The following is a 144,179-nucleotide window of genomic DNA, read 5'->3' on the forward strand; positions in this document are numbered from 1 at the left end:
AGCACAGAGAAATTAATTTACTTGCCTAAAGTCACACTGCACTAAAGAGGAAGAGCCAATATTTGAACTAGGATATACTGTTCTTAAGTGTAGATTTCTGTGTAGATTTCACTTTACAAATATCCATTATTTCACCTCTGCGTTTTTATGTTTCCCATAATCCATCAAATATCCCTAATGCACATATTTCTTTTCAGTGTGTCTTGGTTAGGTTTTCATAATTTTCTTTAATTTTGGTTTGCTTTAATACTTTGAATTCTCAAGATGTATTCAATTTCCACTTGAAATTTTGATGAGGTGTAACCATAGCCTTGAGGTACTCCTTCTTTTACCCCCCTGTTGTTTCCAAGTTTAACTACTCTAGAAGTACCAATGTTGGCTTTGAGCTGTGCTTCCATGGTGTTAATGACTGGTATAATTGCTTTTTAAAGAAACATCGCTAGTTGGAATAATTGCAAAGAATACCTTAGAGATAGAATTTGCAGAATGAGAAGGTTGGTGAATGGCTATTATGCACAAACTCATTTCCCAAAACCTCAAGCTTTGATCTAATATTAATCCCTGAAGCTAATTGTCCTGACGGATATTTTTAGTAGAGGTTAAGGATTCCTTCAGTAACTTTTATTGAAAAGTAGGTAATATGCTTTTAGTCATTTAGCTACATGCAGTTAGTCAATTAAAATAATGGCATTCTGTGTTTTATCTACATTGACTATATTCAACAAAAATGCATATACTCACAAATCATTAAATTTTATTCTTAAAAGAATCAGAGTCCAATCACATCCAAAAGTAATTTCCTAAATCACTGACAGCAGAAATACCGGTATTTTCTCCATGATTCCAAAGAAAGGCATTACATAACAGTAAGATTAACTTATACCAAAGTGCAAATTTCTATTAAGAAACAAAAATGTCTTTATATTTCCAAGAGTACCCTGCTTTGTATTTTTTGGGCTATATAAATCTGGCTAGGAGGGCCAGATTCATTAATAATAGGTTGATTGTGTATAATACATCTTGTTCATGCAGGTCCAGGTGTACTTTGCAAAAAGTAATGTTTCGGGAATTACGTCCAGATGCCAAGTAGACACTTTATTATTCTAACACAATATGATTAATTTATAAATATATTTTTCCCCAAAATTCTAACACAAGTGTGATTAGATCCTTAATAGCACGATTTTCAGATTCCTAAAGTGGAATATAGTGATTTTTTTTTCACAAGCGAGGCAATAGCAGTAATGACTCCTGACATCACAATACTGCTGTATGAATTAATGTTTTCAAGTACATTTGTTTTGTTTTGTTTTTTAAGATTTTCTTTATTTGATCACAAGAGTTACAGAGGAAGGCAGAGACACAGGCAGAGGGAGATGCAGGCTCACTGCGGAGAGCCTAATGCAGGACTCAATCCCAGGACCCCAATATCACCTGAGCCAAAGGCAGAGGCTCAACCACAGAGCCACCAGGTGCCACTCAAGTACATTTGTTTCTGTCAAATCGCTAATGAATTAAAGGTTGTAGGGCCCTATTTTAGAACCATATTCTATACTTCTTTTTAGTTCTGGAATTTCTTTAATACTATGAAAATAACATATTTGTTGAACATTCAAATAGTACAAATATATATTTTGTGTCTACTATGGGAAAATAAATCCCTATAGATTGAACCATTTCTTCAGAATAAATTTACAGCCTTCCAAATATTGAGATACATAATAGTTGAATAATTTCCTACCCTCCATTTCACATTAAATGCCATTCAAGAAAAAAATCTTATTTCTTTATTTTTATACACTTCTATAAGTATATTTACACAATAAAATGTTGGAAAATAAGTTTCAAAAACCAAGAGTTTGGGCATTTTAATATTTGCATAGATAGCAAATTGCCCTGTAATCTTTCACCAATTCATAATCATATAATGAGAATATTGCATTTATTAATATTTTATTTTTTCTATAGTAAGTGCATAAGCACATTTTCATATATTTCTAAGTGATTTGTATTTCCGAAAGTTCATACTCTTTGCTATTTTTTTTTCATATTTGGATTCTAGTGTTTTCCACTTAGTTTTGAGAGCATGTATCAAAGCAATTAGCCTTGTTTGTAATAATATAAGATAATCTTTAAAAATGTCTGACTTGGGACTCTTGGGTGGCTCAGTGGTTGAGCGTCTGCCTTCGGCTCAGGTCGTGATCATGAGGTCCTGGGATCAAGTCCTACATTGGGCTCCCTGCATGGAGCCTGCTTCTCCCTCTGCCTGTGTCTCTGCCTCTCTCTGTCTCTCTCATGATTAAATAAATAAATAAAATCTTTTAAAAAAATGTATGACTTATTTTTTTAACTTTGAGTGAGTTACAGGAATATTTTTACTGCTATGTATTGTTTTATATTTTGTTTTGTGAGGTTGTGGTTGCCCTCGTAATGTTTTCCTCACTCTTTTAATAATAATCTCACATTTTCTTATAATGAGCTTATTATTTTCTTTTAATATTTAAATTATTAGGAACCCAACGATCTATGTCTTAACAAAATGGTTAGTCTTTTGTAATTATAAAATACACTGAATGTTTTATCTTACATTAAATCACTATAATGATAGCATCTATTTTTATGTGTTCTACAATATTACATTGATCTGCTAATGAATTCCTATGTCCAAACCATTTAATTACTCTCAATCCACAATATATTTCAATGTATTGCATTATGACTAATTCATCCCTCATCTATTCAGAAGTTCTTGTCTACTCTTGAATGCTTAATTTCTATATGAATATTCATTCTTTATAACTACCTCTTCTTTCCCATATATATATATTCTGTAAAATAAGAAAATAAAATCCTACAATCACATCTTTTTTTTTCTGATTGGAATAATCTTCCATTTAACGTATATTTAGTAAGAGAAAGAGGGAGAGAAAGAAAAGATATAGGCAAATATGTTATATTTAATTTTCTCCTTAGGTAAGATATTTTTTTTCCTTTCTTCAATATTACTTTTATGCCTCTCATAAGATCTATCACATATTTGTGCATATCAGACCACTTCTTTTTTTAATTTTTTTTAAATTTGTTTATTCATGAGAGACACAGAGAGAGAGACAGAGACAGAGACAGAGACACAGGAGGAGTTGAAGCAGGCTCTATGCAGGGAGCCCAATGTGGGACTCGATCCCGAGACTCCAGGATCACGCTCTGGGATGAAGGCGACGCTAAACTGCTGAGCCCCCAAGGGATCCCCATATCAGACTACTTCTTGATATATTGTGTTTTTCAGTGACCAATGGGACCAGAACTTCCATAGCCAATCCCAAGTAATTAGGGCAAGTCTCCTAGGTTCAGCCTCAAACTCTGAAACTTGGTGCAACAACAAAATACTGCTAAGATGTCTATAAAGGAAGGACTTCAGTTAATGCCCAGCATGTTGGTTGATATCCTGAAGCAGAGGGGCTGTCCTGCAGCAGTGCTATTGACATTTTTTTTCCAAAGTCCCTGCACCACTTCTTGGTCCTCCAAAGTACCTTAGTTCCTTCTTCTTATCCAAGCCCGGCAATTCAATCTCCTGTCAAGACACCCAGCACACTTCCAATAACCTCTCCTTTTTTGGCTTGTGATGGTCAATGGCAGTTCCTGCAACAATGTGCCTGTGTGCCAGATATTCTAGGCCTCTGGGATACATAAGGGAAAGAGATTAGGGAATGGCATCCTCTTTTAGCAATATCAGTCAGACAAGTATGCTTCAAGAGGACATATTTCTTCAGAGACCAGAGAACATGTGACGGATCTAGGTATGAAATATATGGCCATCTGGCCAACTCCTTGCAGGATGGGAAGCAGGCCTTCAGGATATAAGTGAAATTTGAACCAGAAATAATTATATGGAGCTGTTCCTCCATGGAGAAAAATGCTGTTGCCTATTAATCAAGGACTACAAATAGAATGGCACCTTTCAAAATGGATATCTGGATTGTAAGGGAAAATAATGATTTTATCAGTGTAATTCTAGGCTCTTCACATTTAGGATCTTTTCAGCCTAAGAAAATGAATCTGCCACCAGGCCACTTGAGGTTCTTTATTCCAACTGATGAACAGGCAAAAATGAGATGAGTATTCTGGTAGAAATGAGTGTTACTAATAATCAAGTAGATAAATCTGAGTGCTGTGTAGGGAGCCTCCTGTTATTAATGTCCAATGATAAATATTAAGGTGACATAAGGGTCCTCCGAAGAGGCATTACCATCATGAACACACATTCTCAGAAATGAAAAGTGTGGCTCGCTCTAATGGACAAAGAGCTTTGTATCAATTTATTAGCAGAGTTGCAGAATAAATGAATGTGTAGCAGACGAAGAGAATCATAAATGTAAATTTTCCATTTACCAACTGCAGAATAAGATTTTATTTACTGTGATTTTAGCTTTCATTTCTCTTTATTCTCTCTCCTTGACAATTGGATATTGAAAGTTGTGGTAGTGGTTAACTTGGCCTTTGGACCATTTGTAGAATATTGGGAGGAACATAAAAATATTAGAAGTACAATAGATTTACCCCAGAGATAAGGGTACTGGGGTACATGCAATCATGAGGAGATTTAGGGCTGTATTCCTTTGGGGAAGTGAGGACACCTTTGTTTTCTTTAATTGAAAAGGGAAGACCACTTTTTACAAGCAGACAATTTTTTGGCAGTGTGTCTATAGAAAGGAGGATGAGTGTCAGTGCTAGGAAACAAACAGAATTTTCAGTATGGTGGCTCTTCATTATCCAATCTCTACTTTCTAAATTTTGGAGGTGACCAATTGCGTATAGCCTGGTGAGAGACATTGCTCTACTGTTCATTACGGAAGATGAGCATCCCAGATCTTTCTTTCTCAGCTTCACAGAACATAGATCACCTGCATCTGGTCCAAACAAAAACTGCTGCCTTATATTTTAAATAATTGCTGCAATGCAACCAAAAAAGACAGTGAAAATTGCTCTTTGCAATCGCTGCAGTAAACGTATCCAGCGGCAGCAACCACCTCATCCAACAGAGGCAATTGCGATATCTCATGTTGGCGCCAATGCCCTTTCCTGAGGATTTACACTAATATCCCATGTATCTTTTGTTCTTTGTTCCAACAGGACCATCTTAGTTTCTGACTTTTTTGCTTAAGCAAAAAATTCCAATCTTAAATAAAATCAGTAAGACCCTGGCACTCGTCCAATGAGTTTCCTTTTCATAGACGTTTGACAGAATATATTTATCTCCCTCGAAAACCAAGATCCCTGAATACGCTGGTATTTAAGAAAAAGAACCCTAAAGTTATACTTATGTGGTACTTTGTGTTATGTTTGAATTTCTTCCTTATTTTTGACCTATAGGTCTCTTTAGTAAAGGGGTATATTTTCTGCCATTCAATGACTTTACTCCTAATTTATAGGTAGAATCTAATCATTTTATTTATTTTGTCTGTTTTATCTACTCATTTCATAACAAACCACCACAATAAAAATTATTATTTTAAAGTTTCAAGTGCATTTTCTGAAGTGTTTTAGGTATACAATTACATTATCTAAAACATGAAAATTTTGCTTTTTACTTTGACTTTAACTAATTGACTAGATAGTACTTCTAGAATGCTGTTAAATATTAATGTTTGCAAAGAACAACCTTATTTTCTTAAAATTTATGCTTCGGATGATTTGACACTATGCGTGATGTTGGCTTTTACCTTATGATATATATCTCAATTTACATTGAGAAATAATATTTCCTTCCTATTATATTAAGAGTTTTTATCAGAAATGTGTGCTATATTTTATCAAATGACTTTTTGGCGCTTGTGGAGGTGATCTTATTTTTTTATCCTCATTGACTTTCTAACATGGTGAATTATAATAAAGACGTTCTGACAATAAGCTACTATTGAATTCCTGGAACAAATTTCATTTGTTCCATTTATTGTTAGTCACTATATGTAGCTGGAATTTATTTGATTATATTTTATCTCAAAATATTTTTTTTTACAATGTTTATTTTTTTCTTTTTAATTTTTATTTATTTATGATAATCACAGAGAGAGAGAGAGAGAGGCAGAGGGAGAAGCAGGCTCCTTGCACCGGGAGCCTGATGTGGGATTCGATCCCGGGTCTCCAAGATCGCGCCCTGGGCCAAAGGCAGGCGCCAAACCGCTGCGCCACCCAGGGATCCCTCAAAATATTTTTAATCTCAATATATGAGACCGAATATTGACTTTTATTTTGTATTATTGTTTTGATTAGCAATTGAACTGGCTCTCTATGTACATGAAAAATATAAATATAAGTGGTCTTAAATTCTTAAAGATTTATTAGAATTTACTTGTGAACTATTTTGGACATTGCAGTTGTGTATGTATGTACCTGCATGAGTGGAGGGCAAGTTACAGTTGAGCAAGATCATGTGGCATGTTATGTTCTTGATTTCCCCAAATGTTACTTCTATGGGATCTGGTTTGAAGAATTGAAACTATATATTTTTTTTTAGAAAAACATAATTTTAATCGGATTTCCAAATCAATTTGAACATAACAGTCAATTATTCTCTTATAAGTTTTAAATGTCACATGTGTATGCAATTAATTTTTTTTCAATTTCCGTTTTTACTTTTAGAAAGTAGTTTCATATTAATGTTTCTTGATTAACTTATCTGATGGTTCCTGTTTTATTGATTTTCTTCTAAAAATACACACACAAATTTATTTGTTATTTCTATGTTTTACTAAATTCTGCTTTTCTTTAAAGTCTTTGCTTTCTTATTTCTCCATCTGATTTTTCCATTTTTTTGAAAAACATGCTTAAAAATATTGATTTTATCTCCTTGTTTTGTACTATGTGTGAAAATTAGGGTTTTTTGGTAGTCATTGTACTATTCAGGATCCTCCAGAGAAAGAGAACCAGTAGATAATATTATATATGCACACACACATATATGTATAATGTATACATATATGTTATAATGTATAATGTGTACACATACACACACACACATACACACACACACACTATAAGGAACTGGATCACACAATTATGGGGGTTGGCAGTTCCAAATCCGAAGGATGAGAAAGGGCTGGCATGCTGGAGGCCTAGATAGATGGCTGAAAATCTTGCTGTATAATGTGGAGAACAAAGAAAGAGTTCCATATTAATATCCTATCATATACATTTTATATTTTTATATTATATGCATTATATATTATATTAAATATGACAATACACAATGAAATTTTAAGTATCATCTTATAGTTTTATATTTATAAATATATCCTATACTTACACCTGTATGTCTCAACTTACCACTGTCTAATATTAATTATTATACTTCCAAGGAGTAGGAGAAACAATTTCAAGCAGACTCCCCCCTGAGTGCAGAGCCCATAGCAGGACTTAACCTCAGGACCTTGAGATTATTATGATTTGAGCTGAAATCAAAGAGTCCAAAGCTTAACTGGCTGAGGTGCCCCTCTGCTTCTTTTATTTTTATTTTTGAATCCTAATATATTTTCCTTTCTGGTGCTTCAAATATTGCCTTTATTTACATACCTAGTGGTCCCCCCACCCCATTACCAGCCTGTGCTATCTTGACTCATGGTTCTTCTCATATTTTATCATTTATTATAGTTTTATAACTTTTATTTGAGCTCTTGTTTCTATATTTAATTTTTGATATCATTTTACACTGTATGTGTTCTATGCCTTTTGCTTCTTACTTTATGTTTTCATATTATATAGGCGTGGGTTATTATCTGCTTATATTCACTCATCCTAAGAGTTACTTGAAGAATTGATTCGGAGGCTGGAATGGGGGTAAAATAAAGAAGCAAAGTTGTGACCAGAGATGCTAAAAAAAAAAATGAATATAATAATTTTCTCTGAACTTCTTTTAAAAACTCTTATGCAATCTGCTCTGATAGTACATCTGTGATCATAGCTCTCAGCATTAGGTATGTCCTCTATCAGAAAAATCAACAAAGCTCTGCATGTCCCGTGTTTTTTGTCTTATTTCTGTTTTTTGTGGTTGAGTGGCAATTTAGCTTTATTTATTTTTTCTTCTTCAGCTGGCTGTAATTGGCAGTTGCTGTTCTCTTCCCACACTGTCACCTGCCGCACTGAGAGCTTGTGTCCTTATAAGGAGGTTGTACTACATGATTCCTCATCTGAGTTGAACCAACTCTTTCACAGACTTCACCTTTAAAAATAAAGGCCATTATTGACTTGTGGAAAATTTTGCATCCATCCAAGACCTTTAGGGCTTTGCTTTTTGCTCAGTATCATCTCAGACTAGATCCATGTATAATTAAATTAACTTTGGATGATAATTCAGGATAGTTGTAAATTCTTCTTTCCTTCAGGTATTTCTTTCTGTTTGATATCTGTGTTTTTAAACAAATGTAACAGATAGTATGTAAATGGGTGCAAATTATTGCAATAAAGTAAAAGTTACAGTTGGACCTCATTTTATTGAGATTATTTTTATGACAGAGTGGAGGGAAGTTTAGGATAGAAAAAAAGAAAAATGGAAATTTAAAGCTCAAACATTTTGTTTTAAAATATAAGTCATGGGGCAGCCCCAGTGGCTCAGTGGTTTAGCACCACCTTCAGCCCGGGGTGTGATCCTGGAGATCTGGGATCGAGTCCCACATCAGGCTCCCTGAATGGAGTCTGCTTCTCCCTCTGCCTGTGTCTCTGCAATTCTTTCTCTCTCTGTGTGTCTCTCATGAATAAATAAATAAAATCTTTAAAACAATACAAAATCAGAATATGAGTCGCCTTTTAGAAGAGAGAAATTCTTCATCTGTAAGCAATAAGGGCAATGGTCTTACCTTTTCTACCCACTGCTTTGCCCCTACACCAAAAAAATAAAGACTTCAATAAAGTTGTTCTAAGTGAATGAACGCATTCATTTTTTTTTCAAATAGTAGTTAGAACCCTTTAGCATTTTCAGAAAAAAATTAATCAATATGGAGTCTGCAATTCATTGTATGAAAATGTCATAATTTCATATGACTCTCAAAGGGAATTTCTAGAAAAAGTATACATACTAAATAATCATTGGAGTTTTTAGCCTGTAAGCACTCCCCTTAATGCTCTCTTGGAAATAACCAGAGTTTTGCATTAGGAAGTGTGCTGTGTCCTTGATTTGTGGTCAAATTGCCACAGATGCCAAATTACTAGTTATAGTTTTAATTGGCCTTTGCAAATTCATTTTTATTTTTCCCTATTTATAAAAATGATTTGGGGCATACAAAGTCATCTCCTTCCAATATTTCCAGTTGGCCATTCATCATACATCTTGGACCTGTGATGCATCAACATGCACTTTAAAAACCAACTTCAAGTATCTCTGCTCATCACTGTAATAATTTCAGAATATATATTAAGTACTTCTTACAACTAGATAGAAATATAAATGTTCAAACAAATAAAAATATATTTTTTTTAAATTGAAGAAGAAACTCCTCAGGTTTCTGACCATGGCTACAGACTTACCTGTGAGCCTGGTTTTCTCTGAGGACTTTCTCCTTGACTTGCCACCTCTTCACATGGTTTCCCCTTGCATGCATGCTGCTGGTGTCTCTTCATATGTCTTAATCTCCTCTCTTTATAAGAGCACCATGCATACTGAATTAGGACCTACCTTCAAGGCCTCCCATTTGAGTTTGAGCAGATTATATTTACAAGTGTGATTTTCCACGGAGGAACCCAATATATGAAAACTTTGTGAATTTTCAGAAATACTTAATTTTCTTGCTTTTAATAGGTGAAGAGAAAAACATAAAACATTTCAGGTGGTTAAATAACATAATGGAGATGTAATTTATTAAGCAATATTTGGTTTAAAAAGTGCAGTAATATAGTTTACAAAGATATTTATACCATATCAGTAGTTTTTATACAAGAAAGAATCAAAATTGAGGTTTATTTCAGAAAAAGTTATTTCATCAAATAGCATAGCTAGAGGTAAAGAATTTTCTGCCATTACACATTACTCATAAATTCTGAAACCGAGCTTCAAATAGCATAAAGAATTTGTTTTCATATCCCCTTAAATCATTTCTTATTATCTCTTGGAAATTCTTATAAGACCAATCAGCACTGAGTTCTCAATTCTGAAAACAGCAGGGATTTGCTTGGAATTTCCAGCACATAATTAATGGGTCAGTTATAAACACAAAGCCGACTCAGTTTGTATTATCTAAAGACAGTTTGGAATGGCAGGTGTTTACTACTTCCTTACATCTCTAATCATTCTTGGTTTGAGGCTTTAATGCCTGAAACTACATATAATGACAATGCCTGTTGTGAAAATGCCACAGAAACATTAGAAGGCATATTTGCAGAGACAACAGAGAACAGTGGAAATAAAGTCAGTATATTTCTAATGAATTTGCCTGGACTGTGATTTTGCAGCAAGATGAGCACAATGAGAATTTCTGAAGGGAAATTTATTTTCTTATTCTATAATTAATTTCTTATAATTTCTCATAATTTCTTATAATTTCTCTATTTTCTTATTCTATAATTAATAGAGAAAAGTGTTAAATTGCCTCTTTCAATGTCAGATTTCTAATGATGTATATTTTGAATTACGGAGGATAAGGCAACATGTTCTGCTTCATTGTAATAAACCGAATGCTCAATAGTGGTGGATTTGATTAGTGTGGTCATGAGTAGATGTGCTGCATAGTGTCATGCCTTCAGACTCTTCGCGCTATTCATTCGTTCACATGATTTCTTTACTTTCTTTCCCTTTACATTTAATTGGTCAATTTTTAAATGACCTCTCCACTTCACTTTTTTAACCTCCATCTTAGAAATATATTGTTGGAAGGATTGCTTTATTATATCCCCACAAATAAATGCTGAGTGGAGAAGATGATCATAAGGTTATAGGTATATGCATGCATATAAGGAGTTAGTAAAATTTAACACTTATTGTCTTGCAATTTATTTATTTTTTTTTAAATTTTATTTATTTATTCATGAGACACAGAGAGAGAGAGAGAGAGAGGCAGAGATACAGGCAGAGGGAGAAGCAGGCTCCATGCACCAGGAGCCTGACGTGGGATTCGATCCCGGGTCTCCAGGATCGCGCCCTGGGCCAAAGGCAGGCGCCAAACCGCTGCGCCACCCAGGGATCCCCTGTCTTGCAATTTATATAACACTTAGCTATAAAAGTTTGGTGAAAGTTATAAACAGAGATAAATTCTTTCAAAGCAGAGCATATTTGGTTCAGGTCAATTTTCACAAACATAAATGTGGAATTTAGCAAATTTGATAAATTTCTTAATTATAGTTTATGGATATACTTATTAGTGTTGGCTTAGACATAATAGTGATAGTTAAAATGACTTCACAAACATAGATATAATAACTAGTATGTTTACAAAAAGAGAAATACGTGACCCTTTGCCTGTGTTCATTGTAGGCCAGTTAAGATATAAAAGTGAATTGATTATTCACTTTTTTTGCAATTAGACAAAGAGTTCATAAATAGCACCAAGATCCTTCAACTTTATTTTTTTAAGATTGTATTCATTTATTCACGAGAGATGGAGAGAGAGAGAGAGAGAGAGAGAGGCATAAAGAGATACAGGCAGAGGGAGAAGCAGGATCCCCATAGGAAGCCTGATGCAGGACTCCTTCCTGGACCCTGAGATCACGCCCTGAGCCCAAGGCAGACACTCAACCACTGAGCCACCCAGGCATCCCAAGATCCTTCTACTTTAAAATAGAGGTAGTAAAATACACCATTTACATAAAAGTGAAAAAGTGCTTTCAATACCAAGAATAAATTGACCTTAGAACTCTGACCCTGATTAAGTAAATTACCTTCTACCAATATAACTTTCTTTCTTCTTATTTTTTTTAAGATTTTATTTATTTATTCATGAGAGACAGAGAGAGGCAGAGACAGGCAGAGGGAGAAGCAGGCTCCCTGTGGGAGCCCAATGTGGGACTTGATCCCAGGATCCCAGGATCATGACCTGAGCCAAAGGCAGACACTCAACCACTGAGCCACCCAGGCACCCCTACCAACATAACTTTCAAATAAAAACACAAATTCTGTGTAAATGATTTCTTCCTTATTCTATTATAATGTTGTCTATACTCTGTGGTTTGTATCTGTATGCAAAACACTTATTTCCTTAATGGCCTCTTATCCAGAAATGTGAAAAAAATCCAAAGCCAACTGGTCTCTACTTTGTGTACTACAAAGGTTTAATACAAATCACCCCATTTGCTTAATCTTTCCATGAAAGTGCAAATGTTGAAAACTGTACTATTTTGATTATGTGTTCCACATATTGTCTCGGGAATTTACATTTTACTAACTGAGCAAAGATAAGCGAGAGAGGGAAAAATATAACCTTTACTAACATGTAACGAAATGATCAAAAGTATGGATCTGAGCAATAATAAAGAGCTATAGCTTCAGGTGTATCTTAGATGTTAAACTTGACTGAAAGAATAACTCCCCTTTGCTTTCCCACTTGGTTGCCCAAGACACTAATTCTCAGCTCCGAAGATTATCTCACACTCCAGTGGCTTTGGTGCCTTAGTATAATCATCTGCTGTGAACTTTTTCTGCACTTCACAGATACGCTGTAGGGAACAGAGCAGTCATAAAGAATAAAAAACTATAAAAGGCTAGAGCTGGCTTCATCATAATAGCTACTATTTAGATTTCAAACAAACCTCCACAAATTTTATTTTAAGCAGAATTCAAAAAGAATGCAAATTTACAGTCTAGGGATTTCCCATTCCTGCCCCAACTCTGTTCTCTCAAGATATGTTCACTGGTTCTTGTGTGGTCAGACACTATGGGTAAAAGGTGTCAAATATCTTTTTGCTTCTTCAATGTCGACAAATGTAATTTAATCAAAATGTGATAAACCAGATTGAAATTTATATTAGAAAAGAACACACAAATATAATCCCCCACAAAATATTCTGAATTAAAGTAGGTGAAGACTTTTAAGCAAATATATCACTATTGTTCCCACATAACTTTATAGTTCACTAATAATCAAATTCTTAAACAGATTCTAAACAAAATCACCTTCTTAAGCATTTATGTATTATTACATGATAGTTTTCTAAACTTAGTTCATACCTGAGGGCAATGAAAATAAATATGTTTGATTAAACTCTTTATTGAGCTCTTAAGATTTATACTATCAAATTATGTAATTAGAGACATTTCTGGAGAATTGGCTGTAGAGTTATTAAGTGAGTAAAAAGTGCAGTAATGTCATATCTGATCCTCTGTATGAAATATATAATTAAAACAACCAAAGAGAAAACAGTAATATGAAAATGTATCCCTGGTATCAATAATAACTTTAATATCTAGGAAACATATAACTCTATTTGAAGTACACTTTAAAAATTTGACCAAAAGGAGTAATAGAATACCTGTATCAATGAAGAGATGTACTGCTTTACTGAAAGGAAATTTTAAAATTATAATATACATGCCCCCAAATTATATCTGGTATCATCTTAATTAAAACCCCCAAATATGTTTCAATAAAACTTTAAAAAATGACTCCAAAATCCATGTCAAACATAAATTCTTAATAATACTCAAGAATATATTTAAACTCTATTTCTGTCTGTATAATAAAAGATCATGATCCAATTTATGAACAAATTGATGCATTCTTTTCCACTAAATGAAAATATAAACATGTTTTTGCACCTTCTCTCATATTCCCAGAGGTATATTGGTAGATACATTAAGCAATTTCATCATTTTTTAAGGTTTATGATTTCATAAGATACAATTTTTGCCTTGAAGATTAAGTCTCTTTTCATTGTATTCTTTCTCAGTGTGCTCACGACATTTTTGAGAAACACTTGCCAGGCATTTTGTGGAATGCCCTCAGTTGGGGTTTGTCTGATGTGTTTTGTGATTAGACTAGGGTATGGGTTTTGGAGAGGACTAGAGAGGTAAAGGGCTGTTCTCAACACATTTTTAGGGTACATCATGCTTCCAGCATGATTATTACAATTTACATTGACCTTGATGACCTGACTTACTATTTTTGTTATGTTTCTTCCACATAGTTACTCATTTTTCTCCTTCAGTTTTTAGGAGAAAGTCACTATTCAGAGCCCAAGACCTGGGGCAGCCCTGGTGGCTCAGCGGTTTAGCATCGCCTTCAACCCAGGGCCTGATTCTGGAGGCCCGGAATGGAGTCCCACATCGGGCTCCCTGCATGGAGCCTGCTTCTCCCTCTGCCTGTGTCTCTGCCTCTCTGTGTGTCTCATGAATAAATAAAATCTTAAAAAAAAAATAAGAAAAGAAAACAAGACCTGGCCTCAAAAACTAGCTGCTTTGAAGGTGTCCTGTTTCTAGACCTTCTCAGCTAATAGACCAAGGAAACATACATGTGTATACTAACTCAAGTATGTATACATACCCATAATATTTTATAGTGTATATATATATGCATATATATGTGTGTGTGTCTGTGTGTATGTATATATATATATGCATATACACATATAAATCTCTATATATATAGATACGTATAAATATATTTATATATATTAAGTTAAATACAAGTTTGTACTAATGCTTTCATCTGTAAGCTAGTACCACATGGATTATTCCAGCTCTCCTCCATCATGTCAGTAGCTTCCTACCTCAGGAGTGAAAAATCTATCGCCCTTCAAATGTCATTTATTTCTTAATGGTTCAACTCCAATATAGATGTTTTGAGAATTGCTAAATTCATGGGAAAGAACTGTAACAGCAATAGCACAATATTTATGTGCTTTTGGCTTTTAGTCATACAATATCCACCCACATATTTCCAGATACTTAATTCAGACCATTTTCTCCCATCCATTTCAATTAGGCTATTTTGTATATATGCAGTGTAGTCAAGTTCTTTTATGACAGCTTTTATTTCATCCCAGTATATCCTGATATCCTAAAGGATTTGTACAAAAATTTGTGTACTTTAAAGTTCACTCCTTGTGCTGTACAGTTCTGTGGGTTTTACAAACTATAGAGTCATGTACAGCAATCACGCAGAATTCCTTAACGACTATAAAACATCCTTTGTGCTTCACCTTCCAGCTCCCTAAATGGCAATTACAGATCGATATATCATCTTTATAAACTTGCCTTTTCAAAAAGTCATATAAATGGAATTATACATAGTATGTAGCCTTTTCAGACTGTCTTCTTTAAATTACCAGTATGAAATTAAGATTCATCCATTTATTTTAATCATAACTCATTTCTTTTAATCATTAAGTAATATTCTATTGAAAGGATGCACCAGTTTATTAATCAATTTTCTTGTGTTTGAGTTTGAAGTGTTTGCATATTTGGGGATACAAGTTCTTTTTATCTGATATATTATTCTAAATGTTATACCGGGGGAAAAAAGAAACGTGTCCAGCTGGCCTCCAGTGGAGAGTTGTAGGAAATTCTGGTACTTTGGGGCAGATTCTCCTGTGTGTTCAGAGAAAACCCAGAGTACAATGGCCCAACCACCCAAGTAGAACGCAAGAGATACGTGGCATACAACTATTGGGTTCCATTTGGACCACTCTATAAATACATGGGTGCTATGACTAGTCAGTGCCAAACCACCTGCTATACTTTAATATGATAGAATGACTACACAGTTCCAGAGGTATCTATCCCATATTTCAACTAGGATTGGTTTTGTTTAGAGTGATTTTTCTGTTCCAAATATAAGGGTGTCTGGGTATGAAACGTCTATAATCAAGGGTAAAGCAAATAAACCCATCCAAATCTGAGAATAGCCACCCATGATATTTACAATGGTATTTCTCAGACCTTTCTGGTCAGTAGTTTGGTGGGCTGCCTGTGTACTTTGATCGACACAAAAAGAGTACCCATGACCAGTGTTATTGACAGTTCATGGCACAGGGATCCCTGGGTGGCTCAGTGGTTAAGCGTCTGCCTTTGGCTCAGGGCATGATCCCAGGATTCCAGATCAAGTCCCACATCGAGCTCCATGCATGGAGCCTGCTTCTCCCTCTGCCTATGTCTCTGCCTCTCTCTCTCTCTCTCTCTCTCTCACTCTCTCTTTCTGTGTCTCTCATGAATAAATAAATAAATAAATAAATAAATAAATAAATAAATAAATAAATTTTTAAAAAAGTACTGGTAAGGTCAGAGAACTAGTCATAGCTTGTTCCTTTGTAATGTATTGTTTTAGGATCCTCTAGTCCCTTCCCTGGAGTAATGACACCCACCTCAGTGATCCAGATGAGCTAGAGAGGAGCAGCTGGCTATATGCTCAACAACTGGATTGAGTCCTTTGTCAAGCATATGAGTGAGACTACTGTATGCATGTAATTTTTAAATATTTTTTATTTATTCATGAAAGACATCCAGAGAGAGAGAAATAGACATATAGAGACAGAGAGAAATAGAGATATAGGCAGAGGGAAAAGCAAGCTCCCTGAGGGGAACCTGATGTGGGACTTGATCCCAGCACCCTGGGATCACAACCTGAGCTGAAGGCAGAAGCTCAACCACTGAGCCACCCAGGTACCCTTATAAAGATATTTTCATTTGGTGTCCATCTCATGAGCAGAAGCCTGAAGTCATAAATACAGACATTTACTTGTATGGAGAAGTCCTCCCCTTCAATGAAAATCACACTTAATGTTCTGATCTTTAGATATTAATGTGGTTACAGCTTTAGGAGTTTGACCAAGTTGCATATACCATACATGTTTGCCCGGGGAGGCCACACCGGCAGCACTGCCAGTCAGGATCCTCACCCTCTCCTGTCTTTTAGTTGTGTGTGTTCCATTAAAGGTATAATGCATTTCAACCATTTCAGCCTGCAGCAAGACAATGGAATCCCAGTGGAAATTGTGCAGTTCCTCCTCACTTAGGGGTGCAAAGTAACTCACCCATCCTGGCAGGATGTCCCATTGCAAATTCTAGTGGACGACTCTTTTTCCAGGCAGGATGGAGCTTGTTGTTCTCAGCAAAACAGCACATAGATCAACAGTGAGGGTCAGGGCAATGCCTATTTCCTGTGACTTTCATACATTTACAGTATTGAGTGACTCGACAGGGGTCCGCAGTCTGGCAAAAAGGGGCAATAGGCCCTACTGGGTGGTCATTTAAATGTAGTAAGGCCTGGAATGATACTGTAGTCCACCTGGACAATATGATTTTACCTGTTAGTAATTTAACACACTGCTTTAATATTGTGTCATTTCTACCAACGCTGCTGCTGCAGGTTATAGGAAAGATGGAACCTCCACTCAATGTCATTCATTTTCTTTTGCTCACTCTTGCGCATGATGACTTTTGCGTCGTGACTTCTAATCACCGTCTAGTTAATAAGATGATTGTTCCTCAGCTTCTCTAATCTCCTAATGATGGAAGCCTGGTTTGCACAGTGACTGGGGAAAGTTTGGGTTAGGATAGATGTAATGTCCACACAAATAAGGGATGTTTAGAGCACTCACTGGCAAATAATTAATAATAATAATAATAATAATAATAATAATAAATAATAATATAAAATTTTAAAAAAGAACACTCACTTGCAGGGAGGGGTTAAAATGTACTCAATTTGCCAATCCTTTGTAGGCTGGGAACTTTGGTGGATGGCCCCAGATTCATTTTGGCAGTTACCTTGGTGTTGTTGAAAACATAGGAAATGTTGTTACTGCATTAAACATGCCAGTGTATTCCAAGGGCAATCAGCGTCCTTGGCAATACACCATCTCACCTGGGCACTGCAGTGACCACTCTATGCACCAATTTGCTATATCTAATGAAGGGTCATTTGCTAGGGCTCATACCCAAACTATGGTATCATTTCTTGATTGCCAGGGTGTATCAATGCCTTCTGTTTGGCAACATGAAAAACAGTGAGGCCTGCCTTGGGTTTTGAATTGATATATGAGTGATACCCAGAATGTTTGCCTGAATAAAGTATAGAGCATGTTGCTTCTTAAGTGCTGGATAGGGATTACCTCCACAAGTGCCTTTATGTGGAGTTTTAAAATGTGATTCTGTTTTTAATAATTTTAAAACAGATACTGATTGTTAATTTACATGTCAATTATTATAAGATAAAGAATGAAAACTGGTGTATTGAATATTTAACCCTATGCTCACAAATAAAAAAAATGTTACTAGGTATTGGTCTTACTTTCAACACTCTGTAACACTTTCTCCTGGAGCATAAAAGCTAAAATTGGACAAGAGATCTCTCTGCAGATAATAATAATTTAAAAAGAGCAGAATATGGAAAAATATATGAGAAGCACACGGTATAGGGAATTTAGTACATAAATAGGTAGCATCTGAACAGAGAGTTCAAAAAAAAAAAAAAACGTTGAGGTTACTGAGAATAAAAAAAATAGAATGGAGTGGTGAGAGGATATTGTATTTCATGAAGAGTAAAACTCATGAGGACACAGCCAAGCATCTTGTGAGATAGGGTATGACCTGATTTTGATAATTTCAAAATGCAAATGTGAAAAATACAAGCAGGTTGAACCAATGAGTTTTAGACTCAGATTTAACTGAGTGAATCAAAATTCATATTTTTTTGAAATTCACTAATTTTGATGAAAAATAAATAACAAAAAAGTCATAAAAGTTTCAAAATCGTCCACACTGATATCTTCTGCACTTGAAAAAGATTGCAAAAGAGCTGTTTTCATAATTTATCATAAACACTCCAAAAGCCTACACTTCATTTTATGTCTGATTATAATATCTGCATATATAATTCTCCATTAGCAGTAACAGATTGGTTTCAGAAAGCAAGAAATTAACAGCAAACAAAGAAAACACATTCAAATCCCTTGCCACTAAAATCAATAAACTGACCAATTTTAAAGCTGAGCTGTTTTATTATGTAGTAATGAAGTTTATTTAGATTTTTGGCAGGCACATTATAGCTAAGGGATTTATCACCCACTCTAAAACAAGGACATTTACATACTTCTTTAACTAACCCAATTAGTCTTCAGACAGAAATATCTATTTTTTTCCTTTGAATATTTAGTTTTAAAATCTTAAGTCTGTTCACTCTTCTTAGTCTTAATGAATAATTAGGCCTTTTATTTTAGTGTTTGATAGGAGAAAAAATCTAATGCAACTCTTTTCTTCTAGTATACATTTTCTTTTTTTAAAAAAAAGAACATCATTAAATGTCTGGATTCAGTTCTATTAAATCAACTCAGCTAGATTTTAACTTATTAGCAGCACAAGCACACATTATTGCTAAGAGCTAGAAATCAGAAAAAATAATGATTTTACAGGTTAAAACATAAGCAAGAATCCCAATCCCTGCTTATAATGTAAGAATGCCATGGATCTGTTGTTCCAGTCTATCATAATTTTATAGTGGATAAAACACAATGTCTAAAATTTATTTTTAAAGTAGTATTATCAAAAGATAAATGTAATCATTCAAGCTGGATCACTAAATATGGATCTATCACATAGTACTAACAATGTAGCTACTGCATGGAGGATCTGATTTTTATCACAAGTTTTATTGACTTCTTTTACCATGTATCTGGAAAGTTGAAAAGATATTCCAACATAGTCAGCCATGCCAGTAAACCATAATTATCCCCCCTTCTCTTCTTTTTCATTGTTATTTCCCTAGTTTAACATTTTGTAAATCATAGCTTTGCTGTTGTCATGTATTAAAATACATGACATGACAGAGATAAAATAGCCTTTATCTCTTTTTCATCTACCTCTTCACCCGGTGGCCAGGCAGAAAATTTTGTGTCATCACCTGAAATGAAGACTGGGGCCTAGGCTCTACCAGTACTGGCTAAACAAGTATCTTTATTACCAAGTCCTCGAGGAATCTGCTATGATCCTGACACATGCTGGACCTTTATTGACTTTTAATGATAATCCTGTGGCTTAAAATACATTTTACCTCCATTATCTCAAAGAGTCAGTAAAGGTTCATATTTTGTGTCCAGTCCAAGAATAACTCGCATCTGAGGAGAAGATACAATGTTTAAACATATAAAGACAATCATAAAAAATTATAACTATATACCATGAAGGATGTTAACTAGACTTATTGTGGTGATCATTTTACATTATATACGAATATTGAATCAGTATGTCAAACATCTGAAACTAATATGTTATATGTCAATTACACCTTATAAAAATTAAAAAGCTAATTTCAATATCAATCAAGAAATATAATTAAAAACAAATCAAATACCATTTTTTTCATTATCTGAGATTTATAAACATTTTGGAAAATGTGTTTTTGGTGACCACGTGATAAAATCAGCCCCCTCATTTATTATGTTGTGGAAATGGAAATCAAAACAATTTTTTTGGAAGGAGAATTTGAAGATTCTCATAAAAATAGAAAAAATACTTATATCCTTTCACTCAGCAGTTTTTTTTTTTTTAATTTTTATTTATTTATGATAGTCACAGAGAGAGAGAGAGAGAGAGGCAGAGACATAGGCAGAGGGAGAAGCAGGCTCCATGCACCGGGAGCCCGACGTGGGCTTCGATCCCGGGTCTCCAGGATCGCGCCCTGGGCCAAAGGCAGGCGCCAAACCGCTGCGCCACCCAGGGATCCCCAGCAGTTTCACTTCTGGAAAAATTTCTTGTAATATATTCACAAAAGTATATTATGTACATTTATATCTAATTGAAAATCACATAATTTTATTAAAACGATTTTATTTTGTAAGCAATTACTTATATGAGATGTTATTAAGTTTTTTAGAAAGGAAAGGATAGATATACAATGGGTTTTTATAAATCTAAACAATGGTTCTATGTAAGTAATGAAGTGAAAAGAAAGCTTAAGTTCCCAATGAAAGAAACTTCCTATTTTTATTCAATAACAAATACTTCATAATGTTTGGATTTTACAAGAAGCATATATTATTTATGATTTGCAAAGAGTTATAGAAATAAATTTAAATTTATCTCAAATAATAGCTATAAACAATATTGAAATCTTAAATTATTAAAATTTACGTATCGCTAATTGTAATATTACATTGGGATCATACAGTGAAGTAACATGAAGAACCTAGAAGAAATAATCAAAATCTAATATATGTGTATATATTATCATACACATATTTATATTCTTATATGCATATATTCTTATGTGTGAATTTTATATGTATATGTGTGTATATGTACATTCTTGTAGTGTGTACTCTTAGTGCTTAAACCTCTAAGACATAAGTGTGCTCAAACTACGTTGAATTGAGTAATTCAATAAATTACACTTAATGACAATAAATTCTTTGGATAATCCATTTTTTCTTCTTCTTTATGCGGTTTTGTATATTATATCTCTATTTTATACCCAACAACATAATTTATGGATACTGGGTTTGTTTGTTGTGTAATATTTTGTTGTTTTAAATTGGATAAGAGAAGCAAACTTTAATTAGACTGTCTTTTACAACTATGTTCATCAACAAACTATCTTTTACAACTTGTTTAGATAAATGTCTCAATGCCCTAATTTAAATTTTTAAATAATCTTATGTAAAAACAAAATTATATATCTCCAAAATATTAGAGAACAATTTAAGTATTAATTTGAGAGATAAGCTTATTTTATTGTAACTTATAAAATTTTAAATATTTATGCTTAATTTTAATTATTCAGAAAGTCACTAGTCATTGTTACTAATCACTACAAATGAAGCTCACTAATTTACATTAAATGTGCTTTCTAAAGTGCTTGAGGTACAAACATTAAGTGTTGAGGGTAAATTCTAAAGGTCCTTTCCACCTTCATTATTCAGCATATGCAACTGTAAATATAAAGTTAAAGCTGTGATTTGCCAACTCTATTTAAATACCAAGCATTTTGCATACGTTTTATAATAAGTTCCACTCTCCCAATGCTGACATTGAATTTTAACTTATTTTGATTCTGAGAATTTTGAGGTATACATGATTCTTTATTTCTCTGGATACAAATAAGTACCACTTTAAACGGCCTGTGAGTTTAAAATTTTGCTACAAGGCTCACAGCTTTAGAAATATTGGGGAAGTTTGACACAACCTGTTTAAGTGCTGGTGGGGTTTGCAAAACTCACGGAACTGTGAAAGTCTGAGATTGAAAGCATTTCCTATGAACTGCTGGGGGAAGATTGGGCAGTTTCACACACCTCAAATACAGATACGAATTGTAAGTTTTTGGTCACAGGCAGCATTATTCAATTGCAAAATTTCTTTTATTTTTCAGCCAAGAGAGCTGTTTTTTCTAGTTGTTTGTGTTTTCATATTGCTATTTGAAATAATAAATTCTTTTTGTATTAAAATGTATATCATGATTAACAAATGTTAATATAAGCAAGAACACTTTTAAAGTTCTATATAGCTATGGGAATAGTATTTATTTTACTGATGGGTAAAAAAAATATTGTTTTCCTTTCCATTTTCAATTTTTGCTAAAGCACTGAGATTCAGTCCTGAAATAAGCAGCATGTATTGTCACTTATCTCTTCAAATCTGCTCTGCAGCATGCCTGCACATGCAAAATGTATTTTTCAGGGTACCCTTTGATGCATGAAGCACATGGGAAAGTGCTATTTAACCATTAGAAATCTTTATTTTTTCCTTTAAAGAAAGCCATTTATAGCATTTCAATTTTAAATGTTTTATAGTGGCATAATTTTGTTCTCCCTATTAAAGTAAAAACTATTAACAAATAAGTTCTCCTTTAAAAAGGAAAGCTGACAAAAAGCCATTTATTTTACCAGAGCTTGAGGATTATCTCCTGTACTCCCCAGAGATACGAATATGCTTATTTTGTAGTTCTAATGCAAAATCTTGCTCTCCTGCCACTCAGAATCTATATTATGAAGATGCTTGCATTTTTAAAGCGGTATCTATATACCTAGAGGCTAAAATAAGTTTTTATAACTCCATCTGAACTAAAATGTCTAACGGTCTTAGAATGATTTCAAAATTCCTTTTGTATGAAGATAATTAAAAATAGTGAAGATGATAAACCGAACAACCAGCCTGGAATGACAATGTGTTATATTGTATTACATCAAAGTTTTCTTAAAATTCATAGAAAGTTAAAAAAAATCATAGAAATTTTTGAATACATATTGAAACCATGTATTATCATGTGAACGTTGATGAGATATACAGGGAATTATTGAAAATATATGTGTTAGTTGATCAAGACACAATAATTTCCTGCCAAACATAGGGAATGCAGTGGTGCTTGTTGTTTTTCATGTCTTCAGTGACTAGTATTAGTGGAAGAGGAGCTACTGATGATAAATGTGAATTTCATTACTTCCCCCTTCACCTTGAAGACTTTTGCCAATTCCCAACTCAGAGGAATGGCATCAAGGCAAAAAATATGGTCTCATTAGGTTGCAAGTTAGTAAATAGAATTAGTGCTAGCAGTTGCCCATATGGCTGGTCCTCAAGCAGCAAAATCTTAGAAAAGAGGGCAACAGAGAGGTGAGCCTCAAAAATCTTCATGTAATTTTCCCCTTGAATTTTTTCCGCGGATTTCTAACCTACGTGTGTAAATGGGGGCAAGGTTTGAAGGCTAATTGAGACAGAACTATCAACAATCTTTACTATCTGAGCAGATATTTTGGCAGTTGGAATGTACACGGAGATGGGTTGGAATTCTGGACCATCCAAGGTGGAAGAGTTCTGATAAATACTCCAAGTTTATTTACTCTAATCTTAGAGATAAGAAGACCTGCATTGCAAAAGAAAAGTACAAGAAGTTCTTCAGGATGAAAGAAAATGGTACAAGATGAAAACTCAGATTTGTGTAGAAATAAAAAAAAATAATAGGAGTACCTACACCCATGCAGTCCCTAATAGCCTACCCCTTCTAATGCTACATGTATCTGTACTTGGAGCTCCTATCATGGTACTATTGATATAGAATAAATAGAAATAACACAATACAAAATCTTTGTACACTGACAGTTTGTACACAATAGGGCTGTGGATGATTAGTGGTGGTCATTCAGTAATGGGAGAGGTTGCTGCAGGTGACGAGGGAATGTAAGTTATGCTTAGGGGGATGGGTAAGGTGTGCATGAGGAGAGAGAGTACAGAGAAGGACAGGTTGGGCAAGAAAAAATTTATAAAATAGGGACACTTGTGGGAGTCCAGGGTTTGCAAGACAGTCTGCATAGAGAACAGACTTAGGGAAAAAGGATTGACAGTAGAAAAATGTAGAGGCCTCACTGATGAATTCTCCTTACATACTTGAATTCTGAAGTTTACAGCATGTCAACCAGACATTGTGGACACCAGAGCTTATCTCGAGGACACCTGAAAGCATATATTTTTCAAGAACTGCCCAGTTCTGGAAATATTATGTGTTTCACCTATATATGCTACTATTTTCATTGATATATACATATTACGATGATTTATTTAATTTAAAATTACTTAAAATAGTGCTCTTTAAGGGAAAATGACCCTCAAGGATTCTTTTTTTTTTTTAAATATGTTATTTATTTACCCATGAGAGACACAGAGAGAGAGAGAGAGGCAGAGACACAGGCAGAGGGAGAAGGAGACCCCACACAGAGAGCCCCAGTGGGACTCGATCCTGGGACTCCAGGATCATGCCCTGGGTGGAAGGCAGGGGCTAAACCGCTGAGCCACCCAGGGATCCCCTGCCTCAAGGATTCTATGATCCACTGGGGTCCTGAGAAAAACTCCAATGTTGAAGAAAATCTCAGAACTTTACTGTTTTATTGTTCTTTTAAAATTTCAACTTGTTTATTTTAATGTTTATAATAGCAAGTAACATACATATACATTTATAAATGAGATTTGACATTTAATAAAATAAGTCAAATAACTGATATATATATATATAACAAATTAAATTAAGATTTTAAAATTAAATACATATTTTGCAAATGGCAACATTTCATTTTTTTATGGCTGAGTAATATTCTAGTGTGTGTGTGTGTGTGTGTGTATGGTACATCTTCTTTATCCATTCATATAGACATACAGGGTATAATGCTAAGTGAAATAAGTCAAAGAAGGACAAATACCACGATTTCACTCAGATGTAGAGTTTTTTTTTTTTTACTCAGATGTAGAATTTAAGAAACAAAGCAAATGAAAAAAATGAACACACAAAAAAGACAAAAAAAAATATCTTGCTGTTGTTGGTGGTAGTTTTTTTAGATGGCAGTTGTGGGGTTGACTCTTAAATACAGAGAACAAACTGGTGGGAGAGGTGGGTTGGGGACGGGTGAAATAGATAAAGAAGATTAAGAGGACACTTATCTTGGAGCACTTGGGTGGCTCAGTCATTTAAGTGGCTGACTCCTGACCTCAGGATCCAGGGATTGAGCCCTGCGTGAGGCTCTATGCTCAACAGAGAGTCTGCTTGAGGTTCTCTCTTCCTATCCCTTTGCCCCTCCCCCCAGTTCATGTGTGTGCATTCTCTCTTTCTAGAATAAATAAATAAAATCTTAAAAAAAAATACACTTACCTTGATGAGCTTTGAGAAATGTATAGAATTGTTGAATCATATTGTATACCTGAAACTAATATAACATATGTTAATTATATTTGAATAGAAAAAAATCAGTACATGAGCTTATTAACAGATCAGCGGACTACTAAATAAGAAAATTCAAAAGAAGTTATCCACATAGAACAACAGAGAGAACATTTTGTGGTGAATATAGTAATGAACCTAAGAGAAATGTGGGATCCTAAAAGCAACTTGATATATAATTAGAGAAACAGAAGAGAGGATGATGAGGGTAAGACAGAAGCATTATTTGAAGAGACATTGGCTAAGAATCTTCTAAGATATAACGAAATACATCAAATTAGTGTTACAAGCAGTCCTACAAACTTCAAATGGGATTAACATTAAGAAAATAACACCTATCACATCCCAAACAGCTAAAAGCTAAATAAAACATAATCCTAAAAGCAGCAATAGAAAATAAGAATTACTTTCAAATTCACAACCATAAGACTGACAATATATTTTTCAAAACAAGGGAAACCGGAATGAAATGGAATGTAATGGCATATTTATAAGATCAAGAAGAAGAATCAACATATAATTCTATACCGATGGAAGATAAAATAAAGTTACGTTACTGTAAGGAAAGAGAAAGAAAGATGGGTGAATAAGTTACCAATATACCAGCACTAAAAGAAGGCAACTCATCAGGCAGACAGAAAAGTTTCCAGAATAAAATATGAAATTTCAGGCACAAAGGAGAGCACAAGAAAGAGCATATATGTAAGAAATATATGATTGTTATAGACAAAATGTATTAATACCTCCAAATACAAAATATGAGTATAATTAAAATATATAACTAAAAGGGCTCAAGAAATGAGACAGTTAAGAGGAATTAAACTACAACACAATTTTGTATTGTTTTGGAATTAGCTAAATTAGTAATAGAAGTTTATGGAGAGCATGGTGCAATTGCCAGGGCAAACAGTGTAAGCATAAAAGAAGAGTGAATGACTACTTCACCGACAGAGAAGAAAAAGAGTAGAAGTGATATTTGTATCCTCTAAGAGAAGGCAAGAAAAGAAAAGTAAAGGAACCAAAAGAGACAAGACACAAAGGAGGAATCAACGGTACAAGTAACACAAATATATAAATAATTTAATTATATTAAATAGAAATTAACTATACCCTCTAATTAGAAAAAGAAAGAATGAAAAAAGTCGGATTGCTATGGTAGGCTGAACGGAATGAACAACCTGCAGCAATAACCAGGTTTTAATCTCGGGATCAATTTTATTTAATGTGGCAAAAGGAACTTTTCAGATATTAAAGATTTTGAGATGGGGAGATTATCTTGTATTATCTGGGTGGCCTTTTTATCTTTAAGTATGCTCTGTGCCCAACATGGAGCTTGCACTGAACTCCCCAGGATCAAGAGTGACAAGCTCTCCAGACTGAGCCAGCCAGGGGCGCCCTGGTGATCATTTAATGTATACACAATTGTCCTTTTAAGGAGCAGAGAGAGGGATTTTTTTGGTTTTGTTTTGCTTTTTAATTTTTTTAAATTTTATTTATTTATTTATTTATTTATTTATTTATTTATTTATTAAGAGTTTTGAGGAGAGGAGAGAATAAGGCCATACGGTGATGCAAGGGAGAGCAAGTGATATCAGGTAAGGCCATGGGCAAAGGTATGAGGACAATCTCTAGAAGCTGGAACAGCAAGGGAACAGCCTCTGGAAACATCAGCCCCTCTAGTACCTTCACTTTCGCCCCATATGACTGATTTAAATATCTGCACCCATAACTGTATTAGAACAAATTTGTGTTGACTTAAGCCATCAGGTTTGTGATCCTGTGCTATAAGAAACAAATAAAGCCTCGTGTATTCTGTTAAAAGGAAAGCATTTTAAATATAAGAATATAGTTAGATTTTATTTTTTATTTTTCTTAAAGATTTTTTTTTATTAATTTGAGAGAGAGAAAGAGAGAGAGTATGCGAGCAAGGGAAAGAGTAGAGGGAGAAGGACAAGCAGACTATGCCGAGCAGGGAACCTGATGAAGGGCTTGATCCTGAGACCCAGACCTGAGCCAGAATCAAGAGACAGTGGCTCAACAGACTGAGCCACCCAGGTGCCCTGTAGTTAGATTTTAAATAAAATACAAATATGAAGTCACTAAATAAAAAAAAAAAAAAAAGAAGAAGAGTACAAGATAAATGATATTCCCAGAAATAAAGAATATCATCATAATGGAAACAGGGTCAATTCATAAAGAAGAAAAGTCAGTCTACCTATATCTAATAACAGATTTAAAATACATAAATAAAGCTAAAATGGACACAACAAGGAAAAAATCATATTAGGCAAAGATTTACTTAACACAGCAGAAAAGCACCAAGCAGAATGGGAGACTGATGTATTAAAATTCACTAAAATTAATAATTTATGTTCATTAAAAGACATTGAGTAAAAAAACACAATCTATAGAGTGGAGAAAATTGTTCTTCTATAGAATATCCCTTTTAAAAGAAGTATTCTTATAAAGTAGTGCTAAAAGAAAACATTAACCTAGATACCCCAAATGATCAAAAGCATAGCAAAAATGTATCTAGATTGGCACATGACACATGTAAAAATGAACAAACACTGTTAGACTTTAAGGAGATGCAAATTAAAAATGAGTACTACAACAGAGAGACGTAAAATTCTAAAAAGAGCCACCAGTACTGGCAGTAAAAATGTAGACCAAGTGGAACTCACTTACTTGCTTATGAGAGTGTTAAAGGGTATGGTTCTGTCGGAAATCTGTTTAATGGTGTCTATTAAACTGAAAATAAGATAAAGCTACTTACAAACCAGAAATCCTTCTGATATAAATATCTGTGTATGAATACATATGTAGGGCATATGGATAGATAAACACACACACACACACACACACACACACACACATATGCCCAACAAAAAATGAGTGTACAGAGACACCAAAAGATATACACAAGCATTTTAAAGCACCATTTATCCATAATGGCCCCAACATGGAAAAAAACAAAAGCACATCAGTGCATTGGAAACAAAATCGTATATCCCTACTATAAGAAACTAATCAAAAAAGGAAAATGAAAAAAAAAAAAAGGTGAACCATATAAGATGGATGAATTTCACATGTTTAATATTAGATGAAGAAAAATTCCAACATAAAAAAAAAAACAATACATGATCTTTCTGTGCAGTTCAGGAACAGGCCAAACCCAAAGGTATAGCATTAAACATCAGATAAGAGTTATGCTATGTGGTTACCAACAGGGGCCCAGAAGAAGCCTTTTCTTGTGCTGGAAATTGCCAAATGTTCATCTTGATAGCCGTTACATGAGTTAAACAAAAATGCAATAAATTATATACTTAATAGTTTGGAATTTGCATGTTTATTACATGGAAATTTTTTATTAAAAATCAGCCTACCCCCCCCCCCCCAATCTAAAGCAACATGCTTGGTATGATTTTCCATATCGCCTTCCAAAGTCAAGATACTACCATTCTAATCTATCACCTTTGTTTATTATTTCACAAATGCTTAAGTTACCGGTTACCTAGCAATTGTTTTCGTGTTTTATTTTTCTAATCACAGCACTTCAATCCTCTGACATGAATTTAGCACAGGCACTTTATAGTGGTGATGTATATAATCGTTGTGTTTCTTCCTGAATTTCCTAAACTGTAAACTCCTTCAAGGAAAGAACTCTTTGTGCCTTTTTGTCTTGGAGTTAGCTCGTCCCATAGACGCTGCGCTGCAAATGCACGTGGGAAGCTGAACAGCATTGAGTTGTTCCCTGTGGCCTTAACTTTCATCGGGTTAGCCTCTCAGGTCTTAGTAACCTCACGAGTAAAATGGGAATAACAGGTGAACGTTCCTTTTCACAGAATTGTTGTGAGGATAGAATAATGCATGGGATGCATTTAGCAGGGTCTGGTGCAGAGCTAAACACTTGAAAATGGTAGTTATGATAATAATTTATTATGAAGGAGCGAAGCCCTGCATGATGGCATATGTGCCACTGGCTCAGTTCAGAGGAATGAGAAGTGGGGATGGCAGAGAAGTATATGAACTGAACAGGGGGGCTCTGTGGGACCAAGAGAGTAAGATTATTTTTGCATAAGGGTGAGTCAGGGAGGACCATGACAAAGCCATTGTGTGAGGTACTTTCCGCACATTTCCCGGCCAAAGGCCCAAGTAGAGTCTGAAGCCAACTGAAGTTCTCCTCCCCAGCCCTGTGACCCAGGCTAAGGCTGCAGGGCCTGGAGAAAGAACAGAGGAGGAGCCCTCTTCCTCACTGATGCTGGGATGGTGAGTGTGTGCTGGCAAGGCCCTGGTATCAGATCCCCTGTGGAAGTGTCAAGGAAGGCAGAGTGGACCTCGCCATCATTATGTTGTTTCAAAGATTAATTCATTTAATTCAACTATCGACCTGACAGGTAGGTAAGACCAATACTTCATTTCACTTATGGTCAACGAAGGTACAGGAAGAGTAGGCAGTGCCGTAGGAGGTCAGATTCCTTGGAAGCAGCAAAGCTGGGATTAGAACATTACAAGGGTACTGGGGCCTGTGCTTTTACCAACAACGTGCCTTTTGCTTTCTCACTCTCCCCTTACCTTGTGCCCATTTGTTATCAGTCTAGCTTCCTTTCACATTATTTCATAATCTGTTCATGTTTTTCTTTAACCTTTCTTGTTTTTAATGGTTACTTGTTTTCTTTAACTTTTCTTGTTTTTTTTTTATAAATTTATTTTTTATTGGTGTTCAATTTGTCAACAACCTTTCTTGTTTTTAATGGTTGCTGTATATTCTACTGTAATTGTCAAGGTTGACTATTTACTATGATTTCAAATAACATTTGAAGAAAAGAATCTTCTGCCTGCCCCAATTCTTTCAACGGACACACTGTGTAAAAATGACCAGCTATGTAAGAATTCTGATAAATTTCATATTATTATTTTTAATTATCAATAGCCGTTATAGTTGAGATACCGTGTAATGCAGTGGAAATAGCCATTTATCTAAAAAGACTTATATATGGTCCTTCTATGTACTATTTTGTTATAAAATATTATAACTAAAGTTATTAAACAGCTTTGATCACTCCATCCTATGTTTTTGTTCATATGAGCCATGCCTATCTACTATAATGACTCACAGATTTTATTTATGATGTGCACATGAGAGCAGTGTGAAGATCATGATTGTGGTATGAAGTGCATCTGCTTGTCGTAATATTATTATATTAAATGTGACAAATTATAGTACCCTTGATTTTGAGAGGGGGGAGGGATTGTCTTTTTAAATTGGCATTTCTCCCCACCATCATCTCAAAACCACTTAAAGGACTTGGGACCAGGTCTGATAGATCCTGCTGGAGCTCAAGGAGATGAACTTCTCTTGTCACAGCTAGGACTGAAAGTGAGAGGGCAGCTGGGCAGGCCTGGGACCCTAATGGGTTGTCAGATGTTGTGCGTGAATTAGAAAATCCCTAGTGGACGCGATCCTGGAGACCCGGGATCGAATCCCACGTCGGGCTCCTTGCATGGAGCCTGCTTCTCCCTCTGCCTGTGTCTCTGCCACTCTCTCTCTCTCTGTGACTATCATGAATAAATAAATAAAATCTTTAAAAAAAAAAGAAAAGAAAAGAAAATCCCTAGTGGGTCATGTTATTAAGTACTTCACAAGTTTTTCTGACTCTGTCACAAACATAATTTTTCTAAAGAAGGGCAATCTTGGTTTGAGAGACCCATGTTCAGTTAAACATTTTTTTAAAAAATTTCTTATGTAAAATTAATTCGTGGGAAGTTTATATAAATAAGAAATTGTCAAACTCCTCAAGAGTGGAGGTCGGCAGAGAAAGGGGAAGTGAAGAGCTCAAAACTGCCTTTGAAGGTGCATATACCAAGTTTTTATTAGTCATATTATTCTGATAGCTATCCAGGAGGTTCAAATGCCTAACCACTGGAGACAATCATAAATACGCAATACAGCAAAAATTTTCACATAATGAGCATAAATATCCTTTCAAAGAGAAAATCATAATCTAGCGTGCTCTAATCAAGTCTGCATTGTTGCATAAAGAATGCTAAGCAGCTGAGTATGAGGAAATGTTGTTGAAAGAAAACCAGAGAGAACTTATTGTGAAATGTTTTTTAAAAAACATTTTAATCCCTTGTTATTCAGCTAAAAGTAATTATAAGTTCTAATTTATCATTAGGGCAGAGTCTGTATTCTTACTAATGAAGTTCTGAAATGAATTAAAATAACTGGAAATGTATCTTCTTCATAAACAGTCATATCTAAAAGAGTTTTGTGCTTGTCTTGAGTGAATTTATAACCCTGAACTTCCAAATGCATGAAGAATTTCTGAGCATTTTAAAAATGTTGAATTTTTAATATTAACTTCTCACTTATAGAAAATTAAATATGGATATTTAATCTGAAGTGTACTTTTTATCCAAAACCATAATTGACACTGTGATATTTTGCATAGGTGCGCATGTTTAAAGAAACCGTGGAAATGATCTGAATAGTATTCGAAAATGTCGAAGAACATTATTTGATCCAGGAGACACTTGGAAATTTTATTTGTAAAACTGGTCGTTAGAAGAAAAAAAAAATCTTTCCTGTAGGAAAATCTTCTCTCTATGTATTTTCTTTAACATAAACCAAAATTTGAATTCTACAGTACTTGATGGTCTATTAATCTAGGCCTTTTCAAATAAGGTTGATACTTCTCTTTCGAGAAGAAACATATGGAAACCCATGGTTTGTGCCTGTTATGCTCATATTCTTCTTGTCAAGCATTTTTCAAGGAAATAGGTATTGCTAACATTTATCCTGCTTAGCTGATAAGTGAGACACAGGAATATTTTATTTTATTTTACATATGTAATAACCTTATTAGGAATCTTTGAGCTTGAGTCTGCATTAATTTTTAATGAACTAATAAATACAAAATTTAAGGGCAGAACACAGAGTCAAATGTTAGAATTCTCGAATATATTGCTTTCTGTGACCTTGGTAATGATCACTCATATATTCAATAATGTAGCTTCTTTTTAGTGAAATGACTAAAAAAATACTAAGTTCTGTAAGTTGTGCTTCCTATAATATTGCATTGTCTTTCATGGTGTATTTTGCTAATTCAGCTAACAATATGTTTCTTAAGATTATTTGCAAAAAAAAAAGTTTAAATTAAAAGGCGAGATATGCTATCACTTTATAAAACACTTTGTAAAATCAGCCACAAACAAATTATTTGTTCCTAGATATTATGGTGATCTAAATAAAATTGTATACCAAATGAAATGTATTCTTGGAGTGTTAAGGTTGAATAATATGCTGGGTTTTCTCTCCAGATATAAATAACGGAAAAAGTCAGTCTATCGCTTTTTTAAAATTTTCAATAAAACCAAAGCTTGAAGTGGGATGCAAGGGTGGCTCAGTCGTTTTGGCGACTGACTCTTGATTTCACCTCAGGTCGTGATCTTAGGGTGGTAGGATCAAGTCCAGCATCAGGCTCCATGCTCAGGGAGGAGTCTGCTTGAAATTTTCTCCTCCCTCTCCCTCTGCCGCCACCACTCATCCCACTTGATACTCTCTCTCTTAAATAAATAAATCTTAAAAAAAGCACAAATCCAGAGACAAAATAATATTATAATCAATTACAGATTTATACACTTTATTTTTATGCGAAACAATACATTTTACAAAATGAGGCTTAATAAAGAAATATCAGTGTGTTAATAAAAATGAAGTTCCAGCCTCATGGTAAGTGACTAGTGGCTTTCCAACATACATTTGAGAAGACTTAATTCTTCCTCTTTCTTTTCTCTGGGTCTTTCTGAGATGGAGGGAGATGGTGGGGATTGGTAGTGTAATAATTAATAATTAATTAATTGTGCTTTAATTATTAAGCACACTTTTCTGTTCATCTACCTCTCAATGCTTTTCTTCTAAAATATTTGCTTTGCCTTTTTAATTCCCAGCTGTAAAGTTTTGTGTGTATGTGCTTTTTTTGTATAATGTTCACAGCTTTGAAGAGCACATATAAAATTTATTTATGAAAATCTTTGTCATTTGTATTGTGTATAAAGCTTCATTATGTTCTTCAAGACCAAGAGTATGATTGTGTAAATAATATTCAATATCCTGAGCAAAGCCATAAGTGCTACTGAATAAATGAAAATATATTTAGCTGCCTTACGTCTATTCAGTGTTTGCTTAACAAATATGCATGTACATATTATACAATATATGTCGGAGATAGTATTGCTCACAAGGCAAACAAAGACTGCTAAATGCTCTTGAAGATGTCCATAAAGTACTTCATTCTTCTAGATAAAGGTAGACATATAAGCAAGTAAATGTAATAAAATGATGCATTTATAAATATCAAAAAAGCAAACAAAAGAGGTCTCAAAGGGAGTTGCTGTGTTCTTCCTAATTAGAAAAGTTTTCACTCGGAGTAACTTAGTGCTCAGTTTGAAAGATGACCATCGTCACAGGTAATCATGAAGATGGTGGAGCAGGAAATGTGTCCAGAAAACAAAAAGGAAATATGAGAGTAAGAGCAGCATTACAGGGTCAGCTTCAACAAAGGTTAAGGGACATGAAGCAGTCAGGGAAACTCAAGAGAATAAGAGCAGTTTAGAGTTGGCATCTAAGGATATTGTGGGAAGAAATAAAGTCAGAAGCAGTGATCAGAGAACCTTCTGTGCTGTCCTGGGGAGTGTGGATTTTATTATGTAAATTCTACAAAAATAATTAAAGTTTGTCAAGAGTACAGGATCATTAGATTTTAGGGAAAAAAGATATAGAGTTTTATTAAAATACTGATATATTTTGGCAACTGTATAATAGAGTGGAAAGTTTAGGGAGGCCTCTATGGAGAATAACATAATTGTTTATGTGAGAAATTAGAGCCAACTTAACTAAGACAATAGTAGTGAAAACACAGAGGGAAGGATAGAATCAAATCATATTTAATAGCTAAAATTGAGAAGATACATTAATTGATTAGATATAAAGAATAAGGGGATATAGTAATTTATAGTATTTGGAGTTGTGATGTGGGCAGTTGGTTTCACTACAAAGAAAATAAATAGAGGACACGGTACTAAATTTAGTTTGGTTGGTACTTAATTATATGGTCAACTGAATATATTCAGGAAGTTTAAATTCAACTTTTAATAAAGTAATAATACTCATCCTGTAAAAATAAGAGAATTGTCTAACGAATGTCAGTATTTTCCTTGGTACATATTTTGTAATTATGAACTCAATAGTTGTGTTTATTCACAACAATGTAATAACAATGTGTAATGTTAAATTACATATCCTAATAATATCATGTTGATTGAGTCAATAACTGATCTTAAAAATGATAATAGGAAAAGGGGAGTATTTATGCTGAACATCATGTGTTTATTAATATTTCCAAATTTCTGTAGACTTAAGTATTGTAATATTGCGACATACGCATTGAAGACTTTTCCCACTGCACCCTAAATAAGTAAAATTATAAAACATATTGAGCTAAGTAAGCAAAAATAAAGCCTGCTACCCAGAAAGATTTAGGATTTATTTATTTATTTATTTATTTATTTATTTATTTATTTATTTTTTATTCATTTATTTATTTTAAGATTTAGGATTTGAAAAAAAAAGACAGGATAGAGGATAAAGTAAGTTAGGATAGTTTCTAGTGTGAAAAGCAGCCTTTGAAACTTCTAATTATGGCCTTAGATTTCTGTGCAATCCTAATTCTGCAAGCAAATCCATGTAGATACTTCTCCTATCCCAGGACATGTCCCCAAACTATAGCATGGTTCTAATCTCTCTAGCAAAAATAATGCACCTGTTTTTGGAAAAAATTGTAAATGTCAACCTAAACCTCTGCTAAAGCAACAAGTTCAAAAGTAAATTTGAATTGAAATACTTATTGGAGTGGTCAGTTTTTAGCCTCAAGGAAAAAAATTCAATTTATAACCACTGTCTGCAGTTCTCCAAATATTTTGTATATGTCATTTTATGTGTTTCATGCCTGGATATTTATTTTTGTTTGCTATACTTATATATGTTTTGGGAATACATTCTCTGGAAATACATTTTAATGTTCATTGATAATAATAAATAAGATAATTTCAAAAACACCTAGAAAGTCTTCTTTCTTTGAGGAATTTAGAATTAAGATATATAATTAATATTCTATTAAAGCCCATGATACAATATATACAAATATATAAAATCTGCAATAATAGAACTGTTAAGCATATAAATAATAGCTTCAATAGGCTAAGTAATTAGGGTTTTTTTAAAGATTTTCTTTATTCATGAGAAACAGAGAGAGAGAGAGAGGGAGGGAGGGAGAGGCAGAGACACAGGCAGAGGGAGAAGCAGGCTTCATGCAGGGAGCCTGATGTGGAACTCCATCCCGGGACTCCAGGGTCACACCCTGGGTCAAAGGCAGATGCTCAACTGCTGAGCCACCCAGGTGTCCCAGTAATTAGTAAAGTATAAACTTGAAAAGACAAAAGTTCACTATAAATAATAAGTTAACTATAAATAATAAGTCACTTAATTTGTGATTAAGTTGGAGGCTTAATTCTCTCTTAATAAGAGTGATATGATTTGAAAACTCAGTAATCATCAGGTAAATTGTACTTGTGATGTCTCTGACTTTCTTCATTCTAGCAAGGACTAAGAAGACACATGGAATGGATATTTAGAACATAGTAAATATATTTGATTTCCAGGGACAAAGTCCTGGTGTGGTTTTTTTTTTTTTTTTTTTGTTTTTTTTGTTTTTTTTTTTTTTTTTTTTTGGCACTACAGCTCTCTCTGGATGGGGTAATGTTAATTGGAGATAGGAATACATTTGCTTTCAGATTTGTATTATTGCTCATTCATGCCACAATAATGAACAACATTTCAACATCAATGTATGTAGTTTGTTTTTTTGGACTCTACTCCATAATATTTTTAACAGGTAATTTTTAGGTGACAAGGAAGAAGCTTAGTAGTTGTACCTTATTTGCTTTGGGCTGAAAGATTTTAAGCACAAATGAGAATGTTCCCTGGTCTAGAAATCATCAGGATGTTAATTTGATCTAACTCACTTCACCCCATCCACCCCCAATGCCATTAACTAACCACTTAAATGACTGAATTAAAAATATATTTCTAAATTCTGTGTTTAAAAAGTCTCTTTCCAGATTATCCTATCAATAGATGATAACTAACTCCCATTTAGAACTTGAATTTTTAATATGTTAGGTGATTGCATCAGATCAATAGTCTTCGTAATAGTTTTTTTTTTAAGTTTTTATTTATTTATTCATGAAAGAGACAGAGAGAGAGGCAGAGACACAGGCAGAGGGAGAAGCAGGCTTCCTGCAAGAACCCCAATGTGCAACTCAATTCCGAATCCTGGGATCATGCCCTGAGCAGAAGGCAGATGCTCAACCTCTGAGCCATCCTGGCATCCCCGAAATAGTGTTAAATAAAAAATAGTAATGACTTTTATTTCTATTTATTTGTTGAATTATATTAAGGCCTATGAGACTTTAAAACTTTGTTTCTATTCATACAGCTGCCACTATTTGGCTTTTCTGCAGCTCAGTTTCTCGTCTGCTAAGCTTTTTTTAGGTCTACAGGTAAAAAATATCTTCAAATTCTGGGTTCACATCTGAATTTCCTCCTGTGCAGAATTTTGACCTCTCAATTCCTCACTACATTGGAAATCGTCCATGCTTTCAAAAATAGATTTCTAAATTATTTTCCAGCTCTCCTGGTTGTGCTTTCATTGAGCTACCTTTTATGTGACACTAATGTCCATGAGTATACAACTAGATTCTGCTAATCCAGACACAAATTCGATTAAATGCAGGATGAGGCTATATTTTATACAGTGTTGAAAAATTTGGTATATGACAATAAAGAGACACAAATCAGTCAGAAAAATAATCATGGTATCTTGGGGTATTAGATAAGTTATAAATATTTAAGATTGTAGCAGAAGCCATCATTATATACTGTAGAAAAGATAATAATTCATGTTTAGAATCATTGACCCTATTTTTGAGATGAAAAACCTGATATGTGTAGGAGCTAATCTTTTATAAGAACTCACAGAGACCTGATACCAATTACTGAACTGAAATCTTAGTTTTTATTTCATTTATTATTTTTTTATATAATAGCAAGGCCAAACAAATCCATAATACCATAGAGCCTAAAAACCCTCTGGAATAACCCTTTAGTTTTATTGATAAAGACACCAAAAGGTTCAGTTGAGCAAACAAAACTAGAATTTATATTCCCAGTTTCCCTATCAGAGCTTGTTTCTCTGAATCCAGGGTATTTAAGAGCAAATTTAAATTGAGTTCTTGATTTTTTTCAAAAATAACTTCATGAAAAAAAATGTGTTAATGCTAATACAAGTGTCATTTAAAATAATTAAGGAAATTTTCTGTGGGCCAATTGTAATAAATAAATAACTTGAAAGAGTGAAAAAAAAGAACAAAAAGACAACTTGATAATGAGATAATAGTACACACTGCATGAAAGCCACTTAATTGAAGGTTTGTCATGACCAATGAATGCTACTTGTAAATCCTCTTGAGAAAATAATAGCCTGCTGAAAGAAGAAAAATAATTGAGAGGAAGAGATCTCGGAGAAGTATAAATTAGCATATTGTTGATCTACGCATTGTCAAAATATAATGGTCAGTCTTAGCTCATAACAGAAGAGAACATATATAAGTAGACTGATGAATTTAATCAAGCTTGTTACTTCAAAATATTCTAGCAGCCTCAATTCATCTTTTCTTATGTAGATCAGGTCATCTCTTTTTCTAGACAGGTCATAAAGAGTTTTTTTCAAAAGAAAATGTCCCATCTTCACTTTGCTTCAGATGCTCCCAGAGTAGAGTTCCTCTGCAACAGTGTGTTAGAAGATGCGTTGGAACTCTAGAATATCTACTTTGGCCAGTTTCTTTTATTTTTAGTTTATGTTGAGCCCACTTCTGAATCTATCATTTTCACTGTGCATTAGAGTTCTACTAGGCACATCCAACGCTGTGGAGGGTTGAGTTAGATAATACTTATTTTGCATTCAACAAAGTAAAACATAATTTGTTTTTAAACGTTATATTTATAACCTTTACTATTTTGTATTTCAAACCAAGATTCTGTCTAACATTATTAATCAGAACAGAATTTGTGATTGATGTAGGTGGACTGTCTGCTTGTTACAACGGTCTTCGTTTCCTATTAGTATTTGTATAGAAATTTTTGCTCCTTGGATCTAGTAGGTCAGAAGTGGATCATATTGCAGAGCATTTGTAGGGTAACCTGGATTCAATGACCAGCTTCTTGCTCTCAGGCACATTTACAGAGGGGATTCTTCGGGTACTGAAATTATGTATGCAAAGTACAGGTGTAGGAATTGGAGCAACGAGTACCACTAAGCTGAGTGTGAGGTGTACTTTGGTCAAACTCCATTGGTTGGTGCTGCACAGTGGCCTCTGGCATCTTTAGGAATTAGAAATAGCTCAGGACCATATGCAAACCACTAGAAAGACATAATCAGTTCCTTGAAGTCTGGATTTTTTGTTCTTTCTTTACAGTTCAAAAATACCCTGTTAAATGTCTTCAGATCACCTCAAAGGAAAACAGAAGGTAGGTTATGGTACACATTTATGGTTTTATGTCAGTATACTCAGGTCCCTCCTCAAGCTAATTAAACTAGTGTCCATTTAATTATCCTAAATGTAAAAGTTGAATCTGATCTGAGAAATAGATAAGAGACTTTCTTTCTTACTCCACAAAGGCTTTACGTTTCTTCATCTGTTTATGCTAAATGATAACTGGCCTTTCAGTGTCTTTATTGAATGGTAAAGTTTGAATTTTCCTATGCACATATACTCTTACATGCATGCACACACACATGCATTGTGAGAAACCCACATGGTTCCCTAAGCTGGCATGTTGAAGGCAGAATTTCTGCTAAGTGCCTGCATATCAATGCTGAATAAGTTAAAGGTATGGTAATAACACACACACACACACACACACACACACAGTCTCATTCTTAATCATTTTCTTTGACACTTTTAAATGATATATTAGCAATTTCCTGAAATTTCATTGTTTAAAGCCTTTACTGCCTTAGTTGCTAAGCTGTAGGAACAAAATAGGGCATCTACCTGGAGTCTAGGTGGCATAAAATGCTCCATTTTATTGTAGCACCGCTGTAAAGAATGAATTAAAACACTTTCTGTTTTCATTACGAAGATTCAAAATCTTAGTCATATCTAATTAGTTTTGCTTCAGCCCAAATTCATGACTCAGATAGCAAAGTCTAAGCACCTTGATTCACAGTCTACATGTATTCATGAATAAAAAACTTAGAAGGAATAATTCCCCCAAAGTATCTCTTTTTTTAAGAACATTCACAGGATGCAAGATGCTAAAGTTAAGGAAGTTAAGGAGGGCCCAGATAATTACATTAAAGAAAACTCCCATTTCTGATTGAACAAAGTTACTGGAGTTCATATTAACCCCTTCCTTTAGTTTTCTGTGCTGTATTACAGCTTCCTCTCTTCTTACAAAGTCTAGGCCCTCCTCTTTGGCTCATGATCATGACTACATCACTTCCCATCTCTCAAAATTTATATGATCAACTTTATTTTTTCCTTTTTTTTCTATTCCAGTTGTTACTCAACTTGATTTTTTCCCATACTCTTTAAAATAACTCATTTCACTCCCTCAAAAAATTATTTTTTTTTCATCAGACTTCCTATGAAAGCTAGCTACAAAATTCTTACCCCTTAAGTAGCTGCACTTGCTGCTCCTTTTCTTCACCTCCCAAGTATCCTCAATCTAGTTGAGAAAACAAAAATAATTCAATAGGACAAGACAAGAATAAAGAGAAGCCTCCTATTCTATTCAGTACCTTGGTGGAGGTCTATCGAGTCTTCTGAATTGTTGATTTAAGTAATTAAGATTTACTTAAGGAACAGGATTTTGGCACTCTAGAGTCATTCTTTATAGACATTGGTATATAGAAACAGGGAAATTAAGAATATTTTAAGTGTACCCAGTAGTTCTCCCAACTGTCCCTATAATGACTCAAAAAAAAAAAAAAAAAAAGATAATGAAGCTATTTTGGAAATGGCACCTGCTGATGTAAGAAAATTCTGATTGTTTTCTAAGATAAACTTCTCTTGGGCTTATTATATTAATAACACCCCCCCTTAACTGAGAAGATAATAATTTACCCAATGTTGTACTGCCAATCATTGGCAAAGTTTAATTGTAAATCAACAATAAAGTTCCAGAGCATTACTTCCTTATCATGACACTAAGCTTGCTAGTATGGAATTTAAATACATTTTATGAGGTAAATTTTAAAGAAAGATAGGTAAAAATGCCAATAGAGATAATTGAACCAATATTTTAGCTAAGTAGCTTGGCTAGATGTGTTAAAAAAATAATAATGTTTATTTTATTCAGGGGTGCCTGAGTAGCTCAGTCAGTTAAGCATGCAAATTTTGGTTTTGGCCCCAGGTCATGATTTCCTGATCATGAGATCAAGCCCTGCTTTGGGTATTATGCTCAGGGCAGAGTCAGCTTGAGATTCTCTCTCATCCTCTGACCCTCCCCTCACTCATGCACACATTATTTCTCAAATAAATAAATAAATTCCTTAAAACAAAAAAGTTTATTTTATTCAAGCCAGAAATCCATATATATGGAGTTACCCTATTGATATATGTCAAAGGTATCCATAGATGCATATGTACAGAAATAGCCACAAAGTAGCACTGTTTATAAAAAAGAAAAAAAAAAAAACGGAAAGAAAGAAAAAAAATCTTTACTTTTACTGGAATCTTACCTGACCTGGGTAGGGAGTTGGTGGAGGCGCGGGGAAGAAGGTGGTAATTAAAAACTTAGAGGACCCTCTAGATTTCACATAAGCAGTCAAAAAGGCTTCAAAATTCTTTGGAAGGTCACAAACAAAGGACTTGGGCTGATTTTAAAAACTCAGATTTAATCATAAGATAATTAAATGTCTCCTCATTACCTTACCTCTACATCAGAAACACTGTACTATATCACAGTGAATTATCACTGACTATCTATGATAGTCACACAGAAAAAGAGAGAGAGAGGCAGAGACACAGGCAGAGGGAGAAGCAGGCTCCATGCACCGGGAGCCCGACGTGGGATTCGATCCCGGGTCTCCAAGATCATGCCCTGGGCCAAAGGCAGGTGCCAAACTGCTGCGCCACCCAGGGATCCCCTTCCGTAGAGTTTTTATATTTTCAATTTACATTACATATTTGTTCTTGTGTTTTAAATTCCAAGTAGTGTAACATTGTGTGTCACTTCACCTATACTTTAATAGAAAAGTGCTTGAAAAAGATTTTAAAGTATTGTAGAAATAAAGGATGCCCTTGATGAGCTCATCAGAGGACTAAAAATAGCCAAGGAAAGAATCATAGACTTGAAATATGTCAGTGGAAATTTCCCAAACTGAAATCTTGAGAGAAAAAAAAAAGATGAAAACAAAACCACACAACACAGAAAATGCAACTATTCTTTATAATGCTGTAATAGTAGATCCAAGGCATTAAGCATTTGTCAAAACTCATGCAACTGAACACAAAGGATGACCTCTAATATAAATCAAGAATTTTAGTTAATAATAATGTATCAATATTGGCTCATCAATTGTAACATATATGCCACACTAATGCAAATAATGCAAAATGTTAATAGCAGGGGAAAATGTATTAGGTATTGGCAGAGAGAGAAAATATAAGAGCTCAATATACCTTCAGGTCCATATTTCGGTAAACCTAAAGCACATAAAAAGTAACTTACACATTTAAAAAATGCTGATATATTTTTACACAATAAAAAATAACTTAGTACATGATCAGCTTTCCTTTGCTTTTTCCCCTCATTCTTCTTTCCCTCATTCTCTCCTTACTCTTTATCTTAATCTAGAAAACAGAGAGACATCTAACTAAATGTGATCCAAAAAAGTTAATATTTATTCCTAAATGGTATAATGCTAATTATATATTTTCCAGGTTTAATTTTAATTATACTAACAATTATTTTTGTAAAGATTTTATATATTTTATTCATGAGAGACACAGAGACAGAGACAGAGTCACAAGCAGAGGGAGAAGCAGGCTCCCCATGAGGAGGATCCTGGGACTCTGGGATCACACCCTTAGCTGAAGGCAGACACTCAACCACTGAGCCACCCAGGCATCCCAATACTAATAATTATTTTTAAAATATCTTAACATTTTAAGTATTTGTGCAAGCTCCTATTTATATAAGTTTTTTATTCTTAAAATAATTGATTAAAAAGTATCTTTTAAAATCTTACATTATATTAATGGAAAAAGTGTAAATCAGCTACTGTGAAAATATTTAGGTTTGTCTAAATTATAAGTCACTTAATATAAGACTCTCAATATTACTTTCAATTACTTATCACAGTCAGAGGCCTGGGTAGATTTCTTTCACTAGCTAAACATGCAAAGTTAAAGATTATGCTTTAAGAAAATGGTGTGCATTGTCATCCTCCCTCATTATTTGTTATCATTGATATCACAAGACTGAGACATTCCTAACATCAAATTACATAATTAGGGACACCTTAAATTCCCAAATTAACTGCAGGATACATAGTCAATTAGACTCTAGAATTGACTCCATGGTGATTTTGAAATTATAATTTATTTGTGATTATTTGTTTAATGTTTTATCTCTCTCTGCAGTGTGTACATGTCATTAGGTTTGGGCCCATTAAACTTTATTTATCAAATATTTATTCATTCATGAATAAATAAATGTTCTATTTTTATGAATCACTATAATATATAAAGATGTTACCATTATGTAGACATAGGTACAGACTTCCAGACAGACACAGCATTTTATTTTATATTTTTTGTAAAACAAAGCATTTAACTAAACAAACAAATACACTACAAAATAAGTTATGTCAGTTAAGTATATCAGACATAGATCTTCTCAAGATATTATCTATAATTCTTGAGATATTAATTGTAGATTATTAAATATCAGATATCTACAATATTGAACAGCAATCCTGGATAAATTGCTAAGACTTTAGAATTTCTGAGCATTCTTTTTAAATCTTTAGTAGCAGCTTGGGGGTTCTGAGTATACTGTTTTAAAAGCAAAAGTTTCCTTAAAAACATAAAATAAGAAGTTAAACTATTTGGGCACTAATGCTGGAGTATTAGATTTATTCTCCCCACTGTCTAGATTTTGTATATGAGCGCATTTGTTTCAGTTTATAACTACAGGAACCTTAAAAATAAATCATTTCCCACATCTTTCTTTCTTTCTGGACAAGGGCAGGACTTACCACCTTCTGTTTCCATAATAATGGGGTAGATCCATCACAATGAGTTAAGCTAAAAGGATAATTAAAACAAAATTTCATAAAAGTGATAAACTCATTCATTAAATATGTAAACCAAAGTACATTCAGTTTTGTATATATGAAGTTGACTAATTGCAACAAAAAGTCATGTCTATTTGAAACCTGTGAATATGATCTTATTTGAAAATAGGGTCTTTGCAGATGTAAACAAGTTAAGATGAGGTCATGCTGAAGTAGGTCCTTATCCAATGACTGATGTTCTCATAAGAGGAAATTTGGGACAGACACACAGGGGAGAAGGCCATGGAACAGGAAGGCAGGTATGGGAGCAATGTCTATAGAAAGCAAGGAATTCTAAGTATTGAAGGCAAATTCCAGAATTTAGGAGAGATACATGGAACAGATTCTCTCTCAGAGCTTCCAGAGGGAGCATGGTGCCACTGATATCTTGATTTCAGACTTCTAATCTCCAGAATTGTGAGAGAATAAATTTCCATTGTCTTAGGCATCTGGTTTTTGGTAATTGGTTATGGTGGCCCTAGGAAATAAATATGATATTTTATCAACTACTCAGTAAATTGTTATTGGCCACTGACAAATTGCAAACCTCATTCATTTTCAAGTCTTTATATATATGTTTTATTCTTTGTCATACTTCAAGTGTGAGTTAGGCTCTTGAAGTCTACCACCAGCTTGCCTGCATAACGTACCAAAAGTATATATCTAAACAGTGTTCATTTAAGTACAGGAAAAAAATAGAGTACAAACAAAATAAAGATAATTTAAAATGTTTCTAGATTATTTCTTCTAAAGTTCTTTATGTATTTCCTTCATTAAAAAAATTACAGTTGAAAAAAATAAAAAAATAAAAAATTACAGTTGGAGAATTTTTTTTTACCAACTTTCATTTTTGTTTCTCAGAAAATTTAGTTTTTGTTTTGTTTTGGTTTTCGAAAATTTAGTTTTTAACATAGTTTTCAAAGAACCTATTTTTAGAACTATTTTTTGCCCTCTTTTTTTTCAGCAATCAAATTTCATAATTATAACATCAAGAGTGACTGGCATAAATACTATTTGTGACAAGTGTCACTGACTCTTAGTAAACATACAAGTACACTGATGAGAAGGTACTCTAGAGTAGCACGAACGTGGTCTGGGCATCACAGTCTGTTGTCAAAGGAAACATAGAGCTTTGGTGTTCTTGAGATAAGATTATGTGGAGGTCAGTTAGAAGAGTGACTCCTATTATCTTCTGTGTAAATCTCCATGGAAATAACATTTGTTCATGTGTCTTTATATTCTATTGGGTGTGAAAGGAAGAAATTTCTACCTTTTCTATGAAAATATCATGTCCAGCAGTGCCTGAAACATGGCAGACGTTCATTTAAATATTTGGTAAATGAAAAAATCAATAATCAATGAAAGAACGAACAAAGTGATTCACTGAGAGAAATGCTCCTAGTGTTAGTAGTTGTTATTTGAAGACAGTTGTTGATAGGGACAGATTTTTATTATCTTATTTAAGGTTTTATTTATTTATCTGAGAGAGAAAGACAAAAAAAAGGGACAAAGCAAAAGCAGGGGCAGCAGCAGAGAGAGAGGGATAAACAGACTCCCCACTGAGCAGGGAGTCCAACATGGGACTAGATCCCAGGACCTGGGATTCATGACCTTAGCTGAAAGCAGCCGCTTAACTGACTGAGCCACCCAGGTGCCCCAGGAGGGAGGGATTTTTAAATAGAAAACCATTTTTCCCCCTTGGATATAATAAAGGACACCAGTGTCCATTATCAAACTATTTTTTTTCTCCTTTTTCTGTATAAGTTACTTAGAATCAAAACTCTTTGTGTGGGTGAGAATAACTGTCATTGAAAGATCTCCATCAGAGACTTAGTAAAACAGAATAGATTTCATAGAAATTGAGGGTTTTCTGTATTTGGAAGTTAAGAATTAAAAGATAAGAAAAAGAACAGAAAGAGTCTAGGAATCAGTCTCTTTTTTTTTTTAAGATTTTATTTATATATTTGACAGAGAATGAAAGAGAGAGTGCACAAGCAGTAGGTGGAGCAGCAGGCAGAGGGAGAGTGAGAAGCAGGCTCCCCACTGAGCAGAGAGCCTCACTCCAGGTGGGGCTCAATCCCGGAACCCCAGGATCGTGACCTGAACAGAAGTCAGACACTTAACTGTGAGCCACCCTGGCACTCCACAATTGGTCTTCAAAACTGATAAAGATTACTTCACTCATATTAATAAAGTAATAATATAATTTTGATTGCTTAGAATTACTAAAACTAATTATAGAGCTATTACTATTTGTTTGCTCTCTGTGATTGAGCTTTTCTTTTTTTTCATATCTCATACTGATAGCTCCAGGGGAGAAAGCTTGTCTACTGAAACAAATAACTGTACCTCCTGTTTTTCTTCTCCTATGGTGGTAACATATTATACCTTTATGGCCAGTGTTTTTATCTGTAGGAGTCTTGTAGACCTAGCAACCTCAACTTTAGAGGCGACTTGAGCCACCTGAATGCAATTCAGTCTGTAAAGAATTTTATTTTTCTTAAGGAGTTACCTGAGCCATGTATGATTTTATGGAAGAAATTTTAAAAGTTCAGCTTGCTTTCCTCCCTCTACAGCAGATTCACTGAACTGTTGAAAAAAGAGATTCTACTTTCACAAATTAAACCCTTGTCTTAGAAAAGACAGATGGATGCTCAAATATTTTTCAGTAATTTCATGAAAAATTACTTAAAAATGCCCTTCATATTGAGAGGTTATTGATAATTTATTAAAAGTTCACACGCTGTATGTCAAACTAAAATTTCAAGGTCTAACAGTGAAGTGAGAGACTCATACATTAATGTGTCAACAGTGATATCTTTTCCTTCATCCCACAGACCTAACACCAAATTTATACACCCTTAAAAAAAAAGGAAAACTGGATCATAAAGTATTTATGGTTTACATATTTTTCAGCTTCCTTTTTGGAAATAGGTAGCATCAGTGCAATGAAGTATTAAGGAAAATGCAATGAGAAAGCTTCACCAAGATTACCATTTTTAGCATGCTAATAGCTATAATCTTAAACTGTAAAGTAGCTCCCCAGAACTCCTAAAGAGTTATGCTGCCATCTATTGACAACGCAGATGTCTTTTCATGGTTATATGGTGCAAGAAAACAAATTTTTATTAGAAAATATGTCTTTGGAAAATCAGTGTTTCTGACAATTCCTACTTTGTACGGTAAATATATGACAAATTATTTGTAATACATTATTAACTTTTATTTTAATATGGAAAAAGCATATTAACACATTACCTTGTACTAGGAAATTTACTGAATGTCATAGATATTTTAGAGCTCCAAGGTCAGCAATTTGAAAGAGTTAATGTATTAACCGAATCTGTGTTTATCCATCAGAATATTGTTATGCTATACTTACTACATCCAATTGAATGAGATTAGCGTGCACTGTTAGGAATAAAAAACTACATTTTAAAAAGTTAAAAAAAACAGTAAATTGTCTATTTATAAAAAGTATGTGTGATCACATAATACAGACAAAAATCATTTTACTAATTTCCTTTTTGTTCTTTCATGACGAATTATATTAAGATAAAAAGCACTTGTATTTCATGCCTTCTGAAACCGAAACTTCCAAAAGTGAGCAAGACAGACTATGGTTGGATAGTTAAAATCTAAGTCTCTAATTTTGAATCTCAGCCATACAACGTTGAGAAAGGCCCTTCTGATAATTTTTCTCTCCTCTCTTCCTGGTCAAATATTCAATATGCATAATATTTATTATAACAAAATTCTAGAGTAAAAATACATAAATATACCAGCTGCTGCCACATCCATAGTTTGAAAGAGCAGGATATTGCTCATCCTGGTGGACAAATACAGTTCTCATCGACTAAGGAAGTGATTAATGGAATTTTGTGCCTTGAAGGTGTTCTCTGTTTGGGACCCTGGATGTAAGAAGTACCGGTGTAGGTAAGGATTCCTGGTAGCCCTTGGGGAGATGATCACTATTCCCCACCTTCTATCCAGAGTAAGTTCATTCAAACCAAGGACTTGATTGTGGAAGTCACAAGGAGAGGGAACAGCCTAGTGAATTAGTGTCAACACAAAGGGCCTTAAGTGGTGGCCCTGGACAGCCGGTAGCTAGACTTGAAGTCTTTCTGGACTCTGTCTCTCTGAATTAGGGTCATTTTCCATGGAGTCATGGTTAAGCATGGGATGTGAATTGAAAGAGCTATGACCTTGCACTCCTGTATTAACAAGGACATCTCTTATGTTGAAATGTACTTCCCTCTTAGGACCAACTTTGCTGTATCCTGAAGGTTTTGAACAGTTGTAACAGGACACCTGTATGGCAGCAAACAAGCATCCAGTAGACTGGGCGGGGCAGTACTCCAGAGCTCCACCTAGTGACAGTGGCTAACCAGCTGGAGCTCAAGCGCTAGAGGATTTAAGGGAATATTTCTTCTGTTTCATCTTTTCATCCTGGCATTTTAGAAATGACCCTGCCTCACCACCTTGCACAACATGAAATGAGAAAACTCTCAAGATCATTCAAAAATTCGGTTAATGAAAACCTAAGCGGGGGAATAGTGGACTTTCTAAAGGTAAAGGTATGTCAGGGCTTAAGTGGAAGTTTGAAGGAGGTGGGGAGGAAGATGTGCCTGTATTTGCATTTCCTACTGGTAAAGCAATTCATTTTATGTTCTGTAATGATGGAAAAATACAAAGAACAAAAGATGAATAATGCATGGTGTGTAAAATATAAACCAAGGGCAAATGGGACCCAAGATGTTTGCATAGCCTTGCGGCATAGTGATGCTGGGATTATATAACATCACTGGAAAATTTTTACTCAACACAAACTAGTATCACCATGTAGAGGGGTTCTGGGACAAGTGCTCTGAGGACTTTGTCCACTATAATAGAAAATAAAGTGTTTTTTATTCTGTTCTTTGTTTTCTTCTTCCCCTAGTCTTTAGCCTCCTGCTTGTGATCTTTATCTTGACTTCTTCGTAAACTCACTATATTATATAATTACACCTCTGCTCCGTTTTCTGCTGACTTGACATCGTTTAGCTATCATTTCTAACAAAATCTAATAATAACTTCATGATTTTATCAATATTTACAGCTTTCCAGGAGTATTTAAGTTTCTGTTATGTACAAATATTAAAATAATCAAGATAAATGAGCTTATTTCACTAAAGTGAATTTATTTATTTATTCATTTTTACAACTACTATATAATTCACTTCAAAGTACTATAAATAAAGCAATATACCTATCATTGAACATTTTTGTTTTGACTAATGGTGAATATATATACATATCTGAAAAACAATGTCAGAGCTTAGATGTAATGTCAGAGTTCTGAAATGCAGTATCAGAGCTTAAATGATAATTTGGGGAGACATGGTAAAGACCATAGAAGATTTGGGGTAACCTGTCCTTGCTTAGGCGTCCATTGACATAAATATTGACATTGTGATACCAGACTGCTTTTATTCTCATGGGGTATCTGGAGTGAAACTATAGAATTTATCTCAAAAGGAATAAAGGTAGAAATTTTATGATACTGATTAACATGGTACTTCCATTGCTTTTATTTGATCCATCATCTGTTTCTAGTGAAAAGAAGGTGACTGTGACCAGTGAAGTTGACAGCACTTCTAAAAATACCAAGCCCTTCAAGGTTTTACGTTCTATTTCTCCAGTTGCACCTGCACACTAGAGGAATAAGTATATTCAATTTTTTGTATTGAATTTATTCTGAAAAGAAAGATTTAAGTAAGACATGCCTGAACATTTCTTTGTTTCAAAGAGATGATACGGTTATAAACTGCGAACTGATGGAAGGATTTCAGCCTCAACATACTTAATCTAATCCCCAGAAAATTACAATTATAATCACTATGATTTAATAATACCATGAAGCCAAATTTTCTAGGTTCTTAGCTATAATTTAGATGAAATTAACACACTTTTGGAAGTTTTTGCCAGTTTAACAGATCTCGCTTTATGATACTGTCAAAAACAATTTGTCCTAGTAGAAAAATCACGAACTTTGGATTCAATCCAAGATTGATCCAAATCCCAGATCATCCATTTATTAGTTGAATGAGCTTCATCAAGTTCAAACATCCCTGAACCTCAACTTTATAATCCCTATAATTCTTGGGAGAGTTAAAGATAATATATGTAATCTGATGTGAAGTAAAAGGTCAATAACTGGAAGCTATAATTTTGAATGCAGAGTGATTCAATTTTATTCTTTACCCAAAATCGTTGTTTTGGAGATTTAAACCTTGGCAATGACAGTCATTTTCCTGACAAAGTTAGATAATAAGCAAGACTGACTTGAAGGCTTCTGTTTGTACAGGATGAGAAATGGAGTTCTAGTTCACGTTAGAGATTCCTCAGTGCAGTTATAAGAAGAAACATCATGGTTGACTTGCATGTCCTCCACGCTGGAACAAAACTTATGTTTCTCTTAAAATGAAATGAAAATTTTAAATGCTAATATTGGTATTGCTTTATAAGCAATAATTTTTTTTGAGAATCTGCATAGTCTAACAAATAACTTCTCAGATGCTAGAATCAGGCTACCTGAGTTTGACTTCTGCTTTAGTCTGGGTTCCCCAGAAGACACAGGACCAGTAGGACAGAGCTATCTATCTCTCTAGAAGGACACTTGTTATAAAGTATTGACTCAATTACAGACTCTGGCAAATCCCACAGTCTACCCTCTGCAAGCTAGAGACCTAGGAAAGCCTCTGGTGTTAATTGACGGCTTAGGAGCTGGGGAGCCAACAGTGTGGATTCCAGTCAAAGTTCTGAAGGCTTGAGAACGGAGCACCAAAGACAGGAGACGATGATGTCCCAGTTCAAATAGGCAGAAAGAGAGTGAATTCTTCTTTTCTCCAACTTTCTGTTCTACACAGGGCCTCAGTGGCTTAGGTGATGCCACCTACACTGGGGAGGGCAGCCTACTGTGCTCAATCTATCCATTAAAATGTGTATCTCTTCCAGAAACATCCTCACAGATGCTCCCAGAAATAATGTTTAACCAGATATCGGGCCATCTCATAACCCAGTCAACTTAACACAGCCCCTAAACCTGACACTGCTTAGCTTTGTGTTCTGTTACCTCAACCATTTTAGTTAAATGTTCTGTGTTTCAGTTTCCTCATCTGTGAAACAGACAAAATGAATTAGTGGGAGGAATAAAGCCATTACTATTATAAACTGTTACAGTTATATTTATCCTATACTTTTTAAAGTAAATGCTCAATATTATCAGTTTTATATTTTATTTTTCCTCTATTTCTGTCTCTTTCCTCCCAGTAGTCTGGGATATAGGAAATACAGGAAAACTAGAATATTAGGGTCTATAAAAACACAACTTCCAGGGTATTGACTTGTAATGTTCTTATATTTTACACACAGAAATGACCATTTATGAATTCATTAACTACCTACAGTACTGTTTCTTCTTTGTTAATAAAAATGTGTTGTTTTTGAACTTTTTAAAAACTAGAGTAACACTTTATTCCATTCTTACTGTAATCTTCTAGAGCAGTCATATGTTCACCTCTTAAATTGTATCAAACTGAGAATGAGATGAAGACATGGAGGAAAGCCATGAAGAGGGAAGATGGGTACTGGGTGCTGAGAGAGACCCATCCTCTCCTCCTTGGATGGCACTGTTGCTGTTTTACTGGTGTCCATGTGTTGAAAAATCACTGAGATATCTCCCGCTAAGGGAACTATTGCCCATTGCCTATTGACTAATGCCCCATTCTTATAAAAATGTAATCTGGTGTTACATAATACATATTAATATATTAAGATCAGAATCATCTGATACTAAAGATATTAAGTGTAGTAAGTTTAATTATACCCCCACAAAATAAATCCAGGTCCTAATCTCTTGAACCTATGATTAGTACCGTGTATAGTAAAATATGTGATAAAATTGAAGGTTTTGTAAAGAAGAATGTATCCTAGATTATTCTGGTCAGCCCTAAATCCAATAAGAAGTGTTCTTAGAAGAGTGAGGCAGAGGGAAATTTGAGAGAGAGAAGAGGAGGAGGTAACGTGACCACCAAGGCAGAGAGCGGAGCGGAGTTATATGGCCACAGGTCAAGGGATGCCGACAGCCATGGAAAGCTGGAGAGAGAACAGATCCTTCTTTAGACTCTTTAGAGGCAGTGTGGCCTTGGTGACACCTTGATCTCAGACATCAGCCCTCCAGAGAACTGTGAGAGGGTAAATTTTTGTTGTTTTAAGTCAAGATGGTAGTGACTAGTTTTGTAGCCACAGGAAACCAATATGAGTAATTAGATAATTCAAGAACTTTGCTAAAACCATGAGAAAAAACTAATTGCTGAATCTATATACTTCTTTCACAATAAGTCATTATTGAAATAAAATTTTAATACAATAATCTTGAGTTAATTGCCCCTCTGGTCTACTTACAAAGCTAATACATCAAAACACATGGAAAAGGATTAGATGTTATGGGATATTTGAATGCAGAGTGTTCCTGTGTGTGTGTCCGTGAATGTATTTTAGGGAGGAAGGAAGATGGCAGGGATGTAGGGATGTCTGCAATGCTGAATCCACAGCAGTCAAGAGAACCACTGTTTCACTTACCTAGCTACTGTTTTAAGTGCAGTTGTTTTGGTGACAGTATCTCCAGGTTTACTTTAAAGGAAATGATGGTTAAACTGCCGTGAGTGCTCATAAAATGTTGAGAATATAAACAAAACTTAAATTGAAATTTGGGGAGCATTTCAATGACCACAAGATTATTGATTTTTTTTATCACTTTCCAAACATTTTGGAACTGTCATGAATAAACAAACACTTAGTATATAAACACCCACTTGCATTAGTGGCAAATATCCCCAGAGCTGTTAGGGATATGAGCAAAGCTAGGTAAATAGACAGAGTGCAATGCTTTTACATGTTTAGAATTTAAATAGAACATCTTTGGAGGAAAATATGTAAAGACACACTTAAGAAATACCAATTACAATAGAGTATGTGTACATCAGCGGAACATAAGTTTAATTGAAGTATTATGTGGCTTACAGAGGAGCAATATGTTCAGGAAAAATCAAACAGGGTTAAAGCAATATCCATCTCCCCATTATTACAAAAAGCTTTATGAGGAATTTATAAAGATTTAGAAATTGAGAAAAAATAATCAGGCTGACCTCAGAAAAATGCTTTAAGGGAATGATCAAGGCAACACCCCCCCACACACACACGCACACGGATATATGTATAAGCACATATGTTTCAAAAAATATTTCAAGGGCTCACTTGAATGAATCTTATGAAAATTTCTATTTACCATATAAAAATTCCACCACAAAGAAAATCATGCTGAGTTTTTTTTTTAATCTACAGATCTCTCCTCATCTTAGGAATGAGTATAACCTTGGTAGCAATGAAAATAGAATCTCTGTTTAATAGGGGGAAAAGTTCGTATAAATATGAAGAATTTAACCTTGCTTAATCCAACAACATCCATCTATAATGACACATTAAGAGTGCTAGCTTGTACTATAACTTTCATTTGTTTATGAGTCCCTCCACTTCCATATAAATATTTCATTATTTCTTTTTTCCTCATTCCCACTGTTCCTTTTCTTCCCATTTTTATATTTTATTATGAATTTATTCATGCTTCATTAAGAAAATTGCACCAGTAAACCTAGAATTCCTTCATCCTGCCATCACCATGTCTGTACTATTTCTTTAAACATTTCTGTACCCGTAACCCTAGTCTCATATTTGATGAACAAAGCAGCCTTGTTTCTATCAAAGTTCAGCATCTCCATTTGTGCTCCCGATCCTGCATTCTTGACTTTTCAAGGACATCTCTTTTAATTTTTTTTGTCCTTCACTCCTATCATTTATTAATCTCTCTCTTTCAGAACACTCCCATATGATATCCACATACTAAAGTAATGATATGTGGATTTTTAAAAATATATATTATTAAGGCAATACAAAGGCAGACACTCAACCACTGATATCCAAGCACCCCACTAAAGTATCTTCTATTAAAAACAAAGTCTTATCTTGGTTCAATAAACAGCTTCCCATTTCGCCATTTTCTAGCATTACGCAAAGTTCTAGAAAGAATTTTCAGTAAGAGCAGCCTTTGGGACTTTGTCTCAATCCACTTATAAAACTTCTCACAACTCCATTGTGCAACATCTTTTTTAAAAATCACCAATGGCTGCCATATGACCAAATTCAACAGTATTTCTTTGAATGCATCTTATTTAGAGTTTGAAAATATTCAATGCAGTTCATCCCCCTTCTGCAAACATTCTCTTTTCTTGGCCTTGTCACAATGTCCACCTAATTTTCCACTTCATTTAAGTGACTCCATCTCCTCAGTTTCCTTTGCTGGCTCCCTCTCCTTTGACTGATAACCTAATTCACTCTGTAACTCTTCTTATGGCTTTTCTTACATGGTTTTAAATAACACGAATAATCTTAAGTAAAGCTTGTTTGCATTTTCTGCCTCAATCTATTATCTGAATTCTGGACTATTTACATAGCATCTAAACTTTATGTGCTCTAATTAATGTGTATGTCATCATTAACATGTACAAAATAAACTTGCTATATATACCATATATATATATATATATATGATGTGTATATAGATATATCATATTGCTCCACTTCTCAGTATATGGCACTGAATTTAGCCAGTTGCTCCTACCAAAGATTTGGGGATCATCCTTGATTCCTCTCTTTCATTCGATCTCCAAATCCCAGGCAAATATTCAAGAAGCTTGGAGATTTTTTGAAAAAGTACACAAGAACTCACAGAGCATCCTCCTGTAAGACTTTTAATGACGTCAAAAAGTGCAGGCAAACATTGAAGGTCTGAGAGACATCCGGGCACAAATTCCCTGGGGTTCTTCTTATTCCCACAAGGATACATTTCTTTTTCTTTGGATGGAAGTGTCAAGATTTTACTGACATATTATGGTTTCAGGACAGTTCAAGGCAGGAGTTCACAGCAGGGTTATTTATGCCTCTTTGGTCAAATGGCTAAATGCACCTGTTTAACCAATCAGTCAGGTGAAAGCCACTAATAAAGCCACTAATAAAGGTCCTGGGAGTACCTAGGCCAAGTTTTGTTTACAAAGACATCATAATAATTTATTAGTTATTTAGAAAATTTCTCTTATATTTGCCAATTTTAAAACCAGATATCAAGGCATCCCTGGAGATCAGCATAGACCTGCCCCATTATAGCTGTAAAATAACTCTCATAACCTACTGCTCCTACAGAGAATTCTGCTGACTCTCTAGATAAGATATATCCCCATTTTTTTCTGGTAAAACCTTGGCCCAAAACACTAACTTTTAAAATTTGGGTACCCTTAATTACCACATAATTTATCCTATTGTACCTCCTTTTCTTCCACTTCTTGCATGCTTTCCTCACAAAGCAATGAATGTAAATATTTTTTTTAAATCATCTCTCTTCCTCTGTTAAATTATTCTAATGTCTCTTTACTTCAAAGTGAACGTTTCTTTTAAATTCTTTATAAATCTGAAAATACTTTTCTATTATTACAATCTCATGAGGAAAGTACTCTCATTTTCCGATTCTGATATTGAGGAAAGTGAGACACAGAGAGGTTTAGAAACTTAGGCTAAGTCACACAGGTTGTAACCATTGGAACAAGACACTGAATTCCAGAAGTCTATCTAAGAGGATCATACTAACAAGCATTAGACTATGTTTTTTTTTCTAGATTTTTTTATTGCATTAATATAAGCAAAACCTTTGCACATTCTTTATATACAATAGTATAATGTGAAATACTAGTTTGAATTCTCAAAAGAAAGGTAAGGATACTCCGCCTTTGTTCTTAGTACTTGAAACTAGTGAAATTTTACATCTTAATCAAGTCAGGTCTCACAGGCACAATAATATCTGAATTTCACACTTATTAGATAAATTGGAGCTTCGTTTTAAGTTGAATTCCCTTCAGAGGCAAATGATAGACTATAGTTTTGTATTTTTAAGAGGTTATGCTATTTGAGTGCCACTACTGTTCATCACAATGGCTAAAGCATGGTTAAGCAGATACCTTGTCACATTTGAAATATATGATCGTTCTTTTTTTTCTCCACGTACTTCTGCATCTTAGTTTCATTCCATCCAATTTCTAGGTTATACTTTGCCATAGAATCATTCACGATTCTTGTCTTTGGTTCTTTAGGTGAGGTGACAACCAAGACACTAATATTGTAAAAGTCAGTCATGGAAGAAAGTATAGGAAAGTTCAATAAGATTTTGAAATAAAATGAGATATTCTTGAGAGTAAGTGAGGCAAAGGTTTTTTAAGCCATCTTTTTGCCCTTTAAAGTGTTCACATTGTGATTTAACCACATTATTACGAGGCGAGATAGGGGAATCTCATTTGATACACTTCATTGTATGTTATATTAAAATTCAGGGATTCTGAGGCTTTTAATGCATAGAAATGTAGCAGAATTTACATCTTCTACTTTAGTAATCAGCCATGTTATTGTCTGTTACCCTTTGCCGATTCCAATGTCAGAAACAATACTTCTATCTATGTCTCAAACCGAATTCATATATGACTTAAGGTACAAATGAAATTTTGCACAACCTTTTCTTAGTAGCTATAAAATAAATAGAACTCAGCCAGCAAAGCAATTAATTGAATATAATTCAGTAATACTAGCAACATACTTCCTCAAAATATTGACAATATGGCAAAGTAATTATAGATGTATGTAATAAAGATTTAAGATAAAATATTCTTTTAAAAATCAGTGTATTTTATAGTTGAAAATGTTTATTTCTGAGAATAAGGTGGAGACTTTTAGTAATAATTTTCACTGAATTTAAGTCCAGAAATCTGTTCTTGCAAGTAAACTCTATTCTGATTTATCAATATTAAAGCATTAGGATTAAAGAGTAGGATGAGGATTTTCAGATGGGATCATGTGAGGAAATCAAATACACACATTGTTAATCTTTATCTCTTTTTTTTGTCTTTTTATTTTTATTTTTTTCAAAGATTTTATTTACTTATTCATGAGAGACACAGAGAGAGGCAGAGAGAGAGGCAGAGACAGGGGAAGCAGGCTCCATGCAGGAAGCCCGATCCCAGGTCTCCAGGATCATGCCCTGAAGTGAAGGCAGATGCTCAACCACTGAGCATCCAGGCGTCTGGAGCAAACATATTCTTAAAGTCTTATGGACATTCAGAAGTTTCAAGGTTGGTACTACATAGAATTTAAAGTATAGTTGACTTTTTCATTGTGTCTAAATAAAAACCTTCAGTTTGGGGGGTAAAATGATCTATATCATTAGTGTAATTAGTACTTTTTTGTTAAAGAAGATGCCATCATGAATAATATTTTAAAAGGCACTGACTATATATCTCTTTGGAATGTATTTGAATTTGTTATTATCTCTTATGAAGAAAACTTGAAGCATATCAAGACTAGAATAGAAAGGAGAAAACTATTCTAAAGATATTTTAATTCTCATCTCTCTAGCCCTTCTGGACTTGTCCTTACCCTTTTCATCCTCTCAAAAATATATTCAAAAATACATTTATAGAGTGCCACACAGGCACAGCAAAGCAATTTCATTCTAATATATATATATACATATATATTCATATATTCTATAAAATAATCTATATTCTAATATATATTCCAATATATGTGTATGTATAACAAGATATATGGATAGCATATATAGATATATATAATTAACTCTCTAAAAATCTCTAAACTGAAACCTAATTATTCCAGAATTCCAAAATATATCAAATTACAAGAAGCTAATTGAACTATTGAGTAAGCTAGTTTTCATTTAATGTTTATTGACTGATTTTGTAATTGTAGTATAAGTTCAACTATTAGACGTTGCATTCCTTCACTTTCTCTGTGTGCATCCCATCTGCACATACTTCTGTTCCTCTCAGTTTAGAATGGTGCAATGAAAAGACCTTGGACGTGATGTTAAGATAGATCAAGTCTGTGGTTCAACTCTAACTCTACTAGCTGTGTGATACCATGTAAGTTATTTAAGTTGACATCCTCACTTACTCCTCTTTCTAACAACAAAAGCAGTGCATTATATAACAAGATCTAGGATTTTAGAATATGATAAAATAAAAATTGATTTCCTTTCTCTACTCATATATTCAGTTTTCTTTTTATATATGGTAATATAAGATATTTCCTCCACATATCCAGACTGATTGAAGAAAATTATGAAGGAGAGCTAAGGTTGTTTTAAAGGATTATACTATATACAAACAAATATAAATATTGACGTACTTATTCATTCGTCCATACATTTAAAAATGTTTTGAGTTGAGTATGCATTGCACACTGTGCTAATAACCATAAATACAAGATAAGCAGTTTTTTTTCTGCTTTGACATGAAAGCAGACACTTAGTTCAAGTCTTTAAAGATAACCAAGTTACTTCGAAGTTGTGATGAACAATACAAAACTCAAATTGTTATCATTTTACACATAAAAGATATTAGAAACTAAATGAGTCTATATCATCCTTTGACACTATTAAAATGTAGATATTTTACATGTTTAATTTTCATTTACAATAGCTTTAGAAAACAAAAGGCTTAAAATTTGAAACACCACCAAAGATCCATATTAATTATTTTATATAGAGAAATCGATAAGTGGATATTTACCAAACTGATTGATACAGACAAGATTTTCAAGCAATTTCATAGATTTGTAATCTCTAGGATTATATTGTCTTTTCTTATATATTAGGTCCTTTAAAACAATTTCTGATAAAGAATATACATGCATATTTATATTTAATATTTATAACAATATTTATAACAGCATTATCTAAGATAGCCAAATAATGGAAACAGCCCAAGTGTTCATCGACTAATGAATGGATGAAGAAGAGGTGACATATATATACAATGGGATATTTCTCAGCCGTAAAAAAATAATGAAGTTTTTGCCGTTTGTAATAGTATGGATCGAGCTATAGAGTATTATGCTAAGCAAAGTAAGTCAGAGAAAGACAAATACCATATAATTTCATTCATTTGTGTATGTATGTAATGTAAAAAAAATGTCCAAAACCAACAAGCATAAGGGAGAAAAGAGAGAGGTAAAACAAAAAACAAATTCATAACTAGAGAAAACAAACTGATGGGGATCCTGGGTGGCTCAGTCAGTTAAGCATCTGCCTCCATCTCAGGTCATGATCCCTGTGTCATGGGATAGAGTCCCTTGTCAGGCTCCCTGCTCAGCAGGGTGTCTGCTTCTCCCTCTGCCCCTCCCTGCTGCCTGTGATCTCTCTCTCTCTCTTTCTCTTATACTCTCTCTCTCAAATAAATAATAAGCAAACAAAATCTTTAAAAAGAAGGAAACAAACTGATGGTTACTAGAGGGAAAGTGGCAGGGATGGGTCAAATAGGTAATGAGGATAAGGAGTGCACTTGTGAAGAGCACTGGGTATTGTATAGAAGGGTCAAATAATTACATTATACAAATGAAACTAATATTATACTGTATGTTAACTACCAGAATTTAAATAAAAACTTTAAAAAAAAGAATTTAATATAGAATACTCCATTCATGTAGCATTAGATGTCTGTAAAACCCTTTTATTTTAATTGCAACAAGCAAACCAGTATAAAGCTGCCATTCAGTATTTGCAATAAAGTTTTAAAAGAATTAATTTTACTATTATATTACTCCAAGTTATGAAGTGAAAAAAGTAAGCATATTAATCATTTTTTTTTTATCTATGTCTACCTCATTCTGCTATTATATTGACCTTTTTAGTTTTTTTATTTTTATTTTTTTAGAGAAGGAACAGTAGGGAGGGACAGGGGGAGAGAGAGAAAATATCTGAAGTGGGCTCCATACCCAGTGGGGAGCCTTAGGTGGGGCTTGATCCTTAGACCCTGAAACCAAGAATCAGATAATCTTGCTTAATCAACTAAGCCACTCAGGCACCCTTAGTTTATTTACAACAGAAGTCTTATCTATACTTCAATATATAAAACAATTTTCAGTAGGACTTGTTTAATTCATGCTTAATGATTGAATCACTTTAGAATTGAAGAATTTATAATTCTGGATGGTAAATTTGATGGTGGTAAATAGTGAAAGACAAAATGCACAGAACTAATACGACTTTATTGAGGCCATTGCAATAAGGAGAATTTTGGTATTATAAGTGTGTTCAAGAGAAGTGGGGTTTTATAGAGGCAGGTAAACAGGGAGTCAGCATTGTGTCTTATGAGAGTCATGAGGAAGGATTGAAATTTGTCTTAGTCTGAGTCACTGAAGGAAAGTGAAAGCACATCTTTCCTGGATTCTGCAAGAGCAGAATGTGCTTTTGCATTTTGCTGTTTCTGAGATCACAGTAGGATGAGATTTCTCTATCATCATTGCTTTCTGGGAGTACAAACTCAGATAAAATTCAACATTGTCCATTTTCCCTTTTATTAAGATGAATAAAAGTAATTTGTCCCTGAATAAATAAGGGGAAAAATTAAACCTCTAGAGTAGAGTGAAGCAGGATCCAAGACAACAATTTATGGAAGACTTTCTTTGGAGTTTTTCCTTTAACAATAGTTGGGCTATCTGTTGAATGGTGGTGGTGAGGATCAGGTTGTCTTTTTAGGAACTTGGAACTCAGGCATCTAAAAGAGAGATGACTAAAATGAAATAAAGAAAAAAGAAATAATTACATAAAAGTTTCCACTATTAACTCTGAAAGATACCAATATTATGGATTTAATGAAGTCTAGAAATATTTTTTTTTTCTGGTTATTCAGCACCACTGCTAGTTTTCTGAAGTTCTCGAGCTAGGATGTCAAGTTCTTAGTGATGTTGTTCAAATTGTTTACCTCTTATAGAAGAACATATGTGAATCCAAACATTTCATCAGACTTCCTGAATGGTCCACACAGCACTGTGTCCATGGAAAATTGGTCCATCCATGGTTTGCTGTTATGGAGAGCTCTGTGGTAGAAGCTTATATCAACTCATTGAGCTACATTCAGTTCAGAGTTTGGGATCTATAGGACCAAAGGGCCAACTGCAAGACAACCTAGTGTCCAAATGCGGATCTGAGAAGTCAATTTTTATTTCTTAGTGCTGACCGGTCAGGCAGGAGGAAGAAAAACTGGGAAGGTTAGATTGGATAATTGTAGCCAAAGAATTGAAAATTTGGTAAGCATTAACAATTTGGGCAAGACCCAATTCTGTTGCCTTATAATAAGGTAACAAAATTATTTTTTTCGAGGGAAGGAGAAAATTAGTTAAATTTTATCCAGATATCACAGAAATTGTGTGCATGTGTGTCTTTAGATATATACACACATACATCAGTTACTTGTAATTCACAAAAAGCTACAAAATTACTCTATGAACTGGATTTCAATCTGAGAACTGGTAAGGGTGTGCTATGGAAGATGTATGTTTTCCACTTACACATAAAATTCATAGAATTTTATTGTACAATCACCCCTCTTTTGAGCAAAAATAATGTCAAAGAGAGATTATTCTTTATTATAAAATAAGAGGTCTTATTAGAGGTGGCCTAATAATTTATATAGGAGACCCAAGAATGATAATTTACTATATAGACATTCTTAAATTTGTTTTGCTGGAAATTTTTATAAAGAATCTCAGATTCGACTTTCACAAGCTTCTTGAGAGTATGAAACTAAGCTCTAAACTCTCTTATCAGATTTCACCTGCAATGCCTATAAGTTTGGGCAAATTCCTTTCTTCTTTGATGATTCTAAACTATCCTAAGATTTCTGGGCCTGCCAAAAATTATCTCAACTTATGTAAAAGATCAGGAATTCTGTAAGCCAGATTATCAGGCCAGTTTTCTCAATAAGACTTTGTAAGCATTGACTCCGTAGAGTTAAAATGAGTTTCTTAAAAGTGTTTGATCATATATGGTGATATTAGAATCATTCTCAAATGTGACATTAGAGGGAAGGAGTTCATTACATAATCAGTGTTTCTAATTGCCTTACCTCCTGGTAAAACAGAGGACAGATTCTTATTGAACTTACATAAATAAATATATTGCCATAAAAATAAGAATACTGAATAAGAGTTTCCAAATTCTAGAGACATGCAGGGAGAAAAAAAATACATAATTTAGAAATCCTTTGTTTCTGTTTTTAATTATGGTCTAATTGAATATTATGATTTATAGATTATTTAAGAGAAAATAAAGGGTTCCTTATATGCCCTGAAAATAAAACATGAAAATATTAGTAGTACACTGTTGTGCCCAAGATTGCGAATCCGAGAAACCACCAAGGAGCCAACACTTATGCAAACACATGAGGGTTTATTTAACGAGAGCTTGGGTCCAAGTATACCCGACACAGCAGAGCAGGGACTTGGACCCCGAGGTGGGTTTCAGCTTAGTTTTATGGGCTGGTCTAGGGGACCTCCAGGAGGGGGGAGGAATTTCTCAAGTTCTGTTTACATTCTGATATGGGGCTTTCAAGGGCATTGAGCTCTGTTCTTATTCTAATATGGGGCTTCCTGCCCCTGGCTTGGGCTCTGTTCTCATTCTAAAATGAGACTTTCTAGGGCATTAAGCTGTAAACTGTTTTTTTTTCCCTGTAACTGAAGTAATGTAAATTTCAGCTCTTATTCCCAGGGGCCTGGGATGGCTGTACTTGTGCTAATGCTGAACTTAAAGTGGAATGGCCTTAATTTTCTCGGCCTCCACATACACCAAACAAAAACCATAATCCTATATCATCAGTTAATTCAAAAATATTGCAGATGTCAATAAAATAGTATGCATTTTTGGTCTGTTGCTTTATTTTGGTTTACCATCTTCTGATTTTTGATACTGAATACTACAGAAGGCACTTTATTAATGCTTGAGTAATCCATTTGCCCAAATTACATTAATGTTCAGTAGTAAAATAAATGGAAATCATTAGCATGATCAGCATATTGGTATTGTTTACAGACTAAAGTACAATTTGCTTAAGACAATAAGAACTGCAGGAAAAAAATACGATACATAATGATTTTAATTGGCAGCTTCTATTTGTTTGAATTCCAGAGGCTATTTTCAATGCTTTAATTTACATATTTTCATGTGAATTACATGCTGATAAAAGGCAAAAAAAATTTATAGCCTCAGAGAACACCATCTCCAGCTTGGCCACTGAGCCATTATAAGATAGGCAGTGGCTGTAGCAGGGTCCCCCAGCTTGCGTCAAGTGTTATCCATCAGGAAGTGGGTCCTCACACGACCATGCTGGCAACCTGATGTTGGACTTCCAGCCTGCAGACCCTTGGGAAATAGATTTCTGTTTTTTTTTTGTTGTTGTTTGTTTTTGTTTTTTTAGATTTCTGTTGTTAATGGGCCACCTAGCCTGTGGTATTTTGTTACAGTGGCCTTAAGGGACTGAGACTGATACATGATTACTTGAATATAAAGCATATCTTTAGATTTGTTATAGGTATCTACTCATGGCATAAGACATCTAAAAAAATAATTACTTTCTGGACGATGGAACTCTTTAGCACAATTCTTAGAGTGCAAAATATTCAGCAACATCCTAAAAAAATATTTTCTGCATTACAAAAACTAGATAAGGACACTTTAGGTCTATTTTCAAGCTGAATCTAACAATTTAGTAAATAAATTAATTAACTTGACAAATATAATTTGATACATTAAATGACCAATTTAAAATCTTAAGTAAGCCTTTATTAAATAAATATCCGAAGATACAAAACAATGATGATGTATTTGCTTTTAAACCAGTAAGGTTTTCGATTGGGGTTTGCTGATACATGAATCTAATTTGACATTTCTTAACAAATTGCTCTCCATTGAAGGAAAATAAAAACTTTTTACTCTATTTGTCAGTTCTTCATTAAACGTTTTTTTTTTCTTTTTGACCCTGTTAAAATTTATCAGAGCTCTGTGCACCTAGACAGCAGTGATGATCGACAAATTCTCCATTTTTCTGCCATCCAAGAAAGGGCCACCCTGCTCTTGAAGTAATTAGTTTTATTTGATGTGGTTTACAGACAACTTCTCACCATGAAAATCTATAACCCCTTTCCACACTGTGGGGCTGTTCCACCTTGTTGGCTCCTTTTTCTTTTGCATATTGACTTGGCCATAGTCTTGAATTCCCCAATAAAATGTCAAAATAATTGCTGTGTGTGACTTCCAGGTCAGGGATTTAGAGAGGACATCATGCTTTCTCTTGCCTTTCCCTTTTTTTTCCCCCCCTGGCTGGAGGCCAATGCTAATAGACACAGAGCCAGGGATAGAAGACTCCTTGAATCACTTCCTGGAGGAGAGCCAATCACTAGAAAACTAATTAACTGACTAACACCCATTTGGATTATTACATGAATGTAAAATAAACTACTTTTGTTAGTTCCCTGGAAATTGTTACATCTTAAGTGAAACATTTCTTACATATATTAATAATGAGAATTTTCTTTTTTTTTTTTTTTAATGATGAGAATTTTCATTCTACTCTCTTATGGATCCCCCTTTCCCTCGATCCCAACTTATTTTCCTGGACCAGACATGTATGTCTAACAATTTAGGATTATAATTTTCTTTCAATTTGCTTTTGTATTTCAGTAGATTTCTTTACCACACACGCAAATAGATTCATCAGTTGGTCTAAATCTGATGGCTCTCATAGATTCAGTAGAGTATTAAATTTGACACTTCAAGGTTGCAAAAGAACAAAGCTATGTCATACACCTTCAAGTGATAGGGATTTTGGTATATGAGGATAAATGGAGACGTAAAGAGGCCTGGAAAATAAACTGGCAGTGTGTAATTCAGCCTTTTGGTAGTATGACTATCACGAGAGTTTCAATAGCGCCTTATCATTTTATCCCCCTTAGAACTACTTGTAATCATCCCATTCTAGTGCCCTGGTACCCATACATCTTCACATTCCACATCTTCACTAGAAGATTTCCTCCACTGTAAGGCCTAAGAGTATGCAAAACCTCTCAGAAAGATCTTGGTAACCAAATATAGGGCATCAACATATATGTTTTTAGTAACTTATGCTCTTCCAACTTACAAATCGTTGAGGGATCTTTTTGATGTTTCTTTCATAAACTTTTAAGTGTGTGTGTGTGTGTGTGTGTGTGTCTCTGTGTGTGTGTGTGTTGGCCTCCCTTTGGCTACACTATTGATGTTCACCCCTTGGCAACCATTTTGTGTCTACACATCCATTAAGTAAAATTCTAATTTAATCCTTTATTCACTAAGTAATGCAGAGTGCTTATTATATATTATTACCACTTCTAAATCTTTAGAGATTATTTAAGTCTTCCTTAATAAAGAAATTATTAGAAGTTAATAACATTCTTTCTTATTTTAGAGATGATGAAAGTGAAATGATGTAACTTGCCCAAGATCACACAGCTAATAAGTAATGAAGACATGAGATAATTTAAATTCTATGAGGTACTGTCTTTCACAGTCTACCTCCACTGAACTCTGGGCAAATGAGGAATGACTACCTTTGGCTGAGGTATCAATTTCTGACTCAATTGGTGGTATGCAGGATGGCAGTATCATCTGGGACATAGCATGGAGACTTCTCTAAAAGTACAGAGTCTTTTCCTCAGAAGAAGATTAAATGTATCAAAGTGATTCAAATATTGCGTGCTATCTAGCCCCAATATCAGACATATGAGTTCCTGCTCTTATCCTCCCTCCATGCTTCCTCCCCCATCCCTAACTTGGTCTCTTTCTCATTTGAACGCTCATCTCAGCCACCTCCCCACTATAGATTATTTAAGTAAAGTCATATTTTATAATATGATAATTAATGGCAAATAATAGTAATTTCTTCCTCTTTTATTTTAAATATGGGGGGATCCCTGGATGGCTCAGCAGTTTAGTGCCTACCTTCGGCCCAGGGCATGGTCCTGGAGACCCGGGATTGAGTCCCACATTGGGCTCCCTGCATGGAGCCTGCTTCTCCCTCTGCCTGTGTCTCTGCCTCTCTCTCTCTCTCTCTCTCTCTGTCTCTCATGAATAAATAAATAAATAAAAATTTAAAAAAATATTTTAAATATGGAGGATATTAAAGATAAAGGAATTAATTTAAATTTGTAAACTGTCATTAGAGTAGAATGATGGCAGCAATATGAAGTCTAGTATTACTCTGTAATTGAGAATCATAAAACTCTACAGAAGTGCTACACCACAAATAGCTCTAAATTAAAAAAAAAATTTAAAAAATAAATTATAAGAGGGCTTAGATTTTTAAAAGATAAGACAGACAAAAAATGGCTGGCTCCGGATACTTGAGTGGCTCATTGGTTGAGCATCTGCCTTTGGCCCAGGGCATGATCCTGGAGTCCTGGGATCCAATCCCACATTGTGCTCCCTGCATGGGGCCTGCTTCTTCTTCTGCCTATGTCTCTGCCTCTCTCTGTGTCTCTCATGAATAAATAAATAAAATATTTATTAAAAACATGACTTGCTCACACTTTGTGTGGACATATATTACTTAGGTTATTTTGCATTTGACACTTTTTAAAAATCCCAACTCTTGCTGTACAAATGTGTGAATTAATAGCTGGTATTTAATGTTAAAGAGACATGCAATTTGTCACATTGGGATATATTTCAAATGTATATTTGTGTTGCACCATGTCATAAGCCAACGAGATATTCTCCAGTTTGACACATCAGAAATGCAATTTAATTCTGCAAAAGAAGTATAGGGAAGGGATAGCTATTTTTGGCTTCACAGTATGAACATATAGAAGTTGCTTTTTCAGTTGTTTAAGTCATAATTTTATTAACTGAGAGCATGAAACGCTGAAGAAAAAGAAATGTGAATTCTTGTACTCTTTTAATATTCTCTGCTATTTGCCCATAATCTTCAATGAGATCATTCTGCAGATTAAAAAAGTTTATGCTTTTACAGAGAAAACAAAATTAGCAATTTGTGTGAATTAATGCAGTCTGAAATATTCCATTATGTAACTGAATTAATTACAACATGAACAATTAAGTATTATGTAGTATTATTATAGGATTGTTTTTTTAAAACTCCCAAAATATATGTCACAAATTTTGGTTTCTCAGTATTGAGGTTTAGAAGCAGTTTTTATTGAAGTCTGATCTTGCTTGGTAAGGTATTTCCTGGAGCTTTTAGAGGTAGAAGTAAAACATCCTAGGAAATACCTTCTGTGCATAATTATAGTTTACAATTTGATTCCAACCTTGAGAGTGATATTTTGAGAGATCTTTGTTTGTTCCATGTCATAGACCTGGGAGATTGGTTTAGGTGGACCAATTACGTGTTATCATGATACAGTAGTTTCCCTGTTGCAATTCTGAATCTGCTCAGAATGTCTTTTTTTAACTGTTTAAAATTTAACATAGTTCTTGGTATATAGTTAGCATTCAATATACACTTATAAATAAATGAGTGAATCAGTGAAAATTCTTACTAAACTATGACTCTCCACTGGGTTGTGCTTTGTCCTTATTGATTTATTATTCATATGTCTTTCAAGTTTAAGTGGAAACTTTACAAGATGAGAACTGAATTAATCGATTGAATCTACAATGGACAATTTTCTGTGATTTATCTAGTGAACCACTCATTTATGTTCTGAGATCTAGAAGAATACATATTCACTCTTAACTTTGATAAATTAAATAAAAATGGGCATCTGACCCAACACCTGGAATTTGCTGGAAGTGACTGAAACACAATGATATAAGTTGATTAGTGAAGAAGATGATGATTAGGAGAAGCAGTATCTGTTGCTGCTGCTGTTTTTGTTGATGTGAATTCAGAAGGGAATGAAAGAGCATTTCCAATCATGTTATAGCAAGAGTGAGAACATGGACTTACTGAATCCATTTTACTTTTGCACCTCTAGTACCTCCAGCCCTTCTTTGTTCTTAAAGTCAACTTCGTATAGTAAATAACCAGTGGCTGAAATATTTAGGGTTGTTTCCATTTTTTTAATGTGATGTCATTCAGATTCACAAAACTCCCATGGAAGGGATACTTTTATTTCTAATTTATTTCGGATATTGAATAACTCTAATCCTAAAAATGTATTTTCTTCCAAGTTATTTTAGTGGCATAGATCTTTTTCTGTTTATAATGTCTTTTATCCATATACACATATTATTATAAAATCAAAATTTCCTAGACATTTTTTTAAATTTTTTTGTATTATTTTTTAAATTTTCATTTATTTATTCATGAGAGACACATACAGAGAGAGGCAGAGACACAGGCAGAGGGAGAAGCAGACTCCATGCATGGTGCCCGACATGAGACTCGATCCCAGTTCTCCAGGACCACGACTTGGGCCAAAGGCGGTGCTAAACCGCTGAGCCACGCAGGCTGCCCCAAATTTCCTAGACGTTAAAATATAAATAAAACCATGCTATTCATCTCACAATCACTTGCATAGAGAAATAGAGTATTTAGCACATTCACTTTGAATCATGAATGTGCATTTGCTTAGTGATCACTAATAAGTACACTTTATTTTTCCCCTATGGGATTTATGATTACCTTCATCCACAAACTGGAGGGCAAATAGTAGGCATTGTTCAAATGATAAGAAAAACTCCGGCATCTAAATGGATATTTTTGAAGTCTGGATCCTTTGGTCACTGTAAATCTAGTCTAATTCCTGGACTCCTCTGTATTATAGTTCCCAGTCTGTGAAGCAGGTATCAGCACTAGCAACAAAAAGTGATTAAATTAAAAAATATATAAGTGACACTTAGAATAGTGTATGGCTCCTGTTAAGCCCTTTATCATTGTTAGTTGATATTACTATTACTATTATTTTCTCTGAAAATAACAGAGAATTGTTTCAAATGAACAATGGAAGAAATTTCTCATGGATTATCATGCTGAATCATAGCATATAATTTGTTGGAAATAATTTGAATATTCAAAGGACAGACTAGTATTTTTGCAATTAAAATGTCATTTAAGAGTACACTTATAGTAGTTATTTAAAACAAAATTGGCAAATGCTGCCATATATAATTTACTTTTGATTATATAGGTACTAATGCTTATTCGGATATTTGATGCACAAGATTATATCAGGTTTAAACTTTACTAAAATAATTCAAAGCTTTCAGTAATCCTAACGTATTGGGTTTCATTTTTGTATCACATCATAGACTCATATCTATAATAAAAAATGAATTAAAATGGGGACATGGTTCGTTCCTTCTCAGAAATCATGATATGCATAGGCTAGACAGAAATACAGTGAAATAATTATTACACTCCATGTTAAACACTATACCAGAAATATGCCAAAAACCCCATGAGAATATGAAAAAAAAATGGCAAAAACAATCATGCCTAACATGCATAGGTATTCTATGGACACTAGAGTGAAGTGATAGTTTTTAGTTTTTGTGTTCCTTTTTTTTTTTTTTTTTTTTTTTTTTTTATGATAGTCACAGAGAGAGAGAGAGGCAGAGACACAGGCGGAGGGAGAAGCAGGCTCCAAGCACCGGGAGCCTGATGTGGGATTCGATCCCGGGTCTCCAGGATCGCGCCCTGGGCCAAAGGCAGGTGCCAAACCGCTGCACCACCCAGGGATCCCAGTTTTTGTGTTCCTAAATGTAAAAGAGAAATGGGATTTTTGGTAAACATTACATATACCAAAATTTGGTATACATTTTGGTAAAATGTATAAAGGTAATCAAAATACATGGCTTTTTTAGTAATCCTTAAGCAGTATGATAGGATATCAAGGTAAGGTAATGAGTGCTGTGGTATGGCTTTAAGAAAGTGAAAGACAGAAAAGAAAAGAAAGAGAGAGAGATTCAACTCATTGCATGAAATTCTGACCGACTCAGAGGTAAATGAAATTCCATTTTATCAAACTTTAACTATTTTTTTCCTCATCTGAAGTTGTAAAACTTTTTTTTTTTTAATGAATATTCCTTGTTACTCTACCAGAAAAAAATGAATACTCAGAGGCTTGGAAAATATAATCATATTATTTTCTCACTTATATCTCTAAATTTTATTCATCATATAAGATTTATTCAAAATGTATGTATTAAATAACCATGGAGTGCATTATATATATTTTGTGAACTATTCTGTAAATTCACATCTAACACAATTATGAGTTCCAGTAATACGGATTCCAATTACCCTCACATGAGAAGCCATTTGAAACATTTCACGGGGTCTTTACCTTTAATTTTGTATCAGGCTCTTAGAAAGCAAAGCTCTTATTCTTGGACTTTGAGCTTAGGTGAGTTAAAAGCAATAGCTTTCTGCTTCAGGGTTTGTTATTTGTTTTGGACAGATGTGCTATTAACGAACAACTTCAACCTTCTCCTAAACAGAGATTCCTCCCCAGAGCCTACTATGAAGTGTATGATCACTATTTACTCTCCTGACAAACCCGGTACTGTTAATGAACATCAGGGTTAACCTATAGCTGTGCAACTCCCTGGCTTGTCTTTTTGAGATGAAAGTTCCATCGTGTGATGAAAAACACTCTTGTCTCCTAACTAATGAGAAACAAACCTACTGTCTGGGCAAAGATAGTGCAGAGAATGTGCCTCAGAGGGATCACTGAAACTATCCAGAAAACTATATTAAAGATCATTATAGATCTCAGTACAGCATTTTTCATATCTTTACTTGAAAGGAGCATAAAATAGAATTTGAAAGCACATGGTGGGGACTCAAATCATTTACTCTAATGCAGATCATTATTTATCTAAAAAAACATTTCACATAGTTATTTAATTTCAAATCTCATAAAACATCTGGGTTATTTGCTCCACTTGGTTATCCAAGCACAGACTACAGATTGGATCCCCAGGCCCAACAATGAGCTCTATGCAGAAAGAAACCTAAATGACAGGACAATTCATTTAGGCCAGGATTTCAAGTTTGACAGCAAGGGAAAAAATAAATAAATAAAAATCTACTTTTGAAATACAGAGCCCTCGAGTATAAGTAGAATTCACCCTTTGATTTGATTCACTAACTGTGGGGAACATTAAATGGTATTTTATGTTGTCTTGTTCTCCCCCAATTCACCCTTTATATATTATTCGAAAAGTTTTTTCTCGGAGTCAGTTCTAAGAACTTTCCGTGAAAGTTGCCAGAACAGATAGTCAGAAATGTGACCTCCCTGAAAACCACCTTCTCCCCCATAACCAACCATAATGAACCAAAGCAAATATAAATAACCACAACTATAATATATATGACTTATTCAGTATGATTCTGAGCACTTTGGAAAAGAGTAGAGATCAGCATATAAATCCTTTTCGAGAGGCAAGCATGTTAGTTGGCAATAAGTGGAACAATTCTGATGGGGTCACTATGATACAGCCCAATATAGCAGGTCTGCATTCTGAAACCCCTTGATACACTTGTCTTTCAAAATTCAGAATATTTCCAATATAAGTAAGCCCTACCTTCATGTACAATATATTGTGTAGCATCCCCACTAGGATTTAGGATAGTAACTGTAGGAAAAATCGAGACAGTATAAATAGCCTCATGTAAAGCCAGGTCTGTATCAGATACACGTATAAGTTAACCTCAAGAAATTAGTCCTAAAATATGGATGGATTTAAGAAATGTGGATAAAGCACAATGGACCTGTAAAAGAAAAAGAAGTGAAGTTCTGGGAAGAGTATTAGAACTGTTGGGAATACCTACTTCTATTCCTGTCTACCTCAGAGGATGAGTAATAACATCAGAACTACAGAAAAGACCATGTAGCCACATATCGAACATTTTTTTCATAAACATCTTACCCTAACCTGGGGGATAAAGAACTAGAGATAGAGTAATTATTAGAAGAAGGAGAGGTAGGGGATCCCTGGGTGGCGCAGCGGTTTGGCGCCTGCCTTTGGCCCAGGGCGTGATCCTGGAGACCCGGGATCGAATCCCACGTCGGGCTCCCGGTGCATGGAGCCTGCTTCTCCCTCTGCCTGTGTCTCTGCCTCTCTCTCTCTCTCTGTCTCTCATGAATGAATAAATAAAAATCTTTAAAAAAAAAAAAAAAAAGGAGAGGCAAGGAAAACAACTTTTGTAGGGAAATGTACCATATTAAGCTGTAATTTAACAAACTATAACTTGACCGTCAGAGATAATACAAACTGAGAGTTTCATTCTGATGCAACATTTCCTTCTTCACACAGGCTCAATTAGAACTGGGAGAGCAAACTGAAATATTTGCAGTATCCATGCACTGGGGAGAATATACTAGGACTCATGAACTTTCCCCATGACATTTAGATTTTCCCTTCACTCTTACACAAGAATAATTCAAATGGATACATTCAACTATATAAATTAAAAAGCAGATTTGAGGGGAAGCCTGGGTGGCTCAGCAGTTTAAGCGCCTGCCTTCGGCCCAGGGTGTGATCCTGGGGTCCCGGGATCGAGTCCCATGTCAGGCTCCCTGCATGGAGCTTGCTTCTCTCTCTGCCTGTGTCTCTGCCTCTCTCCCTCTCTCTCATGATAAATAAATAAAATTAAAAAAAAAAAAAGCAGATTTAACAAAAGTATCAGAAAAATAGAAAGTTGATGGTTTTATTTTCTTTTATGGGCATGGTAAGGATAAATTTTTGCTCTCGAGGTCAAATACGCAGCTCTGGAATTGATTACAAACCAGTTTGTTGTTACAAGCTTCTTATCTGCAGTTTTCTTGGAAATATGATCTCAGTCAAATTGAGGTCCCTCTCCCATGTTGTAAGTTTGGAGTAGAGGATGGTGTTTGAGTGATGTCATAGTTTCAAAGGAGTTCAAGTCTTTTTCTTGGTGTCACATGATTACAGAGGCTCCTACTTAGCATCTACCACTCTCCTAGTCCTAAGTTAGGGTTCCTCAAAGTTGATTGCATACTTGATTTTTCAGTCTTGTTTCATGACACTACAGGTCTGAAAACCATTTCTTCTATTTTCATGTTACCTTATGATACACTACAATGATCCCACAATGCAGCCCCTATGAATGGTGACAATAAAACTTACCAGACTGTGAGATTTTTTTGAGGCTTTTCCTGCTTATATATATATCGGGCATCAGATCATTTTTTACTTTATCCCAACTTTCCTTAGACTCTACTTGGATAATCTTTCATATAGTTTTTCTGCATTCAGATCTGATTCTCCAAAGTAGTTAGGAATGTTTGTCAAACTCCAGGCCTACAATAGAATGTATAGAGTTCTTTCCCTAAACTTGCATTATTTCTTCTATCAATCCTGCAAACCTTCAAAGCAGAGATTATCCTCTTTTGTTGGAAGGGTGGGAAAAAACTTACTTTGTTTATGATGTTTCTTTCAAGACTTTGACTTTTATGTTACTTTAATGGCCTGGGTTTTCTTAATCATGAAAGTCAGGGAAAGACTCGTTTATTCTATCTTTTGTGTTGCAACATCTCTTAAGTTTGGGCACAGAAAAGCCTATCTGCTTGAATACGGTGAAGAGAAAATGCTGTGCTGAAGGGGAAAAATAAAAACTATTTAAAGAGTGAAAATAACCTCTGTTTATAATGGCAAAACCTTGTGTAAGAATAATATATAAAGGTGGGAAAATATAAAAGAGAATGTGGATTGTTTGGACCCTTATAACTAGAAAATTATATATAAAAATATAGAGTCACAGCCAATTGAAAAAACAGAAAAAAATCTTTCCATATTACACTGAAGAAACAGTTATTCATGTTACATTAAATTTGGCTTAAAGTGTTCACATTTAATGTAAACATTTTGCTTACAAATATATCAAGAAAAGCAAAAAGAAGCAATGGGAAATTGAGCAAAAGCCATAAACATCTGATACAAAAATAAAAGAAATCCTCAATAAACATATCAATAAAATATATTTGAGTATATCAACCATCAAACTTAACTTAGAAATAGGTAAGCTTTGTTTACCTACCAGTTTGGTAAAGACTGAAAATGACTATATACCTGAGGAAGTCAAGAGTATGGAAAAATAAACCCACTCATACAGTTCTGGATATATAGGAAAAGTTCTTATTTTATTATAATATTAAAATTAAAATTAATTTAAAGATAAAATTAATTTCATTAAAATATTTATTAAAATAGTAATCATTAAAATTATTGTAAAATTAATTTAATAATGTATTTAAAATATTATATCTGCATACACCATGCCATAAATTTACTTTAAGCATATAAGATTATCTAATCTATTAACATATCGCTTTTTACCTAGATAGATAAATCACATATTTATGATAGTTAAAATTATCTAACATCTCTGCAATAGGAATCTATAAAAGAGATTCTGATAATGCTATAAAACTGAGGCGTTTTCTGCCATTAAAAATTATATAGATCTGGATTATGCCTAGGTATATAAGTACAAATATATGTAAGATTTCAAAGACAAATTATTAAGTGATTGAAAAGAAACTTACAGAGTATAATCATATTAATTAAAAGGTGTTTGTTCAACAACTATTTTTCTAGTACTAGTGTGTGTTAGAGACTCTGTTACAAACTGGGAAGAATATGTGAAGACACAATAATTGTAATCTTTTCCTCATGCAGTTCACAGTCTAATAAAGAATAAAAGAAATCCTTAATAGTCATAGAACCTCTATCATTTGTTTCTCTTTATTTCATGTCTCTCTCAGTAAATTAACATTTATATTAAACCTACCTCTACATTTTATATATGAATTCAAGAGTGTTCTTCTAGGCACTGTAATTTTAGCAGTGGACAAAGTCTACACGCCAGTACCCTGTGCATAAGTAAAAATATAATAAAGTTCCACTGGAGATTGAGATTATAAATGTTTGGAGGTCATGTATGCATTCATTTCATTCACTTCTAGCACATTCTATTTCTTACTACAGAATGTCTAAAATACCTCATCACAATAAAGTCTAAAACTCATGGCCTCTAAAAATTCAATGTGTTGTGTCATCATAGATCATTTTCAAACTGCTTTCCTAGAATAAGCATCCTATATGATATTTTCCTAACCTCTAAATAACTAAGATTCTTTGACACCTTTTCATTATCATTAACTCTTGGCTTTTCTAAATTGTATTTTTTGCAGATTTCAATGTAGTTCCCAGTTTCCCCATTCCTTAGCCTATGTGCTTAGTGTCCTTACTGTATGGAATGAATTTCCCATGATGTGGATCCTGAAATCCAACCCAGTCTTCAATTTACATTTCTAATGTCATTTTATTTCCTAAATCTCATGTTCCCTGTAAATGCAATGTCAACTCTTCACTGAATCCTTACTGAATTTGTCTGAATCTACTCTTGTTCTCCTATAGTTTTTCCTTCATTTTAGTGTGTAGCTTGTAAACACACACACACACGCACACACACTTACGTGTATGTATATGTATATACATAAATAATATATATTTTTAAATTATAATCTCAATGCAGTTCACGTTTTAAATAATTTTGAGTTGTCCGAAGCAGCCATCACAGATACTTAACCTCATTTAAATTTGACAACTATTTGTCAGGTGTCTAACACACACCAGGCACTAATCGAAGCACTGTACATATATTAATGCATATTAACAATTTGAAAAGTATGTTTTATTATTATCATTAGAGAATCTTAATCATTGAAGACATTTGTTTTGAATGGGTTTTTAGAAAACAGCAACACATATAGAGAAGCCTATTTGCTTTTCCCTCAATTCTCTAAGGCAGAAGTCACATAATACCATTTACTCACGAAGACCATCCTCAGTGATGGCTAGCCGGCACAGGTTTGTACACGAATAAAACAGGCCTCGGTGAAGCATAAATCCCAGGTTCCTGGCTCTATCCTTTTCAAACTCCTTTAGGTTAATGAACATTATAGCAGGTTGTACTATTTATTTGAACATCCGAACTCGAAACAATTGGAAGAATCTAGGAATTAAGCAGTGAAAGTCAGTTTTCTTCTTCTTCTTTTTTTTTTTTTTAGTTTTGTTTTACCTCAAAAACATTTCACATGTTGTTTAAACTGCCTATCCATATTTTTAGTACTACCATGTTTTATGCTTCTCAGAGAACACTCTTTTTTTTTTTTTTTATTTCTTCTTCCTTGTTTTATTAAATCCAGGCTTTAACTACATTTTCTTGTTTCCCTGCAATGTCCACCTCTTGTACCTGCTTCAGGCCTCATAACTAAAACCTCAGGTCAAGTAGGTGGCAACTCTCTGTGTTCAAAGCATTAGAAGATTGAGATTGTGATTGCTCATTACCATAAATGGTGGGAAACAGGTCTTGGGGGGGAAAGAAGATCTATTAGTTACATAATGAAGCAGGACTAGGAAATGGCTTTTCCTCTGCTGGCTGCTGCAGTTTGTGGAGCAGTTGCCAAGCTCACTTGTGGGCTCCCATGGGCATAACTGCTCCCTTTCTTTCACGAATCCACTGTATTTACTGTATTATTCTTACCTAACATAATCCTTTCCCCATTTATTGTGGAAAAATGATTTTGCCATGCAATTCCCTGGCCTCATTCCTTTTTTTTGTTTTGTTTTGTTTTGTTTTGTTTTTGTTTTGAAACAGCAATTGCATCTGCTCCTGGAGAGGTATAAAAACATCCATCAGTTTCACAGCTAGAGGTAGAGTGATGAAGATTCAGCCTTGACTTTTTGTCTCATTTTAACTTCTCATAGAACCACTTTGGGTTTTGTCTTTGTTTTTGTTTCTTGTGCGAAGTGTATCATGTTTCAGGAGCTACAGATTGAGATGTTAAGAGCAGCTAGATCTTTGCCTTTGCCTGGGACTGCAGACCCTGAAGGTAAGGGAACAATTCCTTCCTCTGATAGCTGATCGCTGCATCTCCATAATTCTTTGCTGCCCTGCTTTTCAATAACTTCTTTGGCCATTGGTTGAATGTTACTTAAAATTCGAGGAAGGGGGTGCCTGAGTGGCTCAGGGTTGAACATCTACCTTTGGCTCAGGGCCTGATCCCAGGGTCCTGGGATGGAGCCCCACATCAGGCTCCCCGCAGGGAGTCTGTTTCTCCCTGGGTCTGTCTCTGCCGCTCTCTCTGTGTCTCTCATGAATACATAAACAAAATCTTTTTTAAAATAATAAAAGAAATAAAACTCCAGTGAGGCACTTGAGTGGCTCAGTCAGTTAAGTGTCTGCCTTCCAATCAGGTCATGATCTCATGGTTCTAGGATTGAGCCTCAACTCTGGCTCCCTGCTCAGAGGGTAGTCATCTTCTCCTTCTCCCTCTTCCCTTCCTCCCCCCTGTACTTTGTCTCTCAAATAAATACATAAAATTTTTATCAATCAATAAAACTGCAACGACTTTCCACCACTTAAGGAGACATGTACTTTTTCAAGTGGTACTGCATCAATTGCATAATCCTCCTTCATTTGGTCAAACCCTGCTATCACTGTCACATTGTTTATATAAATCATTGTTTTCTTTTCCAGTATTCTGTGATTGTAATATAAGTGCTGTCTTTTTTTCAGAATTTGGTTATATCTTTTTTAACTTTTACATATCTTTAACATAGAATGCAAAAAGAAAAAAAAGTCTGAAAATGGAGGCTGGTATCCTACTGTAGTGTTCCCTGAAGACCTGCAATGAGGAGTCATTGCTGAATCCCATGGGTGATGTGGAGGCAATAGAGGTCTACTTGTTCACCAACTGTCCACTCAAATGCAACATGCCAGTAATTTTAATTTTGTGATATAGTGTGTATCCTTCATTATCTCTTAAAATATATCCCTTTATCTTCAATTATTCCTCAGTGACAGAGCTTTAAGGTCTATCATCACAGGCCTGACATATGTTAAGTGCTCAATAGATGGAAGATGTAGCAAATTTAAATGTGTTTTACTTAGTAAGTAGGTAAGGGAATACTTTGAATAGAGTTCACTTTAATAAAAGTAAATTCACCACAGTGCATAGCATGGCTTCGGCTCGGGAGTCTGTAAAAATATATAACTTAGGAATCACTTACAAGCTTATTTTTATAGCCTTTGAATAATGATTACACAAGTGAGATTTTATAAGGTCAGGGACTATTGAGTTGGCAATAGCAACAAAAAGAAGGAATGGAGTGCATGGGCAATGTCCTGGTACAATCTATAGGACTCTGGAAATTATTTCATTGTTTGGAGAAGGGAGTAGAAATAAAATATTTTTAGCCTAGGCTGAGCAACATAAGTACAAAAACACCCCTGAATTTCAAGAGATAACATGGTGGGTAGAGAAGGAATATTTGATGAAAGAAAGGAACTTGAATTTTATATTTTGAAATTCTGGCTATTATTCTCAACTGTGGCCATAACTAGCAATTTGATATTGAGCTAATCCCTTAACTTTTAAGATCCTAATTTCTCATCAATAAGAAAAAAAAAAAAGATTAAAGATCAAAATGCTGGGGCATCTGGCTTGCTCAGTCGGTATAGGGAATATGGTTCTTGATCTTGGAGTCTTCAGTTCAAGCCCCACATTGGGCCAAGGACTTCCAAAAAAATCAAAATGCTTCTAGACCCTTATTCCATGATTTCTAACAAGAAAGCCCAAGCTATGAAAGACAAGGACAGAGAGTGGGATGAACGAGTGAAAAAGATTCCCATATTTGAAAGAATGTATTTTGTCTTGTTTTAAAATTAAGAAAAATAATGTATAGATAGAGAAATAAGGATGACTTTTAGCACCTAGCCCTACAGGACATACATTTAAATAAGTATTAATAGAACAGATAAATATATAGTTTAGAATTGGCCAGGAAATCAGGCACCTATGGGTGCCTGTGTGGCTCAGTAGGTTGAGCATCAGCTTCTTGGTTTCTGCTGGAGTCATGATCTTGTGATGGTGGGAGCAAGTCCTAGGTCAGTCTCTGCAGTTGGCATGGAGTCTGCTCTGATTCTCTGTTCCTCTCCTTTCCACTCACTCCATCGATCAAATAAATAAATAACATCTTTTAAAAAGGGAAAGAAAGAAAAGGAGTGCCTCAGTGGTGGCATCTCACTCTTGATTTCAGCTCAGCTCTTGATCTCAGGGTCATAAGATCAAGCCCCCCATCTCATAGGACCCCATGCTCAGCAGGGAGTCTGCTTGAGATTCTCTCTCCTTCTCTTTTGCACCTTCTCCCACCAGCAGTGCTCTCTGTCTCTCTCTCTCTCTCAGAATCAATAAATAAACCTTTAAAAAAAAAGTTGACAAGAAAAGGGAACATGCTAACCTACGAATAAGTGTCATATATACAAAATATATGAAAATATAACAAATCATGTAACATATATGTTAAGAGTCAAGCAAATTGAGGACTGTTATCTCAAATTTCTGAGAGATGTGAAAAATGAGGCTGCTATTGACTGAGAAGACTGCATAATGGATACTAAAATGCTTTGAAACTGTGCATGAAAAAAGAGATGATTCAGGAAGGCAATAGTAAGTGATAAAAAGAGATGGAGATTCCATTTGAGGAGACATAACATGAAACTTAGTTATATGAGTGAGTGTATTTTCTCATAAATTTTCTCATCTTCCATTTTATGGATTTGAAGATGATAGGGGCAATGCTTCCTGACTGGCTGACACTATTTTGGAAAGAAAATTGCATATGGTCACTTCGGTGGGTGCTATTCTAGGTGAGAGGACTGAAACAAATCCTAGAACTTGAAGGGGCTTACCAATGGGACTGAAGATGAGATTCAGAGGACTACAGGAAGTTGGGTTCATATTTCAGGTTTCGAGATTAAGAAAATGGTACAAATTAGAGTTAACAAGGTGTAAGGTACAGTCACTTCAGGGTAGATGGTAAGAATATGGTAGAGGTCACTGAAGTAGTGCAGATATAATGCTTTTGAGGTCAGGGTTTTAATAAGGACATAAGTATAGCTCTTTACATATCTGGAGTTTTTCTTAATGCAATGCAGAGTGCATACATAGTTTTCACAATGCAAAGAACACATCCAGGAGATTAAAATATAAACAAATCTCAAAGGTTTATTATTATTACTATTGTTATTATTTTTATTATTATTGCCAATATACCCTTGAACTAGATGCTGAAGTGTAGTGGAGGAAATAGATAATGCGCACATTGAATAAATGTATAGTCATACATAACAATGAAGAATTTGGGAGATGAAAGCATGGAAATCTGGGAGAAAAACTCATTTAAATATGAGTTTATAACACGTGTTAGAAAAAAATCCCCCTGAAGAACTGGCAAACTTATTCTAAAAATTTACACAGTTGCTAATTCCTACTAGCAAGGAATTAGCAAAACAAAAGCTTAGAGAAAAAGTTCCTGGAAGTGGACACAAGAAAACCAACTTCAAAATAGTTAGCATCATTTCCATTTGGCTGGGGTGGGGCTTGAAATGACATTGAAGAAAAACTGGCACTTCACCTCTCAATAAATGCATAAATTAATTCTAACTCTGTATAGCAAATAACATATATGATAGAGTGAAAATCTGTTTCTTCTTTTTTTAAAATATTTTATTTATTTATTTTCTCATGAGAGAGGGGGCGGGGCGGGGGCAGAGACACAGGCAGAGGGAGAAGCAGGCTCCATGCAGGGATCCCATCATGGGACTCGATCCCGGGTCTCCAGGATCACACCCTGGGCCGAAGGTGGCGCTAAACTGCTGAACTACCCAGGCTGCCCTGTTTCCTCTTCTTATTTTGAATAACTGTAGATCAGGAAAGTTATTAACATGTTTTCAGTCTATATAATGCAAGAATGGAAAAGCATTGATTTAGGTGTTAGTAGAGAAATAGGAGGGAAATGTATCAATCACAAAATACATGGCATTTGCTTTGCTTTCTAAACTCTAAACATTCTTCATTTATAAGGAAAAACTAGATCTAGGATATTTAACAGAGGCCAGTATTAAATTGTCTAAGTACAGGGTTACTGACAGATTTTGTTGTTTTGTCTGTCATTGGAGAAGCTTGCCTTTTTTCCAATGCTTGACCCTCTATTCCTATTAGCTCTGACACTCCATTGTGGTATCTACATACAATTGTCCTATCCTATCAGGGGAGGAGTGTTCATTCAAGTTACATCAAATGGGACTGAATTGAGACTGAGAAGAACATGCAGAATCCAAGCCAGTAGTATTGAAAATGGATGATCAGTGCATGACAGATGATGGCCAATGATTTGTACTCCTTAGAAGCTGGTACTGATAGTGGATGGTTTTTGTCCAGGTGAGTCTCATGATTTTCCTTCTAGAAGCTTGGTCCCTTCTCCTGTTAACTCTCCTTCCTCAATTGATATTAGCAAAATGATGTATAATTTATTTTAAAGGTTTTATTTATTTATTTGACAGAGAGAAAGGAGAGAGTGCACAAATGGGTGGAGAGGCAGAGGAGATAGGAGACGCAGAGAGAGAATCCTGAGCAGACTCCACAAACCAGCAGAGAACCCCACATGGGACTCGATCGCACAACCCTGAGATGATGACCTGACCCAAAACCAAGAGTCAGATACGTAATCGACTAACCTACCCAGGCACCCCAGCGATATGTAATTTTTATTCCCAAAGTCGAAAGTTGGTGGGCCATGTTCCTAGATGCACTACAAGTGCGATTTGTTAAGTGCTTTTTGGCATTTGTTTTGACCAAAGCATTGATTTCAGTACACAGTGGATAAAAGATCAGTAAATTTTGAGGAATTTCTTAAAATTTATTTAAAGAAGACAGATGAGAAGTTGAACCCAAACTGGATTGGTACATATTAAGAAAGGGCTACAAACTAAGCACAGTGAGAGATCATAGAGGGAAATCTCACAGAAGAGTTTCCCTGAGAGGTGTTTGAGATGGACTTGGAAAAAACTGTAATACTTTCAAGTGATGGAGTTGGGGTTTGGGGACATTATAGGTAAATGTAATAGCCTGAAGTTAAGATCAAAGAATAACTGTTGAAGCCTTTTGAAATGTTGAGTTATTCCACTGGATAAGATAAGTCTACAGATTTAAGTTTGACACTTATTTGTATAGGAATGCTAGTTGACATTAAAGAAATGAATAAAATTCCATTAAAAATATTGGGAAGAAAGTTAAAAGGACAGAATATAGAATATAGAAAAACCTCAGCAACCAACAAACCTCTATTTTTCCCCCCATCACTTTTCACATTCTTCTTTTCCTGTGTTATTAATATTTTGTTCTGAACTCTTCTATCAATATTTATGAGCCATACTCGTCTTTCATTTTCTTTCTTGTCTCCTTGCCAGGTGTTAGTATCATAGTTGGTCTCACGTAACAAGCTGGGGAGTGTTCTCTATTTTCTGAAAGAGGTTTCCAAGATTGATAAACTTCTTCCCCACATGTTAGGCAAATGTCACCGGTGCAGTCACTTAAGATGGAATTTTATTTGTGGATAGTTTAGTTCACTAATTAACATAGAATTATCCAGATTTTATATTTCATCTTTGTCACTTTTGGTAAATTGTACTTTTTAAGCAATTTTCCTATTTCATATTGTCATATATATTCCATAATATTTTTCAGTAATATCCTCTTGTGATCTTTTAAATATCAATAGTCTCCATAGCGAAACCCCCATATTATGGGTTATTCATGTTATTTCTCTTTATTTTTCTATTATGATAGGTGCTTAATGAATTTTGTTAATCTTTTAAATAAGCAATTTTTGCTCTGATTTTTTTTTCCCTTCTTTTGAGTGTCTGCATTCAGTTAATTGAGTTATCTTCTTAACAGCATTATTTTATTTATTCTTTTTGGCTTTATTTGATCTTCTTTCTATAGCTTTTTGAGATAAAGACTTAGATCATTTTTAATGTTTGTCTTTATTAATATATGCATTTAAAGCTATATATTTTCAGCTAAATATTGATTTAGCCAAATCTAAAAATCTTTGATTTATCATAATTTAATTTTGTCAAATTATTTCCTAATTTCCATTTCCTTAGATCCTAATATATTTGGAAATATATTTTACAATTGCAAACCATTTAGAAATTCCTGTGATCTTCATAGTTAATTAAATTCTTCTGAGTATAAAGATGTAATTCTTACTTCTTCAACTGCTTGAAATATTTTGAAGCTCCTTTCAGAATATATCATATGGCCACTTTGGTAAATGCCATATGTTACAAATAATGACAATACAGCTATTGGAGAAAGACTTCTATAAATACCTTTGAGCTCAAGGAGGTTAATTAGGTTTCTTAATTCATCAAAATAATATATTTTTCAAATATTTGCTGATAGTATCAGTTACTAAGATCTCAAATATAGTTGTGGACTTGTTCATTTGTTATGCGAATTTTGTGATTTTTTTTTGCCTTAAGTATATTGAAACTGAGCTATTAGATTCACACACATTAGTATTGTTACTTCTTGTTGCTTCATGCCTTTTCTTTTATTATGAATTCATCTTTATCCCAAATAATTTTTTTTTACCTTAAAAATATACCTTGTGGGGTATCTAGGTGGCTCAGTCAGTTATGCATCTAACTCTTGATTTCATCTCAGGTCATGATCTCAGGGTAAAGACTGAGGCTTACCTTGGGATCCATGCTTAGCACAGAGTCTGCCTGAGTTTCTCTCCCTCTCACTCTGTCTATAACCTCATCCTCACTCTCTCTCCAAAGTAAATAAGTCTTTTAAAAAATATATACCTTGTGTGACATTGACGTAGTAATACTAGCTTTTTTATATTGAAAGTTTTACATGATTTTACTTTCTAATTGATTATGTTCTAATTATTAAGTGAACTCTGCAAACAGCACATAGTTGCAACATTTATTACGTTTTAAGTCTGAAAAAAATCTGTCTTTACATTTGAATGTTTTGTCCACTTATTTTTAATGTAATTAGATATATTTTTGCTTGAATCTACCAGCCTACTTTTGTGGTTTGTCTTTGTTTCTTTATTCTTACTTTCTACTTTCTTTTTTTTTTTTATTTATTTATTTATGATAGGCACACAGTGAGAGAGAGAGGCAGAGACACAGGCAGCGGGAGAAGCAGGCTCCATGCACCAGGAGCCCGAGGTGGGATTCGATCCCGGGTCTCCAGGATCGCGCCCTGGGCCAAAGGCAGGCGCCAAACCGCTGCGCCACCCAGGGATCCCAACTTTCTATTTTCTTTAGCAAATTATTTTTTTCCATTTTTTCTCCTTATAAACTCCACAAATTTAATGTGCAAATTAAGCTTTGGTATGGGTATAAACCCATAAACCTGTCAACATAATCAAGATAGTAAACATATATCTATCAGCCCTCCCCTACCAAAGTTTCCTAATGTCTCTTTGTAATCACTACTACCTCCCTACAGCACCTGCTTATAGGAAGCCAGTGATCTAATTTCTGATTAGTTTGTACTTAATAGATTTTTATGTGTATGAAATCATAAATGTGAACTGTTTGTCTAGCATCTCTAATTTAGCATAATTATTTTGAGATCCATCTTTGTTATTGGTTCATTAGTAGTTATTCTCTTATACTGCTAAATAGAATTTTTATTGTGTGGTATATTATAATTTCTTTATTCATTCACATTTTGATGGACACTTAGGTTGTTTGTATTTTGGAGCTATTATAACTACCATGATCATTACTGTGTAGGATTTTCTAGGAAGCTTTTTCATGTATCTGGAATAAATATTTAGGAGTAGAAAAACTGGCTTGTAGAATAGGAATGTGATTAACTTTTTATGAAAATGTCAAATTGTTTTCCCAAATGGTTATAGCATCTTACATTCTTGTCATCATTGGACAAGAATTCCAGTTCCTCCGTATCTTCATTAACACCTGGTATGGTAAGTCTTTTTAATTTTAATCATTTTAATATATTGGTATGCAGATGTATCTTATTCTGACTTTGATTTGGATTTCTCTAATGATTAAATAAGTTCATCATCTTTTAAAAAACTGATGTGGAAAAAAATAAAAAACTGATGTGCCATTAATACACCTTCCTTGTTGAAGTGTCTGTTCAAAACCCTTTCACATTTTAATTTGGAAGTTTTAATCACATGGTTTTGAGTGTTCTTATAAACGTTATAGACGCAACTTCTTTTATGTATATATAATTTGCACGTAGTTTCTCCTAGTCGGTATCTCCTAATCATTTTATTCTCTTAACTGTATCTTTCAATAAGTCGCTTTTTACTTTAAACTTAGGCCAACTTACAAGTTTTTTTATGGATGGTGCTTTTGGTATTATATCTGAAAAAAATTTTTTGCCTAACCCTAGGTTATAAGGATATTCTCATATGTTTATTTCTAGAAAATGTGTAGTTCAAAATTTATTTACATTTATAACCCATTAAATTAAACATTTTATATTTGTGAATTATGGATTAAAGTTAATTATTTGTGTAGATGTCTAACTGTTCTAGCACCATTTGTAAAATTGCAATCAGAAAGTTATACTTTTCTTACATTTTACAAAAAGAGTATAAAAGTGTCATTTGAATATTGATAATGATAATTGAAACGTGTGTGTGCTAATCTCTAGGACAACCACAAGTCTAAATAAATGTTAATGTATTGAAATCATTCATAGTATTTTCTATAATTTGCACAAAATTTATCTACAAATCAAAAATAAAAATTCAATTGACTAGAATGTCCCTATATATGTGAAAATTAAGAAATGTCTAAATAAATTATATGTCAAAGAAATAGTTTCCTATGTGTCAAATAAGTTGCTAGAGTGGGTTTTTGGTGTATTTTGAATAACATGAAAGTAAAAGTGCAAAATTGCAAAGCTTGTGGAATGCAGCAAAAGCCATGTTTACCAGAAAATTGTCTAAGTACAAGATTAATCTCAGATGGCCTGGTGCAGTCCGGTGCTTTTCTCTAAGGATACTTGGAAACAGTTCCAAACCTTGACCAAAAAGCAATAGAATGTACTAGCTAATGGTTATTGCTTTCCTATGCTAAGATTTATGATATAATAATGATTAACATGTAGCAGATTTTCAGCTTTGTCTTTAGATATGTGCAGATTTGAGTTTATGTTATCAATGTTTGTATTATTGATTTTGGTCAAACAGCATGGTTTTAGTTAGCAAACAAGAAGAATATAAAGACTTGTCTATGTCCTGTGAGATAGAAAGTACTCTGAAGGCCTTCTGAATGTTACTTTAGGTTTTTTTGCTTTTTCTTGCTATGTATTTTTGTTTACATTTAACTGTTTCATGGATAAATGTTTTGTTTTTGTTATTCCTTTCAATTATCTAGACCAATATAATTAATATAGTTGGCATATTTAGCAGAATAATAGTATAATCAATCAATACTAGTATAATCTATTCAGTAATGTAAAAATGTTCGGATTTTTTTTTTTTTTAATGAAAAAGGATGAGAAGTAAAAGGTAGTAGAATATGCTACCCCAAAATATGATTGTAGAGGAGTTTGCTACTTTGGTAAGTTGATTGTTTTGAGCTGTAGGCACTTGAAAAACAGCAAATATGGGGAGAGGCTTTCTTTGAACTCCCCCTATCTGTTCAGATACAGATCCTCCAAAAGGAACTTAGCTTTGCAAATCTTTTCCCCAAGAATTTCATCAACCAGAGAAGATTGATTCTTATAAAAGGAGATACTAGAAGTTGATACTTTATCCCAACAAACTTTATCACAAACTACCATACCTTTCATCTATTATTTTAAGAATTCATTCGTCTTTCTTAGAAATCACTTACTCTTCCCTAAGAGGCCTAGATCTTCCTCTCCTTTTCCTTGTTAAGATGGTATTTAATTCTAAGCTACCTTAGGGTGTTATTCCCTTTCCTCTGGATGTCTCCCATGTATACAGGAGATATATGTGTTAGTAAACTGTCCGTTAATCTGTTTTTTTATTAGAAGCATCTCAGCTATGAACTTATAAAGGTAGAGGAAAATTATTTTTCCTCCTTTACAGAAAGAACAGGAGGAAGAGGAACCTCTGATACCTGGATTGCTGCTGAGCCATACATGGCTTGAAGGTGATCAAATGTTATTATCATTGACAGTTAGAAAAACCTTATCAATGGGATTTAGAGGTGGTAGGCCCAAAACTTGAAATCATTGCTAAATCAATAAAAAAGTAATTTAGACAGAAGAGAACTCAACAAAGAATTTGGAAAGCTATTGCAGAGCTGTATATTATCCAATGGGGACCTAAGAGTTTCCTCTGTAGCTCAAGACACAGTGATCTAAGTGTAGTTCGAGCTTACTCAGCATCCCCAGTTAATCACACCCTGTAGAAATAGAGGGACAGATCTCCAATCTGATGAGCTGGTTGAAGGTGAGAGTTAGGTTGAGATTACTGTGAGAAGAGATTGCCCAAGCCCATCTTTATATATTAAAAGGAACATTCCTGAGTCTGCTAAATATTAAGAAGGTAAGCTACTTTGGATTGAGTATGTGATGACATTAGGGTGCTAAATTATCCCTTTAACTGAAGTCATGGTCGATGCCAAAAACTGCCTCTTTGAGCATCTTATTTTACGTTGTAGCTAAAAAACAAGACCAAATAAGAGAAACAATCATGAATAAATGAGCTACCAGCACATATTGGGGCTGCTTGACAGAAAGAAGATACGAATTATTCAGAAAAAATTGGAAATAGTTTAAAAAGGGATGATACAAAGGCAAGGTGTTTAAATTAAATGTGTTTAGGTGGGTAGTTAACAGTGGTACAAAAAGTAGGAGGTAATTCAAGTGGCAGTTAAGGCGATTATGGATGCTAATGTGAGATCAGGTGGTCAGGCTGCTCTAACAACTCCTACGGTGAAAAGAAAGTAACAGATTTCTTCATTCACCTTAGTCCTGATGAATGTGAAATCTGATAATGACACAAAAGTGAAATATAGTCTCTTCGGAATCAGTGCTGATCAAAATAGTATGAATCAAGGGACACCTGGGTGGCTCAGCAGTTGAGCATCTGCCTTTGGCTCAGGGAGTGATCCCGGGATCCCGGGATCGAGTCCCACATCGGGCTCCCTGCATGGAGCCTGCTTCTCCCTCTGCCTCTCTCTCTCTGTGTTTCTCATTAATAAATAAATAAAATCTTTAAAAAAATATGAACCAAAAAATGAGGATTGTGAGTCAGAAAGTGTGGGGAGCTGAGGTCTCTCCTACTACAGCCTCCAGAGGGAATCCGAGGTCTTTTGATTGGTGTGGGTAAACTAGTCTGGAAGTGATGAAGAAGGATTGTTAGATTATACTAAATGGGGGCTTAACACATACTGCTACCTATACCTGAAAATGAAAATCTGAAGGGCATCCTATTAAACTTCTAGCTGGAGTTACTTTGGAACATTCAAAAGTAAAAATGTGCCTTCAGATGGGAATTTATAAATGAATTATCACATCTGATAATCTCATTGTGTATAGATTTATGCATTATCAGAATGAATGTGATGTCCAAGTGAGAAACACTTGCTTCATCCAAATGATTGAGAAATGAGAATATCCTGCAAACTGTCCATTTTACTTGTTTGGTCAGATTGTTGTATGTTTACTTTTATTTCATCTTTTAAAAGATTTATCTAGGCATAATTGATACGCAATAAACTTACAACAAATGACATGTACTTAAATTATACAAGTTAGGTCTTGAGATATGTAAAAATCCATTGCACCTATATAGTGAGCAAATCCATCGCCTCAAATGCTCCCTCATGCTGTTCTTTAATCCCAACTTCCTGATGTTCTCACTCTTCCATCTTCAGGAAAGTATTGGTCTGAACTTTTTCACTATAGATTGGTCTGCATTTTCTAGAATTGTCTATAAATAGAATCATTTAATATGGATTTTTTTTAAAAATTAAAGATTTTATTCATTTATTTATTCATGAGAGACACAGAGAGAGGCAAAGACAAAGGCAGAGGGAGAAGCAGGCTCCCTACAGGAAGCCCAATGCGGGACTTGATCCCAGGACCCCGGGATCTCTCCCTGAGCTGAAGGCAGATGTTCAACCACTGAGCTACCCAGCTGCCCCTGTTTTTTGTTTTGTTTTGTTTTGTTTTTTTAAACAGGATTGTCAATCTCCTTTTTCTCAGCATAATTCTTTGAGATTAATCAATGTCATGGCATAGATCAGGAGTTTTTCTTTCCTTGCTAAATTCTATTCCATTGTATGGATATGTGCCAACATATGTAGGTCACCATCTACTTGTTGATTGACACTTGGGTTGTTTGCAGTTTGGGACTGTTAGAAAACATCAGTTATGAAAATTAGTGTAAATGTCTTCAGTGGCCATATATTCTCTATTTTTCCTCCCAGGTTTATACCTAAGGGTGGAATGGTTCCTAGGTGAATCTTCAATGTGAGAAGAAATTGCCTATTTTTCCAAAGCGGTTATATATAACATTTTATACTCCTACCTTCAGTGCATGAGGTTTCTATTAGTTCCAAATACCAACACCTGGTATGATCAGTCTTTTTAATTTCAGTTCTAGTAATGTGTCTGTTTAATTTGCATTTCTCTAAGGACTCATGGTTTTGAAGAGCTTTTCATGTGTATTTGCCATTTATATATTTTGCTATGACATTGCCATTCACCTTATTTTTATTAGGTTGTTGGATTTCTTATCAAGTATTGAGAATTCAGCATCAAAGGTATGACTTGAAAATTTGTCTGCTTGTGGGTTTTTTTTTTTTTTTTTTTGTCTTTTCATTCTCTCAATAATCTTTGAGGAGCATGTGTATTTCTTTAGTTTATTTTTTTCAATTAAGTCAACTTAAAAAGTTCTTCCATTGGCTAAAGTTAATACTTTGTATATACTCTATTTCAAGTCTTCCTGGTCCTTCCTTGAGATTCAACTTAATTGAGCATATTTAATTGCAACTGTTTAAAGGAAAAATGAACCTATATACCTGATATTAAAATGATGGGAAACTTTAATTTTCTTTCCTTTACAAAGTGTACCATTGCCTACTCTGGTCATACCACTTGTGTATCTTATGGCAGTCACAGTCATAATGGATTTCACTGGACAATGGCTCAATGGCACACGGCCCCATTTTGTTTTTCTTCCAGAAATACCTAAAGGAGTAACAGGTTTTGGAGAAATATTCTAACGGAATGAATATAATACTATCTTTAGTAGCACAGTCTGTTTTAACAGTTGTCTGGATAAAACCAGTCTCAGTTTTGCATCTTTGTATTATGTTATATAACAAAGAGTCATCTTATCGTTCTTTGTCCTATGTTTGCATGTCCTAGTCAGAGCTATGAGGGCATGCGTACCAATGACTTATCCCATTTATATTAGCTAAAAAGAAAACAGTCATAAACATTCAACATCAACTTAATGCATCAACACAAAACAAAATTCAGAAATAGCAATCAGGGAAGAAGAGCAGTATGTATTCAGAGCTTAATATGTGTCAGGCATTGCACTAATCATGTTACATGACATATACACAGGTCATCCTTAAAATGTAATCCTGATGACAATTGGCTTTTGGAAAACAAAGTTAACTGTCTTCCATCTCAGAGCCAACTTCCATCTCAGCCTGTACTGATTTCACCTTAGGAAGTATATCACTTGTTTCAGAAAACTTGCTTTAGGTAAGAGGGTTCAATACCAAAATTTTAGTAAATGTGACTTTGGGAATAAATTTTTGATTATTTGTCCCTTCCCTAGTAGCCTTCAGAGGTTTCATATTAATAAAATCTCTCACATATAGAATATTGTTTTCCATTAACCAAAATACAAATATACATATTACCTATTTATTTTATTTGTTGCCCTATATTCGTTATGGACATCTACTATGTTGCTCTATATTTATTTTTTTTTATTTAGTTTTTTTTTTCCATTACTTACTATGTGGCTGTCACTAAGCTAAAATAAACTTGATTTATCTTCTAATAATGAATAAGGAAGTGACTTCTGAAGGTCTGAGTTTGACTCCAGACATTTTTCTTAAATTTTCTGTTTTATCCCTATAAGAAGAATAAGAATAACAAATCCTCCACAGGTAGAGAACAGAGACTTTTGCCAGAGGCTCAGATAAATCTCTTTTACCTTGAAAATTGCTCAGATAAGGCTTTTTAAAATCATGGATTATATCATGTTTGGTAAATTCTAGGATCTATATTTATTTGTATTATTCTAGAAGCAAACACAAAGTTTCTGGATCGAATATGGATTGTTTATGACAGCAATAACTGTACCAGTTCCTACATTCCATGTCCTTCCCCCGCCACCACCACCTTCAGGATGACACCATGAGGGCCAGATGGGCCCTGCGCATACAAAAGAAGTTTTATACACTCCAGGAGAGGAACTAAAAAATTATGAATCTTGGAACTTATGGACCAAACACTGCTTCCTTCCCTTCTGAGAGATGAGGGAAACATTTGCTCCTAAATGAATGCGCCATAATCCTATGGAATGTAAACAGCTTACTCCATTGGTCCAGGCTTCATTGTACTTTGAAATGTAAACAAATTTTAAGATAAATATCTAAATCTCTCCAGAGGTCTCCCACAAACTAGTCTGTCATCTTTTACCTTCTGAGAGATTTGTCCCTTAATCCAGCTTCCAGTTTCTTTGCTGAGAAAGGCCTAACTGTACAAAACATCAAAATACTCACTTCCTGACATGTTAAATCTGAATTAAAACTCTATGGAACTATGAAGACTAGAAGTACTGCACAAAACTTAACCATGAAATTACTAAATATGTATTTTCTCACACGTTACAAGTGGCAGTGGCTTTTTTATTTGTGCCAATAATACAACTAGCCTGTATGACTCAAGAGTCTTTCACACACAACTCTTAACAGTCGAACTCTTTTTTTTTTTTAAATGAAAATTAAATACAACATGCTGTTTTCATCTATCTAATTGTCACTACATGGGATAAAATGAAAATATTGCATTTCAAATAATTGTACATCATGCTATGTTTCCTCAGAGACTTAATCTACATGCAACATTTTTGGAAACAGCAAAAGCTTTAATAAGAGAAAGTCAATGAACCTCATGTACCTTTTATAAAACATGACATCAGGCAATATAATTAAAACTAAACTTATTTCCTGCGGTGAAATTAACTTACAGAAATGAAGGTGTTTATTTATTAAATGGGATCTCTGGAGCTCTCGCCTTATACTTTCCCCTCCTGGGAGGGTTTTGATTGTTTGCTTCCTTTCTCTTGCCTGCTTGCTGTGTAATTTAAAACTGATGCCTTCCTTTGGGAAACAAAATTTGATAGGAGAACAGCCTGCACCACCAGCTAAACAAATTACCAACGTTTTACTCACTTTTCTTCCTGTATCCTTTTTTTTTTTTTTTTTTCTTTTAAGAACCAGAAGAACTGCGTGCTGGGGTTTCCAAGTGCTGTTGTACAGTTTGGGTTTAATTTGTAGCAACGTGGAAGACATACTGGTCCCGTAGTGACACGTAGCTGCTTGATGAGAGTCAGCTTAGAAGCAAACAGGTTACTCTTCTCTTTTCCCTCCAATGCCTGAACTTAGTCTTTTTCTGAAAAGCTTTTGGTTTCTCTGGAACTATATTTTGATAACTGATTAGGTTACAAATGCAAGATAATTAAAATAAAAACAATTATAACATTCTTCCTTATAAAAGCAAAGACCAAATGGTTTTTATAGCACAATACATCCAAATAGTATCAGGTACAGCATATAACCGCCCATTCGTTCATTAAATAAGACATTTATTGAGTTCAAACTCTGCTTCAGATATTATGGAAACGACTGCTAATGCAGACATAAATATGAATAATATACTGTTTTGCTGGAGGCAGTTTATGTAGCAGTCTGTTTACTCATTTTGAGGAAGACATACATGTAAATATATCTAGCCAACATGACCCCAGATAGCAGTAAGCTATGATTCACATTTGATCACTAGATGATAGCCAGAATTATCTTTTGAAGTGTAAGTAAATTTGGTCAGTTAATCATATGCATTGAAAAATCATTTTTCAATGATTAGGCTCATATTTGCTTTGGAAAACATTGCTATAGACCATCGGATTTACCAAGACAAATCTAACTTTATTAGACAGGTTATTACTTCTGATCCCTTATTTTCTTTGTAATCAACAATTTTTTTCTAAAGTTTAAATTATTCTAAGTTTAACTTAAGATATGTTTAAATAATACCATTTTAAATAAAGAAAGCCTTATTACTACTATTTATTTAATTGTACCTCAAACCTGTGGACAATTTATAAAGGTACAGAAAATTCTCCAAATTAAAGAGGACTTAGAGATCTGATAATAGTTTTATAACTGAAATATTTCCATGTGGCCTCCCAGAGAGTATTGAGGAGTGATTATTTGACCCTCCTACTTTCCCCTAAATTTATGATGAAACTTAATTCCTGGATTGATGGCATTGGGAGGTGGGACATCTGAGAGGTGCTTAGGTCATGATAGGGAGGCTTCATGAATGGGATTAGTGCCTTTATAAAATATATCTAAGAGATCTTGCTTGTCCCATTTCTGCCATGTAAGTTGACAGTGAGAAGATGGCCATCAGAAAGGAAGGAGGCTCTCACCAGACGCTGAATCTGCTGGCATCCTGATTTTAGATTTTGCAGCTTCCAGAACTGTCAGAAACAAATGTTGTTGTTTGTAAATGTTGAATATTTTGCTAAGCTATTTGTTTGCCCAAACACCTGGCAGTAATCTTAAATGGCCATTAGTCTCTCATCCAAGTACAAGCTCTATGTAGAACCCTCCAAGTCACAAGTAAATGTAAGTTCCTAATAGGACTCCCTCAAGAGTCCTTGTGATCAGCAGTCTCCCCTGTCTCCCAATACCTTCCTCTATGTGCCCTTTAGATAAGACACCCAGAAGGCTTACCAAAAATCTCACTCTTTGGCTTGAATTGACCATTCTGGCCTTAGCCTGGGAACTCCAAAGTGCTCCCATCAGAAGCCCTAATAAAGTCATGTGTCCCAGACACTGTCTCTCTTTATCTGTCTGCACTCTGCCTTGATCTTCCTTACGGCCCCTGGAGGCATGCCAGATACTTTACCCAGGACCTGTGAGTAATAAATTTCTCTATTTCAATTTTACTTGTGTCTATTTCGAATTATGAATCACCACTCAGACCTTGTGCTCCATTTAACAAGTGTTAATTCAATAAATTCACTACAATAAGCCACCCAATTTATGGTATTTGGTTATTGTAGGTCAAACAGACTGATACAGAATTTGTGAATGTTCACACTATATAACCCAAGCTTCCTTACACTGAGTCGATGTTTCTCCCATAGAAAAACTTATGTAAATTAAGTATTTTGTCCACTTACTTATCTGATAAACAGGGATTCATTGAGCATCTACTCTGCCTAAGATTTTGCTATGTGCTGAAGACAGAATAGTAAAAAGGCTGTGGTGGGGCTTGCAATCTAACAGGGGAGACAGTCACTGCTAATTGTAAAATATGTAAAGAAAATAATATCAAATTATAAAACATGGTATAAAGGAAATTAACAGAGTGCTCATATAGAGAATATCAAGATTCTGGGAGTGTGTGTATTTGCTGGGAACTATTTACATATAATAACCAAAGTAGACATTCCTATACATATGGCATTTATTTTATTTTATTTTACTATTTTATTTTATTTTATTTTTAATATTTTATTTTTTTATTAAATAGAGACACAGAGAAAGAGGCCGAGACATAGGCAGAGAGAGAAGCAGGCTCCCTGTAGAGAGCATGATACAGGGCTTGATCCCAGGACCCCAGGATCATGACCTGAGCCAAAGGCAGACGCTCAATCACTGAGCCACCTAGGCACCCCTACATATGACATTTAAATTAGTAAGATGAATTGGAGCGAACTATGTGGGGAGGAGTTAGAGAAGTGTTCTAATGTGGGAAGTCTACAAACAATGACTTTGTGTTACAGAGACTGAATGAAAACCAAGGATTGTATTATCTGAGGATCAATGTCACTATGTATGTCCTTATACGTGTATGTGTTAAGAAATTTAATTTTTTCCATGTCCAATAAAAAATGAAATGATTTTTTAAGCAACAAATTGACAGAATGCATTTCTCTACCTTGCTGCACTATGGAGAAAATATTGAAAGAATATAAATGTTGATAGTACTTAAGAGACTCTAGCGATTGTGAGGGAAGTCAGTGAGTAGATTATGATGTTGACACTGATGATGGAGAAGAGTAAGTAGATTTGAGAAATATGGGACACGGTATTAACAGGCCATTAACAAGTAAAACATATATAATTTGCAGGAGTATAGAGGAAAGAGAGGTGTCAAAGTAACCATTAGGATAATGGCTTAAGCAATTAAGTAAGAGTGTGATTTCCTAAGATTGGTGAATTTGGAGTATTACTGGGCTATTATTTGTGGAAGGGAGGAATTAAGACTTCAATTTTGGACATGATAAGTTTGAGATATCTGTGAAAGACACCCACGAGGAAATACCAAGTGCATACTCGGAGGTGCGTGTAGGGGATTACAGAGATTTGAGACAGAGACATAAAATTGAAACATGGCATTGAACTGAAATTTTAAACTTGGGAAATCAATGATACAACTGACTGTGTAATTCCAAGACAGAAAAGGGACTAAAATGATCCCAAATAGAGGACAGAGAATGGAAATAGAGGGTGTTGGGGGAAAAAAAATGTTAGCGAAATAGAGGTAGAAACGGTAATTGGTGACAAAATACTACCCTTTTTACAAGAATGATGATGGGTTCACCTCTCCAAATGATTTCCAAAGGTGAAAAAAAATGGGAAGATGGAAAAGTTTACCTTGGATTTCTGAATGTTATGGCCACTGGTGACTGAGATGAGAGCAGTTTCACTAGAATTCTGGGGTTGAGAGTTGATATTTTATAATTGATTGAAGAATGAATAGAAGGTGAAATATGGACACACTGGGTATAGGTGGCTCTTTAGAAATAGTCAGCTGTGAAAGGGAGCAATGAATTTGGTGGTCTCCATATTTCACTATTTGGCAAGAACATTAACTAGGACATATCTGTACACCAAGGAAAATTATTCAGCCGAAATGGAGAGAATGATGGTGCAAGAGGGAAGGAGTTAAGTAAAGGTGCAGATATTAGGAAGTCTAGAGTAGAAGCGATCCATAGCACAAGTGGAGAAATTGTTTCCTGGTGAGAAGGGAACGGTTTACAGGAGGAAATCATTTTAACAGGAAGAAAGCTGATGGGAACAAAACCGTAAGTGTGTAGGTTTCAGTGCGTGATGGTGAGAAGATGTGTAGCTGTTTATTTATTTTCCCAATGAAATGTGGATAGGACCACAGCTGAAAGTGAGAGGAGATGAAGACATATGGAACATTGAAAGAGAAATCAAGGCTGCAGAGTAAACATTTTAGGAAGTGAGGAAAAGAAAGTCCATTCTAAATAAAAGGGATTGAAGGATGGCTGTATCTGTTATTGTTAAACTATGAATGGCAGGAGAGCAAAGTAGCAGTGGCTTAAGTAAGACTAGAGTTTTGTTTTCTTATACACATAGATAGACAGATAAGAGTTAGTGTGAGGATCACGGGATCATCAGGAAACCAGGCTCCCACAGTTTTGCTCCACCCACCTTAACATTGCTCCCTCCCCAAGGTGCTGATTGCCTGCTTAAGCTCCGCGATACCCACAACCTTCCAGGCAGCCAGAAGAAGAAGGAGAAAAGGAGGAAGCGCAAATTTGTTCCATTCAAGCACAATTCCAATTAATTTCCTGCATCATTTTATGTTACATGCAATTTGGCCAGAATGTAGACATGTAGTCATGCTTAGCTGCAAGGCGGCTGAAATACAGGCTTTATTTTGGCCACGTCTCTAGCAATAATTTGGGATCTGCTTGCCAGAGAAAGAGAGAACACATACTAGCCTATGTGATGGTTACTTTTATGGGCCAATTTAACCAAGCTAAGGGATACCCAGATAGCCGGTAAAATGGTATTTCTGGATGTGTCCCTGAGGATGTTTCTGGAAGAGATTAGAATTTGAATCAGTAGACTAAGTAAAAATCTGCCTTTACCAATGTAGGCAAGGCATCACTCAGCCCACTGAGGATCTGAATAGAACAAAAAGGTAGAGGAAGAGTGAATTGTTTCTCTCTTCTTGAATGAGAATGTCCATCTTCTCCTGCCCTTGGTCATTGAAGCTCCAGGTCTTTGGACACTTGTATTCAATCTGAATTATAACACTGGCTTTTCTGGTTCTCTAGCTTGTAGACAACAGATGGTGGGGGTTCTTGGTGTCCATATCTGTGTGAGGCAATTCATATAATAAATTGCCTATATATATAATTGCCTATATATATAATAAATCCTATATGCATCTCTTTATCTGCTATTGATTGTGTTTCTCTGGAGAATCCTGACTAATTCAGGCAACAAAGGTAATTTGTGCTAAATCATATAGAGGATATTTTTTAAGATTATTTTTTAATTGTGAACTTCAAATGAAATAAAACAGCTTCACTTACTCCAGTGTTTTCATCTAGCCGCCATAGGATGTATATTATATACAGAGAGGTAAAGGGTTCAACTGAGTTTTAGATTTTTCTGGGTGAACATGAGTAAAAACTGAGGGATAATATGTTTATATAAAAACAAGAAGATATTCAAAGTTATATGCAGTGCTGTTATACAGTTTGGGTTTAATTTGTAGCAGCGTGAAAGACCTACTGGTCCCGTAGTGACGCATAGCTGCTTGATGAGAGTCAACTTAGAAGCAAATAGGTTTCTCTTTTCTTTTCCCCCTAATGCCTGAACTTTGTCTTTTTCTGACAAGCTTTTGGTTACTCTGGAACTATATTTTGATAAGTGATTAAGTTACAAATGCAAGATAATGCCCAATAGATCTTTTAAATTGGTAAGGGGTGAATTTGCACCCTGTTTTGGAAAGCATAATTATTTATCCAGATAATTTACCTTCCTTTAATTCATGTATTGATTTATATCCTTTTTTCCATATTCTTTGAAGTGAATTAAGGGAAATATGTATATACTTGTTGGTACTATATAATGGTTCTAATTATTTAGGATGTAGTTTATCACGATACTTCCAACTTATGTCTATGTCACCTGACCTTTATTTTCACCCTCTCCCTTTTCTTCCCTAATATTAAAACACTAGCAAATTTATAATCCAAAAGCAATTTGATTTTGGACACCAAGAGCCATGTCACTAGTAAATAGGAGTTTTTGAGGGCTATGAGGGAATACGGAGATAAACTGGCTGATAAAACCTAGGACTTATTGGCCTCATGATACCATTTATACTGTGGAATCAGGCAAAGCCTTCGCCTGTGACCAACAGACACATTTTCATATGCAGTTCATGAGCTATTATCCTCTTTTATCCTTTTACTTTTCATCTAAGAAACTTTTCTGATTTTTGATAGCCCAAATATATACAAAAAATAAATTGTACAATTTAGATTGATGTTTACCATAGATTGTATACCATTTAGATGGCATAGCTTCAGGAATGGTGAACAATTTAAATACTTAATTGGTGTCCTAGAAAGGAGAAAGGAAAGCCATTGTGCAGTGGCTGGGACACTCAGGTCACTCCCTGAGGAGTTAGGAAAGGCTGGAATGTCAAATAACCTGTTTTGCTGTGACTTCAAAACAAAACAAAACAAAACAAAAAAGCAAAAACAAAAAAAAAAAAAACCCTTATGTTTACTTCTTGTTCATGCTCCATGTCCCATTAATAGGGATCATTAAACTGTTTTGCTCACACAGGCTTTCAAGAACCCAAGCTAACAAAATCTCTATTGTTTCCTTCCCGCACGAGCTGAAATCTGCAGCTGTTTTAGTCAGTCAATGAATCAGAGGAAAAAGATTAGGCGCTCATTAATGGGCTTTCCACTGCTTACATTCAGAGTAATATAGATGACCTTCTTTCATAGCCCTTTGGCCAGAGGTACACGTAGCCTCACATATATGGAGGGCAACTGAATAATGTGGAGAAATGACAAATGGAAGATTTGGTAAGTATTAGTATCCTTCAATTCAATCTTTTCACTACTAAATTCCCTCTTCTTTTCCTTTTCCTAACTCATAAAAAATATTTGACAATTTCACAAGCTATTTAGCTCTGAGATATTCTTCAATGTCTTTTATCCTACTTGGCCACATATTAAATAGCTTAGGAAAATACGCTCTCCTTGTAGATTAAATATCTTTCTCAGTGCATTACCTGAATGTAGAGATTGTTTGGATCAAAGCATGGCTACGGTTCCAACCAGTCATTGTACCCAGTGATAGAGTCAGATTATGATCTCTTAAAAAGGTCAGAAAGATATTTTAATTGGCTGACTCCACAGTCTAATAATAGAATACCTCTACAGGATAGTAATAGAACAGGAAAAGAAAAACTGTAATAATCACATAAAAAAAAACCTGGAAAATGATAATAGCAATGACTATTTCTATTTAGTACTATTGAAGTAGAACTAAAATCCTGCTGGGTAGACATTGAAAGAGTCCCTTATTCATCCTTTCACTTCAAACTCTTGTTTTGCTCCCTGGAAGGGGCTCTCTTTCCAGCATGTAAATATTTGGGAGCCAAAGTACAATTGTTGGGAAGCCTGGGTGGCTCAGCAGTTGAGCGTCTGCCTTCCGCTCAGGGTGTGATCCTGGGGTCCCGGAATTGAGTCCCACATTGGGCTCCCTGCATGGAGTCTGCTTCTCCCTTTGCCTATGTCTCTGTTCCCCTCTCTCTCCATATCTCTCATGAATAAATAAATAAAATCTTTAAAAAAAATAAGTACAATTGCTGCTTAAAAAAAAAGACTTTATTTATTTATTTGAGACAGAGTTGGGAGAGGGCAGAGGGAGAAGCAGACTCCCTTCTGAGCAGAAGTCCCATCCCTGGGTCCTGGGATCATGACCTGAGCCAAAGGCAGTTGCTTAACCTACTGAGCCACCCACATATCCCCAAAGTTCAGTTTTGTAAACACTAACGGTATCTTTTAGGTCTGGCTTTTGCCATTTTTGACAGAATATATTTCTCTAAAATTTAGTAAACATACACATATTTTTCAAGATATATTCATTGAACTTCTGTTTGTTTGGTTTGTTATTTTCACATTCTACTTTCTAGTCTCTGTCCATCTTTCTTCTCACCTTAATATTGGATACCTTGAATGGATTGTCTTTGATCAGAAATTCACATTCATCTCTGCTCTGGGTCATTGAATCGAAATAATTCACTGGGGATCACACATTTATTTTCTTTTCCTATACCTGGTGCAATTTTATCATTTGAAAGATACTTAGGATTTACCATTCACATACTTTGCCAGTCTTATTTTTTGCTCTTTTGGGTGAGAAGCAGTTGGGGTTTTTAGCAATGAAAGGCTTTTTTTTTTTCCTGGAAATTCTATATTCATCTTCTATTTTGCTTTCAAGTTTTCAATTTTTCCCTGAGTTTTTCTCTTTCTTTTAATATCCTAGCAATATAGCCAATAAACATCAAAGACATTAAAAAGATTCTATATTCTTACCTTTTCTCACAGGGATCTGGTTCATTTAAGCAAGGTATTTTGCATCCATTTAATTTCAGTTGACTTTTTTTTTTCAAAATATATAGCCACCATATATCATGGTTCATCCTCTTTCCAGCCTTAATCAACTTTTCTCATTTAATGCCACATGTTTTAGATATTTTTATATTTTTTTTTCTAAAAGGATCATCTCATTTTTATTATGGCCATTTCTTTAGCAGTCAATAATAGATAGGTCATACTGTAGTGACACAAATTATTAAGATCTCATCTGGAGTAACACATACAAAGTTAAATCTATGCTCAGATTCATATTCAGTGCAGTCCCATGGCAGTAGTCATGCTGCACATAGTCACTCAAGAATGCAGATGAAGCTCAATATCCTGGAGCTCAGATATCTATCTGGAGCAAATGGACAAATGTTGCCAAGGCAAAGTAAGAGAGACCAGAGAGGCTTCTGACCAGCGTGAAGGGGACACACATCACTTTCTCCCCCAGTGAGTGATGTCCTCTTGCCTAACTGCAAGTAAGGAAGGGTGAGAAACAGAATATTTAGTGACCTTTACCCTCTTTGCCACTTCTACAATGAGATAATTTATTCCTAAGCTATTTATTAAACATATATATCATCGACATCTAGATTCCGCATTGTGGTTAATAAAGAAGTCCTTGCAACTCCCTTGCACAAAATATTCTTTTGCATCTCCTGAATGAAACTAGATGCATGAGCCAATGTTGAGTCTTAAACTGTGATTCTAATCTTCCTTTTTAACTATTTTCTATTGATATCAAATCTTGTTTTTTATATAATCTTCGCCCTCCAAATATAACAGTTTCACTCACATGTAATTACTTTATTCATTCATTTTGATTCCCTTAACACTACCTAAATCCTAGCATCTCAGTAGTGGCAAAACTTAGATCTTAGAATAAAAATGGGGGGGGAAAGAGTATCAACTAACATCTCTGAAATAGTACCTAAATTCTTTGAGTTTATATTCTATTGTATGATGTGGAATGCTACTCTGTGTTTTATGAAAGCATTTCAAAAGGCATTCATGTAAGAAGTTCTTAAGAACTGATGGTTTTTCTTTCATTCACCACTCCTATCTGGTGCTCTTTGTCCTATGGACAATAAAGTAGTCCAATTGCCAAAGAACTGAATTTCAAACCTGCTTATGGGTTCTATGGCCAAAATATGTTATCCCCTCTAATTCTTAATTTCTCATTGATCGAGAAAGTATAGCAGCATTCTCCATATTTTTTTCACAGACTTACTACACGTTGAACTTTGCAACATGGTTTTTAAATTCTTAATGTCTAACATAAACATCATGTATTCTTTTAATTGATATCTATGCCATTATTGAAGGTTCATTTGGTCTAATAATTTCTTTAAAAATTTATACAGCCTTCTCAGGACAGATTTAACTATTCTTTTTCTTAAGCATTTATTAGTTGCAATGATTTTGCAGTTAAAAAATAAAACAGTCTCACAGCTTTTTAGGTTTTTTTTTCTTTCTGTTCCTAGACACCCATTAACCTTCCTGCAGGGGTTGGTGTGAAGCATGATTTTTGTCAAGCTCACTACTTGGTAAGTGCCCAACGCTGTCAAACTAAATTAACACATTTATCCTTCTGGCCTGTTTACATTAATATCATTATCAAAAAATATCTTCTAAAAGGAAAATTTGTTAAACAAAGAAATTTTCCTCTAGTTCAAATGGGACTTTCATAAACCATGAATAATTTAGAATTATTGGGATTTTATAATAAAATGTTTTACTCTGTGTACCCTAAACCTAAAGTTCATATCTGTTCAATAAAAACCAAAAAAGTATTACTCTGTTGAGTTATCCACATGATTTTAAAAGCTCCATTTCAATTTTTAAATCCATCTCCTTTCTCTTAGAGTAACTGTCTTCTCTGGGAGAAAAGCTGGTCTCAGTTCCTTCTGCAACGTTTTTGTCACTAATCTTACTGATAATGATTTTCAAGGCTTTTATGTTTCACTTATAATGGAAATAAAATTAAAAATATGTTAAATAAAACCCACAACTGCTTTGTTTCAGAATTCTGAGTGGAAATATAAAAGTTATAGAATCATAATCTATTAAAACTCAGACCATGTTAAATATCATCCTGAACAACTCAGCACATTCTCAGTAATGAGAAGTCCGGCACCAGGAGTCCGTATGTGAACTTGCTGTGTCCACACTGCTTGAGAGTGTAAGAAATGGATCCAGAACTCCTGTTTCCTGACTTCCAGGTAAATTTGCACCACACTGCAGTAAGTTCAAATTTCTTTTTGGTACCTACATGATAATGTTAAAGAAATAATATTTCAAAAGAAAAAAATAGAGGACCTTGGGTGGCTCAGCAGGTTAAGCATCTGCCTTCATCTCAGGTCATGATCCTAGGGTGCTGGGATCAGCCCTTTATCCAGCAGGGAATCTACTTCTCCCTTTCACTCTTACTCTCCCTCTGTGCACCTCTCTCTCAAATAAATAAAACCTTAAAAAATATATGACAAAGAAAAATCCAGGTGTGACTTTTATTTAGAGGGGATATAAATATATGTTTAAATCACACAAAATTCAGCTAAATGAATAAAATGACAAGAAAGTTATTGTTATTTTTTAATATACTTAAGGATTTGGAACATTTAGGTTATTTGGCAAATTCATAGTGGCTAAAGGATTCATAGCAAGTTAGGGAATGAGGAGAGAAATAAGGTTATTTTCATACATGGCATTTTCTACTGTATTAATGACTTAAGACTGGATTCTGAAGGTGTCAATATTCCCTTCTGGCTTGCTGTCTTCATACGTATGGCTTCTCAAGAGTGAAATGAGGTCCCTTCATCTAATAACTAAAGACAGGATGAGATGCCTTTAATATTATTGGATATAAATGTGGCTAGAGGTAGGGAGAGCAACAAAAAGACAAAACAGTTTAAAAAAAAAAAAGGATATGGAGCACCTGAGTGGCTCAGTCAGGTAAGTGGCCTACTCAATTTCAGCTCAGGACTGGATCTCAGGGTCCTAAGATAAAGCCCCATGGCCACCTCCCCTCTCAGTAGGGACTCTGCTTCTCTCTCTCCTTCTCTCTCCCTCTGGCCTTCTGCCCTGCTTTCTTTCTCTCTCAAACAAACAAACAAATCAATTAATCAGTCTTTACAAAAGAAAGAAAGGATGAAGTAACAGACCAGGGCAGAATGGACAAAAGAGATGGAGGAGTACTAAAACTAGGAAGCAGAATAGATGAGTTATGCTAATTAACCAGAGAGAGAGATGGAGAGAATAGTATATTTATAGAGATTCACGCTTAGGCAACAGGGCCAAGTGCGTCCCTATGATTGGGAACACAGGAGCAAAAAAAGTCCATACAGGGACAAGAAGTTGTCTTGACAACTTGGCTTTGAGATACAAAAGGAAATCCAAGTAGTGTTTCTAAAGAACATTGATATTTAAATTCGAGTTTAAAAAATATGTGTTTTGGAAATAAATTTATGCCAACGAATATATAGGTTTTAGATGAAGCCAAAGGTACACAGTGTTTAGGAAAATAAAGCAGAGGACAAGATGCTAGGGGCGGTCGAGGAAACATAAAAGCAGCATAGACTGAACAGAGGTCAACCAGCAATTAGACAAAGGCAGAGTGGAGTTAGAGAACCCAAGTGAGGCAAGAAGTTGAAGTGCCTACTACTGCAGAGAAGTCAAAGATAAAGAGATGAACCTGATAGGAGATCTCTGCTCAAGTAAGTAGAAAATAACTTACATGGAGTGATGATGTCATGCGGCAGTGAGCTGAGAAGGTGAAGATGACATGCGGACTGGAGGAACATAGTTGGGTTTTTTTGTTTTGTGTTTTTATAACACAGGCTGTAAGAGTGAAAACAGAGAATGGGTAATACGAACATGGAGAAAGATGGTGATGGACTTATTTGTTTTTTAAATTGCAGAATAACTGCAAAGGTGATTGATCGTGTCTTTAATATGTGTGACATCCAAATTACTCCTCTCCCCATCACCCTTTTCATCTCACATATTTTTAAGCAGAACAAGAGCCATTATCCTGAACTAAAAACTACCTGTGTTTCTTGGTCCTCTGCTTCCAACCTGCTGAAAGGGAAGCAACATATCTCTGTCTGTTGCAGGTACCTTTCCCTGGGTCCAACATGCCATCTCTTTCCGCTACCTCATTCACACTTATCTTTCTGTCATCTCCTCCAGGTGGATTTTAGCTAACAATATTTATACATATTCTGGTAGCTCTCTTGTTAAAGAAAAAGTCTTCTCTTTTGATACCAATTCTCTCAAATTGCTGCTTTGCAGCACATATTTACATCTTATTTCTTTGAAGAGATCAGACCATTGAACACACTGATTTCATTTTCTTAAAGTCACTTTTAATTTGCACCATCCATTCTGGCTTATACCCCCACTGAAACTGCTCTTTCAAAGTCAACTGTGATCTCTCTTTGCTAAATAAAAGGGAATTTTGTGCGTGTGTGTGTGTGTGTGGGGGGGGGTTGCCATCTTACTTTGTTTTTAAAAATAGATGAATACTTTTTCCTTCTTAATTATGCTTTAAGTTTCTGAACATAAATTTCAATTTGTTGTTTTTGTTGTTGCTGCTGTTCCATGTTCTACGTGCCACTGTTCCACTTCTATGGTTGAACTCCACTTTCCCTGTCCTACTTCAGAATGTGTAAGTTCCACCGGCCTTGATCCCGTGACCAGTCACCTTTCCTCTTTACTCTTTCTCTTCCTGGGCTTGCATTCTTTGACAAAGGCTTCTCTCCAGCCTGTATAGAACCCAATACACTTAACTCCAGCCCCATGCCTACCAAATGCTGGTACCTCCTATTTTTCATCCTCCATCTTAGTCAGTGGCACCTTTCACCATTTAGTTATCCCGAAAATATTAGATCAGTTTCCTTTTCTCTTTTCTCAAAACTTAAAAACCATTCTAGTTTATTCTTCCCTTCTGTAGAACATTGGGTCCTCTCTGTTGATTTTCACCACAACCTTTTAGAATAAGCCTGTATCTCTCACGTGGGCTAGTATCTTCGTCTACTACTCAAACTTCTTAAATTCACCACCTTCTTGACCTTACTTTTTTTAAGGGTACAATTCAGTGATTTTTAGTATACGAACACAGTTCTGCAACCATCACCACGATTTTAGCACATTTTCATAACCCCCAAAATAAACCCCATATACCAATTAGCATTCAGTCCCCATTCCTTCAACAAGACACAGCCATAGGCAGCCACTAATCTACCTTCTGTCTCTGTAAATTGAATCATCCAGTGTGTGGTCTTTTGTGGTTTCCTTCATTGGTGATACATTGTTTTCAGGATCATCCACGTTGAAGTATGTATGAATATACTTGAATATACTGCTTCCTTGTGAAGCAGAAAAATATTCCACTTTACACATCTACTATATGCAAAAGACATCAGTCATTTGGACATTTAGGTAAATTCCACTTTGGGAGTATTATAGATAAGGCTGCCATAAAGACTAGTTGATATGTTTGCATGTGGATACATTTTAAAATTTCTCCTGTGTCTATGCTTAGCAGAGGAATTGCTTGCTGATCCATATGATAGCCCTCTCCTTGACTTTCTGAGGAACTGCCAAGCTCTTTTTCAGAGTTGCTGCACATTTTACAATCCCCTCAGCATTGTATGAAAGTTCCAGTATTTATATATCCTTGCCGACACATTACTGTATATCTTTTTGATTATAGGTATCTAGTGGATAAGAAAGGATATGTTATTATAAATTTATTTTATATCTCACTAGTGGATAGTGATATTGAACTTATTTTTGTGTCTTTACTAGATATACATATATATATACATATACATAGATACGTATATATATAATCTTTGGAAGGATACCTATTCAAAATGTATGTTCACTTTTTAATTGGATTTTTTATCTTTTTTAATGTTGTACTACAAGAGCTCTTTAATCTAGATATGTCTTTTATCAGATAACTAATTTGTGATCATTAATTTCCATTTTAAGTGTTGTCTTTTTATTTTTTATGGTATTGATTACAACAAAACTTTTTAATTTTTCGTGAATTACAATCTACCAATTATTGGGTCATTTGTGCTTTTATCTAACATAAGCTCACACAAATTTACTTCTGTATTTCCTTGTAAGAGTTTTAGTTTTCCCTCTTAAATTTAGATCTATGATCCACTTTAATTTTTTATATTTGTAGTAAGGAAAGGATCCAAATCCATTCTTTTAATGTGGCTATACATTTGTCCCAGCACCATTTGTTGATAATTCTCTGCCCCATTACTTGTCTTGACATCCTGTAAAAATATCAATTGACCATAAATATAGGGTCTATTTCTGGTCCCTAAATTTTGTTTCATTGATCTACATGTTTGTTCTTTTGCCATTATCACACTGTCATGATTATTAGATATTTTTAGTAAGTTTTGGAATCAGGAAATGTGAGTTACCCAACATTTTATTTTTCAAAATTGTTTTGACTATTATTGGTTTCATGAATTTTTGGACCAATTTTTCAAAATCTTAAGAAAACAGTTGAGATATTGATAAAAATTCTGCTGAATCTGTATATAAACATGGACAGTTAATAAAATTAAGCTTTCTGATCCATGAGCATGAGATATCTTGTCCATTTATTATTTCCATTTTCTTAATTTCTTTCAACAACATTTTGGAGTTTTCAGTGTATAAATCTTGCACTCATTTTGTTAAATTTATTCCTAAGTATTTATATGCTATTGTAAAAAGGAATGTTTTCTTTTCAATTTTCAGATTTTTAATTGTTATTTTATAAAAATATAATTAATTTTTATATTTATCTTCTACCTTGCTGAAATCATTAGTTCTTATAGTTTTTAAGTAAAATGCTTAGTTTTTTCATGTAAGATCATATTATCTACACAGAGAGATAATTGTATTGCTTCTTTTCCAATCTGGACTTTTTTAAGGTTGTTCTAGGGCTTACAATATACATCTGAACTTACCAGAATCTACTTTACAGCTGTACTAACTTAATTCCAATGAAATAAGAGAATTGTTACTCCAATATAGCTCTATAAAACTTTTATCTTTTTTTGTGCTATTACTGTTAAACATATTGCATTTAGAGGTATTATAAACTCAATAGTAATTTTATAATTATCAGTGCATATAAAATTATATCTTTTTTTTTGGAGACTTTATTTATTTGAGAAGGAGAAAGAACATGACGGGGGTGGGAAAGGAGAGGGAGAGGGAGGGAATCTCAAGCAGACTCCCTGCTGAGGGAGAAGCTTGATCCTATGATCTTGAGATCGTGACCTGAACCAAAATCAACAGTCTAACGCTCAACTGATTGAGTCAACCAGACACCACAAAATATCTTTTAAAGAAGGTGGGAAGAGAGCAATATACTATAGTTTATTATGTTAATATTATTATTTTTCATTTCTGGTTCACGTTCTTGTTTCCTGTCATTTTTAGAAAACATCTGTTCCATTTCCTTTTTTTTTTTTTTAAGATTGTATTTATTTATTCATGAGAGACACACAGAGAGAGTTAGAGACATAGACAGAGGGAGAAGCAGGTTCCATGCAGGAAGCCCGGTATGAGACTCCATCCCTGGACCCCGGGATCACACCCTGAGCCGAAAGCAGACATTTAACCATTGAGCCACCCAGGCATCCCTGTTGTCATTTCCTTATACTAATACAGCTTTTTCTTTATCTGTGTCCTTTGCACTATTGTTTTCAAATATATTACAACTCTTTGTGTTCAGCTTCTGTTTCCACTTGTTTTGTCTGTTGATATAGAGTTATCAGCCCTCTTTTAATTTCTCACCACCAAAATCTTTATTGTTTTTGACAGTGCTCTTTGGGCCAAATATCTCTATACTGTGTAGAGATAAAACTAGCCCCTTTATGGAGAGCTCCTGGAATGTCTGTTCTTATAACCTGCCCCTTTATGGAGAGCTCCTGGAATGTCTGTTCTTATAACCTGCTCTTCCCTTAGGCAGAGCACCACTGCTCTATTGCTCGGGTATGGACAGATGCTTGCTATGAGTAGATATGAGAAGAAGAAGTAGGTCATCCTAGTTTATCTCTCATGGTACAGATTCTTCATTTTATGAGCAAGGAGAGCCATGGGGTTTTGTACCACCATGCTTGGGTAGAAATTCCTCTTTGGAAATTGAAGGTGGGTAAAAGAAAGAAGCCCAGATTTTTTTTAGTTGTGCTTGCTTCAAGTAGAGCTTCTGCAACATGAATTGATTGTAAGGATAAAAAGTCTTGATACCCTGTCCCTCTCAGGGAGAAACCATACCCTAAACTTGGAATTTAGGCCATATCAACCAGGGGTTCCATCCCCCTAAATTAGAGTAAGTGTTGTGGGTCATTCCTCAAGTCCCACAGACTCTTTCACTCTTCTAACCAAGATGCATTTGCTTCCTCTACCTGGAATGTTCTTGCACATTTCCATGTGGATAATTTCTGCTCAACTCTCTGGATTCCATTTATCCATACTGATAGCTCCAGAACCTAGCATGGATTACATTAGGTTCTGAAAAGTTAGACATTACATGAATGAATAAGTGCATAAAAATGGAGGAAATTCATAGAAAGGGCAGAAAAACATTAAGACAAATTCCTAGAGATAAAAGAAGTGGTAGTTTTCTAAGATACATCTGATTTGCATATGGCCTCCTCCTCAAATGAAATATACTTTCTACAAAAAAGGCTTTTGTGGAAGCTCATACTTCATGGGAAGCAACAAGAAAATGCCTGGTATTTCATTTGTTACTTCCTGCCTATACTTTATAGTGCAAGTGCAAGGACTCTGTGTTTTCTGTCCGGATAGAAGGTTATCTGGCCTCAGCCATAGAGACATATGTACTGTGTCCAATATTATATTTTCATCTCACAAATTCTAAAATGCAGAAGGAATTTTGAGCTGAAAATGGGAAATTAAGGGAGAATTAAAAACAAACTATTGTTTCCTGAGCTTCAGCAACACATAAGTGGCTACATCTCAAGAAAATCTCTCTCTCTCTCTCTCTCTAAGAATATATTGTAGCCTATTTTTTAAAAATTATGTTCCAAATGATATTTCTTCAGTTTTACACATGAAGGAATTGGGGCTTAGCAAGACTATCTACTTCAAAAGGATTAAATAGCAGAGCTAAAGCTAATTCTTTAATAATATAGCATTTCTCAACAAAGCATTTCATTCTTTCCTTAATTCATTTATTCATAAATACTCATGCATTAAACTTATTCTTTTATTTAAACATGATTTATTCATTACTTGGAATTATGCAATTGAATTAGGTTATGGTTTTCTAAACCTAGTGGGTTGTATATGAAATATTCAGTCATACTGATTCAGAAACCCTCTGGAATGGATTGAGAATCTGTATACTGGCAAGTTTACCTGCTGTTTTTTATTTAGTCTACAACCTTATACAGACTAAGGGTTATGTTTGTGAAACACTTCACTGGACATATAAAGTTGGCTGAATTCCCATTTATAATTTTCTATTATGAATAAGATATTTTCATGAAAAATATATGCCAAGAGTATAATTTATATATTAAAAAATGTTACAGTTGAGGAAAAGGAAGAATAAATTTGTAACTTGGGTGAAAAATTAGCAATTTTCCTTTATAGCCTCACTTTGGGATGAATGGCCGAATTTTGAAGGTATAATTCAGGCTTTTCTCATAATGGATTATTTGTGAATATAGTTATGGAAGCAGTCAAATGGTATACACATATGTACAGTGTGTTGCAATGTGGAAGGGTTATGGGGTTCAGGGAAAGGATAGTAAAAAATCATGCTAGAAGTTTAGATTTGTGCCAGATAGAGAGGGCTTTGACTGTTGGCCAGGAGATCAGAATATGCAGCATGTACTGCAGACATAGGTGATTCTTTGGTCAAGGGCAAGACATTTTAACAATTTTATCTAAGGAAAAAGTAATCTTTTAGCCTTATATTTAGCAGATTACAAGAAAATATTCTAGAGGTCAGAAGATATGTAAGCAGACCACTTGGAGGGTCAGTTGTGAGTAAATGAGCTTTTGAACTAAGGCTTTTAAGGAGAAATTAAAGGCACAAACAGAGACCAGGAAAAAAAAAATCATAAAATGGTAAATTCCACATCACAAAGCAAAAACAGAAAAAAATAGTAATATTTTCAGGAAAAAAAAAACGCAAATTCTCCCTGTAATATTGGAAACTAATGAAAGAGAAATACAGGCTATAGGATTTTTTTGCAGTGCAGCATTCCTCAAGGAGATAAAACAATTATTACACATTATTGTCTCCCTTCTTTCAAATTCCACATCGATTTCTACATTATTTCTTTCAAGCTTCATAATGGAATTGAATGCCTACTGAACACTGGAAAATGAGGTTTGCTTATTTAAGAGCACCATGACTTTGAACATTTCAGATTTATTTCAATCACCATCATTTCGGCTCATATATAATGCTCAACTTCAACTGAAAACCACACACAAAAAATAACTTCTTCACAAGAAAGCTAAAGGCACTTATTATTATTTTTTTAAACTGCAATAGTGTATGGCTATTTGGCTTTCATTTTATACTGCAATACAGTATTCAGAATTTATTTAAGCATACAAAGAAAACACATTCTTCATAAAAGACTCCCAAATCCTCACAGACTTCAATCCATTCTTTCCTTTGGTCAGCTGTAGAATCTCTTTCTTTACAGCTACTGGGCTGGGTTATAATTCTGTTCTATCATAGTTTTCTTGCTTTGTGATGCAATTTATGAGAGTAGTGGCATATTTTATTAGTGATTAGGAGAAGAAAAGTCAGCCAGGTAGTGGGGGAATGGAGTAGAGGTAAGCAAGAGAGGAATCTGTATATAGTCAGTAAGGTAAAGCACATTCCATCATTAAAAATCTTGATATTTTTAATATGATGTATTTTCCCAGAACAAAAGAGCAGGGGAACAATTATCTAATTGAGAGGGTTTGAATTTTGCTGACTTTTTTTTACTTGGAGTAAGTTGAAGATAAGCATAATATAATTCAGCTTTCTGAGTATCTTTTAATTATATTGTCATCTGAATATCTCAGTATTTTAAAATGGCAAGTCAAGGTATAATTGCCTATTTTGCAAAGGGGAAAAACCGAGGCTCACAAAAGCTATGGCCCAAGAATAGGAACCAAAAACTGACCAACTGAGAGTTCCAATGAAGATTTTCCATTTCAAAATCCATTTCCTCTCTCTTCCAACTTCCCTCTTGTTGACTTTTCATTCTTATCCCTCTCCTCCCTGCTATATGTTTTCTTTTTCTTTAATTCACTCATCAAACATTAATTATTCTAGTCATTTTAACTTTCCTAGAGATTCAAAAGTGGATAAAACAATCTGTGACCTCACACTGCCGTGTATAACACGTAAAACAGATGTTGGAAGTTTTGTTGGATAACCTGTGATTTCCACCCCTGCTAAAAGTCAAGCAAAAATGGGGCACTTTACATTATCAGAAAAGGAATTTCATAAGAACATGAAAGTTTTCTGAATCTTCTGTAGAAGAGACTGAGGAGAATATGTAAATGACACAGTTGTCATCTTTCCAGCCCCCATTCCCCACTGCTTATATTTTCTTAAGTGTCTCCCTTGAACATTTCCCTAAGGAATCTAAACCCTCTCCTTTTTCTAAGCCTGTCACTTATTTTTTTTTTCTTAAACTGCACCTTTTCTCCTCTTATGTGCATATGATTGTATTTCTTTTCTTTTTTTCCTAAACATCCACAGAGATGTCTATACATACAAGGATAAAAAGACTCTTCGGGTGCCAGTGGAGAAAGGAAAATAGTAATATTTACTTTTCCTGTCAAAATTGCCACACCGGAGTGTTATATATGGTACCAAGGGCTGAAGGCTTAGCAGAAGCCCACACAGGAAAATTAGAATTGACCATTCTTACTTGCCTTCCTTCTGTCCCCAGGATGTCTAACGCGGAAATATTGCAGCCCATAAATCAACATATTCAGTATTGTAATGAAAATCCACACATAAAGCTATTTGCGAAGATTCTTTCTGCAGCAAGAAAATCCAAATAGATCATTTGTCAGCACCACATTACAACCAACCTAGCTAACTGGCCACTTCAGATAGTTCATGTTATATCATCTTTCAAAATAGAATTAAGTATGAACTTTGTTGTAATTTTTCTAAGCTATTTGCTTGGTTTCTGAAAGCAAAGGGCTAAAATAGCAAATGGTAATGGATTGTATTTTCAATTTGAGACTATTGTAAATAGTAATAAAGTCTCTGGTTTTGTTGGCCGAATCGCATGAAAATCATGGTTCTAGAGTTCAGAATGCAAAACTAATTGTTTCACCCTCAAGCTGGTAATATTTTAAAAAATAAATATTATAATACCGGGATCAAATTATTACCTCCCCCCTTGGTGTGGAAATTTTGTTATTAAATTGGTAAGACTTTGTTTCCATTGTATTCATAATGTTCTGTTATACATAACATTAAAATGTTCATTAAAACCAAAAAAAAAATGGATCTGTCATTTCTTCAATGTATGACTGGGCAAATCAGAAACTTAACTCTTAACGTCTTATCTATAAATGAAATAATAAAAGCAGGTTTATGATAAGCTTTTTAAGAGATAATGTATGTAAAAGATCTTGCATAAAATCAAGTTTTATTATTGTTAACTTAATTAAACATGAAGGCATTAGAAGGGATCCCTGGGTGGCTCAGTGGTTTGGCGCCTGCCTTTGGCCCAGGGTGTGATCCTGGAGACCCAGGATCGAGTCCCACATCGGGCTCCCTGCATGGAGCCTGTTTCTCCCTCTGTCTGTGTCTCTGCCTCTCTTTCTCTCTATGTCTATCATAAATAAATAAATAAATATTTTTAAAAAAGAAGGGCATCAGAATGAGATGATTCTAAAAGCTTAGTAGCCTATAAAGGTAAACCACGACCTCAGCCTATAAATGCCTCAAGATTAAAAAATCACAACCTAAAGACAACTAATGACAAACAGTCAACCAAACCTTTCTGAATAAGGCTGATGTTTAAGCTGTAGCCAATCAAGTAATTTCCTTGCTTTGCTTCTGCCTTTTCTCTATAAAACTCATCATCTCATCCTTCATTATTATTAACAGCTACTACGAAAATTTTCAATTACTTATAAGACTATTAACATGGAATACCGTATGACTAATGCTAATACATTAACCATGTGATACAAACCAAAAGTGTGTGAATAAAGAAGAGAAGGGACTATGTTAGAACTGGAAGAGATAGGAATAGTCTTATTGGTAGTGCCAGGAACATGCATTAAAGAAGGTTAAAACATTTCAGGGAAGAGCAACAATAGGCAGCTGAGTGGAAGCGTGATAGGTGTGCTGGGCAGGGGAATACCTAACAGATTAAATATGAGCACTAAAACTGATGAAAATTTGCATTAAAGTGATATTAATCTCAGAGCTTTGTATGTGACAACCATTAGAAAAATGGTTCTTCTGCTTTCGATGATGAAAATCATCACATATAGCATATTTAGATTCATAATATTCTTTCAAACAGCTAATTACATTTAGTCTTCACAACACACCTGAGAGGTAAATATTATCATTACATTTATTTTACATATAGGAGTGATTCGCTCAACCTCATGATATCAGTAAGTGGTGAAAAGAGATGCACATACCACGTATAAGAATGCCTGGGCAGGGAAGTGATACCAGCTGAAAGCCAGTCATGCGTTGCTTGCCAAATCCCCTAACTTGGCTCAGCACTGTGTCAGCCTGGAGAAAGAGAACCTAACTGGGAATCTCATTTCCCCTCCAGATTCACCTTTCTACCCTTCCCCATCCTGTCTTCTGCCTTGGGCTTTCCTGCCCTCTGGCACCTAGTTGTGTTGGTCACCAGGATTCACCAACGGAGATTAAAGTGAGGAAGGAAAGTATTGGAGCCTTTACTTTTCAGTCTTTCTCTCTCCAGCACCACTTGAGACTGGCTTGGCTATTTTTCCAGCTCTCAATACGGACCACTTTATCATCTTTCACAGTTGTTCCCTCCCTTACTCAGTTAATGGAAGAGAAAGTAAGAAAACAGGCTATTCTACAGATCCTTGTAATTTCAAATATTTGTGTAAGATCTTTAATATCTTTAATTGCCCTAACTGGATTATGCTAATTTTTTTCCTGCTGGGACCCTGACTGATATAAAGCCTACTTCTACTTTGCATAGAAAAGCAGTTTCCTAATTTATTTGCTTTGAACAGAGCCTTTTCTCTTACAAAAAATGTACTATATGTGCTTTCATCTACTTAAGGTAAAACTAGAATTTAAACTTGTATCTTCTAAAAAAAAATTAAAAAATAAACTTGTATCTTCTTATCAGTAAACTAGATGGAACTTGGCAGTATAATTTCTAATACTTCCTCTCTCATTGAGCTACTAGATGAGGTTAGACCTTGCCCTTGACCAATCAACAACATCTTTTGGGGCTTGACCTCAGGACCTTGAGCTCAAGAACTGAGCTGAGATCAAGAGTGGGATGCCTGGGAGGCTCAGCGGTTGGGTGTCTGCCTTTGGCTCAGGGCGTGATCTCAGTCTCGGGATCCAGTTCCACATCTGGCTCCCGGAGGGGAGCCTGCTTCTCCCTCTGCCCATGTCTTTGTGTCTCTCTCTCTCTGTGTCTCTCATGAATTAAAAAAAAAAAAGTCAGATACTTAACAAACTGAGCCACCCAGGTACCCCTAAAATAATATATTTTTAAGGTTCTTTCTTGGTACAAATACGTTTATTTGTCATCTACCTGTGTTTTGTTTTGATTTTAAGGTTCAGTAAAAATTACACTAGGAAAAGGTTATCTTATCATAAATAATCATAGTATCACGAAAAGCTTAGATTTATTGAAATTAAACTTATATGGAGACAGTAATATATTTTATTTAAAATATTTCTGGGATGTGTTTTAATTTATATTTCTAATTTTTATATGAGTTATGTATTTTAGTTATTAAAACCGTTTTCTGAATATACACAAAAATAACATTGAATACTACTGTAAGTATCTCCAAAGTATGTTTATCTTCTAAGTAATCAAATAAGCTTTGTGAAAACTGTTACATTAATAACTCAAGGTAATTATGAAAATGGATTTAATATCATATATTTAAAATAAAATGCAATAGCAGCCCAGTGATTTCATCTTCTCCAGGTATATTTATACCTGTACAAAAAAATCAATCTGAACCATGAAAGCAATACTTCCCCTGTACATAATGTTTTCTTATCTACTGTATTTATATTTTATAGAAAATGTGTAATAAGTCTATTAAAATGCACAGAAATGAAGCCAAAACCTCATGCATGTAATTAATCTACAAACTCTAAGCCAAAAAATATTGGGGATTATTTCCTTAATAAAGGGAAAAAAGAAGCATATCATTGATTTTTTGAGTGGAAAATTCATTTTAATCTAATGCCAAAAGTGTCAGGTTTATCACAGTATAACATAGCTTGTGTTTTTCATGGTCATCTAAATAAAATTCTTTATAAATTATCAAAATTCTTTCCTCTGCCCAATAGCCATCACTTCCATCTTCTACTGATTAAATTTCAAATGGTTCACACTTAACTCAGCCAGACACTAGGCAAGTCAAACAACTCTACCATCTGGCCTAGGCAAAAAAACTGAAAGAAAGCAGTGACATGCTGCAATTCAAACCAGAACACCATGCCTGTGACGGCTTCCAATGTGCACATTTCTTCTCCAAAATATAGTGAGGATTAAAAAAATAAAAAGTACTATTAAGGTTAAATATACTATAATGCACAAAATAGCATAACTAAGAAAACATTCTAAAAGAAATACATATTTTTATGATTACTGGAAAGGACTAAAAATCTTTTCTGTTTACTAGACTAATGATTTAAAAATAGTTACAAAGTAGAGTTAAAATAAAGAGAGAAAATTTTAATATGACAATATGATCTTCTAGGTAATCTGACCAAAGAGTCCACTGAAAAGAAGTAAAACTTCTGTGGGATACATATGTATATCTCATGTATAGATCCCACAACACAAAGGATGCTGTGAGGACTAAGAAGCAAGGACCCTGATCTAAACATTTACTGATTACATAGAGATTTATCTTTTGTTATCAGGAAACTCATTCTCAAAAATTACCACAAAAAATAATTCCAGTAAAATTGAGTCCGTTGTCAAAAATATCAGAATTAAGACTCGGTATCATGAATGTAGGCTATCACTAACAATGGGAGAAAAAATGTAAAAAGTCAAGGGGAGATACCAAGTTATAAAATTAAGTACACTTAATAATAAGAAAAAATAAAAGGTCAATGAGAATAATGACTCCAATATAGGTGGTTACGTTGATTAGAGAAACAAAGTAACTGAACATATAAAGATTAAAACTATATAACAGAAGTTAAAAACTCAGTGGATTTGTTAGCAGAGATAATACAGAATTGAAGAATCACTCTTAAATATGCAATGTAGGTTGTTATGCAAAATGCAGTTAAGAGTAGAGATTAAAACAGAAATGAAACCAAAACAAAAAAAATATGGCAAAGATACATAGAATTTAGAATGGAAATATACAAAAAATTTTATCAGAATTTCAGGAAAGAAGAGCAAGGACACAAAAATATTTGAAAAAATAAAAACCAAGAATTCCAAAACTAGTAAAAGGAAATGATTCACAGAAGCTCAAAGAATCTCAAATGAGGTAAATAAAAGATAATTACTCCTCGGCATATCAAAGTGAAGCTGTAGTAGTTCACCAAAACCAGAGAATCTCTTAAAAGTGGACAGAAGTAAAGAAAATATTGCCCTCAAAGCATTTCAACTAGATATATAGGTGACTTCTCAACAGTAACTATGGAAGTCAGAAATTTTTGGAATATCACAAATTTCCTGAAGAAAATTATATTAAATCCACTTAAGAATGACTTCTATGAAAGTGAAAAAGTAGATGCCTAGCCATACAGACAATGAGATCTTTCTTGCTACAAATGGACCCTCCGAATAGGAACTTCCTTCCGCAGGATGTACTTCTATCAGAATGAATAGGATGCGAGTAGGACATCCATGATGCCACGCAGAACAAAAAGCAAAGAACCTGTTACACAGTCAGTAATTGAAACAAAAATTGTCTGGAGAAGCCAACATTAATTGTATCTTGTGGGAATTAAAAATACAGAGTTGCAATAATCGGTGATGATTTGAGAAAATTAGGGAAAAGTTTGGTCATGTACATTTTTAAAGATTTTATTATTTATTTAAGAGAGATAGAGAGCACCGAGGCAGAGAGAGAGGGAGAAGCAGACTCCCCACTGAGCAGGGAACCCCACGCAGGGCTCAATCCCAGGACCCAGGACCAAATCAACTGAGGTATCTTACATTAACAAGTGAAGAAGAACATTCTTATCATCATCTCAATAGATAAAGATATATTTTAAAAGTCAACATTCTGTGATTAAGCACTGTAGAAACTAGGAATGAAAGAGAACTTTCTTATTTCGATAAATACCTCCTATGAAAATCTCCTATAAAACTTTATACTTAATGGAACTGTCAGTAATGAGGGAGACCTGAGTTGAAGGCAGAGGCTTAACTGAGCCACTCAGGCACCCCTAGTTTGGTCATATTTAAAATACTCTAAATACTATTTGCGAGAGGAAAATACCAATTAACTTATTTAATAAGTGTTAAAATTGTGGAGGGAAAACTAAAGATAAATAAAATATGTACATTTGGTTGAATGCAGGGGGAAATGGAATTAGAACAAAAAATCACAAAAGCAGAAAAAGAGTGAAAATGCATAAATGGGAAAGTGTAAAGGGCAAGCTTAATATCAAAAATAAATGTATACAAATCAATAATTGTAACAAATACAAATTAATAAGGTGCGTGAATTAAGGAGCACAAAGTTTTTCAGGATGAGCCCTTCAAAAAAATATCTATGTGTTATTCAAAAGAGACATATCTAAAACACAGAAAACAAATGCAGAAAGTAAAATGATGAACAAAGGTGGAAGGGTCTAATAGCATTACAATATGTATAATAACAACCAGTGCTTAATTTGAAAAACATTATGCCAATTATTTTGAAAAGATGAACCAAATAAATTTCTAAATATATATTCACTTAAAATATGTTAAAATCAGATTCAGTTTATAACTTAAAAAGTATTGACTTAGTAAAGTCTTCAAAAAGAAAACACCAAACCTAGTTTTGCGTATTTGTTTATTTCACCAACAAGTGCTAACATGCATTCAAGAATTATATAAATCCCATTTTCAATGGATTTGGGATTTCCACTCTGAAGTACAGAAAATAAGAAATATTCTCCAACCGTATTTGTTGGATTAACACATTCTATATACTAAAACCCACAAGGACAATACGAGAAATGATTACAGGCAATAAACTATTACAATAAATGCAAAGATTTCTTAACAATTTAACAGATTAAAAAAACAATTTGACAGATGAAATCTAGTAAATCTTGAGTATTTAATATTTATGGATCAAATTATATTTTTTTCTGGGAATGTTAGGTTGATTTAAAATGAGAAAAAAATCAATTGAGGTATCTTACATTAACAAGAAGAAAATTCTTATCATCATCCCAATAGATAAAGATATATTTCAAAAGTCAACATTCTGTGATTAAACACTGAAGAAACTAGGAATGAAAGAGAACTTTCTTATTTTGATAAGCACCTTCCTATGAAAATCTCCTATAAAATTTTATACTTAATGGGACTGTCAGTAATGAGGGAGTGTCTGCCTCCTGTGAATGAAGGTCTGGGTCCTTGGATTTCCCATGAGATTGATGTGAGGCTCTGTTCTCCAGTAAAGACGGCCGAAGGAAAGTAGCAATAAAGCAGATTATTAAAGTGAAAGTACACTCTTAAGGTGGGAGAGTGGGGCGTCTCCCCAAGGTGGTTTCAGCTTCTAGGTTGTTTTGCAATTGAATATCATTGCACCTCTTGGCTGGCAGGTGCTGTCACCTACAGTGAGGTGGTCTCTGATCCAGGCTACTTCCAAACATTTGGGAAACTCCTCCCACAGGGTGTGAGGGGGAATTTTGACCCTACAAGGTTTGTGCTGGAACTGTCAAGCCTTTCTCAAGGATGGAGAAAGCAAATATATTATAAGGGGTTCACCTGGGACAGAGGTGGACAAGGAGAGAGCATGTGCTATGCCTGCGGCTCTTGATCTGTTGGGCCCAAGTTGTTGGAAGCCACAGCTTCAGGATGTTGAGCTCCAGGACTCATAATATGTAGGTTTTTTGTTTTGTTTTGTTTTTTCATCACTCTCCTCACCTCCATCTCATGTCTCTGTCATTCTCCTTCAAGGATTTGGGACTTTGCCTCTGGGTGTTCCTTCCATTATTCACGTTTAGCTTCTACCTAACAGACCATTGAAAGCATTACTTTTAAGGATGTACACTATGCACCACTTTAAGGGTTCACATGCTCATCACTTTTATTTATCATTACAGTGAGGAATCTAGTTAATGTGGGAAGATACACGAAAGTAAAACTACATTAAAATAAGAAGTTTCAGAAAGAAGGAAAAACCCCTCACAGCATACAGATAATCCTATTTCTATAAAGACAAATTCAGATGAAAGTATGGATATAATGACAAGGCACTATAGTTTCAAATGTTTGTTTGACACAAAGTCAAGGTACAAAACTGGTTCTTTCTATATATTACCAACAAACAGGAAGTTATACTAAAATACATCACTAAAATATCTCAATTAATATAATGTAAATATGTTATTTTAGTATATAAAATAATGCAGAAATATATATCTAGAAAAATGTGTGTGTCAGTCCTTAGTGAAGAAAATTATAAAACTATATTGAAAGACTTTAAAAAAAGTTTTAAATAAATAAATTTAAAGATATAACATTCTTAGGAAGGTTAAATATGATAAAGGTTGTTATGCTCTCCAAATTGATAGATTCAATGTAAATTCAGTCAAATTTCCATAACACTCTTTTTAAAAAAGATTTTATGTATTTATTCATTAGAGAAACAGAGAGAGAGAGAGAGACAGAGACAGAGACAGAGACAGAGACATAGGCAGAGGGAGAAATAGGCTCCCTGTGAGATCCCAATACAGGACTTGATCCTGGGACTCCGAGATCATGCCTTGAGTCAAAGGCAGATGCTCAACCACTGAGCCACCCAGGCGTTCCCCATAACAGTCTTTCAAGGAATTTTCCAAGCTAATTCTAAAATTATAAGATAAGGTGAATAATCAAGGAATCATAAGGCATCCTATGCAAAATTAATAGGGTGGGATGACTTCTATTATATCACAAGAGTTACTTATTCAGCTAAAATAATAAGCACATGCAATATTGCTACAGAGCAGAGAAATTGAGCAATTAAACAGAAGGCCAAGAAACAAATATCATTGTATGGAAATTTGATTTATGACAGAAATGGTATTGTTAGTCATTGCATAAAGAAAGAACTTTACAATAACACATGCTGAGATAATTAACTATCCATATGTTAAAAAAATGAAACAAATCCGACCTCACAACATAAACAAAGATCTAATGAATTACACATTTGAAAATGAAAAGCAAAGCTACAAAACTTGCAGAATTTATATAACAATATTTTATAATGTAAAACTAATAAAGCATTTCTGAAGTTCAAAGGCAAAATTATAAGACAAAGGTAAAGATTGTTGAATGGGACTATATCAGAATAAAAATACCTACCTATGAAAGTAAATTATAAAGGAGGAAACTAAACTATGAATTGGAAGAAGATACACGAATCTGATATTATTCATATATTCAGAATATATAAAGGTTATGTCAGTAAGAAAAAGAGATAATCCCATAGTATGGGCAAAAGACAGAATTCCCTGAGAACAAAACCTTATTAGACATTAAATATATAAAGATGTTGACCTGATACATAATAGGTTCAAGGTGAACTTATAATGAGATATAGTTTCATATCAACCAAATTAGCAAAACTTTAAGTCTGAAATATCAAGTCTTAGTAATCATATGAAGGAACTGGAATAACTTTATGCTTCCGGTGGGAGTGCACATTGATAAAACTGCTTTAGAAAGAGATTTGACATATTCTAAGAGAAATGAAGATACACATACCGTATAGGACAGCAATTTTATTCTTATTCATATAGCTCTGAGAATCTCTGACACATGTGCCCCAGGAAATAAATCTAAGAATTATCATGATAATGTTTTCATTTTCACAAAAAGCTGGAAATAATCCTATGTTAAATAGACTTGCTGTGTTATTCAGGGAAATATTACCCAGTAATTAAGAATATATGATAATTATTTACAGACAACATAGATGAATTTCAGGAACACGATGTTAAGTCAAGTAACCAAATCACAAAATAATGCAAAATAATATTTATTATTAATAAATAATAATAACCCAGGCCCAGGAACACACACATTTCTTCAGAGACAAAAGCACCTGTTTAGAAAACTAAAGGAAACTGGAGAACAGAAATGTAACGTTCAGGATAGTGGTTTTCTGTGATGGGAAAGACTGAATTAAGACCCAGCAAGGAAAAAAAAAAATAATAACAATTTAAAAAAAAGTATTCAGCAAGGGCTCACAACAGTCTCCAGGACAATTTTGATCTTTTTTTTTTTTTAAAGATTTTATTTATTAATTCATGAGAGATAGAGAGAGAGAGAGAGAGAGAGGCAGAGACACAGGCAGAGGGAGAAGCAGGCTCCATGCAGGGAGCCCGACGTGGGACTTGATCCCGGGACTCCAGGATCAGGCCCTGGGCTGAAGGCAGGCGCTAAACTGCCACACCACCCCGGGATTCCAATTTTGATCTTTATTGTAGATAATACACTATGTAGTGTACATCAGTGTTCCCTCTAAAACTCACATATATTAATGTGTATTTTTAATATGTTTGATATTTAATAAACTGATGACAATAATGCTTAACAAATTCAAAATATAAGCATTTTTAAATATTTTATTTATTTATTCATAAGAGGCAGAGACATAGGCAGAAGCAGGCTCCTTGGGGGATCCCAATTCAAGACTCAATCCTGGGACTCCAGAATCATGCCCTGAGCCGCCCAGGTGTCATAAAATTCACAATTTAAAGAAGACAAGAAGTATTCTGATACTAACTGAGGACAGTTGGTGCAAGGCTTGGAAGATTAATTTTGATCAGGATGTCTATTTCAAAGGAAGGAAAAACATCAAGTTTGAATTTGTAAGAATCTAAGGAACTTGTACAAGCCTGCCTTAAGAGTTGCTTCTGTGAAGACATCAAATAAAGGAAGTTAAGGCATTCTGTTCATTGATCATCAGTCTCTTATAGGTTGTGTTCAGGGTATGTGTGTGAGGAAGGTAGAAGGAAAGCATAAAAACAGGCTTTGAGTGTATGCATGCTGGGAACAAACACTGAAGGCTTATAAGGGGTTTTCTCATAAGGGAAATGTGTGAAGTAGGCCTACAAATAGAGCAATTTATAGTGATAGCGTAAAGCAGAAACAGGAAAACAGTAGAGTCTGACCTAGATTGTGTCAAATCACATTTATTATAGTCGAGGGCTTAACACAATCTCACAATTGAAATTAAGCATTTAAATGATCTGTTCACCTGACATCATATATTCTTCTACATTATACTTATTTCAGTAAGTATAGTTTATGTAAGTACCAACTTAATTTAGCAGGTAGGATAAGATGACCAGGGCCTTGAACATCTAGACCTATAGGTAGCGTACTAGTTCCCTAGGCCTGCCATAGGCATCATCAAAAACACTTTTTAAAATAAAATCTAAACAAAATAAAAAATAATAAAATTAAATTAAATTAAATTAAAAAAAGGAAAAAGGTAACTGGCTTAAAGTAAAAGACATTTATTTTTCTCACAGTTCTGGAGACTAAAATTCTAAAATTAAGGTGCCCGCAGTATTCAATCCTTCTAAGTGGTCTAAGGGGGAAATCTCTTCCATGCCTCCCTATTCGCCTTTAGTAATGGCAGCCAATCCATGGCATTCCTTGGCTTGTCAATGCATCATTCTAATCTCAACTTCTTTTTTCACATGGAGTGTACCTGATATTTCTATGTCTTCATATGGATCTCTTCTTATAAGGACACCAATTATATCGTGAACTCATCTTAACTCTATTAATTCTGCAAAGATTCTATTTCCAAGTAAGGTCACATTCCACATTCTCAGGTTCTAGGTAGGGAGCATGACTTCAACATATCATTGGCTCAAGGAATTTGTTATTCATATAAAATTTTATTCTTAGAAATAAATTGTGCTTCTCTATTATGTATACCTTAAAAAGTATACATTTTCTTATTTCTAAAATGGAAAAGTGTAAAATGCAATGTCACTTTATATGTAACCAAATGCTTCATCTGTAAGTTTCCTGTACATTATTTCTTGGATATAAATTATTAGCTGCTGAAGTGCTAGACTCTTTGTCATCATTTCATATTTTACTTACAAAAAATAATTACAAACACTAAATGGTTTCTCTACTAGATTCCTTCATGTTAACTTCAATAAAACTACCGAATTACAACTAAGAGAATAACTAGCATAACTGATCTGCAGCTCAAATAGAATCACAGCATGGGATACTCCTCACAGCCTTAAGTAGTCCTTATAATACAAACTGACGTGTCATTCAGTAAGAACACCACAATAAAATGGGTAAAAAGGAAGAAAACTGATTACTGTGAGTACTTAAAAATTACTTTCTAAAGGTCCTATCAATGGAGAGTGCTACATTATTGTGGTATTTTTCAGATTTGGCATTTATTCCCTTAAAATTGACCCAATTGTTGTATAATTTCCTAGAATTACTCTTTCAGTTTCTTAGCCCTGCAGTAAATTGTTAAAATAGATCTTTAAACATTCCACTATGGTCAGATACACATATTTCCAAAATAAAGATCAGTCATAAAATTAGAAGAGACCTAACCAGCCCCTGGCATAAGCAAAATCAGATTATAAGCCAGTCAAATATAAATGTAGTAAAAGTAGATTTATATATTATAGCAATAATTCTCAAATATACAATGTGTAGCTTAAGAAACATTCAGTATTTTTTCACTAATTTTATTTTTATTATTTTTGCTGCAAACTTGACAAGCCTACCATTTTCCTTCTAAAACTATTAAAATCAGGATTAATTTGTGTTCACACACTTCATATAGAGAAAAACAGAAGGAAAATAAAACCAGAAATCTTTTTATTTTATTAAAGTTTAAATGCAAAATCCCACTAAGTGCCCAAATGATCCAAATTGTTTAATTATATAAATATTGATTATTGAAAACAATTTAAACCAGTAGTTTATTATAATAATTTAGGTATGTCTTATCTCTGGATATTCAAGATCTTGTTTTTTTCAAGGTATTTTTTAAGGCTATTTATTTTTAGGGAAAAACTTAGAATTTCTTGTAGATAAGTACAATGTATTCATGACAATTGATCAAGATGCGGATTATCTGTACTACTCAGGTGGAAGGCAACTTATGGTCACGAGTCACAGTCTAGTAACATTTTTCTTGCTTGGTTTGTCACTAATGCACCACAGCAACTGCTAAAAATCAGAAACTCTTTTAGAAGGGCTGAGTAATTTCATTTGTAGCAGTTTGTAAAGAACCTATGATATTTACTGTTTTTCTGTGTGTGCAGGGCTAATTGGAATCCAGGCTCGGTATTATAGACCGTGTGCCTTAACAACAATGAATTTCTGGTTAGCCTCCAATGCACACTCCTTCCAAATTGCTCTTGCTGCCAGTTGAATGTGTTTATTTTCTCATTTGGACTTCCATGGTAGCATTGACTCCAGCATTATATTCTTACAGTATCTCTTAATGGCAACATAATCTGCTAGAGAGAATGCAAAACTCCTACAGAAATTACCTCTTAGCTTAGGTTTAAAGAGGAGTTGTGGCCAGAGTGGCTAATATGTAGTTAGCAAGAATAAGGTTAATGATAGAGAAAGAGGTTTTCAAAGAAAAACTTGGAAGGAGGGGAACAAGAAATTGCCTCATTAAAAAATGAAAAAAATATAACTATCAATTATTGTACTAGTAAGTCACGCTAGCGTGTGGGTGGGTATGCGTACACATGACAATACGTTTACTTGCATGTTCTTTTCCACGTTCTTTTTAATTGATTGTATAACACGAAGCAGTCACAATGTTTCTAAAATTGATTTGTACTGCAAGGTTTAGATAATAATCACTATTACCAAGACAAAGTATTTTTTAAATGAGCAAATAATACTCAAATGCTAAAGTGAGTATATAGAAGGCAGCAAGGACTAATTAAACAGTTTTAATAAAGAAAAGATTTCTGGGTTTTTGACTCTAGTAACTTATGGTGGCCTGGTCAGTTACCAATAAGTTATATTGGAAATTTGTTGAACTCTCTGCTAACACTTTAGATTTTAAACAGGCTATACATTGTCAAAACACGTTCTTAAAAATTTTCATGAAAAGATTATTCATATGTTTACCGGATCGTATGAATACAGAATATGTAACTGAGTCAGTGATATTTTACTGCTTAAGGATTACATTAGCATCGCATAGGCACAGACTTACTGAAATTTTATTTAAGTAACATGAATTTTACAAAGCCCTGCTTTGAACATAAAACATTTTAATTTGTCATTAGTTTTGTTTTCCTGAATTAACCCTTGAAAACTAATTTTGAGAATATTCATATTTAATTTTAAGAAGATATTGGTTAAAAAAAATTAAAGAAACTGCAAAGGAAGAAGGTATCGTGTAATAGTATATATTATTTTTGTTTTTGACACAATGGAGAACCATTGCTTAAAACTTACTATTATTTTGAAACAACACAAAAATCTTGCCCCAATTGAATTTGCATTTGGTGTTGACTATGTCATTTTTAACTCAAGTGACAGTAAATAGAAGGCTTAGCAATTGATATTCATAATGTTCTTTTAATGTCTGAAGTATTCACTAAATGTATATATAACATCATAGTAATTTAAAGAAGAGAATTACAGAATTAATTTAAAGGAGAGAATTAGGAGATTATTTACCTCCTAATTGCTCTAGGTCTCAAAGTGATAATTTAACACCTATGATTTTTTTTAAATAGAAGTAGCAATAAAACAGAAAATATATCCTTCAATTTGATCAATAATCCTTTTACCTTAGTATTTCTAGGAATTAGCAAGAACAAAGACAGGTGTTAAAAGCTGCCCTTGGGATGTAAGAAAACTTATGAAACACCAAAGTGAATATATAACGCATACTTTTAAAAATTGCTCTTGAGATTCTTCATATATAGATGCTGGGAGTCCAGAATCCATGCCAAAAGCTGTTTCCATTAAATTAAATGAAATGATCTTCTGACCTTTACTTCAGAAATGGTAACCTACTTCAGAAACAGAAAAATCCACTCGTTGCTCTGAGACTTTTTTTTTTGCTTATTTTCCTCTAAGAATTTCCCCCAGCAGTAAGTGCTTATCTTTGCATATTGCTCCTTTGCACCTTGTTTAAGGACTTTTTAACATGTTAGGAATTTTTTTGCATATTTTTTCAGATATATTTAGAATGGTAGCTGGCTAATTAAAAAGCAGTAACTTTTAATATAGCATTTCGTGTATATTTAAATAGTTTTGATTTCCTGGCAGATACCTTCTTTGGTGTAATTTCTTCTCCCTTGAGCTTCCACAGTGTTGCCCAGTGTAAAACACCCTGTAGATAGCTCTCCTTATCTTAATCCGGACTGAAGAGTCAGCAGTTCTTTCACAGAAAAATGTATTTGATCACAGGTTCTGCTACTGTCAGTTATGCTACTGTGTATTCAGATATTTAGTAAAAGAAAGGAATTGGCATGTTTCCTTTACTTCCTTCCCCTCCTTTGTTAATTTGAACTTCTCCCTGCTAAACCTTATATTTAATATCATAATTGGAGCTCTGGGTGTCTGAAAACCAGTTGAAATGTGTTTACAATGTCCATTACTCCCAGATGGAACAGGTGTACTCAAGAGCAGACTGTTAGGGAGAGATTAAAGCAGTTACTCATACCACTCCTTGGAAATGCTTCCAGAGCAAGATATTTTTTCAGCTTTGAGATATAATGGACATGTAACGTTGTGTAAGTTGAGGGACAAAACATGATTTGATACACGTAAGTATTGTGAAATGATCATGGCAATGTTAGTTAACATCTCCCACCTCATTGTTATGATTATCTTTCCTTGTGATTAAAACTTTCAAGATCTACTCTCTTAGCAACAAGTTTCAAATATACAAAGTATTTTTAACTATAGTCACCATGCTGTACATTATACCCCCAGAACTTATTTACCTCATAATTGAAAGTTTGTACATTTTGGCCACCTTCACCCATTTCTTCAAACCCTACACCCCCACCTCAGGCGACCACTGATTTGTTCTCTGTTTATGAGTATGTTTGTTTTTTAAAGATTTTATTTATTTATTCATGAAAGACAGAGAGAGAGGCAGAGACATAGGCAGAGGGAGAAGCAGGTTCCATGTGGGGGGCCAGATGTGGGACTCGATCCCAGGACCCTGGGGTCACACCTGAGTCAAAGGGAGATGCTCAACCACTGAGCCACTCAAGTGTTCCTGTTTTGTTTTGTTTTTTTAGTAGATTCCACATATAAGTGAGATCACACAGTATTTTGTCTTTGTCTGACATTTTACTTATGCCCTCAAGTTTCATTCATGTTGTGACAAATGGCAGGATTTTCTTATTTTTAATGGCTGAATAATATCAGACCAAAATATTGAGATTTAATGTAATAGAACTCTTCTCTTTATTTATTACGATGCTATACCTCAAAAACCTACATGATTTTTCTAGGTGGTGATATGGTTTAAGGATTTGTGAGCTACATGAAACAAATCATAATAAAATTTATTTTAAGACAAATGGTGATGGGCTGTCTGTAACCTGTTGTCATTTAAACTAATTTATAACTTAAGAACTTTTAATGATCCACAGCAAGGAAATAAGACTGTGTCTAGTTTTAAACTGTATATTTAAAGTTGAAGATGAAAATATGGCTCTATGGTCAATCAAGAATATGTCAATTAAGAAAAACTTCAGAAATTAGTGGGTCAGATTTGTCAAGGGTGTCTCTCCAGTATATTATCTGTGCATATCTATTAGTTCATGTGATTTAGACATGAATTGTTTGGGAAAGGCAAAATTAATTATATTTTCTGATTCTATTTTTTAGATACACTTTTCAAGTAGGTCTAATTTTAAGCATGACTTGGGTAACTGAAGTAAAGGAACACAGTGGAATAGATTGAGAAATTTAACACATGTTGAGATCCTATTTTAGAAACAGACTATGGTTTGAATATTGACAATGGCTGTGATCAAATCTGTATTGAAAGGAACTAAGTTTATTGAAACTAATTATTTATTGAAAATAGCTATAACAGCAATTTTCAGAAACATGATTATAATCTTCAACACACTTATTATTTGTCAATAGCTATCTCAATGCCTTAGTGAAAAAGTAATTTTGTTGGCATCATCAGTGTCGTAATTAAATCTTCATGGCTAAACACTGCACCTTCAGGAAATATTTACCTTTCTTACAGGAAAAAAATTGAATTTAGGAGCAGGTTCCTAAATTCATGTTTACTTAAATATAAAGACACATTTTTTTCATCAATATTTTTGACAGGTTTGGATTGAATTCAGACCCACAAGATTTTCTGCAGATGTAAGGTTTCCAAAGCTATTGCTTTAGTGATTTTGCACAGTGTATTATAAATGTGTTTTTCCCCCTGACTTCTCTTCGTTTCACCCGATCTTAAGACATTCTTTGCACATTAATGTATTTCTTCTGAGTCCAGCTCTTGTCAACCTAATCTTCTATGAACTTGCTTTTGTTATCAAGGACTATGACTTTGAGTATTTTGTGCTTAAAGTTAGGGATTTATAAGAAGCTTTTATTCAATTCTGTATTTAAATACTCCAGGCAACCATGTTTGGCTTTCTCTTAGCACTTGGAACAAGATATATAAATAAACATCAGGATCAAATTTATTCCCTACAAAATAATTACCTGTAGTATTCTAGAAAAGTACAAATAAGTTGTCATCATGATCACAATTATTATTTCAATTTAATAATTATTTTAATTTAAGTTCACCAGGATGATTAGGATATTAATGAATTAGCAAATGGCAAGTACTCATAAGATGTGAAGTATGCAGTTATCTTCAAATACACAGATTGCGGGATTTAATGGAAACATTTAGCAATATCTGCACTTCTATTCACTATATTTATTTCTGGAAAATTCTGTAATATATCTAAATTTCACCTTATCTAGTTTTAATATTATAATAACTGCCTAAAATAGTGTTCTGAGGATTAAACTTAAACTATTCTTAGAGTCCTTGAAGTCTAATAACATTTTTATTAAACATAAGATTATGATTGAAGTGAGTCCATGCAAAATATAAATATATATATATTTATTTTTGCTATACCAGTTATATATACCTTTGTATTGTGTTTACCACATATAAATATAATCATACAGTATTTTTATTGATGTCAATATTTGTGGGCATGCCAAGTGATAAGTCAACATTTCACCAAATAGAGACAACAATGAGGTAAATGTCCCAAGAGAATTTAAGAATCAAATATAAAATTAAAAAATATATATATATTTAGAACCTGATCAAAGGCCTGACTCAGTAAAAATGAAGAAATATTTTCAATAATCCTCAAATTGTTTGGGAAAATATTTGAAAACAATGCAGTTATATTTTGCTTATTTGGGAAAATGTTTAATTAGTCCCTAGTGATTTCTGGCAATAAACTAATGAGTCAAAAATTATTTGGGCCTTGTCTTCAGTGAGTTTTATTCCAGTAATGGAGATGGAAATCAATAAAGTAATATTACAATTAAGAATGAAATAACTTTATGAAATTCTGTTTACCTACTTTATGCAGGGAACTTCATTTTTACTTAATAATAAAATCTACATTTTTTTCTTAGGTGAAAGATCATTCCAGGAACAGTGAAAATGTATTTTAATTGAGCAATATTTGACATGAGTTGGCCAACATTGAAGCTACTGTAGGATATAGGAATGGGAAAAATTAATAGAACTAAATTTTAAATTGAATGTACATGTTTAAGAAAAGGAAGGTGTCAAAGATGACTTCTGGAGTGTTGTAGCTTTCAGTGGTTAGATGATGATAGCATTTGCCAACTATGAAATTTGAATACTTTGAGTGTTTGGATTCTTTAAAACAATGTTGGATCCAATAGGCAGATAGAAAATTTATTAAGGTAAGAGCTGGAGTTAATAACATCTGCCAGAGGCCAGATATTATATAGTACCATTGAATCACTGCAAATATTTACAAAGAGTTTTCTCAAATAGTTAGATGGCAATAAAATTACAATAAAGTTTACTAGGAATCTTGGATAGTCTATCTGTAACTGACATCAATGCTGCACCTTCACTGCCATCATCCATATTTATAAGATATGAGAGCAGTCTTAATAATATATATGTTTCTTTAAATTTATAAAGAATTCTTTCTAAGTTATAATCTACAAAGTTATAAATATTGGGGTATATGATAAAACAGGAAAATATGGAGAAACTGTAGTGGTTACAGACTGATCTTTAGGGAGACACAAAATATAAAATAAAGTATGTTCATGGCCAAATCTTTAGATATAAGGTTTAATCAACTTAAACAATATTAAAGTGTTTTTATTATAACCTTGAAAATTTTATCCAACATATTTAGTATATAGTGTTTGCCAAATTCATAAGAAACCTATCAGATTTAATTTATTTTTTCAGAGGTTTTTTCTCCCTAGTATTTTAAATGAGGAATTCATTCATAAGTAAGAATTTGGAAGGATATGATGGCTGACTATAGAATTAAATTATATTGTTGAGGAAGTAAATAAATAGTTAAATAAAATTTATCGATCCATGATCAATTGCACAATGTGTGTTAGATTTCTTTCATATTGTAGGCAGTGGTTGATGGTTTGTGACAAACATTCATTAAAACTTAATCATGTTAAGTTAATATTTCACTTCACTGCACACTCTCACCTTTCCATTAGGCAACTTGTAATATATTTTCAGAGTATTTAAACTTGTATTGTTTTATAAAAAAGTTTCATGAAACATGTTATCTAAGGAAAATAATAGAAAGACCAAGTTTATCCTGCTACTCTCATTCAGGTAACATCATTTAAATTTGATTTCATGGAGGAACAAAATTATTAACAAATCGATTAACATTAAAAATGATTCTGAAAATGAGTCAAGAATTATGAATGAAATATTCTCAGTAAATTGGCAATTGGGTTTTACTTTTTTACTGCTAGTAAGTTCCTGGTTTATTCACGCACAAAATCATACTGAGATAAATGCTGACATGTTATCTCTCCTTCCTTTAGACCAAAAACATATATAGATTATTTAATATTAAGACATATTTAGTTTATTGTTTGTGATGTTTACTGAGAGAAAGGTTTTTGTGAGGAGTGGCTCAGGTTTTTTGTTTGCTTTTGTTTTGTTTTGTTTTGTTTGGATTTTTTGTATTCTCACAGCATGATTTTCCTAGGAGTTGGAGAAAGTATGGAAACACCGAAACTTTAGCCCTCAGCTCTATTCCAGCCTCTCTCAGAAATAAGAATAATGATTTCACTCAAAAATTTCAATGAGTATTATTGGCAGTTTCAATGTGTATCTTAAATTCAATATCATAAAAGATTGATTTACTTCACATGTATTAAAATAATTTTTATTCTCTGTAATCCTTAAAATATTTTAAATAACAACCTCTTTTATAAAAATATCATATTTTATTTCTCCTCAATTGTTGGTAGATTTCTAAGTTCCCCTCATGACTTCAAAAATTGTACTCTTTTGTCACAATGTGGGGCCCTGGATCCTTCAGTCTATCATTCTAAAACTCTAATTGCTGAAGTAGAAAATAGACTCTATAAGACTACCTTTTCTGTAGCAAACTCTTAGGTAAAATAATTCAAAACTTGCCAAGAGACATTAGTTATAAGTCTAACCCTCTTACGTTACCTAGCTTCATTCTGTTTTGTCACTCAACAATCATATATTGAGCTACTATTTTGTGTATATCATTGCTTTAACATTAGAAATCCTTATTGAATAAAATCAACACAGATTGGAGCTTATATTCTAGAAAATGAATGAATGCACAATTCTTTATTTAACTGATATTATAAAGGAGTACAAATGCAAGAGCAGATGTACCAGGTTGCTGTGCTCTAGTCTAGAGCTTCAGGGAAGGCTTCCTGGGGAATGTTGTTAAATTGAAATTAAAATGTCATTCCAGTAACAGGAAATAAATTCTGCATATGTTCTGGAGGAGAAAGGAATAAAGCACATTAACAAAGGGAGTAGATGGATTTTATGTATTATAAGCAAATGATTATATGAGAAGATATTCTTCCTGTTATTAGTGTTTCTTATTTGTAAAACTAGAGAATGCTGATGTTGAGGGACTAGATGTGTAATATATCATATATATTAAAAATCTTTTGATTTCTTTTAACCAACATTGTATATAATCCATGATATTTTTCATAATTTATGAAATTTCATGGTAACCAGAGAATACTGTCCCATTTTGGGAGCTGATAAATCTAAGGAGTTGTGGGACCAGGCTCATTGGTACAGATTGTACTCAACAGGCACAACCACTTTCCACTTTGAACCAAGGGCCAATCTGGCAAAGATGCAGGAATGATGGGAAATCTTTTCTCAAGAAACTATCTTGGCAGCAAATCAAGGTTCCTTAGAACAGCATTGACTGTGAGAATAATGTGTCACCAAAGATCTAGTGCCAGGAAGTAAGATCTGGTGTCTGGTGCTCAGAAAAGTAAGAACAAACTTTTCTGAATGAGTTCTATGGGTATAATTTTGTTAAAAGTTATGAATGTGGCAGATTTTGTGTGTCTCTCACTGGTTACCTTCTTTCCCTTCTTGAAGATTTTCTGAGACTGGTTCTCTAGCCTTCTTTGCTAATTTAGTTATCTAAACATTTGTCAATTCTCTTTTCTTCTTAAATAGACCATAGTAGGTTTTTATTATTTGGGACTGGAATTAATTCAAGAATTGCTACCAGGGAAGGATAATGAATGGGCTAAGAGAAGGTGGTGGGAGAGTTTCGGAGTGGTGATCGGTCCTTGTTGGGGCTAAATGGAAAATCCATCTATTGCTAAGGAATGGAAATCTAGTAACCAAAGCATGAAGTGGAAAATGATTCCTTTGTCAGCAACCTCATCTGGAATGATGTTCTCATTGAGAATTTTTTTATAAATTTATTTTTATTGGTGTTCAATTTGCCAACATATAGAATAACACCCAGTGCTCATCCCGTCAAGTGCCCCCCTCAGTGCCCGTCACCCAGTCATCCCCAACCCCTGCCCACCTCCCCTTCCATCATCCCTAGTTCATTTCCCAGAGTTAGGAGTCTCTCATGTTCTGTCTCCCTTTCTGATATTTCCACTCATTTTTTTCTCCTTTCCCCTTTATTCCCTTTCACTATTTTTTTTTTTTATATTCCCCAAAAGAATGAGACCAATGGCTGAGGAATATTCCATTGTATACATAAACCACATCTTCTTTATCCATTCATCTTTCAATGGACACAGAGGCTCCTTCCACAGTTTGGCTATTGTGGACAGCCACTCTGGAAAACTGTGTGGAGATTCCTCAAAGAGTTAAAAATAGATCTGCCCTACGGCCCAGCAATAGCACTGCTGGGGATTTACCCTAAAGATACAGATGCAATGAAACGCCGAGACACCTGCACCTCATTGAGAATTAACATTTAAATATTAGAATGGCTGATACCCTAAAACTGTATAAAAAGCAAGAAAACTACAGTAACTTGAATCAGGTTGGCTATGTTAATAGTACTTCACATTGTAGAAGAATAGAATAGGAAGTAAATATCCCTAAATATAGTTTACTTTAGTATTTGAGTTACAGCCTGAAAAGTGACAGTTTCCTTTCATTGTTACCAAAAAAGTGGGCCCTGAGAAAGGTAATAGAAAAGGTATAAGAACTCAGAATTAAAAAAAAAGAAAGAAAAACAATTCCTACTGAGCTTTCCTTGTCAGTTAAAACAAAACATTTTCCCCGTTATTATAAGAAAAGCATTTTCTTACTTGAATGGTATGTATGTCACTTGAGCCAAAAACTAATTTGGAAAGGTCGCAGTGAAAGTAGATAATCCTTGCTGAGGTCGTTGTCTTGTGAAGTGAACGTGGTTCTCCTCTTGCACTAACAACTGTTTCTTACTATGTCTATACCTAGTGAGGTGAGCCATATCCCAACATGTGTGTGCAGGAGGAGGCTAGTGGTGAGAAAACGAGAAGAGAATGAAATCAGGAAGGAGAAGACCATTTGATAAGCATTAACTAATATAGAACCATGACAAAATCTTGGTAATAAGTATACAAATGAATTCTGAGAGTAGTGAAAAAAAATGACCTTTTACAAATGGCTAAAAAGCTATGTGATATTCTTGAGGTCATAAGTTGCTTATTAAACATGAGAAGCCATAATCCAAATGTTTGGGAAAGGCTTTAATTTTTAAGAATATTCATCACTCCCAACTAGCTCTTAAGCTCTGATAAATCCAAAGACTTCTTGGATCAATTTGCCAAAGATTAAATTTGCTGAAGCCAGTGAGACACATGGGCAGTTTGAATGTGTAAGTTTCCTTCAACTAAGCATTTTCATTGATTAGTTGAATGGAACTAGAATTCTGACATGTAGCTCCAAGGAATCAGAGATTTTCATTCTCACACATAGACCTCCAGGTTGTTATGAAAGCATATTTGTTGGTAATACAGGTCATATGTCATCTAATTTGATTTATCACTTCTAATTTAGATCTATAGCATATGGACCTTCATTTGTATTCTTGCCATGGGAAAGGCATGTGCGTGTCTACCATACTTTTGTCAGGGCCACAATCTGTGGGCATTCACCATCTTTGATATCCTACACAGCATTACTTATAACCAACAGAACTATTTATTTTGAGAGAGAGAGTAAGAAAGTGAGAGAAGGGGGGGGGCAAAGGGAGAGGAAGAAGCAGATTTCTCACTGAGCAGGGAGCCCCACATAGAGCTCATCCTGGCACTCTGGGATCACGACCAGAGCAGAAGGCAGACTTAACCAACTGAGTCACACAGGCGCCCCCCACCCCCAGCACATTTACTTTAAGGAAAAAATTGAGGTAATAGGCTGATACCCATTGATTTCTTGGTCTTATCATATTCCCCATTATCCAGAAGTTGAATTAAAAAAATTAGAATGGTTATATTTCACAAAGTAATAGTGAAAACATAGAAATAATGCTTAAAAATGGCATGAAGAATAAGAAATACTACAAACTAGCAAATAATGAATGGCGTTAAATTTTTCCCTACACACAAAATATTGGGGATATATTTTGTAGCTGAAATTCCTAACCCACTAGAAGAGGGAGAGAGAGAGAGAGAGAGAGAGAGAGAGAGAGAGAGACGGATAAAGAAATGATATGCAGGAAGATAAATATATGAGAGAGAAAAGGAATTTAAGTGGCTATTAGTCATTTTATTGTACAAGTAGTATTTGAGTCCTGATTCAAAATTAAACTCAAACAAGCAAATGAAAAAAAAAAAACTTCACAAATAACTACAATACAAACACAAAATTGGAAAATTCTAATGTCATCTGGATATTTGAAAATGTGGAAAAATTATTGTAAAATTTTAAGCGTGGAAAGAATACTTCTCTTTTATACAAAAAAAATGATAATATTTGCAGTTACCTTTCTTGGGCAGGAAAAGCAGCTATCACTCCATTTAACAGGATACAGAGGCTGCAAATTGGCAAGTTCAGGCTCCTCTGCCCATGGGTTAGCAAGGAGATAATGAGGTTACTGTTTTGGTAAGGGATTTATTTCTGACTTTGAAAATAAACAGAATTGTTGCTTCTGGATAATGCCAGAGGAGATTAAGTAGAATTCAGTCTATTTAGTGAAATGCCTCCTTATGCCTAGGAAAAGCAGTTAATGTTAGAATACAGGTAGAAGCATACGATGCAAGTCCCTGAAAATTGAAGTTTCATTTTTAACTGGACAGTGACCTAGACAAGCTAAAGTGCTGACAAAATACACTTGGAAAGGATTTTGAGAAGGAATTATGATAAACACTAACTTGGTGACCAAGTACAGAAATGAAAATTATAATCTTCTCTCTTATTTATGTTACTTTATGTGTGTATATACATTCATATATATTGAATATATATATTCAATATATATGTATTGAATTCATTTCTCTTTCATTTATCCACCACTTTGCATAAGGCATTTTGATGGTGGTAAACTTGGCTATTTTTTCCCATAGATTCCAATATATCAAGATATAATTAGGATAGATTAGAGTTGCAATGAACATTACCAGAGATTCTGAATTAGAATTGACTGAGGATTTTACTTTTGGTATCACCAGTTCTTGATTTCCCTGCTGGGGTTGAAATAAAAGCCAGTTTCCAGGGGTAACATTGGCAGTGAGGCCAAGCATAGCGCCGAGTGTCAGGTGATAGCCTCAGCTTCTACTTCAATGAATCCCTTCCTCTTCCCAGTAGGATGTCACCTAGTGAAAGTATGTCCCTGCTAGGAGTGAGGATGTCTTATGTGTTGCAGTTGAAGGTTGTGAGGATGGGCTGTTCAATTGTTCAAGCCAGTCATTCATAATGATGGAGAAAAGGAAAAGTCTTGCTTCTAGTCTTGCTTCTAATTTTTGACTTTTAAATTCATGTATTTCAAGAGGACAGTGTTAAAATTATACTAATCAATATCCCGTTCTATTATCTTACTTAAACCTCCCAAATATGATTCCACTCATTTTTTTTCGGCAGACTAAATCTGATGATGGGCTACAGAGACTCAAGGATTGCACATTAGTTATAATTACAGATGCTCATTAGTTATAATTTTGAGGGTTTAGAAAAGTGATTCTTCAATATGTGGTAATATTGTATGAGATAATATTTCAAGGGATCATGGAGGCCTTGGATATGGGGATGGCTGAGTCCAATCCATATTCTTCGTGTGAGTCCACTGCCATAAAAGATACCTAGCTGCCTCTTTTATAGTGAAGGCGGTCCAATATAGCCTACTGCTATCAGGATAGGTATTGGCTTTTCTAGAAATAGAGTTCTGGGTCAGTTTCTGCTGCTGGCTGCGGGTTGACCAGGAGTCCGCGAATATCTGTAGCTTAGTCTTTCCCCATACAGAGAGGATGTCCAAGGGTAACATTAACAGATCTGCCCACTGGGGTGATCTCCTTCATCACTGTCCTTTATGCCTATCTGTGCATGGGGTTGTAGTGCAGCAGCAGTGTTTTGCAGCTAGACCTAACATATCACACTGTGTGTTTTGAAAACTTGATCTGAATCTTTTTCTTCTCCATCAGGGAAGAAACGCCTGTATTAGGTCGTAGGTTTATGGAGAGGCATTTGTATATTAGAGGTATGCTATGTGGGGTTTGGGCCATCTGCTCATGCAATTTACTCATGCCTTTGGATTTCCTCAAGATCTATCCTGGAGAGTTCGCTTCCACCGATCGTGGATTTTGGCTGCTTACACCAGATTTTATGCTTCACAGGTTCTTAAGGCATCCAACTCATTACTGGAAGCTAAGTTTACACAATTTCATGTTGTTTCATGATCAAATACTCATTCTCTCAAAGGACCCAGTAAAATGTCATGCATTGACTTCCAAATAGAAAGTAGTTCCCTGCTGTGGGCAGATTGCCCTTAAACAAAAAGAGCAAGTTGTTTTATGAGAGTTCCTTCTGATCTCCTGCCTCTTATTCCTTGTTAAAGTTTTTTCCTTCATGCTTTGAACCCACACTTCCTGGTTATGTCACTAGGCTTTACAGACTGCCACTGGGAAAGTTTGCCCTGTGGGTAAATTTGAGGCAGTTTGGGAGAACTGGAGTTCCTAAGGTCCTGCCTGTAAATGGAAGGTGCCAACACTTAGAAAAGGCCAATGCAGGGGCCCCCCAGGTGGCTCAGTGGTTGAGCGTCTGCCTTTGGCTCAGGTCATGATCCTGGGGTCCTTGGATCGAGTCCGCATCGCACTCCCCATGGGAAGCCTGCTTCTCCCTCTGCCTATGTCTTTGACTCTCTCTCTCTCTGTGTATCTCATGAATAAATTAATAAAACCTTAAAAGAAAGGAAAAAGAAAAGAAAAGAAAAGAAAAGGCCGATGCAGTAGTGCTTAGAAACTAAAAGACAAAGTAGGCCATTGGACCCTCCACTTAGTAAGCAGTCAGTATCCAAAGGACAGAGGAACCCAAGGGATTTCTAAGAGGCTCATAAATTGAGTCCTATTTTGCAGAAATCTGAAAAACAAATAGACCCAGTCAGAATCATTAGTGTTCATCAATGTTTGGAATAGAGTATTCAATTAAAAAACTAGTTTTACTTTGATCCCATGATTACTAATTGTATGTTACCTTGACCCAGATATTGGTCAAACACTATTGTGTATGTTTCCCTGATGGTGTTTTTTAGATGAGATTAACATTTAAATCAGTAGACTGAGTGAAGCGGTTTGCCTTCCCTAAAGTACGTGGACCTTATCCAATCACTTCAAGACCTGAATAGGAAACAAGAGTCTTAACTATTTCCTCAATTAGAGAGAATTCTTCCGCTGATGGACAGCCTTCAAACAGAACTTCAGCTCTTTCTGCTTCTACAGTAGCTTCTGGTCTTTGGACTCAAGCTAAGACATTGGTTTTGTAGAATTTGAACCTGCCAGCTTCCACTCCATATGATGTGAGCTAACTCCATATTAAAAAGAATATCTATCATCTATATATCCAATTATTTCCTATTGGCTCTGTTTCCCTGGAGAACCCTAATACACACATCGATATCATCGGTAGAAACATGAAAAAATGTATTAAAATTAATGGTCTTTATGATCATATCCAATAACTTACTAAATTCAACTGTATTTCATACTAACTTAAACAAACTGATGTGTATGGATAGTAGGTAGATAAATATATATATATATATATATATAGATAGATAGATAGATAGATATAGATAGATATAGATAGATAGGTGTAGATATAGATGATATAGATAGATATAGATATAGATATAGATGATATAGATAGATATAGATATAGATATAGATATAGATATAGATATAGATATAGATAGATATAGATATAGATATAGATATATTTTTTGGATAGTATATTTTTTAAAGATATTTACTTTTAAGATCAAATTAATGGCTAATATAATAGGACCTACATGTTAGAAGTGAACTGGAATTCTTAAAGTGTTGCCAATCTATAGATTCTGAGTGTCTAAAAATAGAGGTTTGTGTTTTGTAGATTAAGTCTGTAGGAGAAAGCACTGTATGTGGCACATAGATTTTTTTTTAAATAAATGGTTTAAGTTTCAGAAGTCAAGACATCTGTTAAAATGAAGTTACTAGAAAGTGTTCTTAAGATTGAGATTAAGGACAGCTTCAAATTAAGTAAATATAAGGTAATTATAATTTTAGAAAAGAAATGTAACAGGCTTGAGCTACTTCATTCATTCATTCAACAATTGCCCACAATGTTCCTGGCATTGTTTTAGGCATTGGTGATACAACATATTTAGAACATAGTTTCTGTCTTTATATTTTCCTATCTATATTTTAGTTTAATCTCTGTATGAACATGTAAATATGTGGATGAATAAGTGGATATAAAAGGCAAGTTTTATTGGTAATAAATGGAAACTGAGTATAAGCAACTGGGTAGATCATGTATCTAAGCAGGTTTTAAAAGGGAAAAAACTATTTAAGGAACTTAACAGTGCATACACAATATAGGAATATAATGCCAGTAGTTTGTCTGTCAAACAAATAAATGAAACTGTCTTAATAGCCAATAATTCTGAAGTAAAATTAGAAGAGATTTTAATTTTTCCAAATTGTTTTAAAAGTGTATTTAAATATTTCTTAGCATGTTAACACTGAAAAATAGTTCTAGTCCTGTTGCAAAAAAATTGTAGGTAGTTTCTGAAATTTATTTGAGGCACTTTTTAAAGGATAGAAAGATTCCACTTTCAAAATTTTGAAGTACATTACAGAGATATGTATTCATCTGTTTTAAAAGTTGCTTCATTTCTAATAGGTATCATATCACCAACAGATTTCATATGCATAAATCACTCTCTATCCCAATTGTTTTCTTCTCATAAATCTGTTTATGGGTATGTTTAGGTGCTAATGAGTAACTGCATACTGAGGAACAAAATTTACTTTTTTTTTTTTGCCATAAGCAGTTTCCAATTACAACCTTTTGATTTAAACTTTTCACTTACATTGGTTCCATTGTCAACTTTTTAAGACTTATAAGATTTTAGCATGAGGAAATATTACTTCATCAAATAAGTATTTTTCACAATGTGAGTCTCAAGAGCAGCTGAAGTCCTAAAACTTTTGTTCTTATTTATTTGTCATTACATATTTTTAACAAAACAAACGGGTACTTGACAGAGGGAGAAAAATCTATTGTTCAAGCTTTTCAAGCATTAACTTAGCAATTACCATCTATGGAGAAAATCAATTTGACTTTTTTAAGTCTCAGGAAATACTAAAATGAAAGCAATACGATGTTGGAGAACTATAAGAACTATGGGAAGGAGATATATTTTCAGAAATGCGGAGAATCACATGTAGAGGAATAGATATCTAAGATTATACACATGGGAACATACAGGGGGAATAATGAAGAGAATATAGAGTAGAGGGAAGACCAGGAAGAGAAGTGGATTGAGCAGGTCCCAACAGAAGTATAGCACAGACCTCGCACCAAAATCAACTGGATTTGTATATTAAATTTGTCACTTTAACCTCACGCAGTTTAAATGAGTTAGTATCTCTAAAGACCTTAGGAAAGAAAATGGCAAACTCTGGGCTGAATACCAAACCTAGTCCATTGTTTTTGTAAATAAACTTATGTTTCAACACAGTCACGAATCCTTACTTATTTTCTGTGGGTGCTTTCAAACTACAAACTTTCAAATTACACATTTATGTCTCTAAAACTACATCTTCCTTTGCCTCAAATAACAGATAGATTTTAATGATTCTAAAAGCAGACAAACTTTCTATGTTCATTGTATTCTCCATCTGTGCTAATGTCCGAGAGACCACTTCAGAGGAGATGGACACTAGTTTGGTAGTACAGATGCAACTATTCACCATCACCAGGGGTTTCTTGAGAATCCAAGATAGAAAATCATGCAAGTAGGTCTCATGAGTAATATTAAATTTGATACCACATTTATCCTCCTTGTGCTTTTAGAGACTAATAGTAATGTACCTCTTTTAACCTTGCTTTCTATTCTAGAAATACTGTCAATACTAACAAGCATTTGGGACATTACCACATATAATCTACTGATATCAGAACAGAAAAAGATTATTCCATTTCCTTGAAATTTTCTTTTAAGTGAAATCATGAATATTGAATTTAATAGAAAAAAACTCCTAATAAAAATGATTTAACAGTGTTAAAGATATGATGTTAATGATTACTAGGAGTGTTGAATTATAATAATTATAATAGTTAATATTTCATTAAAATTTATTATGTGGCAAGCTGCATGTTAACCCATGATAAATGAATTAATTAATGTATAATCCCGATTATATTTTGAAATAGGTAAAATTATTATGCATATTGCCCAATGTGGACCTAAGGCTTAGAGAGGTTATGCTAGCTTTCCAGAAAATAGAGCTAAAAAGTCAAAGAACCAGAACTAGAGATACATTTATCAGATTCTAGAGCACAGACATCATTGTGCATATTGCCATTCCAGAACCACAAGGCAATTCCTTCCATGTGTCTTCTAAACACTTATTATTTTTTTTTTAATTCGTATTCACTATGTCAGAAACTCCTTATTTCATTTGGACAGTTTATGTTAAAAATACCTTAGAGTTAAGCTCTTCACGGAATAGTGAGCTTTGGTAAAACAATAAGTTATCTGATAGTTTTGTATTTTTAAATTAATTTTATGAGATACAAATTTATAAAAATGTATATAAGGTATAAATGTGATATAGTAAAACTTATTCATTCAAAATGCAGTTCAGAAAGGAAACACTATATGTTCCTTTGAAGGATTCTGTACTAAATGGACATATCCAACCTCTTTCATTATCTCTATACACAAAGATAACCATGTGCTCTATTTTCTTTAGATAGATTGATAGGTAGAATAATATAAAAGAAAGATAATGCATATCTTGTAACCAAAATTTTATATCTATGTATCTGTGTATCCAAGTATCTATATCTATCACTATTAATCTATAATCTGTCTTTGGGGGGATACAAATCTACATATAATTATGTAGTTACTTATGTTTTTTAACCTAAAAACTATTTTATTAAAATTTCATTTCTTTCCACATGAAAACTAGAGTTATTCTCTCACCCTAAACAAACAACTAGGACTTTTGTAAAATATGTGGATCAACTATTTTCAAATCCTTGTCAATATACATGCAGGACTATGATCCCTAAATAAAGGCAAACAAATAAGGGAACTTTATGGGCTCAGACTAAAAGCAATATTTGGACATTAGTGTGTAGAGAATGGGAATGTAAGTAAAATAGGGCAATTCCGTGCAGTTAAGGAGTCAAAATTAAATTTCAGGAAGGCCAAGGCAGCTAAATTGTAAGCTACCTTAGAGAGGAAGGTGTTAGTTACACATACTTTGACTAATGCCTCTTGATGAGGCCTGACTATGTCATATAAGCTTCCTTGGGTTTGAAGTTTTGGATAAATTCTTCACATATATGTAGCAATTTCACAGTTTTCGTTGTACCACCAATTAGGCATGTGGCAAGCAGTAGTAATCAGGAATTCAAGGAATTTAACTCCCAGTGATATGTCCAATGTAAACAATTAAACTGATGAAAACTTGAATAAATACATACTTTGTAGGTAAGGCCAAAGTCATACATGTGTAATAAAACAATAGCCTGCTCCTCTGCCAAGCCCCTGCCAAACTCCCCACACTTTGTTTAAAAGATGAATTGATTTAGATAAAATGATTTAGTTTTCATATATTGATGCAACTAATGGGCAGGCAGTGTTGATAGATGCCTAAAAGTTAAAATTTTACATAACAACAAGCTACCAGAAAGCTCGGCTTTATGAAGATCTTTGATTGTTGAATGAAATTCTAGGTTATGATAGCATGAATATTTTATGTTATATAAACACACACATATGTAATATGTAAAAGTATAAGTTTGTGTACTATGCAATTTTTGTGCAATCTATGTTGTGTATAGAATATCAGCTCTACAGCATTGTCTCCTTCACCGAAATTATCTACTTAGTATTTTGTT

This window comes from Vulpes vulpes, chromosome 4 (assembly GCF_048418805.1).
Source record: "Vulpes vulpes isolate BD-2025 chromosome 4, VulVul3, whole genome shotgun sequence".
Taxonomy (NCBI): domain Eukaryota; kingdom Metazoa; phylum Chordata; class Mammalia; order Carnivora; family Canidae; genus Vulpes; species Vulpes vulpes.